This window comes from Astatotilapia calliptera, chromosome 3 (assembly GCF_900246225.1).
Source record: "Astatotilapia calliptera chromosome 3, fAstCal1.2, whole genome shotgun sequence".
NCBI classification, from domain to species: domain Eukaryota; kingdom Metazoa; phylum Chordata; class Actinopteri; order Cichliformes; family Cichlidae; genus Astatotilapia; species Astatotilapia calliptera.
This window is the reverse complement of record NC_039304.1, coordinates 10,317,723-10,458,506: the sequence shown is the minus strand read 5'-3', so window position 1 is coordinate 10,458,506 and position 140,784 is coordinate 10,317,723. Positions and strand designations below refer to the sequence as shown.

General features: G+C 42.5%; 8 protein-coding genes across 22 annotated transcripts; 3 read left to right on the top strand and 5 right to left on the bottom strand.

Annotated features, from left to right (window-relative positions):
- Positions 1 to 1,285: 1,285 nt before the first annotated feature.
- On the bottom strand, positions 1,286 to 50,849 carry mark2b (MAP/microtubule affinity-regulating kinase 2b). Of its 8 annotated transcripts, none has more exons than XM_026161691.1 (21): positions 49,445 to 50,849; positions 29,388 to 29,558; positions 27,765 to 27,818; positions 25,716 to 25,764; positions 25,410 to 25,475; positions 24,951 to 25,021; positions 24,628 to 24,684; positions 22,664 to 22,900; positions 21,499 to 21,618; positions 20,485 to 20,587; positions 20,186 to 20,298; positions 19,869 to 19,943; positions 19,582 to 19,639; positions 19,123 to 19,274; positions 17,672 to 17,766; positions 14,189 to 14,335; positions 10,649 to 10,915; positions 8,309 to 8,335; positions 5,015 to 5,053; positions 4,193 to 4,299; positions 1,286 to 3,510 (listed from the first exon to the last, which is right to left on the bottom strand). In XM_026161691.1, exons 1-21 carry the CDS (start codon positions 49,493 to 49,495, stop codon positions 3,161 to 3,163), a joined length of 2,409 nt encoding a protein of 802 aa, XP_026017476.1. In that variant the 5' UTR covers positions 49,496 to 50,849; the 3' UTR covers positions 1,286 to 3,160. The 8 variants fall into 8 exon arrangements, with proteins under 8 accessions (XP_026017476.1, XP_026017479.1, XP_026017477.1 ...); XM_026161694.1 differs by having other exon boundaries at positions 19,905 to 19,943; XM_026161692.1 differs by having other exon boundaries at positions 20,485 to 20,584.
- Positions 50,850 to 55,996: 5,147 nt separating this feature from the next.
- On the bottom strand, positions 55,997 to 62,385 carry krcp (kelch repeat-containing protein). 2 transcript variants are annotated; one of them, XM_026161690.1, is made up of 14 exons: positions 62,232 to 62,385; positions 62,065 to 62,141; positions 61,599 to 61,760; positions 61,430 to 61,511; positions 61,263 to 61,310; positions 60,913 to 61,153; positions 60,705 to 60,791; positions 59,087 to 59,218; positions 58,811 to 58,998; positions 58,528 to 58,724; positions 58,322 to 58,416; positions 58,170 to 58,224; positions 56,880 to 56,977; positions 55,997 to 56,516 (listed from the first exon to the last, which is right to left on the bottom strand). In XM_026161690.1, the coding sequence occupies exons 2-14, from the start codon at positions 62,124 to 62,126 to the stop codon at positions 56,287 to 56,289; spliced, it is 1,677 nt and encodes a 558-aa protein (XP_026017475.1). In that variant the 5' UTR covers positions 62,127 to 62,141; positions 62,232 to 62,385; the 3' UTR covers positions 55,997 to 56,286. The 2 variants fall into 2 exon arrangements, with proteins under 2 accessions (XP_026017475.1, XP_026017473.1); XM_026161688.1 differs by having other exon boundaries at positions 60,705 to 60,794; positions 62,232 to 62,384.
- Positions 62,386 to 63,593: 1,208 nt separating this feature from the next.
- cct7 (chaperonin containing TCP1, subunit 7 (eta)) lies at positions 63,594 to 69,009 on the top strand. The gene is made up of 12 exons (XM_026161687.1): positions 63,594 to 63,679; positions 64,914 to 64,997; positions 65,111 to 65,180; positions 65,269 to 65,375; positions 65,453 to 65,631; positions 65,720 to 65,891; positions 66,011 to 66,175; positions 66,254 to 66,442; positions 66,659 to 66,756; positions 67,423 to 67,555; positions 67,893 to 68,099; positions 68,193 to 69,009. Exons 1-12 carry the CDS (start codon positions 63,611 to 63,613, stop codon positions 68,421 to 68,423), a joined length of 1,704 nt encoding a protein of 567 aa, XP_026017472.1. The 5' UTR covers positions 63,594 to 63,610; the 3' UTR covers positions 68,424 to 69,009.
- Positions 69,010 to 69,136: 127 nt separating this feature from the next.
- Positions 69,137 to 93,824, bottom strand: LOC113018574 (heat shock protein 12B). 3 transcript variants are annotated; one of them, XM_026161686.1, is made up of 15 exons: positions 93,742 to 93,824; positions 86,613 to 86,835; positions 84,675 to 84,738; positions 84,018 to 84,100; positions 83,479 to 83,603; positions 83,208 to 83,394; positions 82,891 to 82,995; positions 82,568 to 82,684; positions 79,611 to 79,788; positions 75,171 to 75,257; positions 74,097 to 74,201; positions 73,764 to 74,022; positions 73,566 to 73,669; positions 71,761 to 71,951; positions 69,137 to 71,675 (listed from the first exon to the last, which is right to left on the bottom strand). In XM_026161686.1, the coding sequence occupies exons 3-15, from the start codon at positions 84,718 to 84,720 to the stop codon at positions 71,202 to 71,204; spliced, it is 2,061 nt and encodes a 686-aa protein (XP_026017471.1). In that variant the 5' UTR covers positions 84,721 to 84,738; positions 86,613 to 86,835; positions 93,742 to 93,824; the 3' UTR covers positions 69,137 to 71,201. The 3 variants fall into 3 exon arrangements, with proteins under 3 accessions (XP_026017471.1, XP_026017469.1, XP_026017470.1); XM_026161684.1 differs by lacking the exon at positions 93,742 to 93,824 and adding an exon at positions 91,920 to 92,271; XM_026161685.1 differs by lacking the exon at positions 93,742 to 93,824 and adding an exon at positions 88,055 to 88,568.
- Positions 93,825 to 94,354: 530 nt separating this feature from the next.
- On the top strand, positions 94,355 to 105,655 carry paip2b (poly(A) binding protein interacting protein 2B). 2 transcript variants are annotated; one of them, XM_026161683.1, is made up of 4 exons: positions 94,355 to 94,597; positions 103,658 to 103,824; positions 104,426 to 104,608; positions 104,697 to 105,655. In XM_026161683.1, exons 2-4 carry the CDS (start codon positions 103,669 to 103,671, stop codon positions 104,751 to 104,753), a joined length of 396 nt encoding a protein of 131 aa, XP_026017468.1. In that variant the 5' UTR covers positions 94,355 to 94,597; positions 103,658 to 103,668; the 3' UTR covers positions 104,754 to 105,655. The 2 variants fall into 2 exon arrangements, with proteins under 2 accessions (XP_026017468.1, XP_026017467.1); XM_026161682.1 differs by lacking the exon at positions 94,355 to 94,597 and adding an exon at positions 97,919 to 98,127.
- A 1,399-nt stretch (positions 105,656 to 107,054) lies between these two features.
- Positions 107,055 to 112,557, bottom strand: LOC113012158 (uncharacterized). 2 transcript variants are annotated; one of them, XM_026152188.1, is made up of 7 exons: positions 112,410 to 112,557; positions 111,604 to 111,702; positions 111,224 to 111,413; positions 110,727 to 110,858; positions 109,662 to 109,743; positions 109,391 to 109,566; positions 107,055 to 109,299 (listed from the first exon to the last, which is right to left on the bottom strand). In XM_026152188.1, exons 1-6 carry the CDS (start codon positions 112,431 to 112,433, stop codon positions 109,419 to 109,421), a joined length of 675 nt encoding a protein of 224 aa, XP_026007973.1. In that variant the 5' UTR covers positions 112,434 to 112,557; the 3' UTR covers positions 107,055 to 109,299; positions 109,391 to 109,418. The 2 variants fall into 2 exon arrangements, with proteins under 2 accessions (XP_026007973.1, XP_026007980.1); XM_026152195.1 differs by lacking the exon at positions 107,055 to 109,299 and having other exon boundaries at positions 109,464 to 109,566; positions 109,675 to 109,743.
- Positions 112,558 to 113,244: 687 nt separating this feature from the next.
- On the bottom strand, positions 113,245 to 115,949 carry nagk (N-acetylglucosamine kinase). Of its 3 annotated transcripts, XM_026152160.1 has the most exons (10): positions 115,868 to 115,949; positions 115,383 to 115,467; positions 115,092 to 115,190; positions 114,865 to 115,006; positions 114,448 to 114,558; positions 114,263 to 114,375; positions 114,095 to 114,182; positions 113,903 to 114,000; positions 113,741 to 113,819; positions 113,245 to 113,633 (listed from the first exon to the last, which is right to left on the bottom strand). In XM_026152160.1, exons 1-10 carry the CDS (start codon positions 115,894 to 115,896, stop codon positions 113,431 to 113,433), a joined length of 1,047 nt encoding a protein of 348 aa, XP_026007945.1. In that variant the 5' UTR covers positions 115,897 to 115,949; the 3' UTR covers positions 113,245 to 113,430. The 3 variants fall into 3 exon arrangements, with proteins under 3 accessions (XP_026007945.1, XP_026007961.1, XP_026007953.1); XM_026152176.1 differs by lacking the exon at positions 115,383 to 115,467 and having other exon boundaries at positions 115,868 to 115,930; XM_026152168.1 differs by lacking the exon at positions 115,868 to 115,949 and having other exon boundaries at positions 115,361 to 115,419.
- A 1,807-nt stretch (positions 115,950 to 117,756) lies between these two features.
- dok1b (docking protein 1b) lies at positions 117,757 to 133,747 on the top strand. Its single transcript, XM_026161681.1, has 5 exons — positions 117,757 to 118,134; positions 128,995 to 129,315; positions 130,409 to 130,508; positions 130,613 to 130,785; positions 131,423 to 133,747. Exons 1-5 carry the CDS (start codon positions 118,078 to 118,080, stop codon positions 132,779 to 132,781), a joined length of 2,010 nt encoding a protein of 669 aa, XP_026017466.1. The 5' UTR covers positions 117,757 to 118,077; the 3' UTR covers positions 132,782 to 133,747.
- The last annotated feature ends 7,037 nt before the right edge of the window (positions 133,748 to 140,784 follow it).

The following is a 140,784-nucleotide window of genomic DNA, read 5'->3' as shown; positions in this document are numbered from 1 at the left end:
TCCTGGTAGTGTCATGGTGCACGGGACGTTCCCTTGGCACATTTTTGGGCCCCTTAGGATCAAGAGGCTACCTGAGTGTGGTTGTTGACTATGCAAATCCTTTTTACCACAGTTTTCCCACCCCCTTTTTGGATGTGGTGCAATTGGAGAATCCCATCAAGACAAAAGTGCAGAAAGTCTGCCATCTAATCACTGGAATATGGAGTGTGCCACGAAGAATTGAGGCAGCTCTGAAAGCAAAAGGACATCCAAACTGGTGTATGTAATAAAGTGGCCAAAGTGCTGCAGGGGAGTTTCATGACTTCGTAATGCCAAATCATCAAAACCCTGTTTAGTTCTAACAGGTTGGATCACCTGCATTCATCACATGCAGGGCTGCAGACACCAGCCTGCTGAGCTTGACCTCTGTGACTTTCTGCAGAACGAGAAAGAAAACAAAGCATATTCTGATAAATATGCAAACTTGAACTTCAAAGCTTTCATAAAAATCATAATGAAAACCAAGATTCAGTCACGTTGGGAAGAGCCGAAAGAGAAAGAAGAAAAAAAAAAAAGGTCTCACTCCTGTACAACATCCACTTGCCCAAGTTTGAACACAAACATCTGCTCAGGTGATGTGACATAGATTCACAGCGGCTACTACACTAAACCTCAACTGCTGCTCATATAATGGATTTTCAGAGTCCGGCTATCATTATATCATTGTTTTTATTACTATCATTGTAATTTTTCATCATTTTGTCTTTGCACAAAAAAAAAGAAAGAAAAGAAACAAAAAAACAAAACAAATAATACATTTTTCAGGAGTTGATCACCCCCTCCCAACCCCCCAAAAAACCCACCACTACAGTTACAGTTCGCTCAAAACACATTTAAATCAATGTAAATTACAGCAATGTAAAACGAAATAATGTCAAATAAAATCAACCCTGAAAGAGATAATATAACAGCAACAGCCAGAATAATTAGAATCCAATACCCAGCACCTTAATACAATGATCAACGTTTTAAAAGGAAAATCTGACGTATTAAAAACTGAAAGAACTAAAACAATAAAATTAAAATAAAAAAAATAAAACGACAGTGTGTCATTGTGAGAGAAAGAAGGAAAAGTGTTCAGTTAGGTACAACCAGCTGACGGGCACCAGCCTTACTCCGACCCCTGCGTCTGTCCGTGCGTGTGTGTGTGTGTCTCTCTCTGTGTGGTTTCTTTTTCTGCACTGACAAAACCGGAGCATCAAACGCAACGAGAAAACGAGTTAAAGGAAGTGACTTCTTCTGCTTGTGGTTTCGAGAGTGAACGTGTGCTCTGAGAAGTCTTTCCTGCTTTTTTTTTTTCCCCTTCCTTTTTCCTCTCTCTGCTCCAAACTACTCTGGACCAACGAGTCCTTTATATATATAAAAAAAGAAAACGAATTAAAATAAAATAAAAGGCCAAAAACGAACGAGCAGTAGTCGTCAACACCACCACCATCAACATCATTAAATACATCGACATGTCCTGCACCGGAGAGGAGGAGGGGGGCTGGGTTTGTCCGTGTGTTGAAGGTGCGCTTATACTTTGGGAGGGGGGGGGGAGACAAAAAAAAAACTTTAAAAAAAGGCAGCGATGATGTGATCTGACAGTGAGCCTTCACTGCGCCCCAAATCTGTACAAACTCGACGACACAAAAATATATTATCAAATCAAAAGTAGAAGAAAATAATTCACCATTCTTCGTCAATGTCGTCCTTAATCGTTTTTGTTGCTTTTTAGTTTTTCCAGTGATCTCTTACAACAGTCTCGCACACATACCAACAACCACGACTTGTGTGTCTGCTCTTTGGGAACACTGGGCTGGGGCGGGGGGCGTATAAATGCGTCGGTACTGGGTTGACATTCTGGATATGAAGGCGTGATGCCAACCAAGAGGTACCAAAGAAAACCACAGGAAACCAGAAATCATCTGAGCGTTTATGTGCTGACAAATGGCAATGAAAACAAACGCCCAGATTTGATTCTTCAAAAGAAAGGCAACTTTAAAATGAAAAGAAAAATTCCATCATCATCAGTCCTCCCCTCTAATAAGATGCTGATCTTTTTCCAGTGCACAACTCTTTAAAAGCCGATAAAGAAATTCAGTTAAAAAAAAAAAAAAACAGAACTAAAAGTACGGACTTACAAAGCTGCAGCCCGCAGGATCAACTGACCTCCTCGGACGTGACTGTGTGAAAGATTTAATAAAAAAAAAAACAAAAAAAAACATAATGGGGGGAGAAAGGGAGTGAAAAGGTGAGAAGATGGATGTGCTTGTGCTGACTTCAGTCTGAAGGCGGAGGAAGAGACAGCGAAGAGTGTGTGAGGGCAGGAGGGAGGTGGATGGATTAGATTTTTCTGTGTGTGTGTGTGTGTGTGTGTGTGTGTGTGTGTGGGGGGGGTGTCCTTTAATCTTTAACAGCAGAGTTTGTCCATCCAAAATCCGTGTGTGTGTGTGTGTGTGTGTGTGTGTGTGTGTGTGTGTGTGTTCTGGCTCAGGCTCTAGTCCACTCAGGTTTGGAGGAGAATCAGAGCAAAACTTCTTTTTGAGTTTTCCAGCAAAATAAGGCTCCACGATCCATTCTGAACTTTCTGTCAATCATTCAGAGCAAAGATCCCCCCCCCACTGCATCCCTCTGTTTGCTTTGATCTCCCATCCACCCGCCTGACCCCACCCCACCCCACCCTGTCCCGTTCTGGCATCAGAACCGTGCAGAGAAAACGGAATAAATAGCAGGAAGAAATGATAGGAGTGGTCAAAGTGTGCCTCCTAAAAAACAGAGAAGAAGAAGATCGGACATGCAGAAGAGTGGAACGTCTAAGTAGAACGTGACAGAAACCCCTCACCCTACAGGGGGGTGGAGAAGAAGAAGACCGGCCTGTAAGTTCTTCACAACTCAGAGGAATTCGGCTCCGGTTCTCTAATCCGAGCGCCTCGGGGAACTTATGGAACAAACTTCTAAGGAAAAAAAAAAGTTTTCTAGTCTCAGAACTGGCAGCCCGACGTCAGACCTGACGTAACAATCGTGTCGTTTTTAAAGTGATCCCACCCCTTAGCTTACGTCCTAACCCAACCTACAGCATCATCACTCCTCTCGCCCTCATCCTTCACCCTTGCATCTCTTCTTCGCTGCTCCTCTGCGCTCACAGTTTGAGCTCGTTGGCGATCTTTGAGGCAATGTTCTTGAAGGCGATGGACGTGCCCGAGATCCGCTTGAAGCGCACACCGTTCAGGGAGAGTCGCGGCAGCTTGCACACCTCCATTTCCCACTGGACGAAGTCGTCGTGCGCCGGTTTCCCGGACATGCACAGAAGCATGTAGCGCTCGCGCAGCTCGTACTCGCAGCTGTTGGAGTCGAGCACCTTGCGGATCTCGCGCATCATCTCCGTGGGCTCCATGGACGACGTGGTCTTCATGGACCAGGTGAAGCGCAGCGAGCGCGGCTTGACAGGGTCCTTCTGGCTGGAGATGGCGGGAGGGGTGCCAGTGCCACCTGGAAGAGTGGAGAAGAAGAACAGTGAGAGGAGAAAGCAATAATGTCTAATTTAAAACCTCACTAACCCTGGAGAACCCATGGGGTCAAATTTGACCCCATGGGTTCTCCAGGGTTAAGACGATTGTCTACAAAGAAATGCTGACCTCAACAGCACCAGAGGTGGATTTAGTGTGCCTGAATGAGGAAACTTTAAAATCCTGGAGATGATCAATTTTCAGGAAATGTAGCAACTTATCGAGTCTGCCATATCTGATCTCAACAGCGCTCTCTAGTGGCCAAAAGTAGAGTTTCTCTTATAGCCCGTTTCCACGAGTACCTACTCAGCTTGTCTGGACTCTGTTTTTAGAGTTTTCCATTAAGTGGTAGCACCTGGTACCAGGTACTTTAGTTCCTGCTCGATCAGGGTTCCAAGCAAGCCGAGTTGATCTGAAAATGTGATGTAAACAGAGAGCATGCCGCCGATTGGCCACTCAATGGCATCACTCTGAGTCATGAGCTTGTCTCCTCCAGAAATATCAAACCTGCCATTTTTTAACCTTTGCAAAAAGGGAAGCGGCAGCAGAAAAAACACCACCCTGGTATACTATCGCCTAGATGTCCTCCATTGCTGTGTTGTGTATCTGTCACATATAAAATGACCAAAACTGAGTTGAGAAGAGTCAAATTGTCATGAACCCACCAGTGTTTCCAGATCCTGGAGACGAGTTGTTCTCATCGTTGTTAGAAGAGGAGGACAAACCACCGGACGTCTTCTCGGACTTGTCTACAGTACTGGTCAGCACAGGCCTGTGTGGAGCGATGGGAGGGTGGAGGAGGAGGAGATAGTGCGAGAGAGGAGGAAAGATAAAAGGGAAAAGAGAGGCCAGAGGGACAGATGGGGGAGGGGCAAGAGGGGTGGAGAAAAGGAAGGAAGGGGAGAAGGCAGGAAAAGGAGGGAGGATGGGCATAAGCAAAGAGAGAAAATGAGGATAAAAGTGTGAGAAATCAGAATTATTTAAAGAGCAGAGACAAAAAGGTGGAAGGAGGAGGAATGCAGAGGAAGGAAATAATGAGGATTGTGGAAATGAATGAAGACAAAAAGAAAAATTTGAGCACCCCTGTGTGCGTTTGTGCACGCGACTCGCCGGGCAGCACGCGGGTCGATCAGGCCCGAGTGCGCGTTTGCGTTTCGGGTGTGCGAGCGCACAAACGCACATCGGGGGCGCTTGGATTCTGATTTTCCCTTCACACACAGGCACCACCATGCAGCATCACCCTCCGCACCATCACTCTCAGTCTCTAAGATGCTACCATTCACCTCTCATCTCCCATCCCCTGATTGGTTAAACCGTTACCACCATCACCAACTAATTACACATCCACAGCTCGCCCCTCACCCCGGCCCCCACCATTCACAACAAGCTCAGATCATCTACTCATTTCTTCCACTCTACTGATTGGCAGGCGATTCGGTAGTGTCTGGGAGGTTTGTGGGAGGTTTTTTGTTTGTTCTGTATCTCACCTGCTCCCCTCATCATCACCCTCTCCCTCATATGGACCCCTCGAAAAAAAAAAAAAAAATCAACACAAGTTTAGTCTTTATATTTTTTTAAGGGCTTATGGCAACAAGTGGGCTCGTACACAGACAGGAAACCAGCTGGCTGAACACAGTCACGCCGCTCACCATGCCCGCCTCAACCTTCCAAGCCAACCACTTCAAGTGTGTGCCAAATATTGAATTCCACTCCAACTGCCTAAAAGGACTCCACAGCCCACAATGCATTGCTGTTGCAGGTGTTCCAGGTAATACCAGTCCACTGTGAGCAAACACTATCATAGTACCACCACTCAGTGGAATTTAACAAGTTCAATTCAGCTTATCTAAACAACGCCAAATCAAAACAGCAGTTGCCAATATAAATAGTTGTATAATGTAAGGCACAGACCCTACAATAAGACAGAAATCCCCAACAGTCAGACAGTGGGAAGGAAAAACTCCCTTTTAACAGGAAGGAACATGTGGAAGAACCTCGCTCATGTAGGGGAAGCCATCTGCTGCTGCCAACATTAACATGTATTTACTAACACTAAAAAAAACAACAACCCAACGACAACAAAAGATTCAATGCGTCACTATGGACTTGTTCAACCTGTTTTAATGTTAGAAAACTCTACCTAGAAAACACCCAAAGTTATAAGGTGGAATTTAAGGAACTGGTTCAACTCGCTCTGGGATGGATGAGAAAATGTTTGAGTCGAAATAAATTAAGAATGAAGCGAGTCCGAATGAAATAGCTAGACACAAATGGAACGGCTCACTGTGGACCAGAAAGGGGGTAATTTGAAGAGTATGGAACAGCACGGACTTTCACAGAATGGAACGGTGGGGTAACTGGTGTAACACTTTGGAGTGGAGTGGAATCCAACAAACATGGAAAGTTAGGAACACATCATGAAGTGGAACTGTTTAGATCCCAAACGGAATGGTTTGGAAGAGAATGGTCGGCATGGTGAGGGCGAGTCCTGTTGCTAGGAGGAGGTTAGGAGCATTAATAATCCCAGCACTGCGTTAAAACCTGTATTAGTAACACTTGATCTACACGAAAGCTGTTTACCTCTCTCTCTCTCTCTCACACACACACACACACACGAACACACACTCCCTGTAAACAACACATGAACTTGCAGCCCATCTAACATTCGACATATGCACACGCATCCTCTCTCACACCTGCAAACAACAACGAACGCACACAAACGAGACTAAAGCAAGAAAAGCAGACGACAAACAGAAAAACACAGACAACAGCCAAACACGTGCAGACGATGCCTGGAAAGTGACACAAACATGGAAAAAAATTCAACACATGATTTGCAATTCAGTTTGTTTCGGACAAAGACAAAATTCTTGTTTTACATTATTGAAAAGAAAATGGGGGGGTGGGGAAGAATGACCAGAAACACCATGTCAAATACCTTCTGCAAAAGAAGCCATGGTTAAAAATATAGCACAGTGGAAATGACGAGGAGGAGCGTGGGGTGTGGGGAGACCCCAAACAAACTGTAGATGAGGAATTCTGTAACAATGTAAAGTCATTGTGCCATTTTGCATCCCATTGCCATTTAACTTGATATGAAGGGATGCAAAATGGCTCCCAGAGTAGGAACACCGTGACCGTGATCAGTCTTTTGTTTTCCCGTGGAAGGGAAAACAAAAGACTGATCAGATGATTCATTGATTTTAAATACAGCTTACTCAGTCCCAACATACAGGTATGATAATCACTGGAAATATGTGACTACTATTTAGTCATGTGTTTAGCAGTGGCTTTAGATTTCACCCTATAGTTAGACATTTTCTACTATTACATTTTCAATTTGAAATATTTTTAGAGTCACTAAACAGCTTAGAGAAAACACAGCTATAATAATTTCACCGTGATAATAAAGTAACAGCTTTAAGCCAGCAGGTGGAGCAATGGTCCACTCTAAGACCTGCTGGTTAAAATTCTCCAACACACTAATCAGGAGACATGTCCAGTCTGGTTGTGTACATACAGAAATGTAAAATGTGTCAACACGTGTCTTTCATTTAGACTAAATATGTAGATGGACATGGAAATAAGGTGTGTGTGTTTATCTTAATGTACACACACAGACACACTGAGCTCAGTGTGTCTGTGTGCGTACATGTGAAACAAATGTAATTGTGTTTATATATTCACAGCATTAAAAAAACAAAACAAAAAACAAACAGCTTCTTTTCCAGCCACTGTAGGTCAAAGCCATCCACTTGTGTTTCTGCTGCTGTTAGAGAGCCAGTGCTACAGTGAGAACAGAGCAATGAATGAGTGGAAAGAGTGCAGCCTCCAGGAAATAGTGCAGCCCCGTCCCTCCTGGGCCCTCTCCTCCTCCTCTCTGACTTCGTCCACAACTACAACCGTATGCTGACTTATTCCAAGCTACCTCCCCACTGGGATCTAACAACAGGACACCTTTAGCCTGCGTGGCTAAGGCAATTCAGATTACGGAGGCCAAACTAATGAAAGCAGGAAGGTGAAATGGGTGATGGTTTGGTTAGCTGGGATAATGGTTAGCCACACTTTAAAGAGACTACTGGTTCTATTGCTGTGCTTCTGTTATTTCTACACCGAGTTATTTATTGTAAACCGTGGTCAGCGACATGACACGTTTTAGTATTGCCTCACTAGTTTTACATTTTACTATGATCCAGAGTAATAACATGACTGGCACCTCAAGCTATGAACGGGTTAAATGAGGGAATGGATGAGTTTGATGATGGATTTGTCATGACCTAAATCTGGGACTCTACAGGGAGATGCAAGCTCACACACAATCTAACTGGAAAACAAATGTGGGGTGAGGATGAAGTAGAGGTGGGCGGGAGGGACGATGGAGGGACGAAGAGGAAGATGAGTGAGGTGTTAATGTGCCACGTGATGATGGAGTGAGTGAGTTAAGTGAGTGGATGGCTGGGTGAGGGAGGGGAGTTAGTAAAATGAAATACATTTTTAAAAAGAGAAAGAAAATGGACCAAAACACAGCACTCAAAATCAGAAGGCTCAAAAAACAAAGGGGCCAAACCACAGAGAAACAAAAAAAACAACAACGAAAAGGTGAAAAGATAAAGGCTCAAGGCACAAAAGGAAGATCTCAACAAAAAGCTGCACGAAACACCAAAAGGGGAGGAAGTATTTATATATATATGCATATATATATGTAAAATATATATAAAGAAGAGACGTGTGTTTATATAAATCAAGGGGTTATATTTAACGTTGGGGATGTTGCCTACCTTCTCGGAAACCTGAACGAGAGATTTCTACAAAAACAAAAGAGGGATAAAGAAAGAGAAAAAAAACGTATGTGTAAAACGCATATATCAATGACGTCCTTGTAAAAGACAAAGCTGCCCTCTGAGGAGCCAACTTCAACAGAAAAAAGAAAAATCAGTCCAGACTCACTTGGGATTGAAACGGCAAACAACACCACAGTTAACACAAAGAGAAGAAGGACAACAACAACAACAAAAAGAAGAAGTTACTGCACTGCTGTCGACGTGCAATCTGAACGTGTTTAGATGTACCCTTTATTGGTGTGAATGTGTGAACAAAAACACCTCAGAGGGATTTAACGGGCTCTCTCTGAACACACTCCCCTCCCTTACACAAAGATGTCCGGGATGATCCTGAAAAGAAGCGTTTGTGAGGTGAAAAGTTCAAATGTGATAAAACTTTAAAAAGAAAGAGAGAAGGCGAGAGAACGGCTGCTATAAAAAAACACAAATCACACATGTACAAATGACAAAAAGAAAAGCAGACGTTAAGCAACAACTTTTATCTCCTTTAACACAGACAAACCATCGCTCTCCAGACCAGGGACCTTATATGATACGGTAACAAAACACACAGATTTACCGTGTGTGTGTGTGTGTGTGTGTGTGTGTGTGTGTGTGTGTGTGTGTGTGTGCGTGCGTGCGTGTGTGTGTGTGCGTGCGTGTGTGTGCGTGTGCGAGAGAGAGACAGAGAGACTGGTCAAAATGTACAAATGCAACACAATCTGTCTGCCTGCTGTGCTACAGGCACATAACTGTCTGTGTGTGTGTGAGCATGTGTATCAAGGTGTCCCCAGTAGCGGTATTTATAGTTGAGGGAAAAGTGATATCTCCGGAGTAACCATGGATACTGTCGCCACGGAGCTACAGTATCTCTGAGTGGGAGGCCTGGAGAGTGGCTGTGCCTGTACCCTACACACAGACAGACTCTACACCATGCACGTAGGCTACACATATGATCATTTTTTAAGCAGACAAAAACAACTAAAAATACAAGCAAACATATTCCCTCCTCACGCACACACACACACACACGCACACGCGCACACACACAGGATAAAAGAACAAAAAAACCTTATATGGTGGCTGTGGCACATTGCTCACTTGGAACTTTTCTCACTTTTGTCAGAGGTTTTCACTTCCTGTCCTGAGCACCTCTCATTCTAGCATTTGTTCTCACTGTGAGGTAGCTACATTAAAAACTCCTCTTATTAAGTATATGATATCTTAAATGTAACATCTTGATCAACTTTGCCGAGTGTAAAACAACCTGCAGGCCATGCATCTAAAATCAACTGTGTTCATGTAGTTTACGGTAGTTCACTGGAATGAGTCAGTCAACAAATCTTCTAAGACCAATAAAACCAATAATAAATCCACTAAAATCTGCATTATTTACTCAGAATGCTATTCTTCTTCCTATATGACAAACACTGACAGTGCAGTTCATTTGGAGTCAGGTCCAAAGTCCACATACGCAGACCTGCTGCTGGAAATGCTAAAGTAGGAAACATGCGTGAATACCCATCAAAACAACACTTTAGATCACATTAGCCTCATTATTTGATTACTTAAACATTTTTTAACATCAGCAACATCGAATTCTCCTGAAACTAAAACTTATTTATTTGACAAATGTAAAAATCAGTATCCTGTATTTACCCAGCAGAGTTAGACAGCCAGGAAAAGTTCACTTTACTTCCAGAGAAAGTTATAAATATCGAAATAAACAGTGCTGGCTTTTATTACAATCAGGTACCCTGATCAGCGGCTTCACTGCTGCAACCTGCACTACAAGACTGAGATGAAAACTAGGCCAGACTGGAACCACAACCAAAATTACTCCTCCGTCACCACTGCTCCAAGCAAAATTATAGAGGACGCACAGCTGTTCCCTTCCTCTCCCTTTCTGCTCTGAGCACAGTTACAGATCAGCGCGTGGTTAGTGACAGACGAGACCAGCCCCTTTAAAAAAGTACTCAGTGATGATACGGCCACAGAGTACAATGTTCCTCGGAGAACATCAAAATGACTTGTAATGGAAACTTAGTCATTTTCTGGTTCAAGCTGAAACCTCATAGACTTTAAACTGCACTGGTAACTGGATAATAAAGAGACTAGCTGTTATCACAACTGCTTTGCATTTACCAAACTCCACGCTTCCTCCTTCTACCACACGTCCTCTCCTGTACTTCAGGTTTTTCGACTTCCTTCCTTCCTTCCTTCCTCTCTAACGCTACAGAATCAAACATCAACTAACCAGTGTTTACTTTTTGTGTGCGGCTTACGCCCGTTACTCACTTGCGTACAAACTTGGATGTGAACTTGCTGAAAATCCCCGTGGCGCCATGTGTTCTTCGGGCCTGGCTGTTGCCATGCGACAGTGATGGAGAAGCAGGCCCGCCGGGGTAGGCGGAGCCATGCTGGTCCCGGGCACTACGCTGCTGACCTGCGTGGAACGTGCTGCGGATGCCCACCCCTCTGGAGAAATTGGTACGGTCTGACACGGCGGCGCTGCTGATGTTGTGGGCAGAAGGCGAGGCGCCGGGTGCCCGCTGCGCCGGGGCACTACAGGAGAGAAGGTGGAAAGACAAGAAGGAGAAAAAGAGAAGGAAGGATGGTAAAGAAAAGGCGACACAGAGGAAGGACAGCGGAGAAGTGGTCATGAGGAGGAGGAAAGAAGTGCGAAACATTTTTTGTGAGCAAGAAAAGGTTTGAAGGTGCGATAAGTAAAGAGGTGGGAACGAGGAGGTGAAAATGAAAAAGAATGGTGATGGATATGGGACAGGAGACAACAGAAGAGAGGAGATAAAGGAAACGCGGAAAGAGAAGGATGAAGGAGACGAAAGTGAAGTGTGGGAGGTGATGCAGGAGGAGAGAAAAGGGATGAAGAGAGAGGATTGCAGTGGAGAAGAGTGTGGGACAGGAACATAAAATTAGTCCAACAGTTAAAGATTAAAAATCACCTTCTGATGTGCTGTTAACTTCAGCGCAAGGTCGTGTTTCATCTAATCCCTCAAGTCAGTATTTAGAGCCACATGAGGTCAGTGGCCCGTGCACATGCACGCACACAGACACACACGAGAACGCTTTTAGCTCAGTGACTGGTTGCAGTCACTGAGCTAAAAGGCTGGATTTGCTTTGTAGGGATGTGCATCTTCCATGACAGTGTGTGGCTGCGGCACGCCTGCAGCAGATGGCAACAAACAAGCACAAATGCATGCACACACACACACACACAGATAAACACCAACACAGAAGAGCAGCAATACAAAAATGAACACTTATTGGCAATGTAGCAAGTCCGCTCGGACGCTTCAGGTACCCATCTTAACAGTTGCCTACCAGCTGAAAGTTGTTGCCAGTAACTGGTATGATCACAGTCTAGCTCGAATGATTGCTGAGCTCTTATGAGAGCAGGTGGTGCTGATCAAAAATGCAGTTTCTCAAGTGCAACAGAAACCAAAGGGTTCTGCACAATCCCACTGACAGCTTCAAAATCAAGAAAAAAGACCAAAGAAGGGGCTCCATTCAAAGCACCAGTGAGACGAGCGAAAAACAGCTCGAGGGTGTCCTTTAATTTGATGTAGATGTGATCATGCTGTCCAGTAGATCAAAGGTATCCAACACACACACACACAGATGCAAATTCAAGGAGAGAAAAGCTGGATGAGGCAGATTAGTAGGGACCAGTATCCAGTGTTTTAGTTGAAGATGATAAACTTAATCAGACTGGTTAATATTTCTGATTGGTTTCAACCTATTTTCCTTCTCATTGCACATTAAGTGAAGTAGTGGAGAAAAGGCTTATTCTAAGGTGGTTCAGGGTCATATTGTAGTCTGCTCCTACCCTATATACGTTTCAGCACCAACCTGCTTTATGGCAGTACTGTTATGAACACGTCACTCAGAAAGATTTCAGACTAGATGTATCAAACAGGAATGGATGTGAGTTAAGGGTACAGATTATGTTCTGGAAAAAAGGTGCCTAATCATCACTCAGGGTACAGTCTACGTGTTGAAGCGGTACCTTCTCTCCAGCGTTCCCAACCAGGTTCTGAACAGCCCAAGCTGACTGCTGAACGACGCATGCAACAGAACAAGACTTCAACATAGAGCAGACAAAACCACATACAGCCAAAAAGGGCCACCTTAACACGTGCATGGGTGGAATCAGTCAGACATTTAGCAGTCGTCTTTTTTTGTTTTAAAAAAGGGTCGAAAGCTATCAGAAAAATGGCTGGAGGGTCTGCAGACTGAAGTTAAGGTAGCTGAGGGACACATGCAGTCCTTCCACCTTGTTCTGTGAGACACGGCTGTCTGAACTAAAGCCCAAAAATGTTAAAGTAGCCCGTGAAACAAACACTGTGAAGCAGGGGAGCTAGCCAGCAGAGCAACATATACAGACAAACACACAGATGGCAAATACACACAGGCATTTCACACACATATGACCAGTAGGATCCTCGGGTCATTACTCCATTTCACTGACTCACAGAAACAATGTCAGAGCACAGTTAATGCTTAATAGATGAAAATGGGGTTTTCCCAGGCAAATTCATAACTGAAGGAGGATTACACATATCAGAAGGAGACTGTATGAGGGGAAAATCTTCCTCAAAGAGCCTTTGGGAACAAAACACTGAGGCTGGGAAACCTTAAAGGTGGATAAATTCCCACAAACAGCTGAAAAGCATTTCTACCAGCCGGGGAAAACCCTCATCAACAAACACAATGTGTGCCATAATATCAAATCGGGGACAAAGGGAAAATACCTATAGAGGACATGCAACAGATAACACAAAGGTGTTTTCACATAAACAGAAAGTAACACAGCTACATCTGTAATTTGTCTGGTTCTCCCCAGAGCAACTGCACATTCTTTTACTTCCTCTAAATGACACAACGCAGGGATTGTCCGCTCCTTCAGCTTTTCTATTTCATACGCTGGACTGAGAAAATAGATGTAGGATTATCAAACCAAGATTCTTATGCAATCTATTAAGGCTTCTGAGAATAGAGACATAATTCTTGTTAGTCCGCAGATGGTTTATGCTGCGAGGAAACAAAAACAAGTAGAAAAACAGCTCTGGCCTGTCAGAGGTACAGGACAGCTTAAAAAAATCAAAATAAAAAAAATGAACCTGCTCATCTTGTTCTCAAATCCTGCCTGCTCAGTTATGTCTCCACTGATAGATGAGAGCTTTGAATGTGAGTGACTGGCCAAAGACGAGCTATGTCAACATCTCCACAATTGTGCAGCTTTTCTGAGCTCCACGATGTACTTCCTGGCCGTTGCTAAGTAACTGGTGAGCCTATGATTGCAGGCCTTAGAAATGTTGACCATCTCACTATGGTGATGTTATAGTGGAGAATGTATACATGCCGACAGTGCATATCACAGCAAGAATAGCAGCAGCAGAGCCTCACTTATGGCAGTGTTACTTAGTGTGTTTGCTGCTGCACGTTTCTTCACAGTTCTGCTTCGTCATGGGGGGAATAATTGTTACCATGAAGTTATACAGTGACCGTAAGCTTTATGCAGGATATCCATCATAAGAAAAAGAGGATTTTTTTCTGATTACTGTACACTTTACTGTTTTGTGATGTTTGGTCCTGTAATCAGCTGCATTTTTTTTTTTAGAAGCTTTTAATCAATTCTGCATTTAGTGTAGATGAGCAGGTGTAACACAATCTGAGGACCTTTCTTGGGATAAATCACTTTATCCCATCTTCATCTCTTCTTTTTCTTTTGTGTCCATTGCAGGAAAGATGATGATCTGAGCAGAGAGGTGTGTGTGTGTGTGTGTGTGAAAGACAAAAAGAGTGTGAGAGACTTGCCTGGGCCGTGGTGCGTGCAGGTCAGAGGGGCATGGATGATTGGAGGAGGACAGGGACTTGTGGTGGCGGGGACGCGAGGATGAGGAGGAGGAGGAGAGGACGGCAGCGGCTGAGGCAGTGGAGGCGCGGGAACCCGGAGTGTTTAGGCTGAGAGGAAGGACGGGGAGGAAGAGGAGGAGGAGGAGTGCCCCGCCCAACACACACACACACGTATATGCAAACACACCCACAAACGTGAGTAAGACAGGACAGGCACGCCAAACAGAGACACAATCAAACATCCACCCCAAAAAAAACAAACAAAAACAAAACACAAGCACACCGGGCGGGGTTTGTGTGTAGGTGGGCAGGGAGGTGAAGTGGAGTATGGTTAGAAGCAGCACTTATCATACACTGTAAGGGGGGGGGGGGGGGGGAGGAGGGAGAGAAGAGCAGAGAAAACAGGACACAAGAGGAAGAACAGAGGAAGTAGAAACAAAGAGCGACAGAAAACGCGCGCGCGCACACGCACACACACACAGGAACAAAGGAGGAGGGCCAGTGCGTTGCTGTGAACATTGCTTCATTGTGAAACCTCATTCAAAAGGCTGCCTGTCCCTTTAACTTTACATATAAAAATGTACGTGACACAGAGGGCAGAGCACAGGAGACCAGCTTCTTATCTCTCACACACAGCACAGCAAAAAGTCAAATTATGTGGATAAAGTCAATAAACACAGTAAAAACAAAGTTTTGCCTATAAATTAAAGAGATAAATAAAACAACCATCCGTGCCTTCATTTCGGTATAAAATCTGCCAGATCTTCCCTCCATGACAACGCGAGGCTTTAGTGTAATGTAGCTTCTATCTTTAGCGCAATGCCCCAAAGTCCGTTCTGACCACCTGCACTCGTGCATCTGTGAGTTCAACACAGACGTCAAACTGGCACCGAGAAGGCATCAGCCTGACAAAACCTCTGAACAGAGCGTTCAGCAGAGATCGGCCAAATTTCCCTTACGTGTATACATCACTGGGGAAAAACGAAAAACACACTCGAAAGCTCGACATCCTTTATGTACACAGTAAAATAACAAACAATATTTTTCCTGTTAAGTTCCCCCGTCAGTGGATAAATGTGCTTTGTTGCCTCTTTTAAGACAAATTTGCTTCGTTACATTCTCAAAATAAATACTACTGATAGAAGCAAAATGTGCTATATTAAGTCAATTCTGACAACAAACTGTTTCCTTTGCAAACAGTCATGCCAAAAATGCAGATTCCAGCAAATGATACGTTAACAAGTTTAGTTTCTTACAGTAAACCAGCTGGGTAGGAGATCAGAGCTTGCAGTTCCTGACTTACCACTTTCACATACCTCCTCAAATGTAAACAATCCAAACTTTTTCCATCTATTTTATCACCTACAAAGTTGCACAACTGACATTTCTTAAGAATTACTTAAGAAAACAAACAAACAAAAACAAACAAACAAAATGCTGAGTTCCTCTTTGAACCCTCTGCTAATCAGGAGGCTGCTACAGCCTACAAAGCTCTGCACATTACCGACGGCGTTAACTTGACCTTATCCACATGCACAAGAGAAAACACACACACACACACACACACACACACACACACACACACAGAGTGTAAGGGACAGCGGAGAGTGGTACCGTGGAGAGACAAGAGATATCAAGAGAGTGTGGAAGAATGAACACAGAGAAAGAGGGACATTTACACAGAAAACAAGCACACAGCTGAGAGAAACACAGGGATTAGCATGGCTGGTGATGGAAAATATTAACTGGATAACCCAGTGTGTAGTGAGTGTGAGCGTGTATGACTCGTGTTGAAATTTGTGCATGCCCAGCCGCCTCTCTGCATGTGAGTGGATGTATTTGTGCATATGTAAGCCTATTAGGAGGTGAACGCGAGGACCATATAGTGCTACTAAGAGTTAATATTCCATCACAAGTCTCTAATCTCCTTAGAGAGAGGGGAGGAAAAGAAAGAAATAAGAAGAAAGATTAATATAAGGACAAGAAGAGGGGGGGAAAAGGAAGCTCGAATAAAGCAAAGGAAGGAGGTGCCAAGAAAATGTGAGCGACTCCAGAGGGAGGCTCAGCAGCAGATAAAAGAAGCCAAATTAAGGAAATTAGAAAAGGACAGAAAGGGGGGGGTGGTGTGGGTAGGGTATAACAAGTATAAAAGCCCAAACTTCAAAGCATTAGTGATGATCAAATAAAGTAACTTTAAAATCAAAGCAGATGACAACCACTGAGTTAGCAGAGCCTACCATAGTTAACAGACCCACAGTACTAAAAAAGCAATGCTGTCTCAAATGACCGTTTCCAACAGTGAACGCAGAGGAGACTTGATTTTACAGCCTCTACTTGGATTCAACTGAATCTGCCATACTGTAGGTGGTGCGCCACGTTGGGAACAATGGGGTCATTTGAGACGGACACATGAACAGGTAAACAAAGCAGTATGAACCATGACCATGAATGCTGCGTCCTAGTAGGGATTATGGTTTGGTTTTATGTTTAATGCTCATGAAAAAGCCCACAAAGCACATGGCTGGGTTAAGCATGAGTGATGTGCGTATAGCTGTATGCGGGGACGTGTTATGAGCTGCTTGACACCAGAAGTTAGCACGCGCAGAACCGTCAGAGGGCAACAAGATTTGGACCGTTCTTTTAAAAACCGAAAGGGGATCCAGGATGAGAGGAGAGCCGGGAGGATGAATCACACGCAGAAAGTTTAAAATGAGAAATTAGAAAGTGGAAAATAGGGGGAATACTCCATAAAACTCCACAGTAGCTCGTTCCAGTGAACAAGGAGGGGGGAAAAAGATGGAAGCTTGACTTAAGGCTAAAGAAAATCAATTATTTAACTTAAATGCTGCTTTTAGCCATCTGTGATTTTATAGGATTAATGTCACTTCTGCACCTTCTTTTACCTGGGTGCAGCATGGGTGTGACACCTGAAGGGACTCTGGAGGGACTGGAGGTGTCACACTTCTATTGTGCGTTTTTATAGCGTTTGAAGATCGCGTACGTAAACCTGCACACTTGGATGCTTCCACGTCAGGGCTTTCTCCCGGCCTCCATCAGGCCATCACGAGTAATCTGTAATCTTCTGGAGGTTTGGCCTAAATTCCCGAGAGAGAGCCCGATTTCCATGTCCAGCAGAGCTCACCCCACCCTGGGGGAAGGCTGCGGGCCTCCCTGAGCCAGCTGGCAGAGCTCTGGAGAGTACCAGCCAAGGTCTGGGATTCAGTCACTGAGACAGCTGTGGGGCTGCTTCATTCACAAACCATGGTGAGTGTGTGTTTGTATTATGTGTATATGAGTGAAGACGCGGCGCTGCCTCAAAGCAACTAGTTGGGCTTTGAATGACGAGAAAGAGTGCCTGTGAGAACGCCTGAGTGGCTGCGTTTGCCCTTGTCTTCTCTCATTTGTAATTCTGTGTGTGTATTTAGTGTGCGTGCGTTTGCGTACCTGTCTTTGCCGTTCTGAATGCTCTGGTCGAGAGTGGCTCTGTCGGTCAGAGGAGAATTCCGACTGCGGCCGGTACCGGTGGACAGGATGCTATTCTGAAAAGGAGGAGCATCAAAATAGAAATGTTAGAAAAAAGGGACAAAGGTTTGATTAAGGGTTGATGACCCCACCAAGGTATCCAGGGAACAGCCTTTCAGCAAACTTCTAAATGGAAAAAGGACAAGCAGCTTAAACAACCTAATATGAATGAAAAACCGCCGTAATTAGCGCTCAAGAGAATTTCCCGGATCAAATTAATTTTCATGCACCCTCGTCCAAATTATCTGTGAATGACACAAGAAAAAAAAAAAACCCAATTCATTTTCACCTTGACATGTTGAATAGTCATTTGAAACCTCTCCACTCCCACGTGTGCACTTTCCATGAGAATGACAGTTAAGCTCTGCACAGCTTGAGGTTGGGCAGAGCTATAATACATGTCTGTTATGTCACCAAAGCCCATAGATAAATGATTAATAAATGTCTAAAGGCGTGTCGAGCTGACAGGTGCAACAAACCTCAAGAGAGAAGTCCATCGAGCAAAGTTTCTAAACACCCACACAGTCCTACCAAGAGGTCTGTCCAGGGGCTTTAAACCAAAACGGGTGGACATGAAATTTCCTAAAATATTTTTCATATGCACACTCGACCTTTACAGTTACGTTTTAGTTTAATGGTAGGCGTCAAATACAGATCCCTGTCAGGCACTTCCTGTGTCAGATGTTAAGGTTATAAGACTCCCTCAGGGTTCTGCCAATTGATGCCAACTGAGCAGATGAGAGCAGGTGACTGCACTTAAAGCATGTGACACGTGCTTATGTCATTAAATGAACGAAGCTGTAACCAATGCGGGCGGATGTGCTGTGGAATGCATGTTCTCTTTGTTCAGGGTTGTGTGAGTAACCGGAAAGACGAGCTTCTGAGCTCTCGTTCTCGGAGGCCTGAGCCCGGCACAAGGCTGTGAAACATCGAGTTCTTCATCAGGTTTGTGGACGCTGCTCTCATCCCCGGTGAGACGTTTTGGGTGTACATAACTTAAAGATAAAGGCCTTATCTAACCATCTTCTAATGTAAAAGCAACTACATAGCACGGCAGTGTAACAGCTTCACACCCGCACAGTTTCACTTTCGCAGAGCAGTTAAGATGTTCATAGTTTAAAGGCCACTTGTTTTTATTTAGTTTGATAATTAACTAGGAATTATTTTGATCTTTGGACCACAGCATGTGAGTAATTATGGCTGTTGACAGCATACACTAAAGGGCAAAAATTACAGCTCTGCAGACGCAGCAGTTACTTGTGCGCATGTTTGGGAATTTGTGTGTGTACCAAGGGATGACGCAAATACAACCCTTTGTGTTTTTGATACGGCTTAAATGCAAATATATCAGCAGCATGGGTATTAGGTCTCACGGTGGAGGGTGTGCCACTCTTCTTGCGGTCGGACGAGGCCAGAGGACTGGCCGGCACCTTGGTGGTGGAGCTGCCTGATGAACCCTTCCTCCCAGAATCCTCCCCTGCTGACCGGTTGTCTGTCTGACCTCCCCTTTTGGAGTAGGAGGAGCCTGGAAAAAAAAAAAAAAAGGAAGACAGTGCGTCAGACCAGCACTTAATAGGCTTGAACCTTGGACCTTTCTTCTGCTTTGCCTGCTGGTTTGTCACTTCCTTTTTTACTTTAATCAATCAAGAAGCAGTCATAGCAAGCCCTCTACTCATGCACTCACTCTTCTACTTCCTTCGCTTAACCTTCTCTTCCTTCTTAACCTTTATTCCAGCCTAAATCTTATCCTCGTCTTGATCTTCCATGTCTACAACACAACTACAACTATGTCTCCAGTGTTCCCGTTCCCCTTCAACACACACCAATCTCACCCTGGTCGGTGGTTCGGCGGTTCTGAGGCTTCTGGTTGGATGACACGCTGCGCTGTACCTTAAAGAGAGAAAAGATACACAAAAGGTCAGAGCAGCATTTAACATGCTTAAATACACAATGGGATAGTTTAATGTAGAAGCCATGACCTATGTGTATGATTAAGAACCTCAAACATCAAGAGCTTTTGCTACATGTGTGTGGTCAAGTCAGTGTATCTGTGTCGCTTGCTGGAGTTGGGGAAACCTCATTAAGCGCTAGCTGAAGACATTATGTGTTCTCATTATACCTTATGAAGCGGGGGGGGAGCATTTATGTTGCTTACATCACTTCCCGGCCGAGGTTTGATGCCACCTTCATCAAGCTGAGGGAAAAACCAAAACAGACGTCTTAATACAAGAGAGAAAGAAACTGGTATAGGTCACGTAAACAGAAAGGACTAAAAAAAAAAAAAAAAAATCATATACATATTATTAAAAAGAAGATATATAAAGATAGAGTCACTTCTTCATAAAGGACAGCTCAGCTCTGACAAACAGTACCTTGCATAGTTATTATGACTCTGGTATTACAGGGTGAAGCATGATTTAAAAAAACCTGAGTAACCTCAGAGTTCCTATAGTCCAGAAGCAGGTATGTGGCCATCACGTCGTTGTACTTCTGGTTCACCAGCGAGTCCTGGATCTCCTCCTGAGAGAATCCCATCTGCAGCATGATGTCTGCACATACAGTAAAACCATGTTATAAATAGAACGGTGAGCTGACACCAACTTTATATAACTCCTAAAGATTAAAAAAGAAGACGAAGAGAAAGAGAGAATGTATACAGGCTTAGGTGTTGCTGTGTGTGATGAAGAAAAGGGGGTTTAGAGAGTCATCTTTTTTCTTTTTTTTTTCTTGCCTACCTGTCCTCCTGGGGTCCTTATAATCTGGCTGAGGTTCGATGTAGGGTTTGAGTTCCTCTTCCTCATAGCCCACATTCATCCACCGGTCTCTCATTATCTGCTGCTGGTAGAAAGCCAAACAAACAGATAAAGGGAGGCATGAGTTGGCAAAAAGGACAAATGGGCAGAAAGGAGTGTGGGGAAGGATGAAAGATGAACAGAGTAGTAGTAGTTCACCCATACTTTTCTCCTGGGAAACTAACGGTGTCACAATTCAGATACTACACTGACAGAAGCATTTAGACTTTAAGGATGAAGCCCACAATATCGCTCATACGCTGCAGAGTCCACGATGATGAAAATGGACATTATATAAAGACTGTATGTCTGATAAAAGCTGAGCGCAATCACAGCAGGGTTCAGTTAAGAGTTATTGATCCACTGGCTTCTTAAAGCAGAATAGACTGTACGTTCATTGTTTGAGCGAGATGCACTTTGCCGATTGAAACAAGTGCGTACAATCTTAAGTGGGTTTAAACGAACAGGCACATGACTCATTTTTAAAAACATTAAACTGAATTTATGGGGTTGTTTTAGCATGACCAATCAAGGATCGGGAATAACTACATACGCTGACAAAACCTACAACCTGACAAGCCAATGCAAGCAGCAACACTTCCCCCCTCCCTGTCACCTTAGTAATATTTTTCATCCGAGCAAGTTACCTTCCATCCACATTCAGCGCAACCAAATTAAATTACTCTTAACAGGTATTTACTAAGTCTTTAAAAAGCACTTTGCACCTCAGCAACAAACTCACATATGGCTGATGAAGCAAGTCTAACTTTACAGTCTTATACGGGCTGTAAACACCATTCTTAGCAACGAGCTACATTCAAAACATCTGTAGGACTCACGCAGTTACATATAGGTGGCTGAAATGATCGTTTCATTCACAAGGAAACAAATGCAGTAACTGAATTAAAGGCATTTTGTGACTTGTGTGTGTGCGTGTGGCACTGCTGTGCGTTATACCTCGAGGCTGCCTCTTTTTGAAGGGTTCAGGATGAGGAACTTTTTGAGCAGGTTCTCACAGTCAGTGGACATATAGAAAGGAATCCTGTATTTACCACGTAGCACGCGCTCTCTCAGTTCCTGGAGATGGACAGGTATATGAAGAGTCAACAGTAAGCGCAAACAATCAGCAATTTTAAACACAAACACACACACAGCTTTGCTTTGAAAATAAATTTGGGCAAAGCAAAGCAACTAAACATCCAAAGGTTTATGTAAAGATTAAACACTTTATGATGCGAGTGAAGAGGAAATCTCATCAGTATTCTCCTACCTCAATCAGATATGGCTCCACATAGCCAAGCTAAACATTATCTATGCTTACAAATGAATTACAGTTTTATTAAACAGGAACCATATTCATATAAGCTGGTTAGCATTTCAAAAAGCTCTGATTCAATCAGAGCTGCAGCACAGGACGTGGGTGATATAAGCATTAAATGAAATTCACTGACTTGTGGGTATTTCTTTAGCTTTAATACGAGAACGCACTTCCAGTTCCCAGGCACAGAGTACCATCGCAATTTAACTTTTTTTTTTTTTTTTTTTAAATCACCACCGTTCAGCTCATTTATCAACTTTCATGTGCTCAGACACGGAGCAGGTTAATGCACGTAGTAACGCTTGTTAACTCAGCTGTAATGAATGTGCTTATTCTGTCAAGCACTGCATTTTCATAAAACTCAATAGGAGGTAGAGCAAAAGGCATGCTCAGTAAGCCTAGATTATATTTCTCTGGCATTTTAATATCAATACCATCACATTCAATGTCATATCGCCCACCCAAAATGTGTCTGCACTTCCAGAATGACTCATGTGGGTACTGACTGAATGCACAGTGTGATAGGTGGTGTGAATGATTGGTAGCAAAAGCAGTTCAGGAAACATTAAATCTCTCTTTAAACACCGAACACATATCATCAACGAATGCAAATTTGGAAAGTCAATACAGGCAGAGAGATAATAACTTTCACCCATTCTAGAGTTCAATTTCTGCATTCTGCAGGAAGAGGGAACAGAAACCAGCATGACAAATACTACAACCACCCACAGAATACAGACTTCCACTTATGTAATGCGTGCACACACACACACACACACACACACACACACTCATCCTTCCGACCTTGAGGTTTTGTCCATCGAAGGGCAGCGAGCCGCTGACCAGTGTGTAGAGGATCACTCCGAGGCTCCAGACATCCACCTCAGGCCCGTCGTACTTCTTGCCCTGGAAGAGCTCTGGAGCTGCGTAGGGCGGGGAGCCACAGAACGTGTCCAGCTTGTTCCCCAGAGTAAATTCATTACTGAAGCCAAAGTCGGCTATTTTGATGTTCATGTCTGCGTCCAGCAGCAAGTTCTCTGCCTGCAGACAAACGGCGAGGAGAGAGGTCAGAAGAAGGGGCATTTACTATGTTCAAAATACAGGAGCGCAAATAAAGAGGAGGAAAGAAACCACGCCATACCAAATGTGCCAAAAAATGAAAAACACTTAAGATCTGCTTTGTGGGCTCATCAGATCTGATGAGGCACAAAAAGTATAAATCTGAGCTGCTGACAAAGTGGAATTAAGAAACTGACTAGCTTGGGATCAAATGTAACATGATCTGACATGCAAATGGCTTTGTAGGTAGCACATTCATGGTACAGATGGATTTCTAAAACACTTTTCTTTGGGTTAAAATAAACAGCTGTGTGGGAAAGAGAGCTTTCACAGGAATCGTCTGTGCCGTTCAAGCAGCGCACAATGGGTAAACGTGAGAGACCACAGTTTTTTCCTGCGTGTTTGTATCTTTAAGCTTGAAGTGAACCAGTGAGCAAGGAGGCTGGGGTTGCCTAGCAACAGGTCCGCTCTCCTTTTCACTTGCTCTGAATACTTTGCAGCTTCTGTGCGTTTGAGTGTGTGAGAGTGTGCATGCAAACATTAAATACAATACTGACATCATCTCTAACCTCGGAGCTAAAAAAAAATAAATTAAAAAAAAGGAAGATCACAGGTTTTTAATGATTTGTTGTTGATATTAATCACCTATTAGTCATCCACATCAACCTTATTATCTCTCATGAAAAGAAGCAGAGATACAGTAGAGCATGACATCAACGATACAGTATTCATTTATTTTTATTTTTTTAAGTCTTGGCACTCAAATGGGGTCATTTTAGTCTCCGTGTGAAAATGCACACTCATCAAAATTTGCTCTCACTGTAAGACCAAACAGCAGCCCTGAAAAATGAAGCCATGGCATTAGTGCCTAAACCTGCAGTTCATCTTGTGGCCACTTGAGGCTGGCTCTAAAAGTAGGTCAATCTAAGTATGAGGGTCTAAGATCAACATGTTTACAACCTTGCCAACCAATTTCCTTATGGCCAAATATGGGTGATACCAGCAGGTCTACAGCCACCCTTTTGGAGCACTTCTTAGAAATAAGCCTGTGCTCGATTTTTATTTTATTTTACAACCCTCAGATCAACAGTGATTGTGTTAATGTGAAGGAAGGCAAGCGTTATGATAATCCTTCTGTCTCAACCAGAAACGGCTTACTTCTAAGCCTGCATTTTATTGTGTGTGTGTGTGTTTTAAATGACAACCATTAGTAACTGTTATCCGTAGGAAATCCAACCTTGCTAAAAGCTGCTAAAATTTCATTAAAAACCCAAAATAGACTAGAAACAACTTTGAAATAGGAGGTTTCTGTCCCACTAATCATGATAATGTGTTGACTACAGGTCTGTCTGGTGGGACAATAAGAGGATTTACAACTTTGAATAATACTATGAACCAAACTGACCCAGAGGCCTTGGATCTGTGTGTGCATAATGTGCGCTTTGGTTTTTGGGATAATCTAAGATGAGCTGGCAGAAAGGAAAAAAATAACAAAAAACAACAAAACGATGACATAGGAGGAGAAATGTATACAATACATGTTTGCGTTTAACAGACTTTGTGAATATCGTCTGGGTGACTCGTTTGCAGAGGTGGGATTTCAGCTCAAAGAGCCAATTGTATGAAGATTAAATGTGGAGGTGAGGAGAGGGGAGGAGGTTGCTTTGACACCAACTCTAATTCAATAATGCCTTCGAGTGTGTTCTCACCTTGAGGTCTCTGTGTACTATACACTTCTGATGGCAATACTGCACAGCTGACACAATCTGGAGAGTGACAAAGTGAGCGAGAGAGAGGGAACGGGGAGAAGCAGGGGAGAGGAGGGATGACAGGATGGAGAGGTTCAAACAGTGAGCTCTTCATTAGGAGTTCATCCAAAAAGCAATTTCGGGATAGAGCTAGTGATGCAAGACTTAGTACAAACTGTACACTCTTAATATCAGTCCAAACTGGCTTGAAACATACGACGCTTACAAAGTTGGACTAGTTTCTGTGAAAGGAGGGGGAAAAAGCCGTTTTCAACCCAACACACCTGTCTGAATTTGGCACGGGCTTCCTTCTCCTTCATCCTGCCATGAGCCACCAAGTAATCAAAGACCTCTCCTGGGAGACGACAGAAAGAGGAGGAGAGCAGATTTAGTGCTGGAACTGGATACCTGCCTCCAGAATAAAGGGTCAGGAGTACTGAACTGAACGTTGTCGTTTAGGAGTTTATTACTGATACTCTGTTTTATTACAGACTTGACTTATAATGATACAACAGCAGTACCAAAATAAATAAATAAAAATCTGGTCATCACATTGACTCAATAACATAAATAGATTATTATAACAACATTTACAGTGGCATTCTTTTTCAGCAAATTTATCAATAATAAAGCTCTTTGCAAATGATCCTGCTTATAAAGGTCTTTATTTTTTTCCTTTACTTATGGTCTATCACAGAATGACAACTTTTAGGGGGAATCATTTCACAGTGACACGCACTTACCTCCACTAGCGTACTCCATTACCAGGTACAAAGTCTTCTCTGTTTCTATCACCTCAAAGAGCTTGACTGCAGGTGGAAAGAGAAAGGCAAAGCAAGAGGAATGGAGGAGGAGGGAGTGATGGGGCAAGGGAATAAGAAGAGAACAAAGGGAGAAGCAGAGCAAAGAGCAAGAATGAAAGCAAAAAGGGATAAAAAAAACCCCAAAAACAAATAGCAGGATTAATATTATCTGGCTACATGGCCTTAAAAACACTGGCTCCCAGCAAGTGACGACACACTTGAACCTCATGTTTCAGGGTGACTCACCTATGTTGGGATGATTCAACATCTTCATGATCCTCACCTCCCGGAAGAGCTGTGAGAAACGAGACAGACCGTCAAACACGCCATCAGACTGCAGAGGGAGTTGTTCTTGTTGTGACACTCATTTATATGGTCATTTCTCCAGTGTAAATGTCTATCACTTGATTATGTGCATTTGCTCCAAATGACAGGGAGCGAAAACAAACGCCAGTATTGTAATTTCTGTGTGATTACAAAGACTCCAGAGTCTCTGTTTGTGGTAGGTAAATTGACACTGACACACAACCACTCACTTCCTGTTCAAGAGGAGGAAGGAAAACAAAAACAGTTAGTGATGATATACCAACAGAGATCAAAGTAACTCAGCTACCAATCTAAAGTCTGGTGCAATTTAGAATTGCATAATTGAACAGAAATGAGTTAAAGGCGACTATTTAGCGTTTTCTAGACAAGCACTTCCTGCAGGTAACATCTGAACATATCAGCTCAATAACTTTTCTGTTAAAGTCAGAACCGTAATCTTTCTAGATCAGACCCAATAACACTTCTGTCTGTTTCCGCACGGCCAAATTGACAGCTGCTGGTTCCAGATGTTTCTCAAAGTCTTTCATGCCTCCAGCATCGTGCAGCAGCAGTATCTATTCATAAGCTTCTCCAAAATGAGAGATTGTGTTCTCTACAGAGGCACAGTTTATAAGCTGTAATAACCTGCATTCCCATAAATGCATAAAGGGAGTATGGCCTTTTTAATAACCACAATAGCCAAGTATCAAAATACAGACCCCAAATTTTAAAAGGTTCTGAGTCCATGTATTAGACTGTAGTGTTAAATCGTGCATGTAGTATAAAACATTGCATATTTCATATCAGGAAAGGGCGTAAAGATGCGCTGCTCCCTGCTCATTATATTTCTTCTGAGTCAGCAGATAAGGTCAAGCGAGGCCGACTGAGCACTTTATGGGCACATTAACTATTTATCCATATAAAAACTATGCAAACCAGGAACTATTAAAGTTACCAACAGCCCTAAATGCACCACTAAAGCAGCATCTCAGTGTAAAATATTTATTGCTTTGTTACAAGTGTTACCTTCTTCAAAGACTGCTGTCCTTGAGCGTAATCTAAAAACGACATCAAAACATTAAAGCTGAGTTTATGCTTATGTTAACATGAAAGCGGCTACACTGTTGCACCTATTGTGTGCTATGCAGCTAGAAGAAAAAATACACAAAAATACAGCCTCTTAGTTTGGATTGCAATCCAAACTAACTTGTATTAACTGTTTGATAACCCAAATAAAACAGATAAATGAGCCACATTGCACTGGAGTGCAAACGTGTACTAATCCGCCACATTATATAGTCCACAGTAAACATATTTAAATCTTATTCTGAATGAAACTAAAACTGCTTGGCTTTTTTTTTTTTTTTAGATTTAGAGACTTGAGGCTTCAGACTGACGTATTCTTAGTTCGGCCTTTATATAAATCAATGTTTAAAAAAGAAAGAAAAAGACACTTCAAGATATGATAGCGTATTTTAACTAGCATTCCCTGCCAATTCCTGTTCTAACTTCCATGTGACCTTTTCCCTTCGTCTTTACATTTCCTTATCATCTGTGCGTCGGCGTTTATAGAAGTACATACTCTATGTTATATATATATGTCTGTGGAGTGGTTGGTGTGTGCATTCAGTGTGCACGTATACATGGTTAGACAGTGTGTGCGTGTAAGTGGACAGACCCCACCCTGCCACGATCAAAGGAAGTAATTGCAGCTTGTTTCCTGTAATTAAAACTCTCTCCGAAAACTAGACCACTTCAGAAAGCCAGAGAGAGCGAGGGAGAACGAGAGAAAAAGACACTTGGGGCAGGGAGAGTGGCTTAAAATGACTTCTGAGAAAAGGGATGAGAAGGACTGAGGTTTAAATTCTGTGCTGGGAGTGTGTGTGTGTGTGTGTGTGTGTGTGTGTGTGTGTGTGTGTGTGTGTGTGTGTGTGTGTGTGTGTGTGTGTGTGTGAGAGAGAGAGAGAGAAAGAAAGCAAGGTAACTCACCTTTTGCAAACTGGAGGAGTTGAGCTGTGTCTTATCTATGATCTTTACAGCCACCTAGAAGCAAGAATGTGCTCACTTGTCATTACACTTTGATTCATTTATTATGGCACATTTTGCTCACACAAACCCACAAAACCACAGCCTGCGACAGCCACGCACAAACACAAATGTCCACACACTTCTCTCTTTTTGGGACACATCTCACACACACACACACACACACACACGATACAATTTCACAGCATTAAGTGATAAATACACAATCGCAGCAGGTGATAGTTGCATAATAGGATAGAAAATAGGAGAGAGGCACACACACTCTCAAGCTCAAGCATGCTTTTTATCCATGCCATTTTAAGGGCCTACAGCTCATAATCCAACAGCAGTCCCCAGCAAGGGAGACTGAAAAACAAAAAGCCATAAGGGCAAAGACAAATAATCAAAATAGCCGCAGAGGAAAAAAATATATATAAAGAGAGAAATGCACAGATGGGATGGATTCAAAGTGAGAGCTGTAGGAAAAAGAGGATGACGCAGAAAATGAGGAGAGAGGACATGAAGGCAGGGGGAACAAAGAATCGTGTCTTCAAAGGGACATGGGAAAGGGAGGGCTACTCCTCAGTCCAATTATTGTCTTTCCCTGTCAACTAACGTCTTTCTTTCACCGTTTCTGGTCGTGCTCGTCTATCTGACTCCTTCCTGCCCTCTGACTATCCCTTGTTTTCGTTTTGTGCGAGAGTGCGTGTGCGCCAGCCAGCAGGTCACATGGCATGTTATCAGGGTGTCAGGCACAGAGTTGTCACACATTGACAGAGCACGCCCACCCCACTCTCTCTCTCTCACACACACACACACACACTCACAAACATGCACACACACACACACAGTTGGAGAGCCGACTTGACTGGGCAACAGACAGAACCAAGCATGGGCTCACTGCAGTCCCAGCTTTTCCCTTAAAGGGACTGATCACCGGGTTACATCACATCTGGAATTCAAAGTAAACCGGAGACATTTAGGGCGTCTCTATTCAGGCTGACAATGGTGAACTAATCTCCTGCAGCAGATGCACTGTCTCCAAAGCCATGCAAGCCTCAGACCAAACTGTGTAGCACAGCATGAACCCTCCCCTACACTCAGCAACCAGGAAGACAGATTAACACTTAGCAGCCATTTTTCCTGCTTTTTACCATCTTTGCTAACTGGAAAGAAAAGGTTGAGGCTTCTTTTCTGTCAAAGTCTAATTACCAGGTATACTTGTATTGTCAATAAGTACACTATTATTACTATTTCTGTTATTATTACTATTACTACTATTATTATTGTTATTATTATCACCACCAGCAGTGATCATCAGGTTTCATCATCACAACATGACAGCATGTCTCAGCAGTTTCCCTAGCATAGCCTGTTTGTTATTGAAACACTGACGAGCCTGTTTCTGGTTAAATAAAGAGTCAATACTAGAGCATTTCTCCTGAATGTGATCGAAGCAGCTAAAAATAAAAGCCAAGTTCACAAAGTCAGAACGACTCTGTAAGTGGAACCGCAGGATAAGATTAAAGCGTACAGTCCAATCTAGCCTGTGTGTGTGTGTGTGTGGGCGCGTGCACTCATGCCTACCTCTTTTCCGGTGAGGACGTGTCGTGCCAGTTTGACCTTGGCAAAGTTGCCTTTGCCAATGGTTTTCAGTAACCGATAGTTACCGATGTGCGGCTGCTCGTCTGATGTGGTCGTGGCCACGGAGTTTCGACCTCGCGACGTACTGGAGCGGACAGATGATAACTTGGACTCCTGTGAAAGAGGGAGTACAGTTTAACCATAAAGACAATGTAATGACTTGTAAGCAAAAGGCTAAAGAAATTTAACTAAGAAACATGACAGAGCACAAATTACAGGGCATTTAAAAGGTTTGTGATTCGCTGACTTTTTAGTGCCACTGACCAGCCCTATTTCCTTAAAACTGCAAGAACACAGAATCAGTGATTATAAAAAAAAAAAAAAAAAAAAGGACACGACTTTAAAGCATTTGGGTCAGTGATTATATAACAATTACCCAAGTGAAACAAAATAAGCATCACACACAAACACACGTTTTTTTTCTGTGAACTTTTGGAGGAAGACAGTAATAACGCATTTTAAACCTAGAGATGTAATAGGAAACCGTCCTCATCCGACAGCTGTCACCATTATAGAGAAAACGCCACATCTGTTGCTTCAGATGTAAGAAAATCTGTAAATAGCTGGGAAGCAAATGCTGATTAAAAATACAGCAAGAAATGGAAACTCCCCTTTTTTCTCCTATTAAAACTTGTATAGGTTACCGGTTCTGCTGGTGGACTGCTCACATTACACCCTTTCTAACATTTAAGATTCAAATTCACAGTTTTCCCTGTAGCACCTACCACATTATGACAGTGCTTATTATTTAGGCATGTGTAGACGTCAGAGAACTGCTGAACTCTAAAACTAAGCTAACAGTCTGATAAACTGGTTCTCTTATGTACTGAGGATAGGCGCTACCACTGTGGGCTTAAGCCTCAATTATCCTCTGTTGTGGTCACAGGCAGCTGGAGACGTGACGGCCGAGTAGTCATTCCTGTTGCACTTCAGAGGTTTTCTTCAAGTCTGTTGCCTGAGGTGACGTTGGTGCATTGTAAAGTCGCAAAAAATTAGCAGGTACGCGGATATCCCCACAACACAAACCTGTGCGCTCAGTCTCAAGTTTACGTCACTAGGAAAAGCAGACCCTTAGAGGTTGGTTATAATCTAGACATGCTGACCCTGTTTTTAAGCAACAAGTTTTTAGTTACTAAGTAGATTTTTTTTCCTCAAAGCCAAATATTTTTCCCCAGTCTCAACATGTTTACATATTCTCAGCTTTTAACAATTTGGGGCCTTGTGTCCAACTGGTGACAGGTCTGGACTGTAGGGCACCCAGACCATTACGCTAGCCATACATGTGGTATACATTTAGCATGCTATTAGGACCCGATGACGTATGCAAGGCCTTCCCCAAAAAACCATGAACATCAGCATGTGGCACTGAAATTTGTAAATATGGTTCAGCATAAACTGTGCCTTACAAGACGTATGAGATAGTTGTGGCTTTTGCACTTATCACACAATATCATCACAGAAAATGGCAATTCTCTGCTTTACCCCAGAGTCATTTTAATTGCATTTACTCATACAGAGTAGAAAACCAGGAAATAAATACTGATCCATTTAATACAGATGTTCCAAGTGTTTCTGAGCCGATCCATCGAGTTAGAGTACAGAAACATCATTTTTTAGTGCAGTCCCACATGAAGATCATCTAATATTAGGTTTTCGGATTTGTCTCTTGCATACTGAGATTTCACAAGCATGTTTACATATTACTAAAAGATTTAATGTAGCTGATGGACTTTATGAAACACTGTTTTTCAGCATATTTTCAGTGATTTAGGAAAAGTTTCTGAATTGTAACATTTGATATTTTGTGTAACTACTGTTTAACTCAGCTACTGGGCTTTTTTGGAAAAAAGCTTAGACATCATTTAAGTTCTTTGCACGACTCAGTCCAAGGTCAATGTGTACGTGTTAAGTCCTTTAACATGGTCGTACTGAGCCTTCGTTCATCTCAAAGCAGACAGTAAGTTGTTCGAATCAAACACATACACCCCCCAACATTTAAAAAAAAAGAAAAACACAACCTTGCTGTGCTGGCAAGTTTTGTATGGCTGGCAACTGCGATTGGATTTCAGCTCCAGGAAAGGGTCACAGCAATTGTGTGTCTGTGTGTGTGATCTGAGCAGACAGGTGACGGGGATCAGGGTCAGAGGAGAGAACGACTGGCTCCAGGGTGACGAGTCACACACACACACACACACACACACTAGAATACACACAAAGGTGAGGGTGTGAGTTGCACACATCTCACAGAGATTTGATACCAACAGAAGAAAGCGTCAGGTGAAATTCACACTGCTGGTAAAGAGTAAAGATGTCAGTACAAACTGACCCTTTCTTTCGTCGTCTCCCACTGACCGGTCATTTAATCACCCAATTATCTCCCCTTGGCTTGCGCGAATGAGAAGCTGCCGTTGGGTTGCAAAATACCCTCAGACCACGTTTTTATCAACACCGTCTTCACCGTTAGCAAATCTTGTGCCACGGGAAAGAAAGATAACCGTGATTACTTCACTATGGTTGCGTGTTCCTTGCTCCAGATGGTATGATCTAACGTCTGCGTCCCGACAAACCCCCGCGCACACATGCTCAAGCATCCTCATCCTGACAGTGCAGACCTCCAACACAATCGGGGGAATTGAGATAAAAAAAAACAAATGACAGCTACATTAAGCCCAGAGGACAGGAGAAGGGGGCTTATGTGCACTTATGTGAGGGGCGAAGCAAATGATTTTTATTTTTGGAACATGTGGGAGAGGGAGACAGACAAAATGTCCAGTGTGGGCATTACTTGAGACAATGAGGCCCAATCTGACGGTGCAAAGCTTCTACATCAGTTGGGCTGTCCTCAGAGTTCGTAACACAACACATTATAAAAACCACAAAATTTAACAAATTAGCTCTACTATATATAAACAGCTCTAATTACAAATATCCCAGTATACGACATAAAATTGCTGTACTTCTCTTATACTGCAATAACGTTCCATGTGTACATAGGAAATCACATCATGGCTTTTTCTTCTCAGTGCACTTTCAGCTAGACAAGAAACTGTACATTTCCATGACTGAACTGTTTGCAGGAATCAGTGATGTGTGCTTTGACTTCACTGCAGCGGATATGACTGAAATGACAGTACCAGCCAGACTGACAGGTGAAGCTGTCGCTGTCAACAATGACTAAGAAAATAAATCAACCATTCTGTGTTAAATAAATAAAGACAACTGCACACAAACAGACCGCATTACAATACACGAGTGGCGATGGAGACACTGTAAATCATGGGAAGAGTCGAGTCATTTCCAGTGAACCGAAACCTACTCAGCTGTCAGCCTCAGACTCTACAGCCACATAGAGAGAAAAACAGACATCGCGATGTTCCACGTGTCAAATATTTGAATGCTTCAGAAAAGAAACACTATGAAGCGATCTAAGATTTCAGTGTGGACGCTAATCTTAGGATCAGGACTTTATCACACGGCAACAAAGAATGACTAACCTTGTGTTGTGGATAAGGTCGTTTCAGGTGTTTTGTCTGTTTTCTGTCTACTTCCTGTCACATGATGGCATTTGCCTGCCTCTTATTAGGAACAATTTAACCCCCATCTTACATGTTCCCTAATGCGGTTATAACGGCCTAACCACAGCTCTGCAGCTACCACGAGGAAGTGCATCAGGTTATGTCAACTAACCAAACTTCAGTAATCCTCCACACATTGCATTACATTTTTATGTTTACTTGCATTAAAGTTATAGCAACGCTGCCTGTTTGAGGGCTGCTCTCTAGTCTCCAATCTGCATTTAAAAAAAATCCCCATCAGAGATACACTTCTGAAGATGCAGCAAGAGGAGATAAAGAGGAACAGCTCTGTGAATCCAGAAGAAACTGCATCGAGAGCACAGGTGCAGCACAGCACTGCCACTGTTCAGCTGTGCACGCTTTGGGGTCAATACAGTGACGGTGTAAAGTTGAGAACAGTTTGTAATCACGATTGCTGAGCAGTAAAGGAACTGTCAATTTGTGTCTGCCAGAGCGACAGCAGCAGGAGTCATTCACGCTGTTTAATTTCTGGGTGGCAACTTTAAAAATAAAAGACAAGCGTACACTGAACTGAGACTGCAAATGCAAAAGTTTAGTCTGTGGGAGTGTGAATCCTTTAGTTTCCTGCTGAAGGAGAGGAAAATCTAGATGACTATAAGGTTAAGACTGGACAATTTGTCATTAGGATGCTTTCCCACACTTTAAGCCAATTTTTCACACGCGCGCTGAAGACCTGAACTCTTGCCTGATTGCTGGATGTTACACTTCTAGCTCCCTACCACAGTGCGATTGTCCATAAAAGCATGTTAGACTCCAGGGACAGCCTCTTTCTAAACACATAGTATTTCAGGTAACAACAAGGTTACTGAACAATATCTACATGTGAATGAGCAACTCTGCATAATCTTTGGGAGTTGTAAAGATGGTTCTATTTTTTGTATTAATTAACATTAGTTCATAAACAATGACTGAATGTAAATGTGAGAGACACTTCAAAGGGCTAATGCGTGCCTGCTGTCACAACGCAATTTGATACATTACATTAAAACAGAAACTGACACACGAAAACAGAAGCCAGAAGAACATTAAAGCATATTTAAAGTAAACGGGCTAACCGAGGCAGTGTAAAGTATGAAACTTCACTTCTGAGGGCGATACCATCTGAAATTCACACCCAGATGAAGAGAGAGAGTGCAGGGGCATTGTACCACTTCATCTAGTTCTCCCTTTTTTCGCCTGTTTACTGTATTTGTGGCCTTTTTCATGTGAAGTGCACAATTAGCTCGGCTTTTTAAACAGTATCGCATCCTCACTGACTCTGTGATAGCCGACTTTTCGCTCGGCCACTGGACTGTGGCTGCTCTAAACAGCTACAATCAGTGGAGATTCCTGCTGGGATAGCACGTCCTGCAAACTAGTTCTGAGGGCAAATACTGGTCTTTACAATTCAAGTGCGTTTCCTCCAAGTTCCTTCATGCTTCCTACACCTCTCTGCTCTTTAGTCTTCCTCCTCTCCTATCCTCTTTCATGTCTGACTATTTTTGTCGTCTGATTCTTCCTTCATTTTTGGGCAGCTGCAGACCATGCAAACCCCCTCCCCCAGTATACACACACATGCATACTCACTTCCCCCAGTTTTAATTATAGACGTGTCGGAGGACAATAAGTGACATCATTGTTTTCTACTCATATTACTCTGAAGTTGATTCTGACTCATGAATACCAACGTGGAACTGGTAATATACACAGTTTAGACAAGAGTTTAACCACACAAAGACTCAGCGTAATATACATTTTCATGTCCGTCAAGACCATCAGAGGTCATTGGAGAGTTGATCCTATTCTCAGTGGAAAAAGCTTAGGTAGTAAATTGGAGACAAAAATCCCAACAGATCTACGTAGCAACGCTAAAATAAGGACAGAAATTAAAGGCACAATTCTAAACCTTAGTTAATACCAGCACATTAATGAGGGACATTAAGGATGAAATTGAGAAAAAAAAAAAAAAAAAACCTTTCCAGTGAAACCAGCTGCATGCTTTTAAGTCTTAATTTTCAAACTGAAATATTCAATTATGCTATCTCAGAGGTCTGAGAGTTAATTTAGTCCAGATTTTACAGACAACTTCAAGTCAACTCATTCTCGTGTCATCTCATGAAATAGTCACAACCTACAAAACTAATGATTAGAATTTTTGGACTTTAAACATCCCCCCCCATGCTCCTCAAGAAAGATTTACCACCATTTACTTTCGATGCCTGCACATGACTTCTCTTACATATACATGAACAACTGACGTTTTTCCACTTTCAAATAAAAAATTCTAACTACTACAAACTGAAAACCACACAAACCATCCATCAACCAGCCATCAGTGTGAACATTTGCACAATTTGGAGGTTCTGGTGGCAGAGATGGCTGTCTTACCAGAGACCAAAATTCAGGTCATTAATATCTCAGATTTTTATCATTTTTAAATACGCTAATAATTAAAATGCTGTTGCCTAATTAAGTTCTTGCATTATCCTAAAACAAATTAGTCATGTGTATGGAGTACAGCGGGCGTGTTTAGGTTTGAATGTGAAAAACAAGTTGGTTATGTTTAGGCATCAAAAGCTGCTGGGTCAGGTTTACCAAACCACAAGCTTGGGTTAAAACTTACAACAGCTGCCACTTCTTTAAAAACTTCACTTTCTTGGTTGCCATGGTGACTCCTAACTTTCTCTGGACCAACTATGTGCTTCTGTTCCAAGACAGTACTTGGAGATTTCATGTTGCTGACATGAAAAACAAAAAACGAGTCCAAATATGGACTGTAAAACTTTTATTTTTATTATCTCTTAGTTAAACACTCCTGTGGCGATTGCATTGCAGCATCTATAGAATGCTTAAAACCAAAACGTGCACATTGTGCACATGTCTTGACAGCTTTGTAAGCCACTTCCTTATAGTAACACACAAACATTAACATGTTTACACAAGTTTCTGGTTTGTATAAAGTAATGAATTTTAAAGCAATACATGATACCATGGGGTTATTTTAATTATCTTCATACACTTTGCAACTTAAGACTGTGGGGACACTGTTAAGGCATACTAAAAGAAACTGTGTGCCTGTGCAGTAAGGGTGACACAGGACACTACTCAGATGTACCCTTTCCCCACTATAAATAAATGCCCATATTCAAAGTTATATTTAAATTTTAGTGAATTTACAGTTTAGTTCATTTGTAATTTGGCCGTTTCATATTGTTGTTACTTAATACAAGGTTGGCTGTGAAAGTTCACAAGGTTTACCAACCTGTTACACATCTGCAGTACAATGAAATAAAGGAAGATAAGCCACCCGCAAAACTCAGAGCCACACTTTTTTGGCTACCGCGTCTCAACTAATCTGCAGTGAGGACAGCCCTGTTCTAAAACAAATATAATGGCAGTATAGTGTTCAGACCCAGTCCAACTAAAACACACCTCCCAGCACACACTCAAGATGGAAAGTCACTGACAAGATGTTTGCAGCTTAAATCCACTCTCTGTTACACTGTAAGCACAAGCATTTGCAATTGACCACAACACAGACAAAGCAGTCGAGCTAATCTAAGGTACTGCCTGTGTTTTGACTTCCAATCACTGACCTTTACTAGTCTGAGTTCTGGGAGAAAGGCAATCAGATTCAGCCTTTTTTCTTTTAAATACAACAGTGCAGTTACGAAAGTAAGGGAGGGCTGCACAAGAAGTACGCGTTATGCACCAATAGTAGGACAGCCGAAACCAAATGTGAGATTGGCCTGTGTCAACTGACCTCAACAACAGAGGGCTAACCTAAGGTTTAAAAAACAGGGAACAGGTGAACTTTAAACACACCAAGAAAAATGATCATTACAAACTGAGCTAGGGTAAGAAATTAAAATTACCCAACTTGCAGCACATTAAGAGAAACAGACACTGTTCATTCTTTCCAGTTTACCACTACCAGACGCCAGTTAATTATCAACTATTAAACTGATTAAGTGTTAAGTGTACATTCAATTGTAATCACAACTGAAAGTTTTAGTTTTTATAAGAGAAACGGCCTGAAATTAGTATAGAAGGATTATTTTTGTTACATCTCTGTAGAGTGTAACAAACTGTGCGAGTTTAATTCTAAAAAAGCGGCATTATGACAAAGACATGTTAACTAATGCAATTACACACAATTAAAACCTTGCAACTTTGTTGCCAATGTTGGCAACAACTAACATGGTACACTGGCAGCTACTATTAGATGCTGTTTTTCTTTCCAAATTACATTTTTAAATTGCACATCCCAAACTGCTGTTAACAATTAAACATTCTCGCAATGTTCCCCCTCATTTGAAATGATTAACTAAAAATTTGTGACTCGTTTCATTCTTGTCTAAAGACAACTTCAGTTTGTTGTTGAAGGCTCAGAGAAAGCTTGAAACAACACACTGCACTGTAGTATTTCAGACTGAAAAGTAACTGATAAACAATTTTTTCATTTTTTTTTAAATGCATGAGTAATGAGCTGAGTTTCCTATTTGACAACACATCAATATCTGTAGTTTTACCCTAAAGCAAAAACCTACAAATCAGCTGATAATAAGCAGGGAGACAATCAGCTGTCTACACAACGAGCCATGTCCTCAGTGTTAACAAAAGTAGAAAACTAGTGCTACTTCATCGCTAGTTTTAATTGCTTATTTCTGTTCATTATATGTAGAATGCACTTTTATTTGCTTTGCAGTGAAGAGTAAAGAGCTGAGTATTTTCTTATTGACAGTATGGAGCATTTAAGTGATTTAGCCAAGAAATGTACCAAACCATGGCAGGTTTATACTGAACCGTGCTTTCTAGGTATCATTACTCCTTCATAAATTTGTAATGAATATAACCTTACAAATGAAGAAAACAACAGCTGATAATTAATCAAAAAATAAAGCTTATAACTTATAAAGAGGGCATGGAGCTGGACAATTTCCAATTAAATCCAGAGTTAAAACTCAGAATTTTCGCTTTTCTTCAATTTTAAAGACCGTTTACAACAATACTCAGCTGTAATTGAAAGCCTGTACATCCAAACAAGAAAAATGGAAAATTTTCAAGCCCAGCCAGATTCTCTGACTTCATTAAAAGAGCTGCTGCGATGTCAGTTACATGTGATCTTACTAACAGGCTTGTATGCTGCCTTCAAATAGCCAATTTACCATGTGAGGAAATCTGAGGTGGTCTGTAACGAGCCTCTTGCTGTAATTTGGCGGCAAGATGTGTAGTTGATGAGAGCAGTCCTCCTTAAATACACTTGTCCAAACTTAATCTTATTTAATAAAAATTAAATTGGGCTTAATCAAGTGCAGCCACGCTGCTATAAAAAGAAACAAAGTTATTAAGCTATAGTTTATTGCCCCCAATTGCTCACTACCAATGTCCTTGAATGCTGTGCAGTAAGCTAATGTCCTATCGGTAGGGCTGCAACGATTTGTCGTTGTAATCGATGATGTCGACGCTGAGTTATATCCTTAAGTCACATAAATGCGTTTTTGTAACCGCAATACACTACAGGAAGCTATGGGGTCAGTAACGCCTGTATCGTCTGTCAAGACGGCACGCAATACCAATGAAGAAGAACAAAGGACGGAAGAAAATGGAAACAAGATATATATATTTTTTTCTTTTTAAAAATGTGAAAGCATTTGACAGAAAACTAATTTAAAGCAGACTGTGCAACGTGGACATTTCCTTCCACGACAGCAGTGCTGCAGCACACGAGCATTTAAAACGTCATCACCCTGGAGCTGTGACGTTTCAGAATGAATAGTTAAATTAGTTTATGTTAATGTTTGTACAGTAGTGTTTATGTTAGCTTACCTGTCAGAAACTTGTCCGAATGATGTTTGCTAAGCGAACACCATTTCAATTTTGTTAGCTAGTAGTAAGCCATTAAACAGGAGTGGCTACAAATGGCTGAAGTCATGAGAGAGAGCATCGTTAGCATGTCCACTGTAATTGTAAACTCATGAACTTTCAAAGCTTTTTTTAGTTTCCCCATTTGTATATTAGCTTTTGCTTAAACATTACTAGCACTTTCATTTTTGCTATTTTTATTTATTTAATTTTTATTCTGACGGTCCTATTAAGTGATGTTAAAATACTTTTGACTATTTTCAAATTCACGTGTTTCCTGGGTCATTAATTTTATTGCCTGTGGGACCAGACAACAGGGTGATATTCACAGTTGGGCAGACTTGAGCAGGTGAGGTACTGGAACCTGGAACAGGAGGTTTGCCCACAGAAAGTGGTGATAACAGTTACTGAAATAATCATTGACTAATCAAAGAAAAATTTGGCAGATTAGTTGACTATCCAAAATAATCTTTTCTTGCAGCTATCGCTACAGGTGATACTTAAAGCACAGTTTGTTTTTCATGGCATCAACACAGGCGCCCTGTGAAAAAGCAGCTGAAAGCAGCTGCTGGTCCCCATTCGTGTGCGATTTGAAAACGTTGATCATATTCCTATAAGCACTTTTTGGCATGCATATGCCACGTCAGTTTGCCAAGGGTTGGTCTAAATGCTAGCACCAGCAGCGTTCTTCATGAATAGAATTATGCGATGCTTCTACCAAGCGGTTATGTCAGCTTACTATGACACAGGCTACATACCACCTTTGGTTTTCTAGATCAAAACAGTGCAGAAATGTGCTGCTTTTGACAGCTGTAATCCATCACAACTTTCCACCTAGCAGAAATGCAGCTCCAATAGGAGGCTGCTGCAGAGCATCTTAAAGCCAGCAAATGATGCAACAAAAATAATCCTTCTATTCCAAAAAAGAATATTTAGTTTAACGAGCATTTCTGGTTCTGACTAGCAAAGGCAGCAATGTTTACATGTCTAGCTGACTAGTGCACATTTCTAATATGAAATTAGGTAATATGGGGACAACAGTTATAACTCAAGTCTTAAAGTCATAAAAACTTTGCTATTGCATCAAGGATTCAATCCCCCAACAACATTTGGACTCAATGTGCAAACTTACTTTACTACACACAGAACAACTACAGACAGAAGCTGCATTACTTCTACTTTCTGAGTGAGAGGGAACACACACACACACACACACACGCACGCACACGCACACACACACACACACCAAGCTGAAGTCATGATGGCTGTGTTGTCATGGAGATTTGTCACTTCCTAAATCCTGCCATCTATCTTAATGCTGGTTTCTTCTTCATACTTCTTTTCTTTTATTACCCGTTGTGCTCTCTTCCTTCCCGTAATTCTTTTCTTCAACCCAAGATCAAAGCACATAAAAAGTGTACGTGACAAAGAGAGTTAATTGTCCTTAGATGGCAATATTTTGTGTATCATAACTGTCAGAAGTGTCAGAAAAAATCCATCTGAACAGAGCACACTGTTATTATCTAATCACCATAGTCAGGGTTTTCCTGGCTCAGAATGGGGCTTTGGTACTAAAGGCAACCAGCCTCCAATCAATCCTGGTTGTGTTATTTGACAGAAATCTATGCATTTCTTTGTTATTTGTGAATACTACAAAATAGATTAAACAAATGACTTACAGGGCAAAAATAAACTGCTGTACAAGTGTAAGAGTTACATTTTACACTCATCCTCGTCAACCAAGCCTTCTGAACATCTGGCATTCGGTGAACTGGACCTTTATACACTTGGACTCATGTGAACAGGAATTTTATCAGACAGCTTCTTTGTTGCAAAATCAGGGCTTTAGCGGTGAAGTGGGTTAGAATAATAGCCTAGAAATTAGTCTTAGTGGGCGGCATGAAAAGAAAAGGAATATACAAAAGAACGGCTTTTGTTAAATGTTGCAAAAACAGTTCAGAAAGTTGGAGATCGGTAAATAGATTTAACGTTAGCTGCAGACAATTCTCATTCTAAACAGACTGACTTCCCTGCTGCTGTGGGGACATCGCTAATGGAAATAAAAGTTAATTCAAGTGGTCAATCGCTCAGATACTGGAGGGCATGATCTGGTGCTGAAATGTGGCACTTGACAACGCAAAGGCGTGCGTTTGTCTCTTACACACTCACACACACAAGGGTTGGCTACTCTGTAATAAACTACTGCTAAAGCCCCTGGGAGAGTCTGGGATTTAACAGAGTGCTTTCTGCTCAGCTTTCAGACCATGGACAGTATAAACATTTCATTTCTTAATATTAGTCTGAGAGAATCCGTATGCTTTATGCCTGAATAAGCAGCCTGGCCATGTTTTTGTAACAGTCAATGACTGGAACGTTTACGTAAAACTTTCAAAGCAGCAGTATTACCTCATGCACACACAATACCCCAACAGCATGCATCTCTGGTGTCCACTTCTAATTTACAGTAAGATTGAAATATTAATCTACAATGAATTTTTGCTGTTCAAACTCCAGAAGAGGGATCTGTATCTCTGAGCCCATCAGCCAGCACCGAGCTCACACAGACTCACAAATCACTGATATGATATGTCTCAATGAAGTCACGAGGAAAAGAAGCAGGCCATGTCTGAATGGGAGACTTTTGCAGAATGTTGATGTTACATATCGAGTGTCTGAAAAATGCCTCACTTAAGAGCAGATATGAAAATGCACCGTTCATTTGATTAAAATAAATAAATAATGGACAGTTTTTAAAATACAGTTAGACGCCAACACAAAGGAGAAATAATTTTGATAGCAAGTGCCAAGAAATGTGCCAATGCATATCAGCTTGCACCTTCCTTCGGGTGTAGGGAACAATGACGTGATTAAGCAACATTTCAGCTGAAGCGGTAATTCATAAATCCAGGTGTAGCTCCATCTCAATTTGAATTCAGGACAAAAAGCGATTGTAATATTAGTACACTGGTTAATGTTGCTTCTTTGTCATGCCTTCTAAAATCCTGCAGGCTAACATGTTATGTACAGTACAGCTACTATATAGCCATACTAGCCAAACAAACTTGACACCCCGCATGAGGCCAAGTAAATCTTTGAGAGGCCTTAACTTTAACAAGGTGGTGTCACGCTCGATCTCAGTTTGCTGTCAATGTAGTGTTGTGTGTGTTCTCTTACACTGAAACTCCCTAGATAAGTGAATGTGTGTGTACATGTCAAATCAGTTCAGAGTTTGTGTTTGCACTACTGCTGTCACAGTTGGGACACACTGCATAACACTTCCTTGTGTGCCCTCCTCCTGCTGCTATGTAACACTGGGTGTGAGCAGTGTGTGCGAGCCACCAGAGTAAACAGGTCTGTGTAGCTCTCACAGGGTGGAAAAGCTGAAGGTTACATGTGTGTTACATGCAGATGAAGCACCACGACCGGCCACCTCGCTTTGAACAAAGATGCTCTCTGACAACCCTGTAACACATTTACTTGCCCATTCTCAAAGCTCCACTGCAATACTTAGGTCACACAAATAAGTAACAACTGATACAAATGCACAATGTGGCAAAAGTCGACGAAATTTGTCGTGTGGGAATTTATTTTTCAAACAATCAGTCTCACAAACAGTCATTTGAACTTGCGGATCCAAACTAACAAATTAAACCAAAAACATAACCAATGCAGGCTGTAGACAGAGCAGCAAACTCACTCATCATGCAAAGTAAAATTACTGTCGATTGAGTTTGCTTTGATGATGGTGCATAACGGGTTTTTGATTGAAAGTAAAGGCCTAAAAATGTTCTTAATATAGCATACACTTAGAGAGATTGATTTTTTTTGTAGGTTACTAAAATCCATTTGTAGATCGCCTGGCTTCTGTGCTGGTCAGTACTCCATGATGCGGAGCGTACTGATTTCCATCTGTTTTTGGAAACACTGGATCAGAACCTCATACATGCCAACTCCAAAAACTTTGAACTATCCCCAACTGAGGGAGCCCAGTGACAGTTAAAGTTATTTACATTTTTATAGATCTCCAGGTTTTCTGAAAGACTTTCAAAGTTTTTCTTTGGATACTGGCTGCTGTTTAACTCACTTTCAGTCCTGTCCTTGTACTTGAATGATTTCTGGCCGCAGCACCCAGCCCTAAGCAGAGATGACGTCTCTCTAAGCCTATAACATAGCCTGAGCAGGTGCCTGACGCCGTTCCCAGCATTTAAACCTGTGCGGGCTGCAACAACACAGTCAAAATTCTAGGGAAGTGTCCATCAGGTTATGACACAGGTTACACTGTAAGGTTTTGGATGGGTTTGTGGTAACAATGTACCTGTAGTGTTTAATCCACACAAATGTTATAGTGATGAGTGCAGTATGAAGTTAAATATTAAGCTGGGCAACTAAAACCACTTTCAAAGACAGTTAAGTAGGCAAATCAAGTTCTGGCACAGCCCGTCTCAGCCTTGGGAAATATGTTTTGGATACTGAGCTGCACCACAACAGCATGAATGTAGTCAAGAGAGCAAAAACAATAGCACTTCGGATGCATGTTTGAAAGCCCTCGTTTTAAACTGAAACTAAGATGTTTGTTTTTTAAAGGTCAAACTACATAAATAGCTTTACTTCAGGAAACAATTATGAAGAAGTTAATACTCAAACATGTGACAATTTAATGATGTTCTCAAGTTTTTAACTTTTCCTTGACACAAAAACCAGGCACACTGGATTACAGGAAGAAATCCAAGTATTCACAGCAAACTGATATCAAGCGACTGAATTACATTGAAGTGGTGAAAGAAACCCACACCTTCACCTAAATGACGTCAGGCTCTTCAAATCGCACATCTACAGTTGGCCGCCACACCTACCACTCTGCTCAACTGGTAGGGCCTGTTTTACCCTGTTCCCTCAAGACACAAAACACACACACACACACAGACTGAGCACTGAATTTCAGTGCATGTCGGTCAGATCCCTCGGTAGCACCTGCACCCGGACCTTCAGGTATAAATGCACTTGCAGTTGACTAACTGAACGTACCCAGTTGTAAGGGGAAAATGAGAGACTGCTTGTGCTCGTGTGTGTGTGTGTGTGTGTGTGTGTGTATAGGCAGGAGCAAATCCGAGTGTGAGGAAGTAAACGCTTGTGTGTGTAAGGCAGGTTCTCTGTTGCTAAGGCCCTGGCCAGCTTTGTCTCTCTGTTCATCTGCCTAGTGATGGCTCTAATAAGGAGCGGGAGAGACATGGTTTATGGTTTCCTGGGCATTACAGCAACTTGTGTGTGCATACATGTGTCCTATAGCTCCTTTACACGATGACTCATCCAAAAAGAGCATGAATGTAGAGATGAAAAAAAAGAAAGAAAGGTGAACACAGATCAAGTAAACACACTCACACGTTCAGTGCTCCTTTCTTATCTATATTACATTTCCAGCTCCCCAGCTTGGTGGGACATTCTTGCCTTCTTTCATACGCCTGAGGTATCGAGTGAAAAGCATCAAACTGTGCTCAGCTCTACTCCTATTTCCTTCATGTTTTCTGTTGTGACGCTCAACAGGATTTTGAATCTGCAAGCATCACTGTTTCAGTTCTCGTGGCGTTTACAAAGGTCAAGCTAAAATAGAAACTACTGCTGATGAACTGTAACAGTTCAAGTTATATTAACCATTTTATAAATCAATAAACTGATTTAGATCAATGAACTACCATGCACTTCATTCAATGACTTTGTTTTTTGGTACACAAGTTACATTTTCCACTCACTAACTAGAAGTAACCTGGTGTCTGCCAGTGACCAATGTCAGGGTAAACTGCAACCCTGACCAACCTAAGCCTGGAGAGTTCCACATCGACTTTGTAGGTATATTGCTGGGAACCCCGAGTTCATGTTGATTATGGTTTCCACAGGTAAAAGGATCAAACTATCCATAAGATTTGGGGGGGTTGTTTACAAAACCTGAGCTACATTCGCATCTTTTCATCAGGATACTTTTAAACAGTTTTTAAGTAGTTAAAAAAAGTATCCTGCTTGGAATAGTTAGTAACTATTAAAAACAGTCAAAAGTAACTATCTAATACAGTTTAACCCTCAGTTGTCAAGCTAATATCCATCCACTCAAGTTCACCAATTACCATAGGCTCAAGGCACTGCTGTCAAGACTGAAAGCAATGGCAGACGTGGTCGACGACCTTCAATCATTCACTAATTCGGTGAACTCCAATCAGTCTGATGCAAAATGACGTTGCACCAGTCTCAATCACACTAAGCGTCAGAAGGATGCTCAATGATTAACCCAGCACTGAAACACACTTGACAAAGGAGGTATGACGGGAGAAATGACGGTTCATAAAAAGGCTTACGAACTGCACTTGTCATTAATAGCCGTTTAAGATAAAGCATATGAACATGCCTTAAGTTTGAAATTTTCCATAGTCCTGTGTACACGACAAGAAAAGAAACCGATATACCGATGATGATATTCTGTACTGTAAAAATATCTGTCTACCCCAGAGCAATATAGATATTTGTTTGCTTATCTTGTTGTTTATTCCTTTGTTTTTGCTTGAAAAAAACAAAACAATTTTAAATTCTTTCAGGAGCTAAAGTGGAAAAAGCCAGTGCAAAAGTGGAGTTACACAACAAATAAACAGACAACTAGATCACTATGTTCCATCCCATTGTGCGTGCCCACCACCTCATATCAACCACAGTGAGCTACACAAAACATGTTTATGTCTGATCCGAAGGTGAGGAAATTCTCCCCACACATTTTATAATGATTTTAATAGGAGTGTGTGAGGATGTAACATCTGTATGTACTGTTATATACATCTGGCTGGAGGTGGGCAAGTGCTTTATCTCCTATTGTGTTTTATTTCCTTGTTCCTTGTTGCAAGTCCTTTGGGAATAAAGACTTGTGTAAATAAACCTCATGAAAACTCAAAACCTCTAACGCCACTTCCAAATCTAGTTCAGTTAGTTTTACATTTTCTCCCAATGACCCAATAAGGAAATGTCTCAACTTTGACAAATTAATGGCTTGGCTCTATAATGTGCGGAAGATCCGGCATAGTGTGCAACCATCCAAACAAAGAAGGATGAACTGACAGACCTGAAGAGCCATACCAGTATTTCTAGCTATATTAGTGGGTCAGAAGACGTGGCTTAATGAATAGAGGGAGAGCACTGTAAAACAGGAAATCAGACAGTTCAGTGATCATGTCTAGGGAAGTGGACAAACTGTGCAAACTTGTTAAAAAGATGACCTGTGCCAAAACCTATTTCAAACTGCACTCATGTAATATTTTAACACCAGGTAGTTTAAACACAAAAATACAACCTAACACGTAGTAAACATGCATTTATCCTGTTATTTAACACTGAAATGTTGTTACACTCATGTGGACCACAAATAAGTTCCTCAAACTAACAGCAGGCCTGAACCCTTGCACAACGTGAGAACGTGTCCGATCAAAGCCACTCAACATATCTGCCATTTCACACCGTCAGAAAGATGTCATAAGTCACTTCTCTGTATTTGACAGCTCTCTAATTATATGTGCGCAGCAACTGTTCATGATGACTGAATGGAAAACTGTGTTGGTCAGTAACTTTACTTCACAATCCCCCCAGACCTGTAGAACCATTAACTCACAGATTAGCTGGCAGTCATGTGTAAAGAAGGAAAAAACAGAAAAGCTTGCAAACTCTGAAGCCAAGTAAAGCAGCTCCCAATTAGGGTTCCTCAAAATATTAAAACAAACCACTGCAATCAAGCCGTCTTTAGCAGATACAAGCGGATCATAACCTGCTCGTGGGTTGAAAGGATCAGAACCTAGACTTAAATCTCTGACGGGCACAGAGAGACTCGTCAACACTTAGCCTGTCCTCATGCCCGGTGCCATTTTGTCCCGTATCTTGAGACCTGACACCAAAGGCTTTCTATACATGGCCTTTAAAGACAGACTGGACTTGTGTGGGAGTATTCATCCATGGCCTTTTTGCCTACAAACCTAGTTAAGAATTTGCCATGACCCCAAACTTTTCTCCTTTTTTACCCCTCAAATCCAACCCTAAATCCTCACTGGATGCTGTGGGACGAGAATGGACGCATTCAGAACAACAGCAGGATTATTTCAAACCGACATAAGGTTAAGGCCGCACAAACAGTGTCCGACAACAAGTTCAGTTTGAGGGGTTATTAATCGCCAAGGTACCGCAGTTAGGTTTTACACTCTTATGAGCCTGACAAGATATCACAGGAGCACTTATCTCCCTTCCTGCTTTGTGTGTCCTGTGCTACAAACTAAACACTGCTCCATATTCTGCCTTCAAGTATTTGCCTATCAGAATGGGCAATGTTTGATTGTCCATTCTAGATCTGGCTAAAGTGGAGCCAGGTCTGACATTTTAATCAACCGCTTCTCTTTCGGCAAGGTCCTGTGCAGAAGCTGTCACACTGAACACAGTGAGGAAGCTTCTGCTCATGACTTTATACGTGTCTCTCTTACAGCAACATGTCCAAAAGCGCCCAGCTTTCACTATGACGTCAACTTTTAAGATCCCACTGGAGATGGAAATGCCCTGTCTGTTTGTACTGTGTGCGAAAGGCAGCTACAGTGGATGACTCTACTGCCTTACTGCTGACCTTTGTTCCCATAAGGGTGTAGCTGTGTACGCATGTCTCATTCTCACTGTGTCTACTTATTTGCCTACATATGAATATAAGTGTATGTCCACTTTTCTTTACACCCTGATGCTGTTTTTAAACAACAACTCAGAAAACAGGTGAAAAAGTCTAAAAGTTTTTGTTTGGGTGAAATCTGACTGATCATGTGGACTCATTAGGAAGCTGGTAGGTTAAAGACAGTTTGTCTGATCAGACATTTGCATTCTTGCACATATGTCCATCAGTTAATAAATAGAAGTTGTTTCCAGCTGCACTGCATGTGTAAGGAAAAAAAAAGTGGTTTAACAGAAGTGGCGACAGGCAGCGGTACACGTGCGTTGTATCTACTGGTAAACTTATGTCAGCATTTTGCTTTTATGGGAAGTAAAGACAGAAAAAAATATCTTTGAACCCCTCAGTGTTTACTACCAAGACACACTCCTATTGGCTAATAAAATAAGTTCTGTATTTTGGTAGGGCCATGCATCAGCAGTTCACACTTAAGTTTGGGGTTTTCGTCGTTTCTGTTTAGCTTGACAGAGTGCACTGTAGCACTCCCCTTATTGTGTTTCTTTTGTGTTACATAGCCACGCATCTAATTTTTCACAAAGGTTTCATTAAAAATACTTTGCACGTCGGAAACAATAGTTCTAGTTAAGTTCCCACGCTCGTCAAAACTGCTGATCAGCTGCTAAAAGCAAATCCTCACCACAGATGCATTCGTAGGACAGCACCGCAAAGTGGGTTTAGCTTCAAACGCTTGCTGACATCATCCAGTGGCTACACTGTCAATACCTAGACAATTTTCCTTCCCCATCAAACATTCAGAGATTTTAATGAGGAGGCAAATACCACGTGATGCTGAACATGGACTGCCCGAGTCACACTCTTCACTAGAAGCTATAATAGCTTTCATGTGAGCAAATGCGGCTTTCTCATAATGGAAAGATAAAACTGTCTGCAAGATTAAGACAGATGCTGCAGATATGGAAGCTTATTTCCAGCGATCTAGTATGGATTTGGAGCACATACCTCAAAGAACTACTAATCAAATGTATAGACAAAAAAGGGTTCTTGAAGCGGGAAACCATATCTGCACAGCCTCTGCAACTGATGAATCTCAATTTTTATTGGGATTTTTTGGAGCTCTTTCACATATGGATGGGGGTTAGCAGGCTTTTACTAGGTCAGAAGATGCGTATTGTTTGCACAGCCTGAGTGCCTTCAGTCACCCCCTATAGCCCTACTTGCAATCCAAGTTTTACTTTTTTCCCCTTGAACAATGATCTGCAAGGGTTTATTGTTAATAAACTGAGGATATATCCAAGCGCAAACCTCCTTGCAAGTTCCCATTTGAAATACAAATTCTCATTTCCATTTAAATGCCACTTCTTCTGTCTGATAGCTTTGTGACACATTTAAGGTTGTCAAATAAAGAGTGCAACAAGCAACTTTCTTCCAGAAGGACAGGTAAGTTGCAAATTAGCATAAATAAATAAAAAAGAAATCTACATGTCTTCATCAAACTTGGTGATAAAGAAATGTGTTGAAAACTGACTTTCAGCTTTATGATTGCCTGTATTGCAGAAGGTCAAAAGTGACAAAAAGTCAAGTGGGAGGACATGTCTAAACACAGACTAAACAGAAACCTAAATTTGCTCTGCTATCCTGTAAGGAGTGGGAAATCCAATGTGAGTGCGTAGGCAAGCTGGTGAATCACTGCTCTGTGGCAAAGACAACAGAGACACAGGAGAGGAAGGAGAGAAAAAAAAGCAACCAGAGACAACCAAAGCCTGTAAAAGGCCAACAAAGGCCTCTCTCCCCAGCAGATGAGAACTTCAAGTAATTTTGTGGACAAATATCACAAATAATTACATTTTTAAGAGTCATTTACAAGGACATCTTACCTGCCCGGCCGAATTTTCAATTACTTGAACCAGTGGGGGCCTTGTTGACATTTTTGAAGGAGTCTGTGTTGCCAAAAAAATAAAAATTAAAAATGGAAAAAGGAACCTTGAAACTAGTACGATTCGTCAGTCTCTGCTGAGCATTTAAAACTTGTGTAGTTGATAGCTGAGGAAAATCTCCAACAGATGTCCAGTGCTAGCCAGCTAGCAGCGCGACAGACAGCCTGTGAATCAACAAGTTGAATCCCACCATCAGCGGCTAGCCGAGTTAGCCAGCTAGCTCGAAACTAGCTAGCAGCAGCAACCGCAGGTCTCATGTTTGTCAACAAGCAGAAAATGGGAAAAACTAATGTTTTCTTCAGCTCCGGCCTGGGTGTGAAGGCATTCAGTTCCCAGTTCAAGTTGATCTGCGTCGATAGCGAACAGTGAGGTATAGCACGGATGTAAGACGCGAGCTAACTACCTGCTGCTGTGACGTTTTGATCAGCTAGCTACTTATGCTAGCCTGAAGAAAAAGTTGGGCAATGGTTGTATTGAAAGAAGACAAGGTTCAGATAGGTGGCTATCGTGCTAACTTGTAAGGTTGCCAACTGAGGTTTGGGGAAACCAATGACCGCTTGCCAAAATTTACAGCAAATGTTGACACGGCGTCGTTTTCATCGCGCAGTGTCGCCGTTTGTCTTTCTCCTTTTGTGGCAGAGATGTTTCCTTTTAGGTCTTCAAACCAGCTCCGAGGTCTACAAACTTTCGGGCCAAAGTTATTTCCCGGCGAGGTCTCGACCTTCCCACCTCTCACAAAGCAAATTCAAATATTCCCAGTGAGTTATCCGGGGCCAGGGTATCCTAAAAATAAAAGCAGCACCTTGTGAAATGGTCACATGGCAGGTGAGAATCACAAATTAATTTGTTCCGCTAGCTAACTGGTCGACATTAGCCCATGTAGCTAGCTAATTCAGGATTTTTTGAGGTAAGGCTAGCTCGTTAGCTTATTCCCCAGCGACCGCAGTGGCGGTGACTGCCAGAGAGCAACCCACAGAGCTCAAAATCCACGGAAATCACCGGCGCTCTTCCTTGTGTTGCGTGATTGGAATAAGGTCGTTCACCAGTGCTGCACTGCAGTGTGGCGATATACCAGTTCGTCCTGTCGGTACACCGACTAATATTCCAGTCACCAGCCGACCGAAGGAGGAATCATCAAGTTGTAAAATCCATTATCAGCAAAGTGGGCTTTTCTTGCTCGGAGGTGCGTGTCACGGGGAGGGGGGAGAAAAGCGAGGAGCTGCGCCCGAATGCAGTCTATGCGCACGATCCTGCCCTCATACCGGAACAAGCTCGCGGCAACATGGCTGCTTGCTTGCACCACGACTTGAAAGGGGAGGGAGGGAGTTCTGAGTTCGGCTTCACTCGATTTTTTCCGAGCCTTTACTGCTGAATGACCGCAATTCCTCCATGCTGGTAAATGGCAGGTGCGGGAGACTGTAATTGTTCTCCTCAACCTGGCAAGAATGAAGGCTCAACTCCAGACATAATGGAAGAGAGAAACTTGGAGCCTCCGGGGTGCAAAAGTTCACCGGTCTTTCAGTTCATTTCCTCTTTTTTTTTGGTTTATTGATTTATTTAAGTATGCCGATGAATATTTTATCGGGCTCTTTGCCTCCTGCATTGTTAATATTGTGGCAAAGTCTTTTACAGAGCGCTCCTGACAAGTTAATGTGCATGTTTCTGCTTCCAGCTGTGATGGAATTTAACCCACCCAAGTAAGTCTACTATCTTACAAACATGAGAAGCTTTACTCGAGTATGTCGGATTTATGTGACTGTACTCCACTACATTTCAGAGGGAGCGATTGCACTTTTTTTACTACACTAATCTGCATTTAATGGTCATATTCAATACTTATAAATGTGCTGATTGGAGGAAGTTTCTGATCTTTACAGATATTACCAAAAAAAAAAAAAAAAAACCCAGAGAAGTGCCTACAGCATGAATGCACGTAGTCCCATGAACCCTTTCAGTAAAGCCAAAGAGAAGCTGGACTTTCGTTCAGTGAGTAACTAGTATTTCCTCATTATGTCTGCACAGATTCATTTCATCTGTAAACAGGCTTATGGACACACGCCTCTTTCTGCTCATCCCTGGAAGCTCCAGTTCTGCAGGCAACACATACAAGAGTTGCCAGATATTTTTACCACTGAGTCACATCCCTGTTTCCTTTCATCTGTCACACGTTTAGCTTATTCCCATCACACCTCTAAGAATTCCAGTGCTCATTTAGTGAGGCACACTGTTACAGTGCAGTGCAACACTTATGGAGAGCACATAAACACTTCGATCTTTAAGCCTAAAACTAGTCTATTGGCTAGGATTTGATATTTTGGACTAAAACAATAATACTTTGGTTGATATACAAATCCATTTGAAGACAGATTTTTTTTTAAGCCAATTACAGAACAGTACCTCTTGGCAGCCACAGCTGTAAAAATAACATGTAACTAGAAACTCATGCCATCTTAAAATGTGAGATGCTGACTGCAGGTACAGACATTTTCAAGTTACTTAGCAACAGCCATAGACTGACAAAGGTAATATGACTTCCACTGGAAGTAGTGATGCCACAAGTCTGTCAGCTGGGAGGTCGGCAGAGGTGCAATATCAAAAAAAAATCATCATTTGAACAATGTGAGGATGTTGTGCAAAATAAAAAAGAAGAATTCAGGATATGAACGGGTATGAAAAGGTTGTTGGGGACGACCGGGAGAGCATCCAACTGGCAGGATTTCCCGATAAACGAAGGGGGGAAAAAAATCACCCCCCTGATGATGGAGGGAGAGCACTCCAGGGTATGTGCACTGGGTATGTTCCAGGAAACACACACACCTGCTTTTAGCATATCAATCTACCCTCTATATATTTAATAATGAACCTTGTTAATGCAGAATCACTGCACCTTTCACTCAGTGCATAAACCTGGATCATGTCCAGTTTCATGGTGGATCAAAGTAGAGGGATGCCAGTTTGGGGGGGAAATGTCAGAAAGCTATAGCAAAACAGTAAATATGTAAACTCAGTGACACCACAGTCTTTTTTTAGACTGTACATGGACCATTTTAGCAGGAGACAAGCTGCTTACAGACAAATCTGTGCTGAAGTGTCGCCATCTGCAGGAAGCTTCCTTATATTACATCCATCCATCCATCCATCCATTTGCACTGAAACGCATTTTCTGGCTGCAGTAGAGAAGAAACAACACTCTGTGTAGGAGGCTGAGTCGCAGACTGAATTGCACTAATCTAAGCATATTTTAAGTGTCACTGGAGGAACATTAAATAAAATATATCAGCCTTTGAGTCTCCAATTACTATTTCCATGTGCCAAATGTATGTGGTTGCTTTGAGGATGTAATATGTAACAGTTATTTTTGATATACAGTCAATAGTTTTCCCAGTAGAGCAGATAAAAAAACCCCCCCCCAAAAAAAACCCCATGAGCACTTTGATCTGTGATCGTCAGGCTTTTCCAGCAGTTGTGCTTTTCAGCAACTCCCCTCTGAAATCCACCTCAGCCTGGGTGTGTGTAAGTCAGTGGAAAAATACAGATCTTTACTACTACAGCACCTGATTAAAGCAGCACCCTTATTTAGTTATAAATCCACTGGAGCATGAGAAAAATCAAAATTTTAAGCAATTATTAACTATTTTATAATTTTGATATTTCAACACTGTTATATAACCCATGGCTCAAGTCACTGCATGCATGACATGCATGTATTTGGAGCTACTGATGTTGTAGTTTTGTGTCATACTTTATAATCTCCTGTTCTCTGACAAATTCAAGCATTATTAACACCCACATATGTTTCAAATAGTTCTAATTAACACCTGTATTGAGTGTAAAGGTATGCATGCTGGAGTGCTTTGGGCCATTAAAGTGTAATATTGCTTATCCACCATGTAGAAGATTAAATGAAGTATCACAGGGGTGGCTATAAAACAAATGGAGCAATCCAAGGAAGCCAGGAAAAGAGTGGAGGACACAAACATAAAATTAGTGATTCCCTTAGAACCATTATTCTTTCTTCAGCAGTCCGCTGGGTGAAAATCCTGCCCTTAACCTTAGCAATTTAGAAGCTGCTGACTCGCAGCGTGGGCAAAAGTAGTACGGAAAGAACCAAAGCCAAAAACCAGGCTTTTTATCCACACTGTGCTATAATCACAGTAAGTGCAACACCGTGTAATTAGATAAACAGATTGAAGCACATCACCGTTAGTTATGATGAACATAATAAAGACTTGTTTTGTGGCCCATTAAGCACGATGCATAGCAACACGTTTTGTTTTTTTTCCAACAGTCTGTGAAATAATGAAGTGAGGACGGTTTTATATCCACAGGTATAAAATAAAATATGTTGAGGAAGTCGGGCTTTCCTTTGTATCGCCACAGGAAATACCATGGAGTAGGTGAAAGCAGTTTGATGGCCTCCAACTGATTGGGACCAGTTTGTTTTTGAGTTTTTAAGGTAGAAAAATTGAAAATGTCTGCCTCTCTCAGCAGATGTGCCGCCTTCCAAGAGACACTTTGACAAAGATATCTATAACATACTGAAGTCTTAATTGTATGTAAAATAAAGCAGAATTTTACTGTTGAAATATTCAGTTGGATGGTCATTAAACTAAAGGTTTGATGTACATGTAGCAGTCCTAGAACATCCTGTCTCAACGATGCTGAAAAGCTATTCAACGTGTTACTTCTAGGCTGAATTTATGTAATTGTTTATCAGGTTTCTCTAAAACAGGGGTGGGGAACTCCAGGCCTCAAGGGCCGGTGTCCTGCAGGTTTTAGATGTGTCCTTGATCCGACACAGCTGATTTAAATGGCTAAATTACATCCTCAACATGTCTTGAAGTTCTCCAGAAGCCTGTTAATGAACTAATAGTTTAATTCAGGTGTGTTGACCCAGGGCGATATCTAAAACCCGCAGGACACCAGTCCTTGAGGCCTGGAGTTCCCCACCTCTGCCCTAAAAGATCTCAGGAAAGCCTTCAGTTGATCCAAAACACTGCAGCAAGAATCCCGACAGGGACTAGAAATTGTGATGATATCACTCGCATATTAGTTTTTCAAGTCGCATGTGGTAGTTGGAGGTGTTAAGACTAAAGTACCATGTTAAACAAACAGAGCACTTCACTGTGAGAATTCAGGCTGACTAGAGTTTCTAAAACATGAATTAGAGGGAGTCTTCAGCTACCAGAATCCAGACAGCCTCTCTACTTTAAATATTAGGCTTCAAACTGTACTTTTTGATAAAGCTTATCGTTATGGCTGGATCAGCTGACTCTGGCATGTTCACCATACATCACATATCAGATAATCATGCAAGTTTGCTAACTTTTGCATTAAATACATTTACAGCTGGGGATGATGTGGATCGCATTTCTTTTGCAGGTTATGTATTAAGGTACGTAGAACAGTTGGCCATGACGATGACGCACGCTTAAAACTCTTTCTTAGTGCTGTGAGAACGAATCTCTGTTTTAAATTAAGTGTGTATTTACTGACCTCTGTTAATCTCAAGTTACCCAACGTGGGGCTGTCTGTTTAATCCAGTGAAAAAAGTTCAAACACAGCCACAGTCATGACACCGTTATCAGGAACCGAGCGGATATGAACTTAATCCCTCCCACGCTCCATTAATCTTTTATTAAAAAGTCTCCATTTAGCTCTGGCTCTCTGAAGATAACAGTGTCACGCTGCAGGTCTCACGTTAGCTTGCGTTACTGTCAAGTGACCACAGCAGCATGAACGGCCTTTTCTGTTTAAAGCTGTCAAACCTCTTTTAATTGATGTTGGTTTGATTTTGTATTCCCATGCAGTAATGCATACACTGTACAGTCTACTCTACATACTATCCATGTAGAAAATAATATGCAAGTGGGTTTAACTTGATATAATGTTAATATTGAGCAGTTATTATGCAGCTGCGTACTTTCATTCTTGGGACTCTGCTAGAGTAGCTTTGCATGATTCATAGTTCAAAATAATCCTTGTTTATTTTATGTAGGGCGTCAGGTGCATCCATCAATTCATACTGTCTGATACAAGCCATTATAACTCCCTTTAAACCAGCTTCCACTGGCTGCAAGAAGTTTTACACGGCAGGTAGGTGGGGCATTCTGCCATAATGACCATATTAAGGATATCTGCTCTTTCTGACATCAAACTGATCCAAGAGGTAAAAAAAACAAAACAAAATCTGAAGCTGAGTGTATATACATTGAACTAGTATATGCACAATCTAAAAAAAAAATATATATATATATATATATAATAAGGGAAAATACAATAGTTAAACAATAATTACCTTTAAAAAGCAAAATGGTACAGCCCAGTGACATGAATGGAAAATTCCCCACCGCTGATAGTTTGAAGATGATGACAAATACAAACAAAAGCAGGAATAAACATTGTAAAAAATTCTGATGCACTTACATATATCTGCAAGAAAAAATAAATAAATTCTGAACTAGCCTCAGTTTTTAAAAAACACAATCAATATAAACCAACATTTTAAAAAAAGTACCTGAGGAAAACAAACATATTTACATCATCAAATCTGCCCTTTAAAGCAGATATTGTTTTTATGAGTGGAGCTCCATAATGAGAGAAATCTTTCTTAATCCTGCTCAGATGTATCAAATAAAACCGGGAAACCTTTTAAAGCGAAAGAAGAAAGGAGACAGAAAGGGATAAAAACCCACAGGATTATAAATAACAAAGGGTGAGGGTGTTAAAATAGCTTTACATCCAGCGAGGCAGAGAGGATTCACCTCTGACTCGCTCTCTCTTTAAATAGCACCGAGCAGCTCCTCCACGGCGACAGTCGTCAGGTCGGAGTAGAAGTTGCCCTCGTTGTCGCCGCCTCCGAACACCAGCAGGGTTCTGCCGCCGTTCATATCCGCGTCTTCATCTTCCTCCGAGAAGCAGCGGTGACCGGCCGTCTCCATGGTGATGATGGAGTGCCCCGCCCTGGGTACAGACAGCTCAGGCGCGCTCACCTCTGTCCAGCTGTTGGTGTCTGAAACCGCAAAACAAAGGCACGAAATTTGTATTTTTCCGCTAATTCCGCCTTCACAGTCAGGTGAAGGTGGCGGTTAACACATTGTTACTTATGTAAGCTACTTTATTGCTTATAGGTCTGTGGCTTTTATTTTAAATATTAAGGACGTGAAGGAGATATTTTTTGGGCACAGAACCAACCGGACCTACAGTATGGATTGTGCAGGAACAGTAGAATAAGCAGTGTCTCCTACCTAGTTTGGGAATTACGTTACCAAAACCCTAAAATAATTCTGTCTTGATCTTAAATCCTCTATCAGTCAGACTCTGTCATTAACAACAACAAAAAAAGCTACTTTTCAGAAACCAAACCTCTGCTCACCTATATCAAAGACGAAGGCGTCACTGAGGGCATTGTTTCCGTTGTAACCACCGTGGATCAGGAACTTTGTGTCTGACAGCACAGCGCTGCCGTGCCAGCTGAAACACACGAGCACACAATGTTCACATTTAACTTCAAGTTGCTTAAAGGTTCTTAAAACGACTGCAGACGATATTGTAACAATCTCTGCTCTCATTTTAATCTCCTGTCTTATTAAAATCGTATTGAACCTTAATTTGAGGAACGTAAACGTCTCCATTTAGCCCCCATTTGTCCCTAAATGTTACTGCTTGTGTTATGTTTATAATACAGCTGTGCCTACATAAAAGAAAAGCAGCTGGTCTCAGAGGCTAAAGTGTGAAATTAACCGAGCTACCCACAAACATCATCGGTCTTTCCCCATCACAGTACATGATGTCCCCACCTGGGTAAAGACATCCATTATAGCACATGTTTCCAGACAGTTTGTAGTAAATTGCCTCAGTAACTACAGGCCAGAGGCTGTAACACTAAGAGACTGATCCTCAAATACATCAAGCACACTCCCACCTACTCTGGACCCACATCAGGATTTATACAGAACCAATAAGCCAACAGATGTTGCCATTTCCAGTGTCCTCCACACCACACTATACTGTACCACCATCTGCCCACTGACTCTAGCTTTCTTGAGAACCTGGCCAAAGTTGATCAGGATGGGTCCCCTACCACCCCTCCATCCTCTCCAAAGGAGCACCACAGGCTGTTTTGAGCCCTTGATACCATCTCACAACACAAATGGCACCATTAAGTTTGCAGACAACACAAAAAGAAGACAGGAATGATCACTGGAGGAGACACAAAGAGCTGTTCATTAGTTTCAGGAGAAATCAGAATGACCATCTGTCACTGAACATAAATGGAGAGGACGTGAAGAGTCTTTAGTTTTGGGTTTCTGGGATCAAAGAAGATTTCCATGGACACACAGAAGGCACTGCCTCATTTAGGGGGAAAAAAGGTCTGTTTTCTGAGAACTGAGGAAATTAAATCAGCCTCAAAACCTGGTGTCTTTCTACCTCTGCACAACTGAAAATGTCCTCACAGCATCCTGACACAGTACCCAAATGGCTCTGCAGCGGATAATAAAGCGCAGCTGCCTGCTCCTTAAGACACATAAAGAAAGTATCCCCAGAGGATGCCCATCAGCTGTTCATCAAAGCACGCGTAACACGATCAGATCCATCGTCACACTGAACTCAGCTCTGACGTCTCACACGCTCACATAATATTTTGAAGTGTTATGTGCGATACCTTCGAGGAGAGGGGGGATTCCCAGTTGTTTTGACTGCAGAAAACTCCATCAGACCTAAGACATAAACACGTTGCATTTTAATAATGCAAGCATGGATGTGTAGTTGCACGTTTCCCCTGATTTAGATACTTTGTGTGTGTGTGTTGCTCACCAAGGTCCAACATGTACATGTCATTGTAGCATACAGGAGTGTCCCAGCCACCAAACACATAGATCTTCCTCTCCTGCATCACACATGCAGAATGACTGCAAGACAAAAACAACAAAGAGGAGGTTAAAAATATGGAGCAATTATATTTAAAAAGAAAAAAGTTAGAAAGTGTGCGTTAAATAAAGCTTTGGACTGAGCCGTGTTACCCTGAGCGGGAGGAGGGTTTGTCTCCGGTGACGATGGGCTGGTACCAGATGGAGAGGCGGGGGTCGAAGATATACAGAGAGTCGCTACAGCCATCGGGCTCTGGGTTGGGCCGAGGAAACACCCCTCCCAGCACGAACAGCTCACCCTGAAACATACTGCAGCTGTGGTAGGCCAGGGGAGGAACCTTACCCTGAGCCTGAAGAAGAAGAGCAGGAGGAAGTCATTTAAAAACAAAAACAGAAATAAAGCGAGCACAGCGTGTGGACACAGATCACCACGCACCTCTACCATGGTCCACTTCCAGCTCTGCGTGTCCAGGATGTGCACATCATTGAACCACTTCTTGTTTTTAGAGCCCCCGAACACAAAGATCCTTCTTGAGTCGGGGTCGTAGATGGCTGTGTGGCCGATCCTGGCCTCAGGAGTCGGACCCTCAGCCAGAGTCTCCGCGGCCACCCAGGACACGTCCTCTGTTGCACACAGAACATCCCCTTAAACACGGCTCTCACCTGAGCTGTAGTATCAACGAGAGTCTAAAATGCTGTTGAACTGACTGACCTGTGCAGAGCTTCCACATGGGATCTTTGCAGAACTGCATCCTGGCTCCCTGGCCTCCAATCAGAATTGCTGTTTGAGCATCGATGGGACATAACGTCTGACCCCAGCGACCTGACGGGCTGGCCAACGGAGCTGCAAGAAAACACAACATGTCATGTTCTGTTGGGAGTAGCCAGACATGATCATCACTCAGATCATGTTTCTGAAACACTCCCAGCAGCCTGCCTGTCACCAACAACCATGTCCAAGTCAGCTAATTCAACTGTATTCCCCATTCCAGCGCTTGGATGTTTATCATATGAATCCTGTGTACTACAAGCAGGATTTGGGGCTTAGTGACTTCACTTTAGTGTTACATTACTGGATTACATCTCCATAGTAACCTGATTTGTAGAAATAACCTGCTCTGGACCTCCATGTGCAAGTTTTGTAGAGTCAGGGTCAAACTGACTGAGTTCTCAAGTGAGCTCGACCAGTTAAACCTGTATTTTTAAGGTGAAAAAAAACAACAACAAAAGCCCTAAAACTGTGTCCACACTGGCAGTGACGTGACAACCAGACACCACAGAAAGTGATATTCAATGACTTTAAGCAGCTGGAGGTGAAAAAGCCAGCAGCGATAACAAGTTGAGCGACTCACAGATAACAAATAAACTTTTCTCAACTACCAATGAGAGCACAGGAGACTGTTGACTGGCTTATGACTACATTAGATGTTTACCTAGACAACTTGACCCTGAAACTGGCTTCAGCTTTAAAGTGACATGCGAATCATTTCCTGTGTGGATGCAGCTCTCATTTCAAGTTTGTGTAGTAATAGTGACATTGTATGGCCACACAGTAATGGTGACATAAAAAATTACTTGACTGCAATTTATTACACTTTGCATAGCCGTGCAGAGGGCTTGCTCTCGTCCCCTGGCCGCATGTTTGACGGCCCTGCTATATTCCCCCATTTGTGATGCCAGCTGCAAGCAGTTCTCATTAAGCAGCAGACAGTCTCATTATTCTACAGACATATGGCAACATAGCCCTAAAACTGCAGAGCCTTGTTTGTAATTGCAAACAGGTCTCATATTTGTTGTTTATGTGCTCACACACAGTCTGACACCAGCACTTTACACTACAAGCCACATTCACATATTCGACTATAGCTGCATACGAGGTGCGATTGGTCACATGCTCCCAACATTGCCTCTTGAATGCAAACTCGCTCACTGCTTTACTGGGAAGGCCTGGTTTGACCTCTTGGTTTGATGGCCACCTTAGAGAGGCCAAATTCGAATTTCTGGCTGATGAAACACAGCAGCGCTTCAACATGCTGATAATAAAGTGAGAAACGCTGTCTAGATTAATAATTCCCCAAATGCTCTTCCAAGTGATTCATTTGTTTGACTTGCAGGAATACCGATACAACGCCAACAGCGCAATCTAAAAATCAAACAGTCGGAGGGAGCCGAGCCCCGCGTGAGTCACACGCCCAGGTTTATGTTACTTTCCTGCAAGTGAGCAGTGAATGGAAAACATCTATGCGTGAATGCGGGATGGGCTGTGTCAGCTGCTGGGACAGAAGAGGAAATAAATATGACAGAAAAAGGAAGAAGAAAAGAAACAGTACCAGTGTGTGTGGGAGCCTTGGCCTGCCTACTCTTCGTCCGGACTGCACTCTGAGGAGGCGTTCTTCCCACAGTCCCCTGCATCTCTGCTGCTGTGTAGTGAGGACAGAGAGAAAGCAGGTTTGATAGAAGAAATAGCACCTAAAGAAATTTTTTTTTTTTTTTTTTTTTTTTAAACACAACGGAAAAAAACAAAACAAAAAAAAACACCTTTTCCACCTGCTCCCTTCAGCTTGGTGGTTTCGGCACCGCTTGCAAACAGCTTTTGGCTGCCTTTGGCTTGACCTCTGACCTTGCGCACAGGTGTGGTCTTCTCAGTAGTTGCATTTGGACACGTGTTCTCTTCTTCTTCTCTTCTCTTTGTCCAGTCATTGCCTTCTTCTTCTTCTGCAGTTTGCTCTCTTTTCCTCTTGCCGTGGAGCTCTCGGGCTGCGGGTGGAGCAGCCGTGTCCTGAGATGCAGCACAATTGAAATAATGTCATTATCGCTATCTGCTTTCACTGACAGCAGCAACATTTCTTTGTGATATTATAAGACACAGTACATCCTTATCAGATTACCTTTGGAGTGTATTCCTTCACGGCCATGATGACTTCTGGTTCTGTTGACTAAAGAAAAAAAAGGGAGATTATATACATTAACCTGTGACATCTGTCCATATCTTAAAGTTTTAACTTAAGAAAATCCTAATGTTTTCATAAGCTCTTTAGATTTCCTTAGTATTTACCAGGTTTCCTCCCTCCAGAGAGACGTTCAGTGTCACACTGTCTATCCAGGTCTCCTCTTCCCACTGCTCCCATGACAAACATCTGAAGGTGAAATATGCATCATTCACAGAAAGGCTGTTAGAGTGCATTACAAAAAAATAACAAAACGGATAAATAGGGCGAACCTACTTATTATAAGGAGTCAGTTTTCCAATAGTGATGGGCATCCGATCAGAATCGCTGAGCTCTGCGTTGACGCAGATCCGCTCCCCCCACCGGCCGCTGCTAAACAGCACCACCTGGCGGACGCTTGGTGGAACTGCAACACGGACCCTGCTAGAGCCTTCAGCGCTGACACGGCAAAACAAACGAAGAAACAAGCAAATAAAGGCACACTGCTCGATTTACATGCAGAAAAACGAGAGGCGAAAAGTATTTACTGTTTTAAAGAAAGAGAAGTTAAGCGACTGTGTGTAAACAGGTCTAATTCAAAGAGGCGCCAATGAGGAGCAATAAAAGTGTAGCGACAGAGCTGTTGAGCCCAGCAATTTTAGCTGAAGGCGACTGAGCTATTTAAAGACACATATGAGCGTCTCACGGGTACAAACGAAAAACAAATACATGACATTATGTGCGAGTCGAAAGCCTGCGTTACCTCAGCAGCTTCTGAGGCGGCCCGTTTACTCCGAAAACCGCATAAACTCCGAAATCATCCATCCTCGCGAAGTCCTCCTGAAAAACACAAACAACATCCACCCGGTTCCGACTATACTCTTTTATTTAAAAGTACGATTTTAAATATCTCAATAAATCACTCTTTACCCAATCTCCCGCCACCGCTGTTTGTACAGTATCTGAACTCCGCGCGAGCTCTGGGGTCAGTTTAGGTGCGCGTGTTTTGTCATCACAGTTTCTAGTAGACGCTGAAGGCTACACAGCAAACCAGTTCTCCGCCCGCACGGCAAACGCGGATAAGAATTTCAAGCAGACTCAGGGCTGCAACTTTGGGGGCTCCAAGCCAATCGCAGGCCTGATTTCGGAGGCGCTGCGAGACGCAACAGAAGCTGCGTTCAATAACACCTTCAACAAAACGGTGAATTCTACTTTAATTAAGGCATTACTTTTATTACTAAGTTAATTCTATTTACTAATTAAGAAAACCTATCCGGTATTTAGAAATTAAAACAGCAAATTAATAATAGAAACATAGACTATACAAATTATATACAGTGGGTGTACATAAATTACAACCTTTATGGCACCAAGTGGTGTGCAGGAAGAGTGTTTGCAATGATGATGGACAGGCTGACAGATGATGAAGGAGGAGTCTTTGTGGACTCTAATGCTTGCAGATGACATTATAATCTGTATTGAGAGCATGGAGCAGGTGGAAGAGAGCCTTGGGAGGCTGAGGTATGCAGAAGAGGAATGAAAGTCAGTAGAAGCAAAACAGAATGTGTGTGTGAATGAGAGTGAGACAGCTGTAACAGTGGAGATGCAAGGAGCAGACATAGTGAAGGTGGATGATTTTACATACCTGCGGTTAACCATTCAAAGGAATCGACAGTGCACAAAAGAGGTGAAGAAGAAGTGCCGGCAGGGTGGAGATGAGTGTCAGGGGTGATTTGTGACCGAAGGATAGCAGCAAGAGTGAAACTCAAGATGGTAGTGACCTTTGTGCTTTGGAGATGGTGGCTCTGACAAAAAGACAGGAAGCAAAGGTGGAGATGTTTTACTGGGAGTGAGAAGGATGGACAAAATTAGAAACATATACATCAGAGTAACGGCTAAGACTGAGTGGATTGGAGACAAAGTTAAAGAGGTAGGATGGTTTGGACATGTGCAGAGGCCGCGTATTTGACAACGAATGCTGAAGATTGAGCTTCTAGGCAGGAGGAAAAGAGGAAGACCTCGGAAGATCATTGGATGTAGTGAAGGAGGACAGAGGAGGATGCCAGGAATAGAGTGAGATGGAGATCTGCCACTGGGACCTCTAAATAAAGCAGCCAAACGAAGACGTTTATTGCATGCTGCTTATTTATTTATTTTAAACGAGACACTTTGATGCTGCAGATAAATAATTCACGCTCATATAACCAACACTTGTTTTATTTCAGTATCATAACATCCTGAAATAGTACATCTCAAAACGTTGATAAACTACTGCTGTTTGTTCTTGAACGTACCCCCACCAACAGCGCATGCTTTCGAAAAGCATTCTGGGATCCGATGCCGGTGGAAAGCTTCTCGAAAGAACTGCAAAGATGATGGTGAGTCAGCTAACATCATGCACCACACTCAACATCTAATCCATCTCCATCCTGTAGTTTATCAGAGAACATGGTCTCCCGGAGTGCGCCTGGTGTCGGTGACGGGCCGTTAGAAGTCTCGGAAAGCTCTTATTTTATGAAATAGCTTTTAAAAAGGTTATTATTTTTAGCCAGACAATGCTAGCATAGCCGCTATCAATGGGCGGATACGATGCTAACGGTGATGCTAAACGGCTTCCTATAAACTAGTGTTAAAATTTGAGCTAGCGTCGTGTAGTTACATATTTATCTACTTCACGTGGATTCGCTTTCAGCGTTTGAACATATATGATTTTAATACCGCCCTCCACCTAGTTTGTGATGAGCTGAGCTGCTGTGTTTAGCCTCTTTGTACGGCTGAGGAGCTGCACCGGCTTGTGTGTTGTTCTGCTTTTAGCAGTAAAAATCTGAAAGCTAATGGCCCGGAAAATAATGCGAGCTGTACAAACCTACATGCATGCACTGACACCACTGACAAAAGCTATTGCTACAACGATGTCGTGTATAAATAACCTAGGCATTTGTACTTTGACACATTGTTCATCCTTATGAGTGCCTACAATGTGACATCAATCCTTCTGGCAATGTGGATGTACAATAGATGTTTGCGCATCGTCACTGTCACAGTGCTTTTGCAGGACTTTTTCCTCCTATTCTTGGATTTGTGTGATGTCAGTGTATATGTCTGTGTAGGTTCTCAGTCATCCGGGTCATGATCGTCTTAGGAGCTTAGAAAGGAGGCGAGTGGACTTCTTTAGGTTGGTTGAAGACATTTAGCCTCTTATCCAAGAGGCTTCTTCAGTTCTGAACTGAAAGCGAGAGGGGAAACATCACCAAATTTAAAGAAATCTGTTTGCCTGCTTTTTAAGCACCTGAGATCAGCATGCATGTACTTAAAATAGCACCAATGTGAGCAAATGAACCACAGCCACCTTCTATTTGTGAGGTACAGTCAGAAGAAATTTGAGGCTGAAGTGTGTTAAAATGGTTTGTTCCAGATAGTGGATAGACTGAGAGGCTTTGTTGCAAAGCTCCTGTAGCGGAGTCCAAAAACACTAACGTTGTGCTGGAAACGAGCAGAATGATGGGATTTCTGAGGTGCCCAGTCATGATGGATGCTGCTGACAGGTGTGAGCAGATTATCAGTTTGCTTACCCTCTCTTCTTGTCTTCCTGTGTCTCCCTCTCTACTTCAGCCCACACCGGTTATTCTGCTTAAGGAGGGGACGGACACATCTCAGGGTATTCCCCAGCTCATCAGCAACATCAATGCCTGCCAGGTCAGAACAATAACTCATCTCTTTGTAGTTCTGTGTCTATTTTTCATTTGCTCTGAATTTAACTAAACATTCTTGAATTCCTCTAAATGTGCTGCTCGTGTTTCCTTCTGCAGGTGATTTCTGAGGCTGTCAGGACCACCCTGGGGCCCAGAGGGATGGACAAACTGATGGTGGACAGCAGAGGTGAGATGGATGGGGGGAAAAGAAGGCGTTATTGTTCCTAGATTGGTCTGCGGCACAGTCGGTGTAATGCAAATGTTTATTTTTCCAGGAAAGGCCACAATCTCCAATGATGGAGCCACCATCCTGAAACTGCTGGATGTGGTTCACCCTGCGGCCAAAACTCTGGTGGACATTGCTCGCTCCCAGGACGCTGAGGTGAGCTGTTTGAGGCCATTCGTGCATCAGAGTTTATGCTGTCAGGAATTTCAGATTGACACCGTCTTTCTCCTCAGGTTGGGGACGGCACCACCTCCGTCACCCTCCTGGCTGCAGAGTTCCTGAAGCAGCTGAAGTCGTATGTGGAGGAGGGTCTCCACCCGCAGACCATCATCAGAGCATTCCGCACCGCCACCAATCTCGCCGTCGGCAAGATAAAGGAGATCGCCGTCTCTGTGAAAAAAGACGATAAGCAGTGAGTTCTCTGTTTGACTTGAGCAACTTTTGATGTTTCTCCGGTGAGCAGTACAGCTGACGACCTCTTTTCTGCTTCACTGCGCCAGAGAGCAGAGGGAGCTGTTGGAGAAATGTGCGGCCACAGCTCTAAACTCCAAGCTGATCGCCGGTCAGAAGGAATTCTTCTCCAAAATGGTTGTGGATGCAGTCATGTCACTGGAGGAGCTCATGTCTCTGAAAATGATCGGTATCAAGAAGGTCCAGGGAGGAGCTCTGGAGGTTGGTGCCAGGAAGTGTGATTTTCCTGTGTAAAATCTTTCAAAACAACAGTGTTAAAGAAGCAGATAATATATCATACATGGTCTTACCTCAGCATGTTGGTTTTTTAAATTGTTCAGGAGTCCCAGCTGGTCTCTGGCGTTGCGTTCAAGAAGACGTTCTCCTACGCCGGCTTTGAGATGCAGCCCAAACGCTACGAAAATCCAAAGATCGCTTTGCTCAATGTGGAGCTGGAACTGAAAGCCGAGAAGGACAACGCTGAAGTCCGTGTGAAATCTGTGGAGGTACGAATCAGCTGCCACAAAGCTGTTTGTGAAAGGGTTTTGTTTCCACGCTCCCTCTAACCTGAACCTTTGCTGCAGGACTACCAGGCCATCGTGGATGCAGAGTGGAACATCTTATACGACAAGCTGGAGAAGATCTACCAGTCAGGAGCCAAGGTGGTCCTGTCAAAGTTGCCCATCGGTGATGTGGCCACCCAGTTCTTCGCTGACAGAGACCTGTTCTGTGCTGGGCGGGTTCAGGAGGAAGACCTGAAGAGGACCATGATGGTGAGGCATTCACAAACTGTTAGTTTTTTGTTATGGATCAACCGGGACGCCAAAAATCCAAAATCAATCTTGGTAGTTGATTATTATGTTGAAAACTGCAGTTGGTCATTTAGCTTGAAGAATGACAGCTAGTTGGAGCCGACTTGGCTTTTAAAGTGCTGATGCTTGGACTGATTCTGAGGGTGAAAGCAGCTGACTGTGTAATGTAACCATTAGGCCTGCGGAGGCTCCATCCAGACGTCTGTAGGAGCGATGACCAACGATGTGCTGGGACAGTGTGAGCTCTTTGAAGAGGTCCAGGTCGGAGGAGAGAGGTGAGAGAGGCATCTATTGTGACCATACATAAGTGTAATGGCCAAACATATTATAATAATTATGCTACATTCAGTTTTGCATATTCTTCATCCCTCTGAGAGTTGTTTGTGGTGGGTTGCACTAGAGGTGACGAGATCAGCGGTGCTGTTATGAACCTCATCAAAACGGCTTCTTTCACTCCACCAGAGTTCACGTCTCAGTCACAGCTCCGCTTCTGTGCGTTGCAGCCCAGCACAAAAGCTCGAGAATAAAGCTGATATGGATGCATACTGGGCGTCTCCTGGGTGAGGTAGATCCAGGACACGCTAGAAAGATTATATTGCTCAAATGGTCTGGGTGGGGTTAAAGAGGTCTGGACTCCTCTGCTAACACGTGTATTATAATTCTGCATACATGCACCTCCCTGAGAAATCTAACTACATGTTGGTCGGATGCAGTTTAGGGATAAAAGGAGTTTCCGGTTACTATGCAGGTTAAAGTCTAAATCAACGTTAGGCCGCTGCCCCCTCGACCCCGGCCCAAGAGAAGCAGAAGAGGATTGATGGATGGATGAGATTTTAGTCAGTGTGAGAAAAGACAAAACTGTCACTGCAATGGCAAAGTTGGTAAAGCAGCAACTTTAAAGTGACAAATTTGTGTTTTGTTGTGTATTTTTTTCTGTGTAGGTACAATTTCTTTAAGGGCTGCCCGAAGGCAAAGACATGCACCATCATCCTGAGGGGCGGGGCCGAGCAGTTCACAGAGGAGACGGAGCGGTCGCTGCACGATGCCATCATGATCGTGCGCAGAGCCATCAAGGTCAGCTGCACAAGTTTTCAGATGCTGATTATTCCTGGTTGAGTTTAAAGAATCAGTCTCTGTTTTTATTTTGTGCACGTGGGAGGAAAAAACATTTGATTGTACTTAAAAGTGAGATTGTAATTGGATGATGATAAATTACATGCGTACTGGTTGCTTGACTTGAAACATGAGTAGAGCTTCAGCAATGCTTCATGAGGAGAAAGCAGCTTGTTTTTGAGTTGCTGTGACCCCGTCTCTGACTCTTGTTTCCTGTAAGTTTGGTTTATCTTTGCTCGCCACTGTCATTGGTATATTTTGATTTCCAGTGTCTTAACTGTATCAACCCTCTTCCTAGAATGACTCTGTTGTAGCGGGTGGAGGAGCCATAGAGATGGAGCTGTCCAAGTACCTGCGGGACTACTCGAGGACCATCCCCGGAAAACAGCAGCTCCTGATTGGAGCATACGCCAAGGCCCTGGAGATCATCCCCAGACAGCTGTGCGACAATGCCGGCTTCGACGCCACAAACATCCTGAACAAACTGCGGGCGAAACACGCACAGGTAGAAAACAAACAAACACACACACACACCTTTTAATCCCTGGTAGTATTTAAAGTGAAGGTGACTTTGTGCGCTTCATCCGTCACCTGTCAGGGGGGCATGTGGTACGGTGTGGACATCAACAACGAGGACATCGCAGACAACTTTGTCGCCTGCGTGTGGGAGCCGTCCATAGTGCGGATCAACGCCCTGACGGCGGCGTCAGAAGCAGCTTGTCTCATCCTGTCGGTCGACGAGACGATCAAGAACCCCCGCAGTACTGCGGACGGACCTCCAGGTGGCGCCGGCAGGGGCAGAGGCCGCGGGAGACCCCATGCTCACTAACGACGCGAAACAGCAAAACCCCATTTTAAACAAGGACTAAATCCAAACGCCAGAAAGAATGTGTCTCCTGTAGCGATGCAGACAAAGATTTGACATGTTTTACCCACGTTTGGATTTTAATTTTGGATAAAATGAGGTGTTGTAAGCAGTCAGACACACGGCAGATGTTACGTTTAGTCAAACAGCAGGGAGAAGAAGAACGACGGCTGATGTTTCTTGTTTTTTTGGGGTTGTTTTTTTTTTTGTCTGTAGGTTTTCTTACTAAAGCTTTCACACGGTAACATCCATTAAACATTTCAAGCACTGCATCTTTTCACACATTTTATGTTTTTTTACTGAGGAATGGTGAAGTGAAAGCAGACTGTCAGCAGCCCCCCTCTTTAGTAACACACTCCTGTGTCCTGTGATCTGAAGGAGTCGTTCCATAACTTCTAATTTGGTTTTGTGTTACGTGACAAACTGCTGTGTGACATGGAAAGTGAAGCACTGATGCAATGTCGAGCAGTTCTGAACCATTTGTTAGCCCCGCTGTGTGAAACTATTTATTGGAGCACTCTCATCAATAAATTCACAGCTGAAACCTGGACTGTTTGTTCTGACTAACGTCTGTCTCAGCACTCAGATCTTTAAAGAAGTGATCCAGACACAAGTGAAGTTCTGTGTTGTGTTCAACAGCGACGTGGATACAAATGCATCCCAGTTTAGACAACATATAAAAGATGCGGTCGGAATTATATTTATTCGTGTTAGGGTTATTACACAAATACACAAGAAGACAGTTACTGGTTTAAACATGAGGTCTGCGTGACCTTAGCTCCACACATATACCTGATTTTCTTTGTACAGGTACTCAGTACAAGGCTCCACTGATCAAATCTTGAGAATTATTAGATCTATAAAGTAACAATTACACAGTATTTATAAAAGATGGATGTCGCAACTATGATGTCAAGTACTTGGCAAAGTCATATTTTGTAACAACTCTGTAGTTGCCAGTTAGGCTTTCCACAGCTTTATCATCTCTTTCCTCCACAGTGGGGACCATCATTTACAACATACACGTGTGCTGATTAAGACCTTTGACTTAGGTCTGAAGCTTATTAGACATAAGTTGTAACTGAGTGCATAGATCAGGTTAGCATTTTCTCATATATGTTGTACAAAACGACACACTCACTGCTTCATTAGTAACCAATGCTAGTACCGGGTTGGACCCCCTTTGACCTTCGTTCTTCGTGGCACAGATTCAACAAGATGCTGGAAACATTCCTCTGACATTTTGGTTTATGCTGACGTGACAGCATCACACAGTTACAACAGATTTGTTGTTGCAAATCTCCCATTCCACCACATCCCAAAGGCGCTCGACTGCACTGAGAAGTGTGGTGATTTGAGTTTGTGACATCGTGCCTTATCTGCTTGGACGCCAAATTCTGACGCTATCATTGAAACCTTGTAGCACAATTAAGAATGATCAAAGCATGCAACATTTTTCCAGTCTTGTCAGGTTTTGGTGAGCCCGTGTGAATTGCTGCTCGCTGGATGTTATCTAGTTTTCAGATCTTTATCTATAAACCCTAGAGATGGTTGTGTGTGACAATCCCAGTAGATAAGCAGTTTCTGAAATAGACCAGCACCTCTGGCACCAACAACCATTCTCCATTCAAGGTCACTTAAGTTGCCATTCGCTCCCATTCTGTTGCTCGGTTTGAACTTCAGCAGGTCATCATGACCATGTCTGCGTGCCTAAGTGTACCTAATGAAATGGCAGGAACGCAGGGTTAAGGAACTTCACAATAGATTTCAGTTTAAAGACATAAAGCTGCATCCATCTGCAGGTAGTGAGTGAGTTCTTATGTGCATGTGGTGCTTCATCTAGTGTTTCCAGTAGTAACGATGCATCTGTAGAGGGCTATTTCCTGCTGTGTACTGGATGAGAAAGTCCATATGTTAAAACAGGACATGTTAGCGACTAGCTGGTGGACATAGTGGGGCGTTTATCAGCTGATGAGCCAAATGTTTCCTGATGAATTATGAATTAAGCATTGGATTTAAATTAATAGTTTCCTCTCAAAATAAAAGCTCACAACTTTTAGAGGTCACGATAGGTTTATGAGCTTCGTCTTCAAATAGCACAACTTCTGTTCAAAGTGGTTTGAAACATTTTAAATGTTATAAAGCCACAGTTCTTTTCTTATAGTATGTGTTTTGACGGATTCCAAGGCAGTGTTGTAGGTCAGTCTCTGCACCGCTAGGGGGAGTGCTTTCACATTAGAGAAACAAGGCTGCGGTCCAGTCGGTGACGTTTTATCTGCAGCGTTGCGTTGGTTTAAATAAGGCATTGTTTATTACACGAGGCCCAAAGGTAAAAGTCTGTATATTTAACGATCAACATGAGCGAGTTTCACTCATTAGGTAGCATATTGTATTTCGTTAGAGTCACTGAGATAGTAAAGTCAGTTTGTGTCTCGCTCAGCTTTCATTCGTTTTCACAAAGTGTTTCTCTGACTGTTGGCGGGAAATGCTGCTGACGACATTATAAGGCGAGACATGGCGGACTTTGTCCCTCTTCAACTTCAAAGAGATTGAAGGACTTTGGTGTTTGTGAAGCGTGGATTCTCTCTTGATCTTCTTGCATCCTAAGTTGCTCCTAAGAATGCAGTGTTTTTCCAACAAAACATGTCGCCCACTCCCAAAGTACCGCTTTTTCTAAATTTATCATCCCTCCAATCAGCTAATGTGTGTTTTTGCATCCACGGCTCCACTTCCTGCTCCTCCTCAGTTAGACAGGAAGTCTATGGAAGCCCGGACGGAGCGGTTAGACATGACATCAACGGCCGTGACTTTAATCTCCGTGTCGCCAAACTGCATGGTCGCTCTGATTTCCCTTCTCTCTGGGGTTCCTGCTCCTGCTCCTCCCACCGCACCCGGTGGCGGTAACGGTTCGGGCAGGTCTAAGGTTATTGTGCCACACTTCCTGACTCCAGGGTCACAGATGTATGTGACGTCATCGGTGGCGGTGCAGTAGATGTTGATGATGATCTTCCGTTGGCCCAGACGAGCAGGCGTGTAGCTTCGCCTCACAACCTCGCCCAGGGCCACCGACTGGTCGACGGAGACGAAGCGATCGAGGATGTCCGTGCACCACTCACGACCGTCTTTGATGAGGAGTTTATCCCGTGGGTGGCGTCCCTCCACAAACCTGTTCAGGACACCAACACCATAGGTCAAAGGGCAACGACGCACTCGGACCTGTGACAGAGAGCGAGAGAGAACGATCGTAAGATAATGTGTCACATTACTACTCCGATACTTTCCGGTATTCCCGAACTCTCACCACGGTGGGATCCAACCCGAAGAGCACAGCGCCCTTCAGTATCGTAAGACCAACGTCGTGAGGAATGATGATGCGGCACGTCCTCCCCAGTGCCTTCTGGACGGCTTTTTGCAACATAGGGGATTCTGCAAAACCACCAACTAGGAAGAGGAAACGCACACCACGCACTTCTGGTTTTATCATCAGCTCCTCTATGAAGAAAGAAGATATAAAGCTTCTTAAGTAATTTGTCTTTCCATTGAGAGAATTTCTGCCTTTTCCAGCAGCTGTCCCCGGTGTTTCTTCATGTCAAACCCTTTGTTGACTCCCAGTTTTCTTTTAATGACCACCAAATATTCATACTGGGAAACCATTCCATGGTTTTGAATGTACCACTGGCATGTGCTTGATTTGAAACAGACTGCATTTTTCTGGTTTTGTTCTCTTTTGAAAAGGTTGGAAAACATAAAAATGAAATCACAACCATCTTGAAAAGGGTCTCAAGGAAAGCCATTATGTTTTGATTGATTTGAGCTGTAATTTGTAGCTGTAGCAGCTTTTGTCCTTTTACATCTGAATAAGCACACTTCATGCTTTTGGCAGTCGATAATCTAGTAAGGTCAGGAGTTCAAGCAGTGTGCAAGAATCTAAGCAAACTCATGTCCCATCTTTAGTCCATGTAATCCGGTTTTTTTGTTATGTTTTTGTTTTGTGTTTTGGAAAAATCTGCATTAAAAAGTCACCAAATATTGGTCCTAAAAAAGACTATAACCTAACCAGGCTTTACGAATGATGGAAAATACATGGTCACAACTTGGTATAAAAATAGTGCAGCTAATTTCCTTCTGCATGACAACTGCATTTCATTACTGGGCCCCTAATAGAGCTGCTAGGATTCTGTTTAAATTTGTTTTTTTGTTTTTTTCAAAAGGTGGTGATTTAGTTTTGATGAGTTAAATTCTATTATTTCGTTAGTCAGTTACCTAGCACTAATTAGCTGAAATCTATTGCGCATGATTAACCCGTTATGCGCACTCACAGACAATAAATTGATGGACGTAGCTTCTGCGAAGCCAAAGCATCAGCGCGTGAAACCTACATTCCTTTCAACGGCCACCAGATGGCGATAGCTGTGATTACAAAAAGACTTCCTGTCTACGCGGAAAAAGCTCTCTGATTTGACACAGATAAACACTTCCCACATGCGTTTGTCACTTGTTTCGAATAAGATATTAATGTCGTTTGATTTCAGAAATGAGGATCATCCAGGTTAGGCTATTTGCAAGCAGTTTTACGCTCAGACACGCCCTCTCTCACATCCAGTTTCAACACAAAGATGGCAGAAATTCATCTCGCTCCAGGCTTCAAAATGGGATTAATGGGTGACTTCATGGTAGCTGCGTCTATTTTTTTATGTTTTTAATGTGTGCACTTGAATTTTGCCACTGCTAACAAGCAACTCTACCCTGTTGTTGAAACACGGTCACTTCTGGTTCCAAAAAACCCTTAAAAATGTCGATAATTTCAAGGGCCTATTCTGCACAGGTTCATCTTGACGCCCGAGCACGGCGTTCGTTGCGCTTGAATACTAGTTTTATCTCGGAAAGCCTTTGCACTGGCTTTCTCCTGGGGTTGTTTTTCAGGTTTCTCCTAGTAGATTTACTGCAAAGTTAAACAGAAGAGTTATGTGAAAGTACACAAAACATAAGTGGGGAGTGGAAGGAAAAGGAAGTTTTTAAGTGCCCGGGTCTTTTATGTCAATCAGTACATTTTTGTGTATAGCATGTGCGCAGCAGCCCCCTTCTCTGGACATTTGTCTTTCTTACCAATGTGCTTCACAATCTTGCTGATGGTGGGCTGGAAGAGCTCATTCATGGCTTCCTGTGTCAGCTGCAGCATCCCCTGGGAGGACCACTTCACTATATTCATACTGCACACACAGAAGGAAGTAAAAAATCACTCTGTCATCTAAAGTTGCACGTACGCTCGTTGTTCACTCATCGCACCTCTCAGCCCACACTCACTTGCTCCTTCTCAGGGCAGCCTCCACACTCTGCCCTCTGTGCCTCTTGTAGTAGTCGATGAAAGAGAAAGGCAGGGAGATGTTGAGGGCGTTGGTCCTGCCCGGAGACGCTGTGCGTTTCCTCGCCTCAAACGCGATCATGAGGTCCACCCAGGCCGCTGGCCGCTTGGCTTTAAAGCTCTGGATGAAGTCCTCGCCAAAGATCTGGCACAGCATGGCTTCGAAGGCCAGGTCGACTCCGACGGCGCCGTAGGGACCGCCTGGCGGAAACACCGCAGCTATAGAAACTGTAGGAAATGTGTTTGCTTTTTTTGTCCTTTGTAAAAGGATGTACCTGAGGCCTTGTAGAGCTCTTTAAGAGTTCCCTGTGGCTGCTCAATCTGATGGACTGTCAGGTCAACTGTTCCTCCTCCGCAGTCTGCAACCACATATCTATCACCTGAACAGAGAGGGCAGGGATGAACACATGCTGTTGTTTTGTTTGCATCCTAAGAACATTTTTTGCTTTTTCATACCTCATATTTCAGATTTTTTAAAGAAAAAAACACATATCAAGCACATCAAGCTTGTAGGAGGAAATCGTGGAAGATAACGTGTCTTCATTTTTGTGGACGATGCAAAAATGCGTGTGTGTATATTTGGTTTGTCTGCAGCTTCCCCAGAAACTCTTGAACACGCAGTGTTTTGAATGTAAACAACCTTGAGGCATCTGTGGTTGCTGCTCTTCCCCTGCTAGAGTGTATGTTTGTGATATGTCCGGTGATAAGGGTTAGTTTTCGTGTAGCTACCCTGACGACTGCACCCTAAACACGAGAGCTCATGAGACGTGTAGAAGCGAGTGAGGAAGAGAAAAGAAGGCGTGTGGTGGAAATGAACAGAAATAAAAATATAAGACAAGAGGAGGAATCAAAGGATGTTTGCAAGGCAGGAAGATAAGAGAGTCTCTTCTTCTTGTATCTGCCGTGCAGAGAGTCCCATGGGCTGGGTCCTTCCTGTGTGTGTGTGTGTGTGTGTGTTGACAGGGATGAGCGCACTAAGGGTCAGCAGGCGCACGTGGCTCCACAAAATGCAGTCATGCCTCAACAACAGAGTGAACAACTTTCATTTCATAACCCAGGAAAATGCAAAGTATGCAAAGTAATTGTTAATTTTCCATCATACATATTTACAGTAAAACAAACAAAAAAAAAGATCTTATTATTAAAACACATCAGGAAGCCATAATTAGATTATTTAAATCAGTTCAAATAGAACCTGCAAACATCAGGTTTGGGGTTTGTCCTCTATTAAAGTGGGCGGGTTTGTTCCTCAGAGTCTGCAGGCTGGGGTTAAAGGTCAAAGTCATCCATATCTCCCACATGTGGGGTCTGCCTGTCTCTTAGGCTCACATACGCACAGATGGCCTTACCAGTCTGCAGCTCTGACCACAGCTCTCCAGTTCCACTCTCCACCAGGAAGGTCCTGCTGTGTCTAGATCGCCTCAGCTGCTCCCTTGCTGTAACAGAACACACGCACAGAATGATTTATTTATTTATCTACTGTTTCTTTGCTATTCAGAGGCACGAGCCGGAACCTCTTCTGTCTTTCTGTGAGTCGAAAAAAAAAAAAGTTGAGCATTGAGGTGAAAGTGATGCTTCTGATTACTAATTTTGGGAGAAAAACATGGAATCAAAGGGGAATTCTCGAAAACAGTTCATCATCTTCTCTGTCAAACACTGTTATCAGCTGTTTCCACAGCAGGTAGCTCTGCATGTTTGATTTGGCAGTTTTTTCACAGGATGCCCTGCAGATGCAACCCCAAGGGGAGTTTGTGTTACCAGCTGGAATCAAGCCAGAGACCTTTCACCTGCCAAGTAGAGTCATCACCACCGTTCACCACCATGCACCGCCTCGCCTGGATTCAAACAGTCTTTATCTCTCTGTATAAACACACTTGGTGCACGGTCAGACACTTAAGTTTGCTTCTGACTACTACTCCTCAATGCAAAGAGGTTCGAGCCAAAGCACAATCTTCCTCAACTTCAACCGGAGAGATAAATGTTTGTAATTTATGCTACATATGAGAGTTTATGGCATTTGTGCAGGACGAAGCATAAATCATCCGATCCAAGTTAAACAAGAAAACCGTACGGTCATAATATTTTTATGTGACAGGAGCAATTTGTTGGAAATGAAGAATGCGCTCGAATTTCAACATTCTGTTTGTTCTCCACGTGTAAACTGTGAGAGTGGCGGGCTAAGTGGACGGATGGGGGAGGCCAACAAAAACACAGCAGGCTCACATGCAGCTGGCAAAAATACAGCATACCTGACAGGCTGTTTGACAGAGCAGATACACTATATATGCCTGCACACGTCAAGGTGAACACATGAAAGGAGACATAATGGTTCTGAGAACCAAATAGTTACAAATTAATGGAAAACTAGATGAGAAAGTTAAAATGTAAAAAAAATATATATAGCACTAGTCATTTGGTAAACTGTGAGCCTGATGAAAGGCAAGCGTAAACATGTGTGTCATAGGCAGCGAGCACGGCTTTTGATGGAGGTTAGTGCTGGTGAAAGTGGTTTTTACATGGTTTTCTCAAACCGCATGAACACCACACACCACAATAATTAGAGTAATGGACGGGGGTTTGTGGGGGAATAAGAACAAAGGTTGGAGACTTATTGGGCAACACTGTGTCGAAAGCAAATATACACATACTGTTGTTTAAGGACCTTGGATGACACAGAAGGTAATGTATGTACCTCTGTGTGTGTTTGTGTGTGGTCGCACATAGTAAATAAGCTGAACGAAGAAAAGCACAATCACACAGGCCTTGATTTCGCCGGTGCCTGCGTGTATGTTTTACAGGGGTGACGGATGGAACGCAAGTCTGGAAACCATTTACATAAAACAGCAGAAAAAGAAAATGTGTGTGCGTTAACGACTCCCCGATGCTATCTTTGGAGATGAAATGAGGTGGAAGACGCGCTAAAGATAGTAAAAAAACACGACCGGGAGACCAAGTGTGTGTGTGTAAATACGTCTGTTTGCTTGAGTCCTCGGAAAGCGAGCGAAAAAGCGAAAGAGGTAGAGAAAGTCTGGGAGAATAAAGGGAAAAATGAAAGTGAGTGAAGGAGGGGGAGACTGACAGGCCAGGAGGGGGTGAGATCATAGTCTCGCTGCACCTTGTTCCAATTACAATATCCTGTGTTTAGTGTGTGTGAATGTGTGTGTGTGTGTGTGTCACTGACTGCATATGTATAAGTGGGCCTTTGCAGGGGATTTTGGTCAGCATATGCGCCCACTGAATTATGCATCACTCTTCTTTCTCCCCAGCTTGAAATGACTTTTCTTCATTGCTACATCTTCGTGGTATTTCCTTCATGTGGGCACGAAGGACACGCTCTTCTGTTTTGGAAGTTTTTTGTTGCATTTTGGCTTTTTGTTAAAGTTCTCACTTGTGTACTGGTTCTGGAGGTACTTTCCCGACTGTAAATCCCCATATTTGAATTTTCTTTTAAAGCTGCGCTCTGATCCAGATTTCTATAGCAACAGCGACTCACATTACTATGTGTCATGTGAATGAAGTAATTTGTAGGCATACACTCACCGAGAAATGTTGCCTGAATTTATTTTCATTTCATTTGGCAAACTTTTGGGTCATAGCTTTGGATTTTCATGAATAAAACATGACTAAGTATTGATCTACTTAGTGTATCTATTGGCAACTACACTACAAACCCCCAAAATTGGTAGAACCAAAAAAAGGAACCAGATTTCCTTAATTTGTTTAAGCCGGTGACGTTTTTTCATCTTTTAATCTTTTAATTAAATTCCAAATGTAGTACATCACTTAGACAAATCAAAGTAATTATTAGTGACTTAACATATTCAGTTAATAGGACTTACTTACTAAGAGTTAAATGAGATCATTAATTATATGGTATGTTCGATGGAGAGTGACCTTTTTCTTCTAATGAACCCATGCTTACTAAGCCACAGGCCTCAGTGATGCCTTTGACATTGATGGCCATCCATACGTGACTCAGATGCAGCCCTAAAATGGTTCAAATGATCTCTTATACCAAGAAACCTTGCTGTCTTTGTTCAAGGCTTTGTGTCTTTGAGTCCCACCAAGCTTGGTTCTTGGGCCCCTGTTATTCATTTGTCTCACATCTCTGGGACAGATTATAGAAAGTTTTAAAACAAGCTCAATTGTTACTTATTTGCTGATGATAGCCAGCTTTATTTCTCAAACCACATGAGGTCTGTAAGGTTATCAATGCTAATGCCAAAAATGCTAGCAGGGATTAGTAAAAATGGTAAAACTCTGCAGCTTGATGCTGATTTTGGTTCTGGTTGTCGTCCTCGTCATCAAGAATAATCTGGACTGTTGGCCTTTGCTGTTAATGTCAGTATGTGTAATTTAGAGGTTATCCTTGATCAACCCCTGTCCATGTTAAACAAATGTTTCCACCAGGGAAATATTTCACCGCTCCCTGTATTGACGTGTAATTTTCTGGTTTTTAATTTAGTAAATGTTTAACAGTATCACCCCACTATAATGTCCCTTCACTGGCCTCTTTTAACATCTATGATCCAGTTAAAAATCCTCTCCCTTGCTTACAGATCATTGTAAGGTCACGCTACCTTGCATGTCGTCGTGCTTCTTTAACTTTAGTGTTCAGCCAGCTCATTCAGGTCAAACAATCTGAAATGACTGTTTGCGCCATGTTATGATCTAAGGACATGCAATGATAGAGCCTTTGAGGCTTTGCGCTGCTCTTAGCCATGTTTAAATAATTACAATTTTGTTATATATTATTTTTTGTCTTTTTTAAATTTGTTTTTCAAATGTTCTTTTGTATTTTGTGTCATTTACCTGCTTTTTCTATTAGCTTAGATTATATTCTACAAAGCACTTGGTGAATCCTGTCCGTTAAAAACACTAATCTTAAGTATTTCTTCCTTGTGTATTTTAAAATGGTTATTTTTAACATGGACACACTGCACACTCCTGTTACTGACATTCAATAAACCAGTTACATGCTTCACTTATATTGTTACAGCATCACTGTTCTGACATTTTTCCTTCCCTCAGCCCCAACCAGCCATTGCAGATGGCTACTTCTTCTTGAACCTGGTTCTGCCCTCAGTTTCTTCCTGTTAAAAGGGAGTTTTTCCTTCCCACTTTTGCCAAGAGCCTGCTCATAGGGAGTCATCTGATTTATTCTCTGTATTATTGTAGGGCCTTAACAATATCTTACAATATAAAGCTCCTGTTTTTTTGTCATTTGGCACTAACTGTAGCAGCCTTTAAGTACTATTTGAGTTCTATTTTCATTTAAAAAGTGTAAAATGGAGTAGAAATTCCAGCTTGTTCCTTTTTAAGAGTTTCATGTGATTTCTTATGAAATGTTAAGTGCTTGTGATGTACTGCCACAAACTTAACTAAACACTAAACACTTCTAAGGAAAAGCTTTTCTGGCACTGCGTAAAGTTAATTAAAGAGCTGATGTGTTAAATAGTTCCTTGCATCCTCTTCATTGGATTTCTGTGGTCTGTTTCCGATCAGACCCTATGGTCTATCCAAACACTTCATCGCACACACAACTGCAAAGTCATCTGAGCCATGAGTAGTATCTGTATTCAGATCACTGTGCTTAGTGCGCTCTCTTTCTTTGTCTTTGACAGAGGCGCATTTAGCCTTTGAAAAAAAGACCCCACAACCCCCAAGTGAAATCAAAAAGCAGCATTTCCAGGAACACAGTGCGGTTTCACGCTCATGCTAATGGCAAAGTCAACAACAAGACCCCTGCTCAACAGAAATTACATGCACACATGCTCTCTGTTCTCTACCTTGTCTGAAGCTGGAATCAAAGGGCCGCGAGACATCCAATTCCAGGCCGTTTGTGATTGGCTGCATGCTCAGGTCAATCACCTGGTGGAGGCGGAGCTTCCGACAATAAATGGATGCAGCCTCGGGTTCAAGAGCAATGAGGAGCTGCTCAGGACAGTCAGGAGACACCAGACCAGCCTATAAAGGACACAGCAGAAGCTTTACCCATATTGTTGACTGACAGGCAACACTTTTTAGTACCTGGATGAAAATCCACCTTCAGCTGTTGCTTGTTTGTGAATCTTTGCGTCCTCAGTTTTGTTTTAGTAAGTGATTTAATAACTGTAGGTTAAGGATCAGGTGGTTGACTTGGTCTTTCTCTGGTATTATCCATTTGCACTGTGAAGTGTTGTATGAGTAGTTTTACAGCATTTGGCTGAATTCACCCTGATACTTCTTTTAGCAGTCACAACATCATTGAAGACTGATTCCACTGGCAGCATTAGATGCCCGTCCTGTAACATTGTCTCCACTATATGATGTGGTATGCTTCACATCAAGAGCTGTTCTTTTACGTCTCCATACGTTTTTCTTCCCATCTTTCTTTGTTTCATTGTCCAAAGGATCCCCCTCTTTTACAATATTTCTGGCAAATTTTAATTTGGCCTTTAAGTTCTTTAGTGTAACCAGTGGTTTGCACCTTGTATTTACATCCATGAACATATCTCTTGATCCTAGTTTTGCACATAGCACTTTGCTTTCAGACTTCTGGCCTGCTTGTGGTTCCTAGAGTAGAATGGGAGGCATAGTCTTCAGCTTTCAGCTTCCCAGCTTGGATTTGGGAGACAGTTTTAAGATTAGGCTTAAAACTTTCCTTTTTGATAAAGCGTATAGTTAGGGCTGGATCAGGTGACCCTGAATCCTCCCTTAATTTTGCTGCAATAGGTCTGGCAAGTTGCTGGGAGCTTCCTGTGATACACTGAATGTTTTTTCTTCACTCACCTTTTTTCACTCTCTATGTGTTTACACACCACTGTGCATTTTAATCCTTAGCTATTATTAATCTCTGGCTGTCTTCCACAGAGTGTCTTCTATCCTGTCATCCTCCCCTCACCCCCAACCAGCCGCAGCAGATGGCTGCCCGTTGCCGAGCCTGGTTCTGGAGGAGGTATTGTCTGCTAAAAGCAAGTTCATTCACTATTTCCCTAATATTTTGATCAAGAAAACTAGAATATGAAATCATGAATGTATTATGAATTTTAAAAATATAGCTAATGTAGGGAGAAAAAGAAAAATATTATAAAGTGAAATATTATAAAGTGAATGCATGTTGTAATAATAGAGATAATTAAAGGAGCCATTCATATATTTATAACTCAAATGTCAATGTTATTTAACACACACACACACACACACACACACACACACACACACACACACACACACACACACACACACACACTGAATTACAGTGGATACAAATAAATAGAAACAAACACACATGGTGAATGACAGCAATGGGAGCAAATTCACTGACAGTTGGGATAAAACGCTGAATAGAGTAGGAGAGGTGTATAAGCATAACTCATGATATATTGGGGGTAAAGTTGAGTGTCAATGTGTGTGTGTGTGTGTGTGTGTGTGTGCGTGCAGGGCGGGGGTCTAGTTTAAACTTCCTGTGTTTGTACGCCGGTCTCCCTCATTGTTTAGCCATGATGACATCATCACCAGCAGGAAGTGCACACGCCCCAAGAATCAAGCCAGGAGCCAGCTCAGGGTAAGTGTGTGTGTGTGTGTGTGTGTGTGTGTGTATCAGTGTTAATATCAAAAAGTGTATGGATTCGACTATTCATGTCTGTACTAAAGTGACTAAATGGTAGATGGCAGATAAAAGTAAATAAATAATCACAGTGTTTGTTGCGTGTCATGATCCTGGGTCCTTTTGACCCAGCGTTTTGTGTTTTCTCTTCGATTTTGGTTCTGTTCTTCCTCTGGTTAGTGTTTACTCTGTTCTGCCCGTGTGTTCCGGTATCCAGTCCGCGTTTCTTAGTTTGTGTCCTTTCATGTGCAAGTTCCTGTTTTATTGTGAAGGTCTGCGTCTTATGTGAGTGTTTTCAGTTTGCCTCCCTAGTCTCGTCATGTTTATCACTCCCACCTGTGTGTAATCTCCCTGTGTTCTCTGAGTATATTTAAGTTGTATTTTCTGTCTTAGTAATTGCTGGTTCGTCTGTGTTGTTTCCCCTCGGTCTCCCTGCGTCTCTCCGTATGTATTTCCCCGGACCTCTGCATCTTCGTTTCTGGTTTGTTTTTGTTAGTTTTACCCAGTTTAGGTTTTCCTGTTTCACCTTCACCCACGCCATTGCTGTTTGTATTTTCTTTTGTTAATAAACACTCACCTGCTCCAGAGCTGCTGCCCTTTGGGTCCTTTTCTACATTCCACACGGCTTGCCCCGGCAATCCGTGACATTGCGTCAGTAAAGAAAGGGTGGCATTAAGAGTAAAAGGTTGTTGAGTCTTTCCCAGGCTGGTCCTTTCCCATTGATTTATACTGGGATAGGACCTCTTGCATTCTTGGGCTTGTACGTACACTTCCTACATCTTCTATGTACAGTTCATAGAGGACGGTGTGTGCATGGGTGGGAAGATGTGCAAAGAGGAAAAGAGCAGTGTGCATGTGCGTGTGTGTGTGTGTGTGTGTGTGTGTGTGTGTGCGTGTGTGTGTGTGAAAGAGATTGTAAATAATCCTCTGTGAGAACATCAGTCCTTATCTCATGCTTTATTCACTATCTTTCTTTCCACTGGCCCATTGTTCTTCCTATTCTTCCGATTCTCTCACACACACACACACACACACACACACACACACACACACTCCACAGTGATTCCCTGTGTATCCACATGTGCACAACACCGTGATACACTGTAAAAAATAAAAATAATTTTTAAAAATCAACAAAACAACAATGTGTTTTCATACCAGGTATGCTGCTTCTCTCATGAACTGTTTGGCAGGTTGTCTCCACACAGCAGGAACAGTAATCACCCATCTGATCTCATCTCCCTCCAGCACTGATGAAGACTGGTCTTTCACCTCCTAAAACAGGAGCCCCCACCCCCCCACAAAAAAATCATTTTCTTCTTGTACTCTGAAGTGAACCACACAGAGTGAAGTGATCTCCCAAGGGGTTTCATTTAAAAGTGCTAAACAAAGGTACACCAAATACACATTCACGTCCTATCCTAGAATATGAGAAAGTATTCAGTGTACTGCAGTGGTGAATGAAGTGATCTGAGGTGTACCTTCAGCGCGTGTTCCCTGAAGAAGCGAAGGGCATGAGCAAACACGTCTATGGCCCTGACCTTTTGACCGTTCACCGCCTCCAGTTCCGTCTCCATAGTGAGGTCCTGCAGCAAACACAATCACAACTGCTGAAAAAAACAAAACGCCGCACCAGGAAGTCTGCAGCACCAGTTAAAGCTTGTTACTTTCAACCACAGTTTTACTTCTCAGCTGTGGGCAGTGATATAAAAATCTCCCACTCTTGCACATGTCAGTGCACCATAATGTCCTTTAACACCGGGTACGAGATGTCCCTATTTTCACATCTGTTTCTTACACTTGTGCTGTGGATCCTCATTTTGAATTTGTCAAAGTAAAGCCAGTGCCGGGCCTCTTCTGGATCCAAGTCATGGTAGAAGTCTCGAGCGGCAAACCCAAAACTGTGGAACCGCAAATCTGGAGTGAGCAGCAGACACGTTGGGCTCTTCTGGTTGGCCACTCCAGGGTCGCCACCCTCCCACCGCCTGCATTTAGTGAAGAACCACTGTCAAAACTTCAAAATAAAAATACAGAGTATATAATTGATGAGAATACACACAGGCTCTTACTTCATCATGTGTATGGCTTCCGAGTCCTGTGTGAAGCTGAAAGCGTAGCCGCTGGAGGTCGTCCCAAAGTCTATAGCTATGACAACGGAGAATGGACAAGCCATCCGGGGCCTGACCTCCACCCTCTTAGAGAGCGATGAGAGACAGAGAGGTAAGAATGGATACGCTTTCTATCAGTAAACCTGGTGGTGTTTTTAAACTGACATTGCTAACATTAGTGGACAGAGTCAGAACAGAATTAATAAGCAGGCTTAGAAATCAGAAGCTATTTTTGATGGACCTCTACTTGCATACATTGGCGCCAAGTTGGTGTGTTTCTTTGCCACTAATTTCAGTCTCTCCGTAAGTTTTATACTGTAAGATAAATGTTATGGTAAACCACTAAGAGCAGTTAGAAGTGGATGTGGCATTGCAGGCCTCGTTTAAGGACTTTATATAAAGTTAAATGAGTAGTAAGAGAGGAATGAGTGTGTAGGAGTGCCTGTGGTGAGTGGCCGTGTGTGTGTGTGTGTGTGTGTGTGTGTGCGTGCAGTAGCTACCGGTGAGGGTGAGGGTGTGAGGGGAGTGATGCTGCAGTCATTTCTGGCTGTGGCAGGCGAAGATGGAGTGGATACGTTTTCACCTGGAAGACAAGGGAGGAGATGAAATGTGTGAATATGCAGTGGTGCTAACAGGGGATGTGGCTAATGAGGGAAGTGAAGGTGAATCCCCTCTCAAATATGAAAGTTTCTTTAAGTCTTAATATTGGAAAAGCACCACATGCACTCCCTGAGAACAAACATAAAGGTCATCCTGTCTGTTTAAGGAGATATGCAGTTATGGGAACACTATTATCATAAGAAAGGAGGTGGTTCTGAACTGTCCTCAGCTACTGATACTAACATGCTGAAAGTGTGTTTGCTGAGTAACTGCAGAAAACACCTCATTTTTCACCGTGGATGTTAGAAGATTAGGTCAAATGTAAACACACTTGACCTCTCTAGATCAAAAAGTGATAATCGTAATGAAATGGAATCGTGGGAATGCCACTGGAATGTGAAGTGCGTAGTATACCCAAGTGGGAGAGGGACATGGAAAGGTCAGCATGTCCACGGTCCAACAGATAAAGAAGGAGAAGTCATTTGGACAGGACTGCAATAGCAAACTAGTGTTGATGTGTGTGTGCGTGCGTGTCAGTGTTTGAGTGTGTATCTCACTTGGTATCTGCAGGCTGTTGGAGTCTGGCTGCAATACGTCAGCCATCTTTACAGGAGCCAGGGTCTGCAGAGAAACAAACCGATGATAACATGATGAATGGAAAACGATGTCTGTGGAAAACACTGCTGTAATACATATTATCACCTATTTGACTCTTAACACAAAGAAAAAGGACTTTACCCAAGTTTCATGATATATTTATAGGATACATTAGCTTTTTTTAAAGCAAGTCTTATCTGGCAGGCGCACTGGCAACACTGTTGCCTCAGAAAAAGAAGAAGGTCCTGGATTTGAGTACACTGGGCAGCAGAGATCTTTGTGTGGGGGGTTTGCATACTTCCCCTGTGCCAGCGTGGGTTCTCGCCTCCCACAGTCCAAACATATAAATGTTTGGTTATTTTGTGATTCCAAATTAGTTGCAGAGTGAGGTTGCTGAGTGCTGAGCCGCGTAGTGCGTAAAAGTCCGTTCCAAACCTCCTCTTGCACAAAAACTGTGCAGCAGACATGGGTTTAGACAGCATAGCAGCTCCTGTACTTTTGTCCATGTAGTTTATCATCTGCTGCAGATACAATGATTAAAACCTGACCTTTTTATTCACATGTTTCAACATAACAGCACACGGATATCATGGCTCCATCAATTCACTAGCAGGTGCACTTTTATGGCCTTCAGGGATACTTTTGGAAGTCATTGTCAGGATTATTATTAGTAATAACACTCCTGATCTTTGTGCCATCACAAAAACCAACGTGCCAGAGTCAAAGCATCACATTACGAGGTCTGTTCACCAAACAGCATGACGCAGACACTTCTTTGGAAGGCGCTACGTGCTGCATAAACATGTTGGAAAAATAGATATAGGAAGAAAATGGGGAGTTGTTTTGGACGAAGAAAAGTGACATTAATCAGCGAAGGAGGGGAGGTGAACAAAGCACATGCAAACCATCATTCACAGCTAACATCAGCATCAAACTTAAAGCTGTTAGAGCTGCACAGCAAAGATTATAACATGATATAAGTAAATGAGAGTTGATTAAAATAGTAAGATATGTTGTTATTATGTTGTTGCTGGAGTATATCTGCTCCATGCTCTGTACATATGCTGCATCTGCTGAACTGACTTATTTCTCCTAAAAAAAGCAAGTACTGTATGTGTGTGTGTGTGTGTTTTTTCCTATGGCCAGTGTGTGTGTGTGTCTCTATGTGTGTCTATGTGTGTATGTGTGTATGAGTATTGATTACAGCTCTGGGATTATACTGTGATCTGAGCCAGGAGTAAACTAAACAGATGAGTGCAATGAAACAAAGATGTGTTTGTTTAAATCTCTTTCTTGTGAGTGTGTGTGCGTAAGAGAGAGAGAGAGAGAGAGAGAATAAAGCGACCATAAGTTATCTTGACATCCTTTCTTTGCATACATGCATGCAACATCTGCGCGCATTTATCCGAGCCTGTGCCTGGGACACTGGAATATAATGTGTGTGTGCATCGCTCGCTTCCTTTCCCAGCAGCTGTCCTCACTATTTGATGTTAAAAACAGAAAGAGGATGAAACTCCCCAGCTACTCCCTGCCTTTTCGTTTTGCATATACCTGCCCCCTAAGTAATGTCATTCTTTTTCTCTCTGTCGTCTCATCATCTCCTAAGCCTAATGTGCGGTGGATGCTTCACACCCACCCGAGTCCCAGCCGTGGATCAGCAGAACATGCTACTAAAACTCCTGAGTGACAGATTTTGCAAAACGCTCCACTTTTGTGCACCATTAACAATAAGCTCTATCAGTTTCTAGACTGCACAAACAGGATTTTGCCATCTTAGACAAAAGTTTTTTAGCTCGGAATAGAAGGATTATTGCATTCCTCTTCAGAGAGTAACCAACCTCATTATGCCAACAAGAGCTGGACTCCACAAAAAAGCCTGATCTTTTAAGTTAACTCACCCTTTAAGTGCTGCTTTCTCCTCTGTGCCCCCTGTTGTTTCAGCCGCTCCTGGCTGCAGCACAAAAATATTCCCAAACTCTGGAACTTGGCAAACTTGGAATCTATCTCCAGGGGTTTGCGATGGAGAGAAAAAGGGAAGAGGAGGAAACGAGAGGATGCTTTTCTAGGAATCCCGTGTTAAGAATGCAAGACTTCTTCCCAGCTGACTTGCAGGCAGATTCTCTGAAAGAATCGGAAGAAAACAATGGCTTGTGCAAGAAAAATGACAGGAAAACAAAGAAAATCCTTAGTTGCTTTCAAATGGATTTCTGAATTGGGTTTGCAGCTCAGCCTCTCTGCAGCTCAGCTCACCGTCTCCCTGCTCTGCACAGGAATGTCAGAGAAAAGTGGTGACACACACACACATGCAAACACAGACACGCATACACCAGTTGCAGAAGTAGGAGGGCTATGACAGGGCACGGTGGGGGATTTACCCCAATGGGAAATTGCCGTTTGCGTTGGCGACTGAGGGTGGAGTCGTTTTGAACAGTTAAGTCATCTCGCCCTCTCGCCTCCCACCCGCTCCTCCACATCTATCCTTCCACAGTTTAATTAGCTCTTCCTGTCTCCCTTTTTGCTCTTCTTTTCATCTTTTTCTCTGTTTTTTCTTTTTACTATTTTCATTCTCAATCTCATATCTTTGCACTTTCACTGATATTGCAGCTGGCCTTCTTAACCTCTTCACACAGGCGTGCAGATCATACAGATACAGGGGGCGGTTTTTCTTATGCTTTGGGTGTCCGTCCGTGCATTGAGGTTGAGTTCTGCGCTGCAGGGATCTGATTTCTCCCCACTAGAGCTGTGATGGAAAGCAAACATTAACCCCTTGTGCTTGCATACACACACACCTACACACAGACGACACATTATGATTAACTGGGCCCTCTCCCAATGCACAGAAAAAGCAAGAAGTGAGAAGGAAAAAATGGCCCCAGGTACATACGCACACATCCACATATACGCCCCTTATCCCGTCAGATTTCCAAATCAAATTAGAGTGTAGTCTTACTAGTGTGCAAGTGTGTGTGTGTCTGGAAACCATTACCTGGCACGCCTCCCCTTTGCTGCCCAAAAACCAAGAGGCCCCATACAGATCCTGCCATCACCTCTCTCTTTCTCTTTATTGCCTTTTTTCATGCACATGTCCCCCCCCCCCCCCCCCCCACACACACACACACATTTAAAGCAAACTCTTTCTTTGTTTAATCCCTTTCATTTGATCTCTTGCCCACGTTCATTTGCTCCTGCAAATTTTCTAATCGTTTACATCAGCGGTAACATTTCAGATCTGCGCTTTTCATCATTTCGATTGTGTTTAGCAGTCGGCTTCATCCCGATCATCATCAAATCTACGAGAGGGGCCTCGCTCGGGTTCCGCTGCCCCTTTCGTCAGCCTCACCATTCTCCTCCGAGATTCAGACGGCGGAAACTGAGCGCGGGAAGTGATGGAGTCAGGTGACAGGAAGGAACCCCTGCGTGGCATTCCTCTCATGAATTCCACATTATCTCTGGAACCCTGGAAGTCCTCGAGCAAAGGAAACACACCCATAACACAAATTCTAAGACAGCTCCTCTAAATAGCTCACGGTCACAGACGCGGCCTGAATGAGAACCTGTTCCCTTCCAAGATAACATCAGACCATATAATGTTGATGCAGAAGAGCCACGTAACAACAGTTCCTTTCCTTCTTGGTCACAGCACCCAGCTAACTCAGGTTACCGATGACAGCAGGAAGAAAGCAGTAGTTAAAACTCCAGTAATACCCGATGTATAAATAACAACATTATTTTTTAACTAATGTGTTTCACTTTCGCTTATGACCTTTATCAAGGTCGCTGTGTTCTGTAAATGATACACTTTTATAGCACCTTTCTAATCAGCTGAACACAACAGCTCATTGCATTTAACCATGCAGTCATGGTCAAGACAACCTGCTGAAGTTCAAACCGTGCATCAAAATAGTGAAGAAAGGTGATTTTGAACATGGTATGGCTGTTGGTGCCAGACACATCAGAATATTTAAAAAACAAGTACTTAGTATCAAACAAGTATTGTATTAAAGCCATCTTTAGACGTCTGCTTCCATGGGATAACTTACCGTGCCAGAAAGTCCAGATCATCTCAACTTCTATTTTTTTAACTGTTAGAAGAAAATAATTTTCTAAATCTGGGATAAATTAAATCAGTCTTATATCTTATCTTATTAGCTCTTCTTAATGTTGCTAATTAGCATGCTAAGTTTTATGATAAACTAAGTCACTGCTGATGGCATTACTGGCTTCAGTCTTATCAGTGTCTTTGATCAAACTGATTGTGCAGCATGAACATGCAAGACCTTTCCATTTAAAGAGAACATATTCTACTCATTTCCAGCTTCAAAGCTAGTAACTTTACTGATCCTTATTTATCATATACCTTTGTGCAGCCAACAGTTCCTTAACTGTCTAAAACAGGCTGTTTCTCTGCTATTAAAGCCAAGTTCCTGCTGACTGGCTGCCCCTTGTAAACAGAAGGTTTAAAAAAGCAGGTGGGTGGGGCTACTCTGCCAACATCTAGAGCAATGAAGCTTTAACCTCATTATTTGACACTTTAGCAGTGTGTATATGAGCTTCCAGGATTGTAAATAACAATGGCACAATACATAAACTATGGAAATCATAATAAATGTGAGCCAAAGTATATTCAGCAACCAAGAGGCCCCCGAATCTGAACACTTGAGGCCCACAGTGTAGAACACACGGGGGGAACTGGAGGGGGAGTGAAGCAGCAGTATTGGCAACGCCGTTTCTCATTCTTTCAAACTTTCAGGAACAAATGTACAACATGAGGATTTTTTTTAGTCATGCTTAAATTAAACACAGTGCATGCCTGTTGTTCATTGCAGTGCTAACAGAACCTTGGATCATAAGCACCTGCATGCAGGAATATTGCAAGAATTCTGAGTTTCTGCAGAAAAATAAAGGCCAGTATTAGAGTTTTGGGTGCTTTGCGTGTGTGTGCATTAACGAGTCATGTCCTGTTTGTCTGTGTGTGAGGGTGTGTCTGATGTTCCACAGTGTGTGCACAAACTGTACATGCAAATGTGTTTCTGTGTGCGAGCTACATCGGACTAAGTCACCGGTGCAGCCTGGGGTGGGGACCAAGAGCACAGGAAAGCCTGAAGTAGATGGAGTGGAAGACCCCCCCCCCCCCCACACACACACACACAAACACATTAAGCATGTCTGCCCTCTGACATAAAGTCTGCGCTATTGTGTAATAAAAAGTATAGGGAGCAGGGGATGGGGGGGTGGGGGTGTTACAGGATGTGTGTGTATGATTTATGATTCAATAGCAAAAGACAAGGGATGAAATTTATAGCAGAGGGAAGTGAGGGAAAGGGGGAAGAGGGAGGGGGATGTGGTGCAGCAGCAATGAAGAGGGGGAAAAAGGGGGAAAAGTCAGAGGGGAACATTTCTGCAAATGTGTGCGTACCTCGTTATTTTACCACAAACTCCTATAACAATATATGTGTGGATGTATGTGGTGTGCATCTATGCTCAGTTTTCCAAGTCCGTCTTGAAGCAACACTCTGGTACCCATGTGACCACTGAGACCGTTTTTGTTGGATGTAATCATTCGTTTCATAGCAGCCATTAAAAGATTGTTTCCCGATGGGGACTAAACCTGCATTCCTTGTTCTGAGTTGCAAAGTTTAGCTGAAACTTAGAAGTTTGAGTTAGTCAAACAAAAAGTGGTATGTTTAAAAGTTACAGCTTCTTTTGTGTTACTTTACCTCAACTGCTATTCATAGAAAGGCGTGTGCACAACACACAGAAGGGAACTGATCCTAAGAAAAAAAATCTTCTGGAAGATGTCCAGCTGATTTGATTAAATCAAACTAGTGGAAGAGCATTAAGATGTTTTTTTTTCTTTAGATCTTGAAAACTGTCAAGCCATCCTTTAAAATAACTGAAGCGCATGTCTTCTTTTAGTCAAAAACTAGAACTCGTTTTGCGTGCTGTTTGGATGCAGTTTTAGTTGTAGTTTTAGTCTTTAATCACAAGGACATGAACCATTTCTTTAACCCTTTGCATGTTTCCCACAGGAGAGATCGCTGCGGCTGCAGACAGATACATGCACACACATGCGTTTAAGCTGACACTATAGGGAACATCTGGTGCGCTTGAATGCTCATTTTATGTCTAGCATCTCCTTCTGAGCACACACACACACACACACACACACACACACACACACACGTCGGGTAGTCATATCTTATGGGGGCATCTAATTGACATAATGCTTTCCCTAACCCCTTACCCCAACCCTAACCATGAAAAGTGAATGACTAACCCTAACCTTTACCCTAAACCTAACCATAACCCAATTGTAACCCTCACACTAAAACCACATTTTGAGTCTCAAAAATGCCTTCAAACTCGTGGGGACCAGGATTTTAGTCCCCACAAGTATAGTAAACTTCCAAATGTTGGTCCCCACAAAGATATGAATACACACTTAAACACACACACACACACATGCATGTATTTTCATAAAGCTGAAATGCAGAAATAATGTAGCAGGTTTGGGATCTGTTAAAGTTAGGATTTATGGTGAAGTCCTGTTTCTCTGTGATTACAGTCAAAAGCAGTGATGTGGTGTTTATACACCAGGTTTATACCTGGTCTGTCTGTGCCAGAGAAATCAGACCTAAACCAGACCCTGACTTTGAACTCGGGCAATGTGTGTAAAAGAACACAAATCATGAGCACTGCACTGTTTTCAAAAGTCATAACCTGAATGATGGACTGTTACGTTTTTATGACTTTGCTCATTCTGTCATCTGGCACATTTTTGTGACTAAAGCTGTGTCCGCTTCCTTCAATAATTGCGGGAGGCTCATATTCCCTTTGTTCTGCTCTACTTGGATCCAAACTTACTTCATAATAATGATAATGTTCCTGTCGGAGGGCACGTCATACAGGCCAACAGCCACCCTGTGTGCAACAGTCGCCCTCCGCTGTGATGTCAGAGTAATGCACCCTTCCTACTGAAAGTTGCCAGGATTAAGAAATGTTGGCAGAGCACGGAGGCTGAATGTTATTCTGTTAAAAGGCTTTGCTTTCAGCCTCAGCAAGGTGTTAAGAGTGCCAAAAACCTAAGTGTTGAAACAATGCTGCTAACCAAAAATGTGTCTAAAAATAACCTGTGAATGACAACACTGACTCCTTATTTTCTATAATGTAGTTTCAAAGAATAAAAGAGAGAACGACAAAAACACTTTTATGAAGGATCTCAGTTTCCTTTGGAGACAGAGCTTCTCTGCTGATCTCTCAGTTGAGCCCACTGTTGCTGTGGACGCTCAGGTGCTTGTACTCCTCGACCACATCAACATCCTGTCGCAGGACAGACACCGGCCATGTAGCCGTCCTCCTCCTTCAGAAGTCGATGGCCAATTTCCCGGTCTTATTCGTGTTCAGAAGCAGATGACTCCTCCCACTACGTGTGGAAAAGTGATCCCTTTGACCTGAAGTTGCTATTTCAGTGTTTGTGTATGATGTCTCTGAGACTTGATATCCACATTATGGTCATCTCAGGCACACAGCTGTGGCTGTGAGTGCAGAAGCCCCGCCCACCTGATCAAATTCTATTTGTGAGTGGGAAAAAAGCAAAATCAGCTTATTTTAAACTAGTCATGCAAAGTTAGTTATTAATCCCTGAGGGCTAACTGCAGAAAAATCACACTAGCAGAAGATGGATTCAGCGCATCGCCTTCTGGCTAATTGGCCCAGCATGCTCTGGCTGCACCACTCTGCTTTCACTTAGATGGGATTCAAACCCACACCCTGGCTTACGAAGGCTGTATTAGGCCACCATGGCTGCTACCTAAGGCCCAGTATTGGGTAAATACGTTTTTTTTTAAAAACTGGGAAATATGCAGCTATTCCAGTAAAGTGCAAGAAGAAAAATACTAAGTTGAAAATCAGGAAAACAATAAATAACAATCAACCAAACACTTAAGATTTTATGTGCATTATGTATAAGTAGGCAGATGATAATACAGAAAATGTTCAAACCCTTTGGACACGCTATGGCAGTGCTCATTTTCTGTTTTCAGCACACACCACGCCGTGAGAAGTCACTTATGTTCATGTCACTGTCATTAGTGACACCAGTGTTTCTGATTCACAACAGCTGCTCTCACCAACACCATTTCCAGCTCTCCAGAACTGCACGAGGGGGAAACGGGTGAACACGAGTCATTGACTTTGACCAAAAATAGATGAAATGGGCTCGGATGCAAATGCGGTGGCTGCTCTGAATAATCCAAACGGATAAAACATTCATTGAAGCAGCACTGTTTACCTCAGTTATACTGTAAGTGCACTCAGGGGAAAAAAAAGTTTTTTTTAGAAAGTCCATATTTATTATAGACTATAGACAGGGTATTATAGTGTTTACATTTGAATAAATAAGCGGTGTATTCAGTAATATCACACAAAGGAACAATGTTGCTGCGCATGTGTAGATTGACGCAAGCAAGTGACATTTAAAAACAATTTCTCACAGCGTTTTCTGACTCACGACAGTCACTGATCAATGTATTGCGTTCACTATTTTCTTTTTCCACACAAAATACAGTTTACTGCTCTGACATCATTTCGTCCCTTAAACGTTGACCCCTGCAGAAACACGAATGAGGTCGTTGGTTGTCCTCTCCTCTGAAAAACACAGTCGCTCTGTGATTGATCTCTAGTCCTGCACATGTTTATGAGACAAAGCTCGTGTTCAGACAAAGTTCAAGTTTATGTTTGTAAAGGGATGAAACAGCAGCCACGCCACGTTGTTAAATGTTATCTCCACAAGGCCGCATTTTGAGCCCTAAAACTTTTTTTGGTTTTCAGAGTTCCCTCAGTTCACTCCAGTTTTACACGGGAGTGGACAATTCCCAGTTAATCTCATTACATATGTTAATATCACGCAATATGATCTGGAGAACAATATCTATATAATATATATATATATATATACACATATATAACACAGAGAACGTCTATGCAATATCACTATGTTTATATATATGTTACATCAGCTACACTGACCTTCATAGGAGGGTGTCACAGTCAATGGAGAGCCCGCTGAGCACACTGAAACTCTGCTTCACTCTCAGCTCTGTGCGCAGCAGGCAGTCTGAGTTGAACTGGGAAGGCCGAGTTGGCCCTGATACCTTTGCCCTGTGCGAGGTGTCGCAAAGTGTAACGATTACAACACGGTGCACAAAATGTAACTGACATTAACAATGACCTTTTTAAGAGAGCTGTGGCCGAGAGTGCAGCCGAAATCGCAACAAAAATAACATAACAGTTTTATAAAGATATTTTAAACGGACAAACAGGACTGGATCTATTAAATAACATAAAGTCAGAATTACACGTGGAAAACCGGTAATTTCTTTATTTTATACATTATACATTATAGAATATATATTATAAATACAGCGAGCTTCATTCAATATTAGGAAATGTTAATTACAAAAACAATGGTGGAAAGAAAAAAAAAAGCTGTAATGTATTTTCTTTAGTCGCGTGAATGGCGAGGTAGGGGCGGGCGTTTCTACACTTTTAGCCAATAGCGTCGTCAGGAGGCCTTGGTTGACGTAAACCTCAACCAATGGTTGAAGCGGGCAGCTGGACGAGCGCGACTACTGTTTGTTTTTTTCTCTCAACGTGTTAGCAGAAAATTTGTGGATTTAACGGGATTTTTTTTTTCTTTTTTTGGTTAATAACGCAACCAAACCGAGCAAGGGGACAACCGCTGGTTTACCGAGTTGGAGTTTATAGGAAGATTTTCTTCACTGTGTGGTTTTCTTCTCACACCCAGGACCGGAAAAGAGCATTTTACCCCTCAAGACAGCTGGCTTGCGGCCCCCCCGCACCGATTTGCGCTTGAAGTTGAGTGGTGAGTGTTGGTGCGATAAAGGGGAAGCTACCTGTTTGCTTCATATCAAGAAATATAAAAAGAAAGCTAAACATGAAACAATATTAACCTTACGTGGTTAATTTTTTTTACGCTAAATTCTCACTAGGCTGGCACTTCCTGCCTTCATGAGCTTAGTCTAAAAAGGAGTGAGGGGGCTGTTGTGAAGGTGGTAAAAACAAACTTCCACAGTAGTAACAGTGGCCTAACTACAATGTAGGGCAGCCAAGTTTATGAACATATGCAGTTTTCAAATAATTCTCTTTTTAAATCACGCTAATTGACACAAAAGGCCTCATGTTGTCCATTATTAGAGTATTTTGAGCCGCATAAAATCAGTTAAAGCGTGTCTTCCCAGAGTGAAGCGCCAGAAGCGCGTTTCTCTCCGGAGCCACGCAGGCATTTGTCTCTGGGGTTAGTCAGGAGTACAGACAGAGGTGCTGTGTGACGGAGCTCGAGATGTTTGTGCACATGCTGCATTCAAGTGCTGCCCGATTTTTGATTGCCATCTATACTGTAGCTCTCAATGCTGACTAGCAAAATAGAACTAGCAGGTAGAATCTCAGTGTTGTGGTGCTTTTTTTTAATGTAGCTCCTCTATCATGTCACAAAGACTCACGTACCTCTGCAGCAACACCACCTTTCATGTTTAATGGAACTAATTCCATGTAGGGTTTATACATTTCCCTAACAAGTGTACTGTCTTTCCCAGGAGAAAACGCGAATCCCTTTTTGGGTTGTATCTGGAAGGGCATCCGGGGTTAAAACAATCAGTAGCTTCTTCTTTATGCTGTTTAACTTGATTAAATTACAGCAGATATTGTTAAAACTGTCTCCCCCAATCAGACTGTTAATGTTTAGATTTTTTTTAACGAGTGTAAACTGCATTTGCATATACAGTACTCATTACTTAAAGCTGTGTATCAGTTACTTGTAATCTCACACACTGTCAGTTACTTATCCCATTTATAGACTACTTTCAACTGCTCCCTATATCTCCTACTCTTCACACTTACATCAGGCTAATTTATTTTAAGTGGGTGCTTACAAATATAACATCTCCCACATTCCCTTTACTAAATTTAATCTGTTTTTATTTGATTAGATATTTTACTGCTGTCCACACTGTTAGCAGTTTGAGCCAAACTTTTGTTTCAGCCATTTATTCACTCTGAATTCCTGTTGTCCTCGTGTCTCTACTCCTTGGGCACTTTTCAGTTCAGTTCAGTTCATTTTTATTTCAAACATTTCAAACATGTGCCTTCACAATCATTACAAAATATCATTCCATTTAGTTTACCGCTTTTCTCACCTGTTCACCTCTCATTTAAATTGTTACTCCTTAAATGTATAATTTCGGGGAAGCTGACTTCATTTTTACATATATCCTCTGGCTGCTGCAAAGATCTTCCCAGTGGTGACACTTGTACCTTTTTTCACTGCTTCCTGACAAAATTTTATTAAACAAAAACGTGAATTGAATTTGTTGATAATAAAGGATTTAAATTGCTTTTACAGCATGCCTGTTAATGTCCTGTTCATTGGCAGGCTAAGTGGTTTATACATCAGGGCGATCGTGGCTCAAGAGTTGGGAGTTTGCCTTGTAATCGGAAGGTTGCCGGTTCGAGTCCTGGCTTGGACAGTCTCGGTCGTTGTGTCCTTGGGCAAGACACTTCACCCGTTGCCTACTGGTGGTGGTCAGAGGGCCCGGTGGCGCCAGTGTCCAGCAGCCTCTCCTCTGTCAGTGCTCCCCAGGGTGGCTGTGGCTACAATGTAGCTTGCCATCACCAGTGTGTGGATGACTGGATGTGTAAAGCGCTTTGGGGTCCTTAGGGATTAGTAAAGCGCTATACAAATACAGGCCATTTACCATTTTACTTTTATTTAAAAAAGCCACATGCATTTTTTATTTTATTTTTGGAACCATTTTTTAACTGTTGTCAGCTGCTGTCACTCAATTAGCATAACGAACAGCAGGCCAAAGAAGAAAAGATGCCAGAGCTTGTCGTGACACTGGCAGTTCACTCAGTACGATGTGCTGAAAACAAGTCGCCCTTCACATTTGCTTGTTTCATTCTCAGGATTGACAGCAGAGCAGAGAGGCTCCATGATTTACTGTGTATTTCAGACTGAATCCGAGCTGGATTCTGTTCAGTCTTGGCATTCATCCTCTAATCACACACACCATTAACCTCTGGGGGGAAAAGGAATGGAAACGCTGTGGTGGAATTTAACCAGATGTTGTAGCTGCTTGGATAGGCGGAGCAATCTGTTTTATTGCATTTCTGCAAATAGTTTTTTGGACGATAAACAAACACCAGTTTTTATGGTGGTGCTTTGTTTTTCTCTCCGCATCCCTGCTTACATTTGTTACTGGTTTTAAATGGAGATCAATGTGTGCTGAATGTCGCAGTTTGCTCACTGACGTCAGCACTCAGACCTCTAAAGTTTGGCTGAAGTCATTACCATGGTATTAAAAGATATATTTACTAGCATCATTATAGGTTTTGTTGAAAGCAGTCAGCTGTATTCATGTGTTATGGATTGGAGGGAACCAATGCAATTCCTTTTCTCTCTTTTTTTAACATAACTTATACAACTACAAAATCACAATTTTCAAGCTCATGTGCAACAGATTTATTGCATTTGCAGATTTATTATGTTGAAAAGTGAAAAGTGGAGCTGCATAAGAATTTAAACATAATCTTGTGATGATTAGTTGTTTTTCAAAGTGGAAAAAAAGTATTTATAGACCTTTAACTTAAGTAAGATTTATATTCCTATTTAAGAAGCTTAATAGTACACAGGCTGCACCTAAGCAAATTAACTCATGTCAAACGGCACCATTTAGAATCATATACATGAAATTATTGGGTTATAGTTATTGATTTGTTTATGTGTATATCTCTTTAATGTTAAAAGCTGTTGATTATTTTAATTAGATTTCTATTACTCAGTAGCTTGAGCTGTAATAATGCAAATCATTTTCAAAATAATAAGCAACTAAAGCTTCTAAATTAAATAGTATATGGGGTATGAAGTGCAATAATTGCACTCACAATATAGAGTGCATTGAAATACTTAAAGTACAAGTACATTAAAGCTGATTAAAGTAAATGAGCAAATGTACTCATTGTTACATTCCTACTGATCCTATCTGTGATCTCATCAAGTGGTAAAGAAGATTGTAAGATTAACAGTAGTCGACTCCAATAGCGTTGGTGGTGATGGGATTTACATTATTTACCCCGCCTCTGCTTTTATCTAATAGTTTGTCTGGTGTGAGGTACAAATTCCCACATTCCTGGCAGTAGATGAACGCCTCATCAGACCACATAACCGACCCAGCTTTCTAACGTTAGCGAGGTGGCTAACAGGATTTAGCTGACTGGAGCTACGTTGCATCGCAGCGCGGAGAAATCCCCACAGAAGACACGACGAGCTCGCAGTTTACTGACAGTAACTTTGTGTTACCCTACGCGTTGAGACACACAGCAGGAGCACAATGCCAGGTAACGGCGACCCGCGAACGGTTACACGTTAGAGCTTCGTCGTGTGTGCGTGTTTGCCGCTGCTGTTGTTCCCGGAGCTCAGCCTTGTTTTGTTGACCTGCTTCAGTGATGCTGCCATGCTGTAGCTGCGTGCTAGCTCATAGCGGAGCACACTTTGTTTGGCCTCTAGCATTCAAATAGAGACGGGGTTTGCCCCAGATGCGTGCTTTACCTGTTCTAGTAGCTTATTGTATATTTTCGTTTAATACGTGGTTCGCATTTAAGCCGTTTTAAGAAACCCACTTAATGACTTTAAAAGGAAAAAAAGAGCTTTTCTTCCACCCAGCCTCTACCCTTTGTTGTTGGTGGGGTAGCTTTCACCTTAGGCCCGTTCACTGACAGCGCAGCTGTGCGTTTCTGTCTGTTTGCAGCCGCTGGGAACTACCCACTTCGCATTACCTCGACTGAAACTACCAAATCCTTTAAACCAACTTCCCAGGTATGCCCGGACACCTGGTTTAGAGCCGTTAGCAGGCTGTAAGCCACCGCGGCACAGCTCCTGTTACACACACGGACTGTCAGGCTACACGGACCGCTATGAAGCGGGTTGTTTTTGCATATCAAAGTCTTCATTGTGCACAGTTGGAACTGGACATGGCTGTAGGAGCTCCCCCCGCATTTGTCTCCCCGCAGGTTGGATGTCTCTGCTTGACATTCAGAGTTTATTTTTACACTTGCAGGTACACAAAGTATCCATTACAAACGGAGTCAAGAGGACTATTAAGCCGACATTTGGACATTTGAAAGGTTTCAGTGGTTATTTAGTTGCAGTTCCAGGGATCTGAAGGTGAATTTGAACGGCTGTTTCAGCTTGATTTTAAACCACTTTGAAAAATGTAAAAATTAGTAACTAAACTTATACTTTTGCAGTTTGTTTTTCCATTTCGTTCCTTGCCTCAAGGGGGGAAAACTACTAAAAGTATTTTAAATATGTGGAACCAGTAGCTATTGCGTTAATAGAATTTCCCAAAGCCCTTCTTTCCTTAAAATATCCCAGTTTTACAGATCAGGACAAAAAAGAAAAAAATCAAATTCAGTAATAATCTTCTCCTTTTTTTTTTCTTCTTTTTTTGATGACATTTTCCCCCTCTGACACAGAACAAAATTTGCTTTGAAAATGTCAAATGGTCATTAATTTTGCATATTTCCACCCACTCAACACAAAGTACATACAGTTTTCAGACTTAAGTTCTCACTATCACAACAAACAAGCCAGCAAAATGGTTTTTGTTTTGTTGTTTTTAGCTCATAGAAGAGTCAACCCCCCTCCCTTAAAAAACAAAACAAACAACAACAACTTAGAAATATGACATTGAGTTTATCATCCAGTCCATAAACTTCTATTGCAGCTGATGATGATTGCTGTTCCAAGATAAAGCTGCTTGGATTCAGAAGTTGAACTCTGTCCCCTCAAACTTTCTGTACATTTGTTTTTGACCCCTCCCGTGTGGCCGGATTGCAGAACAGCATTTTACATTTCTACAGCTTACCCCTCACCCTCGTAGGCACAGGGGAAGCACTGATCTAGGCTTGCCTAACTAAATATTACATGGTAACCACCACATGGTTATGCAATGTGAACATGTTAAGTGCTATGTGCATCACATGCTGGCGAGGTCTTTGCACTCTTGTTAGTTATACTTCAGTGGGGGTGGGATGATGTCAGTGACTTGGCAACTTTTGGAAATTAATCTTAGAGGTGTTCTTACAAATTGAACTTTTTGGAAGTTTAGATCATGCATTCAGTATACTTTTATAACCATTTGGCGTTTAATCTGAGAAGCTGGAAACATAACTTTCGTTTGATTGTGTGGGGAAAAAATATCACCTGAGCTCTAACCTCATGGCTTTTACCTGCTTTTAGCTGTCTGCTTGCATACTCACACCCCTTCAGCGTCTCAACTGTTATTTTAAAGCTTTGGCTGATGGTAAGTCCGATTCATTACACAACACTTTATCGACTGCAGTAAAAGTGAATGTTAGCGCACAGGCTTCAAATGTTCTGCAACCTCTGTCTTGTAAATTTTTCCCTTTGTGTTTTTTTTGTTTTGTTTTGTTTTTTCTTCACCTTGTTCAAGTCCCTGCTCTGCATCGTTAGACGTCTTTATCGTCGCCCACGGTTGGGCAGAAACAGACACACCTCTTCTTCTTAGTCTACTGACCTACTTAGATTATGCTTGTTTGTGTGTGCTCTTCTGAGGAACAGCGTGTCCGTTCTGTCGCTGCGTTCGTCGAACGGCCGGCTGCTGCGGGTCACACTCTGCTTAAACATGTTTGTTTTGTTGTGCTGAGGGAGACGGGGACTGCAGGCGCGGGTGTCGCAGAAATATTATGGGCTGAATTTTGAAATGGGTGAAGTTTCTTTGAAGTCACAACACATTGCAATGAGTGAGTGAGTCTTCATCAGGATGACCTCCGGAGCTGTGAGCAGAGCTCGGTTGAGATCATCATTTTTCTATCCCCCCTCCCCCCGCTGCAAGGCTGCAGTTGAGTCATGACAAGTCTGTTGCATCTGGCTGGCACTCTGAGGATTATGTCATGATTGGGCATGTCTCATCATAGTGGCAATCCTGTGTGCGTAGAAGCAATCGCACAAATCTCATCAACTCACTGTCTTTTCTTAATAGATTATTGGATACTTGTGATCTCGCCACTGGCTTCAAGCTTAAACAGTGCTTATGACTGCAGAATATTAGGCTTAATTAATGAATTTAATCATCTGTTTTAAGTATCCCGTGTGAAAGAGGCTACACTCAGACACCCCTGTTGTTTTAGATGCCTGTTTTACAGCATAAAGGTGAAGCTGCACGTCTGAACCACAGACTACATACATTTTCACTGTTTAAGCAGGATTGACGAGCTCTGTGCTTTGACTGCACAAGTGCCATGCACAGATACAGATCTCTGTAGTAGCCAAGTAACATGGAAATAAAATACTAGAGAGAGTCCATTATGGACTAGAGAAAAACTCCCAATTCAGTGACTAGATTTAGCGGCGCTGAGGCCTGAAAGATAGTGTTTTGGGAAAATTGTCAAAGTGGTCACACCCATTAACCCCTATTTATTTTATTTATTTAAATGGTACAGTCTTTATGAAAGGACAGAGTATTAATAGAGTTGTTTTGGTGCCTGACTGTAAATATTGAGACATTGTGCTTTTAAAGCCATATTGTGCTTTTAAGTCTGTGAGACCCGTGTTCAGTTTTTTTCAAAAGAAAAATTAAACAATTAATTATTATTTTTTTGTGTTGTGTTGTGTCTTTCCACTCACTCCACTTGATTATAACTGATTTATTTATAACATTTTATATAAAAGAAAAACGAGAAGCACATTAATTCATAAATGTGATCTAACAAAGGTAAAGGGAAAAAATTAACCATGTTTGCTGTTCATATGTCTTGTAATTGGGATGAAGTAAACATCTGTTGAGTAATTTAACATAAAATTGTTTAGTGTTAATTTGGAAAGCCAAAACTCTAGCGGGTCCACCAGACCCATGAACACTGGCTGAGTAACAAAAATACGAACACCACACAAGGGTTAGAGCCATCCTTAAGTGGCCACTAGAGGAACTGCTGTTTTCGGCACATCTTCATTGGCTTCATTTTTAAGCCCCGGGTGTTGCCAATTGGTGTGGACACAAATTTAGCATTGTACTCAGTTGTTGTAATGAGAATTGTTTTATTCTGATAAAATTCAGGCCAGGTGTGGATGCCGTGTCCAGTCTCGAGCTTTAGATGGAAATTGCGTGGTTATCCAGGGGCTGCCCCTTTTTGAAGGAGAAGTAGGTATTTGGATGGAGGGGGGGAAAACCTGATGTGATGTCACAGTTTTTACTTTCACTTCCACAGTGCAGGTGGAAGTAATCATCTGCTAAAGATGTAGCTGGATGCTAGTACGTGTTCAGGGAATAGTTTTATTGCAGAGTATTGGTAAATTATTCTAACCCATTGGGATGTGATGATCGATAATAATAAAAAAAAAAAAGTATCTTTACTTATTGCCAAAGGTGTGTACTGAACACAGATGTTAGCTGTTGTCTTTCTAATGACTCTTAAAGCAGCAGCACGGCTGTATTTTTACATTGCAAGATGCGGCCCTGTTACATGTGATGACTCGCTGCGTTTGGCTTGATTGAATCATGCGTAGGCCTTTGCTGACTGCAGAAAAATAACCACACACACGTTTGCGCTTCTTCTCCGATCACGTCACTTGGGTTTGGCTTTGCCTTGTTTATATGGGACTTCCTTAGATACGCTGAGATAGCGGTTTATAAAGTCCTCTCTTCTGTGGATTTGATGGGACAATACTTGCACTGTTTATTTTTGTATTCATTATTTTCCATATTTGCTGTTTTTTAATGATAAAATTTAAGAAAAAAAGAAGTGTTAAGAGCAAAGTTGTGTACTGGTTCCATCCAGGTGGTGGGGGAAGGGGCTTATCTAATCATCCATCACTGTAACAGTGCGTTTATCTTTCTTTTTAGCCCACAAATGCAAGTCTGTTTTAGTTTTCCACAATTGTTGTGAACTGTTGTCACTGTTGCTACTTTGGTGTTGACTGGGTGTAAGGCTGGGGGTTAAATGATAGTTTAGTCTCATGTCATTACTGCGAAGTTAAAAAGACATGCATCAGCATCTCTGAGTAAGGATTACATGTTGGCACACAGCTGAGTACTCTGCTTCATGTCTCAGTGTTTATTTAACTCTTTTTTTTTTTTTTTTTTTTTTTTTAAAGTAACGTTGAGTTTCAAACTTTAGATGTAAACCCTATGTGGCTAGACGTTTTGGTGAACAGCTGTATTTAGTGGGGAAATAGGATTGACTTTAACATTTGGCTGTATTTTCTCTTTCATTGGTCTACACAAACCTGATTTAAAACTGGGTGTTTGTTTGGCTTGTGATAGTGCTGTATGTCTTACTGATGTCTCTCTGGACCCGTTGTGTGTGTGTGTGTGTGTGTGTGTGTGTGTGTTTCTGTGGCCTTTCACTGCAGCGCTGTAATTCACCCACCTGGAAAATAACTATTGATCAACGTCATAAAATGTCAAAGACTCTATTAAGTCTTCAGGCTCATTTGGGTGTTGCAGAAGAATGTTTTAGACATCACCGAGTAGGATTAGTCCAGGCAGGTGTTGCCTTTCAGTCTGTTTCCTACTCATAACCTGAGAGATGCAGAATTACTGTTCAATGGCTTTTTTTGTCTTTTCCTCCTTTATAAGCAGAGCGTCTTTAGTTACAGCTGGAAAACTGCTCCGACAATGCTGATTGAGATGCTGATGGTCAATTCGATTTGGAATCCCAGGCTTAAATAATGGAGCCTTGATTTTAAATATGATAATGTAAACTAACAAGAATGAGACCCAGCTGTGGGCTAGCGAACGGGAGTTGCGCAGCTTTGCTCTTCGGTTGTCTGATTGCGTGCATACTGTAGCAGGATGATCCAGACTGTTCGCTGACAGTCACACCTGTGCCTTCTTGTTTCACACAGAGCCAGCTGAGATGAGCGGTCCGGAGGTGGCTAAGACACCAGGAGGCGGAGCTCCAGAAAAGGAAGGGAAAGAGCCGGTTGCCAATGGCCATGCGGGAGAAAACAATGACGCCAACCCGTTTGCTGAATACATGTGGATGGAGAATGAGGAGGAGTATAACAGACAGGTACATGTGACAAAAATGGATACTTTAACTCCTGAAGGTCCAACTCACTCTTTTTTTTTTCTTCTTCTTTTCAGTCCATCCTGTTTTGTTGTTGTTGTTGTTGTTGTTGTTGTTGTTGTTGTTGTTGTTGTTGTTGTTTTTGTTTTTAAACCTCACCATCCTGCAATCCCTCCACTCTTAATTTGAAAGTTTGATTCTGCCCTGAGCTGCTGGTGAAGTTGCTGTTGAGATAACATAATGCTTTATTCACCCTCAGGATGAGAGGCTCACCTGAGAACAGGTGGATTTATTGCTCATTTATTTGTCAACAGTACTTGAAAACCAATGTTTTTGGATGATATGCTAATAAAAAGAGTTATTAAAGATTAATTTAATGGTTAATTCTTGGCAGACTCGTACCCCTCTCCCCTGCCACTAATGAACTCTGATGCCTATGCTGCATCAGATACAAGGTTTCTTACCGAGAGTTGAGCATTTTTGTCAGCTTGTGACTTAAGCGTGAATTTGTAACGTCTGAACGTTTCCACGCCTTCACTTATTGTTCCACTTTACTGCTTATCTTATTATTTATCATTTCCTTTCCTGTGTCATTGTCTTGCAGGTAGAGGAGGAGCTGTTGGAGCAGGAATTCTTGGAGCGCTGCTTCCAGGAGATGTTGGAGGAGGAGGACCAGGATTGGTTCATCCCTTCGCGCGACCTCAACAACCAGGGGGTGGGGCAGCTGCAGCAGCAGCTCAACGGCCTGTCGGTCAGCGATCACCACAACAACCTGGAGGAAGTGGCGGTGAGTCAGATGCGTCTGATTGCGCTGCGCTCACTTTGTCGGTTCTTGATAAAATGAGTAATTTTATTCTGTTTCCTTCTCTCTGCAGAGGAAGAGCATCTTGAATCCTGAAGCAAAGGAGTTTGTCCCGGGGAAGAAATACTAGGAGTCCCCCTCACCCCCATGGAGCCTCAGCACGCACGCACACACATGCATACACAAACACACTCAGACACATGCACCAGTCCTCTCATATTCTCAGAGACTCTGGCGGCCACGGCCGCACACACGCTGATCCTCACACGCAAGCATGCACACGCACACACTTGAAGTCAGTGGCGTGCTGCCAGGCCCGATTGGGGGGTGGGGGGTTTTCTTTTTTTTTTTTTTTCTTCAATCTTTTTATTTCCTGTTTGTTTCTTGTAAACTGAGGGACATTGGGGATGGGTGGGAGAGGGGGTGTAGTACCAGCTCTGCCCTTCTGTGGGCGCTAGCTCATCATTGCATTTCACACCACGCTGTTGATGTTTACAGAGCATGCAGATCTCAGCAAGTCCCTTGAAAAATAGGCAGCTACTTGGGAGTGATGCCAAGACAAAGTCTAAATTCCAAAAGTTTAGTCTTTTTTTTGTTTCAGTGTTAATTTGTGTCTAATTGGGTGAACAAAACAAACAAAAAACACATTTCCAGCAGGTTGAAGGTTACTATGTTGCTGAGGTCAGAAGGATGAACATTTCAGGGGACTGCAGCGGGCTTCTGCCGTTGCTCTGTAAAGCCATCACAGTAACCCGTTAGCGTTTGCTCCTACGATGTCCTGTGACATCACGGCTCATGTTTATCTAAACCATGGATGGTTATTTGTATCTGCAGCGGCTCTGTTCCAAACCACGTGCAAACCCCTCAGCCCTCTCTCCCTGCCGGTTGAATCGATCCGAACGCTCATGGATGGGTGGCATCATGGAGAAGAACTTGTTTTCCCAATTTGTGTTGACATCCATGCTTATTTTTCATCAAGTATCCCAATCATGAGTTAAATAAAGGAGTTGAATAAAATTGTCAAACATCAAACTTTTTTTTAAAAAATCTTTTAAAAACTCAGTCATCTTTTTGTGTGTGTGCACAGCTTTAGTTCACGGCTCAGTTTTTGTAAGGTGTTCATCCTTCTTACGGGGGCGGGGGGTACTTGGTCTGGAACGCAGCCACTGCCTCTTTCTGTCAGCTTGGTTTGTTTAGGATCAGATCAAGTGTCCATATCCAAATCTGGTTTTTCAAATAGCATCTCATCCTTCCCCTTATTTTTCCTTCACATTTTTTGTTTTTGAGGATGAGGCTCTCTACTGGGTATAGTAGCCTGTGGTGTCCATTTAGTCCTGTTGGTAGGAGGAAGCAAGTAGGGAGAGGTGATTGTATCGCCATGGGGATGGCAGTATGGAGGATGTGGCGGTCAGTATTTAATCCTTGCCGGTCTTGTCCTACCCTAGGAATCTGACTTTTTGTTTTGAGGAAGTTCTACTTTAAATCTTTGCGGTCTAGAGTTCAAAGTGTCTCTCCCTGATGCGAGTATAATATCCATTAAATCGTGAGCCAGTAGGAAAAAGTTACATGTGACAATACTCTTCAGGAAATCCAGATTCCTATCACCAGTAATCCTGAATTGTTTCTTTTTTTCTTTTCTTTCTCTGAATCTCAGCCATTTTGGCTTGAACGTGGACGTAGTATTGTCCCAGGAAAAGTAAGATCTCGTGTATTTTTGTGGTAAGCAGAGATTATTTACATTGTGTTTCAAAGTATCTGACAGGTAGTGCTTCTGTCCACTCATGCTGCTTTCCGAGGTTTCTGTGAGAGACGGTGAAGCGTGGGTTTAAAGGGGAACTTCCTCAGTGTTGGACCACAGATGTCAAATGACACCCTGGTGACGCCGTTAGGAATGTCCGCCAGGTGGATTGTACAACATGAAATCATTTTTGGTGATTTTCATTTTCTTTTCTTTTTTTTTTTGAGTTGTGTGATAGAAGCCGTTAAAAAAAAAAAAAAAAGAAAATAAATAAAAGTGTATGAATTTCAAGATAAACAAAAATGATGAAAAAAGTTGAATAAAGCAGCTAAAGACAAATGTTTTATTTGCTTTTCTTTTTCTTTCCCCCTTTTCTCTTAATCTGTACACACACGTGACTTTTCCTGTGATAATTCTGAACAGTCCAAGAAAATCATATCGAAAATGTTTCACAGCTGAGTTCATTGTAAAGGTTCTTATTTCAAAGGTTCAGGACGATATTCACTTTCTTTGTCTGTGAAGGTTCTCAGTCATCCAGGTCATCGTAGTCAAAGGAGCTTGCAAAGAAAAGCGTCTGGACTTCTTTAAGTTGCTTGAAGACGTTTCACCTCTCATCCGAGAAGCTTCTTCAGTTCTAAGGTCAAATGGTGGAGAGTCCCAGATATAAACCTAGTGGGAGTGACCCCCCACAGAGGGACAAAAGGACCCCCTAATGATCCTCTAATCGCCTGAGCCAAACTTTCTTTCAAGTCTGAGAGCGTGGAAGTTGGATCATAACACGGATCGATAAGTGAGGTCAACGTACGTGGCCAAGTTAATGGGAATGTGCCGATGAACTAAACACTCGAGAAGTCGGAGCTACAGGGAATACTGAATAAAATCAAGATTATTAAAGTTAGAATAACATTTCAGTGGGAATTCACAGATAGTTATCGCTTCAAATGTCCGCTTTGCTCTTACTGTGAACTTCCTCGGGACTGCTTCGTGTGAGCTATCGTCCAAGATATTTATGAGTATTCGTATTCATTCCCTCTGGAGCTTTGGATCATATCACGGGATCTTTTTCAGCGTGTGGTTTTCATTATATTTCTGTTTATAAGTCCAGCTGTAGATGGATACCGCTGAAAATGAGCAGCTCCCAAATGTGCAGCGGTTGCTTGGTCAGCCACTATTAGCTTTTAATTGCTTAAAAATGATCATCTATCTAGACTGACTGTTTGCTAACAAATGGCCAGTTTTTGGTTACATAAGCGCATCTACTAAAGCTGCGACTGCTTAAACAGCGACGCTCAACTCCAGAATATGTTTCACTGTCACTTACTCTCAGTCGTTTAAGCTTGTCTTTAATTTTTTGCACAAAGTACCTTGTCTAAGAATATATTTGTTTTGTTTTCGCATTCGAGGAGGCGGCGCACCATCAGTCTGTTTAGCATCAGCTTGATAAACGGTCATCTGATTGTTGCGTAAAGCTGTGCATGCCATTTGGCCTCACTGGAGAACCTGATCTGCTGCCCTTAAAGCAGACTGTCTGAGATCACCCGGAGATAACCTTTCACTTATAAACATGAGGACGTGGAGAATGCTTGATGCTGACCTTTGGTGGGCAAAACCATCTCAAGTCACTCTGAGCCCTGCAGGCGTTAGGTAGGTTTGCAACTAAAGAGCAGCACAGAACAGTGATATCCAAGTAAATAAAAAATATATAGATGCATAGGATGGTGCTACATTTCATCTTTGAATAAAGGGTTAATTCAACTGAAGTTCACAGTGTGGATCTGAAAGCAGACTGGAGGAGTGACATCAGGATTACGTCTGCAGAAAAAGAGATGAAGGATTGGTTTTTGGTGACTATCCTGAAAATGAGCTCATGACTGTGTCGGTGCTCATTTCCAAAGCGAAACAGGAACAAAAGGAAGACGATCGAAATGTTAACAGACTAGAGGAGCCTGAAATCCAGGAATGTGAACGGCAAAGACTGCAAATCCCTCGATTTGTGTGCTGATATGAAGGAGCAGAGATATATGACCCCTGAAGTCACCACACCCTCTACATACAGCACCCAGGTGGAACCAAGGTCATTGCACAGGGACACTACTGTGTGCAGCACTATGAGGATGGATCATAAGAATGAAAAAGAGCTTAATTGGACTGTGCAGCTAGTTTTGCACTTCACCTAACCTAACCTAACAAATCCTCCTCTCCAGACCACTTGAAGCCCCTCTGCTTTAATAAAGTGCGACCAGTGAAAGGAGCCATTTTCTTCACAACTGTCCATTTTTACACGCTCACACAGCAGAGATGGGAATCACTAGACACCCCACAATATTGCTACGATAATTTACTCATGAAATGATATTACTGTGATGCTGAGCAGCCTTCCAGCTCTACAGGTGGGCCACAGGTTTTCAGGTTTCTTTCAGTTGGGAATGGTTGCCTTAGGAACCCCAGGAGCTCCAATCAGAATCATTAAATCTTATTCATCTCAGCAGAGACACTGAAGTTAGCATGGGGAATGATGGTTCGAATTTTTGTGGCATTTGTTAACATTTATTTAACTTAAAAAAAACCCCAAAAACTAAGTAAATCATCCACCACAGCTGTGTGGACACGTAAGCCTCTGCCCAGCACGAGGATGCCAGCAAGTTCACAGCTCACCGTCTTCCTGCCAGCAGATGGTTTACTGCTACGTTGTGACTCAGCTTTTGTGACCTCGGCGAGATAACCGAGACTCACGCACAAAAGCCATGACCGCTATCTCCCTTTTCTGCGGAGGTGTTTGGACAAAGCAGCTCTACAACATTTCATACTAACATGCTGCACTTTAAGTCTAAATCAAAATACAAAAAATACATTTTTTTCTGAATGATCTGTATTGAGTCAAGATTCAGACTGTAGACCAGTGACAAGGTGGGCGATCAGAGAAGGCATCCTGCTGAGTCTAGGTGGAAATACACAAGATAAAGGGACAGACATGAGAACATAAACAGAATAAGCACAGGGCAAAAGCCTGCAAGTGTCAGGCTACTCACACAGAGCTTCCTTTGGCCACTCTGTATCTTAGGGCCATAGTTGAACTGGTACTCTTGTTTGCGGCAGCTTCCTCCTAGTCTCTGTGCAGTAAGTTGCTGGCTGTACGTGGGCCTGAGGCAGGGCGCTGCTCTGACAGATGGTTTTCAGCTCAAAGCACTCAGGTCCCCTTGCACAGCTGGGAGTAAGAAGAAAGGGGAGAAAGTGTCTGAAAATAGCACAGAGAGCGTGAGAGGACACGATGAAAAGGTGGAATTTGTGTCTGTGCCTCACCGGCTGCCCTGACCTAAAGAGTTCTGGAGGGAGGAGGCGCTCAAACCCCACAAGAAGGCACTCTTATCCCAGTGCTGGTCATCTAAATGGGAAGTTTCAAAGCACATTCATTCAAATACAGCTTCCTCTGCAATTTAGAGACTATATTTCACACCATGACTCAACAACAGTAACAACAATGTACTTCGATTTTGTCTTATTGTCTGCATATATATCGTTTACCAGTCTAACTATAATAGCATATATGTAAATCTCTGGTTTTAGACTGGTTTAAAATACTATTTTAAACAGGTTTTTTTTTACCCTTGGGTGTGCATGGTGTCATATAGCCCTGATTTGGTCGTCTCAGCCAAATGACCTGTTTGGGAGGGGCAGCCAATTAGAAGAAAGCTGGCTAAAAGCGAGGGTGAAGGGAGATAAACCTTCCTGTTTCACACAGTAGATGAACTGAGAGGTTACATCAAGTCCATCGTAGCATAAAGAATGATCATTAGTAGTGGTGATGGAAAATAACCTAGTAGGCTAATTTTTTTTTTTTAATTGAATTTTGCTTGTACACTTAAGCCCACAAACTAAGTGGGTTATACTCACAAGCTTTCCTAAAAGCATCTAGCCCATGGTCCATATTAAATGACTTAAATATAAGGCACGGGAGCCTGAATCGGGCCAGCAAATACTCCAGTTCGGCCCACTGGATGGCTTTGGAAAATGTAGAGGAGAACATAAGTTTTGGACTTTTAACTGTATTTTCATGCATTTTAGAGCTTTTGCTACAGATACAGTAATAGATTTCTGTAATTTTGCACATTTAATAGTTACAATTTGAGCCTAAAAAGTCGTGGTTACAAATTTCTCTCATTTGCTACACAAGAAATTCTTTATCACTTCAAAAAACGGGGGCATGAAGTTGAAATTGCACTTCTTTACTTATATCGAAACCTCAGAGATTAAATGTGTAGTTAAGCTTCTGTACACTGACACAAAGCGCAGTTTGACTGGCCTGGCACACATAAGATCAAGGTGAGTTTCACATCCCTGATTTATGGTCATAAAAATCTGTTCTACCTTTGTTTGTGTCAACAGCAGAGCAGCCTTGAGGAGGGCTGAGCAGGTGCTGCAGTCCACTTTCTCTCAGTAGATTTCTTAGAAAATCATTACAGCTGGACGGCCCATCGGTGGAAGACAGCACAACCACACCTGAATGTGCACAAACAGCGAAAAGTGGGTTTCACTACATTCAGCCACGGATTCGGCTGCAGTTTGAAAACTCTACGAAACACGAACACGAGTGCTATTTTAGAAACCAGAACAACAAAGGCTTTGGTTTGACGGGTTTGTTACCTGGAGCTCAAGAACACAAACACCACACGAATCAAATCAAACAACAACAAAAAAGAAGCAATCTAACCTCCCTTGTAGACAATCTCAGTCTTGGTATCGTTTGCCTCCTGCTGCTGCAACATGTTTGTGTCAACAGAAGAAAGCTGAGTGTCTCTACACCTGCCGGCTACATGTTGAGTATGCATGCCTGCTTCAGAGAGAAACACACAAACAGTCCTTACCTTTTCCACCACATCCATCACAAAACACCGCGCTGCTGACTTTCATCCTCTTGACCAAGGAAGAGCTCTGTCCCCCTGGCAACTCCTGCATCCAGTGTACCGCCAGGGCGGAGCCAACGCCCTGATTTGCCACGGAAACGGAAGGTGTGAGGATGCCAAATGAAGACATGAAGGCAGAAGAAGGAGGAGGCTGGGGGACAAAGCACAGCATGTGAGGGCCTGTGGTGGTGCTACTGCTAATGGAAGGAGTTTTAAAACCAACAGCCGGCCCACGTGGCTTCAAGGTTATTCTTTCAAAACAAAAAACAAAATAAAATGGACCTGTCGTGTCTTCATACGTGCACAAATTCATCCAACCTGTAATAAAGGAGCTCGCTCACCTCATCTCTGGAGTTCAGATGTGGGTAGCGCTCCCTGACGGGTCCATAGTCCTTCTTGTAAGTGGTGAGAAATCTCCCTGCACTGTTGAAACCATGAGTCTGGTCAGGGGAAAAAAAACAAAACAAAACACAAACGGGCATTTTGGGGGGTTTAAAAAGGAGTTTAGCTTGTTGTGATAGTCAGTCTGAGTGTATAATGTGAACAAACCTGACATCCTGACAGAAACAAGAGCTTGTTCAGCCACAGTATGCACGCTTCATATTTACTTACATCACCATGATGTCCTGAACTTGATGTGGTATTTTTATAGTATTGCACTGATAACCACTGATGCACTAATGTAGGTAGATGCTGATTTTTATCGTTTGTTTTAAATCATAACTCTGGATGCAACACTCCAAATTCGCCAAAAGATAAAGATAATAATTGTAGTTGTGCTTATATATCTCATAGACCTTATGCCAGCTTGTTTTGTTTTCACAGCTTGTTTGTGCTGCCCCCTGGTGGCCAAATAACAGGACTGCAAGTGAGGATTTCAATACGCGTTTCTCAATGTTATGAATTAAAAAACAAGGACAAAGCCTTGGTGGGGTCTTGCCACATTATTTAAAAGAAAAATAACAATTTGTTTGTCTGTTGTTTCCCACTGTTAGGTTAGACAATTAAGATCGGATCTTATTTCAAATTGAAATAAAAGTTTTAGTTTAATTCTCCTTTTCTGTTGGACTTTTTAAACCTGTGAATTTCAGTTGAACAACAACATGTTGCTGCTGCACTCCAACTCCCCATCAAGCTACATATTTACCTTCCGGTGCTCCGATGTAAGCATGCTTGATGGTTTTTTTGGTTCCTCCTCGAGTAATCTTAGTGCTTCATCGCTGTATTAAAGCCAAACTGAAGACTAGAGACTGTCCAGCGTGTCTCTGAGTGAAAGCCAAATGTTTTTAATTGAATTTGTTTATTCCACTGAATTCTACTGTGGAATTACAGCCAATTGGTACAAACAGCTCCCTGCTTCAGGGGCTCAAATGTGAATGTATGTGACTGTAAGAAATGATTTTTTTTAATACTTATTGTCATGTTTTAGGTACTTTTTTTTTTTTTTTTTTTACTTTTCTTCTTCTATTGCTACATATTTGTCCTCAGGAGTTGAAATGCAGTTGGAGCTGGTTAAGGTGATCAAATCTACGGCTCCCTAAAAAGTGGAATGCTCCACCTTTATATTAAAAAATCTTCTAGGTTGCTGTTTTGCATCTGCACTGTCACAAAAAATGTTTGTTATTTGTTGGCCTGTTCCACTTTCATTGTGGTAGTTTCAGTTTTGGGTTTATAGTAACAGTTTCAAATTACACACTGGCATCGAAGTGCAGAGTGCAGAGGCCTCTCTGCGGAGCTTGCATGGTCTCCCAGTGTCTGCATGGGTTCTCTTGGGTAGTCAGATTCTCTTCCAAAGACACCGTTGGGCTGTTGGTTGATGCTAGATTGGCTGTAGGTGAGAATGTGAGTGTGGCTGTTTGCCTCTAAGTGTGACCCGCCTCAGTGTTCTAAATGTGACACTAAACTAGATGAAATTTAGGTAAACACGATGAAGGAAAGCCCACATCAATCAGTCTAAAATGATCCACAACAATGCAAAGATCTTCTATAAATTCAACCTCATTTTTATTATAAATCACAAATGCAAACGAGCATTAAAAAGTCTTTGCACAGTACGATAAAATTAACATGAGCATACTGAGATCTGACTCTTTAGTGTCAAAATCAAGTGCAAAACAATCACGTTAAAAATTAAAAAACTGGCCAGCAAGTCTTCCTGCAACTCATTCTCATGCGCTGCTGCTGAAGGTGTGTTGATAGAAGACTTTGGCATTGGCGGCATAATCCATGGCTATGGTAGCACCTGAATGCTGCGCTCCGAGGCCGGCGCCACCGAGCGCCGAGGACCGCTGCAAAATCAGAAGGCTGTAGCTGCAGAAATGACCCTTGTGCTTGTCAGATGATGCCAGTTTATCCAAGACTTCAGTGAAACCTGGGGAGAGACGGAGAATCTCAGACTTCTTCAGGATAGAAGCTACTCAGGCAGAGGAAGTGGATAAGTTGAAGGGTTTCATGATGAGGGTCCATGGAGACACTGACCTGGCTTCAGGAGCTCCCAGCTCTTCCACACCGAGCCCACACACAGGATTGGCAGGCCGAGGTCGCCGCTCAATAGTGGCTGTCAGGAAAATAAAAGAAGACGCGACTCAGAGAAACGTGATCACAAACAGGTGACAGCACGTGACTGTGTGGGTGTGTTACCTCCTGCGCTGCAGGTAAGACTGCTTCTACATGTTTTGCCAGGACTCGTCCAGCTTCAGCAAACACATGCCGACAGAGAGCGTCCCCTGCCTCGGCACCTTTAACACACACACACACACACAAAGTCTGACTTCTACCTTACCGCTTAATCTTTCACATTTCAAAGCAGACCAGGGAGTTACACCCTCCTACCTTCAGCCACCTTCTTGCAGAACCCTGCAAAATGAGACTTCTGGAAGTTTCTGTAGAGATGTGGCAGCATGCCCATCAGATCTGACACCTACGATAAACAGAGTTTTACCCATTAGACGGTATCGCTGTGTATGTCGACACATCTCTCCGAACTTTTGGGACTCTGACCTGGAAGTACTCCTCCATGGCTTTTCTAACATGCGTGGTGTCGTGAGGAGGAGCGACCAGTTTGTCTTTGCCGTCGAACACCGTCTTCACAGCCAGGTGAGCTATCCAGAAGGCTGGGAAGATGGACAGATAGCTCAGTCTGATCTATAAAGATATGAATAATTCACATATTCCGACATAGTTACCTGATCCCTCATCGCCCATCATGTGACCCCAGCCCCCACAGCCGATCTGCGAGCCATCAGGATTGACTAGTTTGCAGTTTGATCCGGTCCCTGATATCAGGACTATGCCCCCTGAAGACAAAGATCTTGATGATAACGCTGATATGCTGATACCATCAAGCCATAAAGCTCAGGGTCAGACAGTAAAGATGATACATAGAGCCACACCTAAAACAGTAAAGTATTAAACTGCGACCTGCTGTAACATTTTAGGCTAAGAGCAGCTCTTAAACACAAGTTATGTCAAATATTTAACAATCATACCGTAGGACAGTGTCATTGTGTTTGTTACATGAACACATTCATGGTTGGGGCAGCTCTGTCTTCCTGCTGAGGACTGGCTGCTGTATGAAGCGAGAACAGAAAATGGCAGCTTACCTCGATTGCTGGCCGTGGCCATGGCACCGATGGCGTCTGTGGTGATGAAGTAACGTTCGCTGAGGCTGGGGAACCGCTCCTTCATGAGAGCGATGAGTCTGTCGATGGCATCCTTCTGCTCGCCTCCGCTCAGAGACATGCCCTGCGTACGCAGATGCACACAAATCAGATGTTAGGGCTCACATTATTTCAATCAGCAACCTGCACCGGCACACAGCCAGACTGACCAGGGAGTATAACGGCGTGCCTGGATCCAGCCCCGCCTCGACCTTGGCTCTTTGGACCATGTCGTCGATGGTTGAGATACACTTGTCCACGCCGACCAGCTGTGAGAGACAAAAAGTGTTGCAAAATAAATGGAACTTGCTACAGTATAACACAATGTAACAATGTATTCACTCAGAAGACAAGTATAAAGACAGTCTATTTAATGTGCAAACCCCTCATCCGGCCACCATCTGCCCCCTCTTTCCCCTTTCCAAATTTCTCCACCTGCCTCCATCAGCACTTCCGCTCACCCAGTGGTTGGTGGATGGTCCCGCCGTCTCTGCCAACACCTTCCCATCCCCTGACAACAACACTGCTTTGGAGTGCGTTCCTCCCCTAATAAGGAATTGACAAATACATGAACGGAGCTGCTAACCACCAAAGCAACTAGACATCACTATACAAGACCATTGTATGCATCTTCCCTGATAGAAACACACACACAATTTAAATAGATCCACAAAAAAGGCCCCACAAACCTCATTTAGACAAATACGTATTTATAGCATACTTTTAAAAAAACAAATGATGACATTTTAACTGACAGAAACAGCCCACAAAAGAGAAGTGATCACGAGACACACATACTCGCGCACAGCCGTTAAGAAAACTCTTTCTTCACTTTCTAATTGACCTAAAAACTTGAATAAATGCCTGTAATACACACAAGCCTTACGTGACACTTCATCACAATAAACTTAGAAGAGTTTTACTGCTTATTTTAATTGATTCTCACCCCTCAACTCCGCCGAACACTCGCTCCATGTCTCAATTCCTGTTTTGGTCCGGGCAACTGCGCAGATATCGCGAGAGCAGAGGGTGAACGCCCTCCAACCTGTAATTATGACTAATGACCAGTAGATGGCAGCAATGTCTTTCTATTTGAGAAATTCAGCAGCAGCCTAGGGCTACAATCATGAAACAAACCAGGGGCCTTCAAGGAGACAGATGCGAAAACAATATCAGGTAGAACACGAACAAACACGTGATGTACGCTACAATTAGATTCCCTACAGAGACGTTAAAAATAACATTTAGCAACAGCTCTTATCTCCCTTTAACAGTTACACGCGAGTGTTTGCATCCTGCAATAACTTACAGGACGGTACTATTAGAGAGAAGCTGCATTGGCCTGATAGTGGCATCATGCCTCTGTAATGAGTGCATAAAGAAAATATGCACTCCGCCAGCATGTGAGGCAGTCTGCTGAAGTTTAAATAATAAGATGCAATGCAGGAGTACAGGGGTTTTTTTTGACCTGTGAAGGAACACGAGCCAGCAAAAAAACCCATTTTGCGTCTGAGTCATAGTTTAAACATCACGATTGAGCGATTTAGCGCCATTTGGCTGAAAACTGGGGCGCTGCAAGCCAGCAGGAGGCATCTGCAAAGCATTAATTTTGGGGGCCAGCTTCTCCTGCCAGCATAGCCTGCATCACTCACAATTCCTGTGATGTTTATGTAATTTAAGTATTTTAAGTGCTAATCTTGAGCTCTCAGAAAGCTGGGTGGTTTGAAATGAACAGTAACAGTCGCTTGTAAATGTATTTATGAACTTTTTATGGGATTTAATTTTGAACCAAAACCCAAATTTGTGTAATTGCCAAAAATACTCATCCCAAACTAATCAATCACCATATGAGTTCATCATATTTTTAATGAGCCACTAAAGCTTTCTATCACACATGTTACACAAGGTTGAGGAGGTGGGAGGAGAGAAGGAGATGAGCGGCTCCGTGCGCGTACCACGCTGCTCACTCCTTCAGATGAAGGGAGTGAGTTGCGACAAGTATAACGCATTTAATACAATACCGGTTGTTACTTATTATTTCAAAATAAACGTGCGCTACGGGCGAAAAAACTCAGTTTAACAGTAAAACTCATTTTTTCCCCCAAGTAAGAAAGCATGTATAAATATTCCCCGTGTTTTTCACACTTCCATGAATAATGATTCTTCATGGGTAATGTTGATCTTCCATGTTTTACAGAGAAAGCTCATAAATTGAGAAGTGAAATTTCCTGACTACAGATATTCTAGAGTTTCTTTTTTGGGGGGCTGGTGGATATCACTTTTAGAGGATCCTAGAATAAACATTTCCCCATTCCGGAGACTCGTCGGTTTCAAATTCACGATCAACATAAAGCACATTGTGAACTGATATGACAGCAAGATTTTCAGTAAAGCCTACTGTCATAGGAGTTCAGCTCGTTTGTTTTACTTTGCCGTGTGTATACTAAAATAAAACTGTTTTAATTTAAAAACAATAATCATTTACACTTCTAATGAAGTATTCAACAAATATTTGATGCAATGCAGTGGGGGGAGCTGATAAGGACACAACTGGGTTCAGCAGGCTGTTCTCAAACAATTTCCACACTTTTAAGTGCAAAAACAAACAAATACAAAAAAAACAAATACAAAAAATTCCCCCCACCACCAACATAAATTGTCTATATTTAATTATCTAAATATCTTTGGAACATTTTCCACCCGCTGGAGAAGCTACACACAACTACAGCAAACTTCTCTTGTGGTTTTTGCAACCATACGCATGAAGTCAAAAGACATTATTCAGCGCTTTTATTGTGAAACCGATACCCGGAAGTGACGCGTTGTCGTATAAGCGCGGCTTTTCATTGGTCCATTGCTACAGGAGGAGTGAGAAGCGACAGATAGTCAAAGCAGCCGACAACATTTGGACATTAAGTTTGTGAGGACTTCTCGGTGACAGTTTGGAACTTTTTCTTCTTCTAGTATCACCATGACACTGTTACATGCGCGCGAGCGTCGCGATAAACACGGTTTAAGGCCTGTGGAGCGGAAGTGAGAGAAGAGAGAAGTTGTTGAGGGGGTGAAAGAAGAAAAAAAAAGGTGATTTTCTTCTGTCAAGTTCAAGTCCAGTTTCATCTTTGTGGAGGACGGCGGGCTTTAGCGTTTTTGGGGGGCATGGACACCCACGTTAAGGAGGGACAGCTTTATGTGCAACACCAAAAGTTTGGAAAGGTAAGACCCAGGAATAGAAAAGAAAAGAAAAAACGCTGCTTTTATTGATAAAATGTTGCGTTCACAGAAATAAAGGAAGTGCGTGTAGCCACAGCCAGTGTTATATTACAGGCAAATGAAACGAAGTGGTGGTACTTTAATAAGAGCCTGTAATAAACAAGCCATAACTTCTCTCTCTTATCTCAGCAGATAATATTCCATGTAATTTATTCAGGGTCACTAAAAAGAATGACAGATCCGTGCAACCACACAAACTCCACTCTATACTCAGCCAGTTTTGTGGATAGCTGCTGCTCATTATTGAGAAGCAAAAAAAGCCTTTTAGGGGAAGAAAGAGGCACTAAAACTGCTCGTGACAGCATTATGTTGTCATATTTTGATTTTTAAAAAATCACAACTAAGTGATGTTAACTTTGTACCTCCACCAGACAGATGGTTTTTTTTTTGTACCTCGTGGCAAGTAAACAGAGCACTGGTGCAATTACAGGCCAGTGGCTTCAAAGATAATGCTACTGTACCTGCAGAAGGAGGAAGTCAGTGGCTGTGCCTTCAGTGATCTGGCCTTTTTTTGGTGTGGTGGTTTAGAGTAAAGGTGATGTGCATCTGTGTGCATGCAAATTCATCTCTGGGCTAAATGCAAGAACACATGAAACTAAAGTGAACTCAAGCTCCCCGAGTACTGTCAGGAAGGGAAGTTTGGTTGTGTGTGCGTGTTAGTGACAAGCTTTATGTGACTTTCCACAACAACTCATGATAAAAGTGTGTTAAACCATTAAAGTAGAGTCGGAAACCAAATCTATTTTCTACAAAGACTGCAGTCTTTACTTTCACTTCAGCTCAGCTGTCTGTACTTGCTGTTTACACCATTTAAACTCGCTGTCAGCATGCAGACTTTGTGTCATCTCGCAGCCACACACAAGCAGCACAGCTACCTGTGTGTTTTTGTGTGCATGCTGGTGTCAGCACTCGGCCTCAGAGCACCACTGCATAGGAGCTGGGTTACTCTTTAAGATTTGTAAGAGGGTCTTTGTCTCTCCGTTTCTCTGTGGTCATATGACATGGACCAACAAAACATTCTGGCTCCATTTCCTGCCCTGGAATCAACACTTCACAATGCATATTCATACGCCCAAAACATAGTTTCAATGCCTTTTTATAGGCTGTTTTCAATAGAGCGTGATCAGACCTAAATCTTTCCATTTTCAAAAGTGAGGCGTTGTCTTTTACAGTGTCGAGGACCGAAGACCAGAAGTACCCTGAAGGGTATAAAGAAAGTATCAAAATTGAGCAGAATAGAACAGGAAGCAAAATGCTGGCTGATCTGAAAGTGTTGAAACTAGTGCAAGGTTTGGTGGGTGAATTATGCAATCGTTCGAGCTGTCAGTGGACAGGGTAGGACGTTCCCACGTGTATGGTTGGAAAATGTGACTTAAGAGTGAAGTGGCAGCGTCCAACCCAAGTTTCTGTTTCGCTCTGTTCTTCTTGTCAAACATTAAGTAGACCGTAGACCGCATTTTATATTTAGCTATTATCTAATCAGCTGTTTATTTCACTGATTAAATTAACTTGTTAATGTTTTTGTCCTATATGGTAAATACGTGCTAGAGATAAAGGATTGAAACAAACAAAAGTATTTTGTTTGAAGCTGAAAGATGCTGATAGCCCCTGTTATCATCTGAGGGTTTTTTTCTGTCAACTTCAGAAAAAAACGTCTTCACAGAGAACAGCTGCTTCCACAGGCTGGCTCCTTGTGATGGGTAAAATTTAATTAGAGATAACTCTGCAGATCTGGCCCACTGTGGGCACTTTTGTTTGACCAGTGTTGTAGATGCTGTGATGGCACTGCGATGGCGCCCCATTTGCTGATCTGGTTGAAACAAAATAGGTCACACAATGATTTTTGTTTGGTATTCATTCATTTTATCATCAGTGCCAAGTCTTTACCAGAAGTAGCCCACATCCGCAAGATAACCAGAATGCGCATCATCCTTCTATAACTTACCCACGAGACAAATATTTCTGCTTTTCCTTTGATGCCACTCTGTGTCACAGCGGTATTCATAGGATCCAAAATATGGCATATTGCTCTGTTTTAACCAATCAGAAGCACATTTGAGCAATGCAGAGGTGTAAAACAGGGCAAATATTTGGGGTGATGCACCTTTATGTACACTGTAAATATGGTTTATTGGAAAACCATGTTTGAGATAAATATTTGGATTTATAAATCTTGGACCTGCAGATTGCAGTCCACTTTCATGCTGGAGCTGCACAAAGCTTTGAGTTTAAAGAGTGCAGGTGTGGGCATGACGGTGCAGCTCTAAAGCCAGGAGCTAGCTGCCACTTGAACAGACGGGGTGTGTCAGAATGAAGTGGAATTACATGCCCGGAGGCAACTACATTTATCCAACAGTGATTCATGTCTGAAGGTCCTCGCGGTGGATTAATGGGTTTGTGTGTCAGATTGTCTGTATTTGCAGGTAGCACCTCAGTAGCTACATCACATTTCTCGGAAAAGAAACAACAAATCATTTGTAGTTTGTGGAAGTAGCATACAGGAAGGTGTGCAGTTTTCCTTGAATAGTCTGCAAGAATAGTACAAAGGATCTTGATGGCAGTATTGAAAATCCCCATCGATGCATTAGATTTGATATTTTCCCCTCTTTGCATAATGATTTACTTTCATGTCCTCCTGGTTTTACAAATACCTGATATGTTTGGACCGAACTCTGTAACTGTGAGTATTTTAAAGTGTTAGTTCTGTAAATTTTAGAGAAATTTACAAAACATTTACTGCACTTTACACTGGAAGACAGTGGGAGCAATTTCTTTGCGTACATTTTAATGTTGGGGTAGGGTCATTGTGCTTATCGTTCCCTGTTCTTATCAAGTCCTCGTTCCCATTCAACATCTACAGGCACAACAGTACTTCAGGGAGTTTGGTTCATATCTTGGCATAAAACCCCCCCCCAAACTAAAATCTTTTGTCACTCTCCCGATCACTCGGTTAGAACACAGAGAAAAGCTCAACGTCATTATACTGATTTATTTCCGGTGCACTTTCCCCCCCTTTGTCGCCTTTAGTCAACAGGTCATCATGCTTCAGTAAGCATTAATACTTCTGTACAGGTATCGTGTTACAGCACAGTGACGTTTTCAGAATTGTTACTACCCCTAAAAATACGAATACTTGAAAACAGAACTACCCTTTTTGTCTTTTGACTAAAACTACCATATAAATGAACTTTGTCATGGACTACGATATTACAGTAAAGCTTTTTAATTTTGTAATAAAAGTAAGCTAAACAGTTTACTGTATGAACATTTAGGCACGCACAAATGTGGCACATATTTGGCCAGTTCAAGCTAGCGTTTACTAACAGTCTAACTTTCTGACTCTGCGCATCAGAAATTCGGTACTCTTGCGGCTGGAAATGATTTATCATATTTGACAGACTTCCTCCGAGACATAGATTTCAGAAAGTCTTCACATTTCGCAGAATTTGTCATTTGTTAATGTAAAGCCGATGCTGCACGTGCTCGCTGAAACAGAACTGAACATTCAGCGTCTTAATAAGGACCTCATTCGCATGTTTGCACACGCTGGTGATGGTTGAGCTGTCATGAAAGCTGGTAGCCATCCCTGTCAGGAGCGACTTGAGTAACATGTCATCGCTGATGCGAAGGATTGAAGCACAGACCAAAAAATCCAATGTTTCCAGCTTTCCAGGGAATACTTGTTGGTTTGAAGTGAAAGTATTTGAGAGTTGTTGTTTTATCTGATAGTTAATGCTAAGATAATGATGAGTTAACTGGTCACCAGAAATTTGTTAATAATAAGTCCTTTTTTATGCAGCAATTCCAACAAATCCACTGGTTCCAGGATCTTTAGATTTTCTGTTTGATCTTTTTAACTGCTTGTAATATTTCTTGACATTTACAGACCAAATGATGATCATAAAATTTCTCTGAGGATTAATCGGTAGCCAGAGTGCCTGTTCCTATTGGATCTGCTGGTCGATTTGGCTAAACTTAGACCTCAACTTCCACATTTTGCGACGACGTCATTGTTGAAAACCGCGTTGGCGCTGAGAGCGACCTCTTACCTGTGTTACCTGATTTCACAGACATTACTATTGCCCTTAAAATCTCCACTCCACACATAGCTGTTTTTCCATACGGCGTGTGCACAATGGTACCAGCCTCACCGTGTAGTAGCGCGAATATAATTTGAGTCAAATCAGCAGATCGTTTGGGAGCGAGTAACGGAAAGCGTAAATGAACCGAACAGGCAGTTATTGCGGTTTGCTCAAATGTTATTGTCTCACATTAGTTTCACTCAAATCTGAGCTCATTGTGATTCACGTTTGGTTTTTGGGTCGAGAGAATCTGCAAACAGTTGAGAAAAGCTTGAGTTTATAGACACCACAGAGGACTGAGGTTAGGGCAGCAGACCTGTGGTCAGAGCAGTTGGCCATCTCCTTTTCTCTTATAAAACGTCCTCCTCGTTTGTCTACCTTTTACATAAAGTCACACATAAACAGAGAGCCCTCTGTTTTCCACCAGATTCCTTTTAGTGCATATTACCAACAACACACGGCATGATACAGACAAACTTTTATGCTTAAAGAAACACACACACACACACACACACACACACACACACACACACACACACACACACACACACTGGCCTTGCATGTGCCACTGAGGTCTGTCTGTGGCCAGTAAGAGGATGGTGGAGTGGGTTATTACACTGGTTTATTACAGACAAAGAGCATCACGTGTTCACGCAGCGACAGACTGGTTAAATGTATATCTACCTGCCTGAAAGCATCTGTCTGTATGCAAACACTTATTGTAATGACAGTTGGAAGGACAAGCAAATGAAACCCAAAGTTTTGTAATCCTGACTGGAAACGCAGTGGAATCTGTGGCATATAAACAAACAAAGAGTTGAATATGTGTAAGAAGTGCAAAATTCATTATTTTTTTCACCATTATGTTCAGTGCACAGCTACCTGAAGGAAAGAAGAAGAATTATATTATTATTATTATATATTATATATTATATATTATTATATTTCTTATACTACCCTAAAGTGGTAGTCAGTCATGAAGTATGGGCCATGTGCTTCTCTTCGATTCTTCCAGCTCTTGCAAACAGACAGGACATCACTGAGGAAGTTTCGCTCCTTCGCTCAAATACATCTCTTTTGCATAATTTCCACTCTGTGTAATAGCGGCTGATAACGGCCGGTTGCCTTATATGGAGCAGCTGTTTCACAGACAGACATAATGCACACACAGTCGCACACCCGCACATGCTTTAAAGTCTCACATCCTTTTCATGTATACCACTGAATTACATCACATTGTAAGAAGGGCTGATCGCGGTCTGCGTGTGTGCATTCGCTTGTATGGTCCACGGCAAACAGTTGGGCATTCTCACACAGACCCACACACACACACAAGCAAACATATATACACTGACACAGACCAGGATTCAGATGAAGGAAGCAAAGAGGATCCTCAGTAATGACAATCCCACACATTTCCTGTCTGTTTTGGCAGTTCATTTTAAAGGCTGCAGTGTGTGTCGGTGTGTGTGCGTGAAGGACTTTGGTAAAGCTGTCTTATTTAATGCGGGGACCTCTTTTATGGCTGCATTTGACAGGGATATTAAGACATTTATTATGAACACATTTACCTCAAGGCCTTCAGAGGTTATCCAGCTCAGCTTTTACAGGAAACCTCAGAAAGACCAACTAAGGACCCTGTAGGTTGTAGATATACACAAACCCTGTTGCTATAGCTGTATCTGAAGCATCATGCAAATATCATAATTCCACCTTTACATACTGAGTCACACGTTGATGATTTTCATGCAGCGGATGATAATGAAAAAGCTGTTAGGGCTTATTCAGTACGGCAGTACTGATGGTTGACAGTAAATACGGGCAGAGCATTTACTGAAGTACAGTTAGGAAGTACTTCATTTTACATGAGGTGCTCTATTTTATTTCTTCTTCTTTATCCTATTAGTCCTTTATTTGTCAGTTACAGTTAAGTGTACTTCGCCAGTATGTTATATACAAATATTTAGATGCAGCACCTACCGCTTTGAGAGCTTTTACTGGTCCTAACAAGCATTTCCACTACATTTCCTTAAGTATAGCATCCAAAGACTGTCTATTACAGTCTAATCAACGAATCCCAAAGAATCCACAAGCTGGAGTTGACAAATTTCTTAGCTGACATGCAAATGAGTATTTCATGATTTACATCAATCTGACTGCTGGGCTAGTCTGCTGGCCTGGGCTCTGTAGAGTCAAAATGATAACAATATAATAAAATAACAATATTTAAATGGAATTTACTAAAATGTTTCTGACGATAAAGAAAAATAATATTTAACAGTGTTTTATTGATGTTCCCAGCTTGCAGGCAGCAAAATCAAGTGAAGGACGGCATCCAGCTTGTGTGAGCTGCTGTCTAACTAATTCAAAGCGTGAATCTATTGTAACAAGGTAACAGAAGCTTCAGCGTTGGGGAGCAACAGTAGTGACACAACAGAAGTCAAATGTAGAGTAAAATAAAAATATCTCGGGTCGAGTTTTTTAACCTGCTGATTTAAGTCTTCCTTTTCCTCACTGTGACCACATCAGGAGTTTCCATCCATCGTTTGCTTTTCCTGTCATATGGAGTGAAGCTAGCAAGCGCTCCAGCGATGCTCAGTTGAGTTAATTACTTCGGCCCACACATCAGCTGGCTCTATATCTCCTCCTTGCATGCCTCCGTAGCCTGTTTGTGCTTGATGGTGACTTTTTGCCTCAATTTGTTGTTTCCGCCTTCAGCTGAAGCAGTTTTCTTGTTGAAGTTAGTTAAAGTAGCTCCTTTATTACCCTTAGTGTCAGACATATCTGTGCATGCTACATAAACGTAAACTTATATCATGTAAAACTATACTGGTTTCATTTCAAGACAATATGATATGCTATACCAACTGTTTTAGCAGGTTTTGGATAGCTAGGAGATGTCCAAGCCAACAAGTCCTTTTCTTTGTTTGCTAATCCACACAAGTTCAAAATAAAGCTAAATTATCGTCAGAATAGAGCTGATTACATATTTGGCAAATGGAAACTATGTTTTTCCTACTTGCTGCTTGGTCAAGACACTCAGAATATGAGAAGACTAGAAAGAGAAACGATAAATAATAACTAGCTATAGCGATTTAGCTTTAAAGGTCTTTAATGTGTCAGTAGGAAAAGCAGGTGTAAGTAAAATAGAAGCTGGCTGAATTCCTTCGAATCTCTTTAGCTTCTGGATCCTGTTATAATTCCCGTTGACTCACTCTCACACTTCTATGGAAGACAGCTGAATGGCATGAAGCCACTGTAAATGGTTTTAACCCTTGTGTGTCTCCCAACATGACAAATGAATGTGCCGTGATAAAGTATTTTTGTTAAGTTGTATATATCATGTCATAATACCACTTTTCTTTAAAAAGCTTTAACCCTTTAAATCGATGTCAAAAGTCACACACTGGGCTGTGGCTGCTGTTCCACTCAGCTTTCAGGTTCTTTGGGCTTTAATTTTCTGACGTACTAAATAATGTTTTCGCTTCTTATCAGTGAAGTAGAACCTTTCCTGCCGTTGTAATATTCATATTTCTCATTTACTTCTGTTCGCTGGATTTTCCCTGCTGGTCGAAGGACTTTACCCCTGACCTTCCTGTTACAAACTCAGCTGTCTGGCTGTCAGGCCTCGCTGAGTGATTGAAGGGGAAACACATCTTTTTCAGGAGAAATGTCCACATATGACTTAAGAGTAAAAAGCTTGGAGGAATTTTCTAAATAAAATAAGTTATCAGCTTCATGACAAACACTACTTTAGTCTACACTGCATTGACTACATGCAGCCGTACATGTCTTCATGTCTATTTTCAGCAGTGAACGCCGGGGCTCTTTTACACCTGCCGAGCTTCTCATTGTTCAGCGTCGGATCGCGTGCCACGTTGTTTGCTGCTGTCCTTGTTTGTGGAGGAAGAGATCATTGTTAGCTGTTGCTTCCTCACCGCTGGCCTCGGGGTAGAAATGATAAACCTGTCGCCAAATTTTGTCCGGGTCATTTTTTTTATCCCGGGAGATAAAAGATAAAGCAGGCACATTTCTTTACACAGAAGACACGTAAACCCAAAACCTCCTCAATGAGATATTTTTAGTTAATTTTTAAACTAAAGTGATGTACAGATGCAGTCAGAGCTGGAGTAGTTAGATTAAAATGAACTAACTGTTAAACCTCAAAAACTCATAGAATTATTTTAATATACTAAATTAATCTATGTGTAAACTCAAGATGAGTAAATGCTTTTAAGATAATTTTTCTGTATGAGCAATGATGACTAATGCTGAGGTCTGCAACTGCTGCTGATTGAATGTAAAGGAAACAATGGCTTGTGCAACAGATTTGAGTTAAACTGCACTGGAGTCATCACCACATGCCTCCTACATTAAGCCTCAGACAGCAGAGCGGTAGAGTAACAGAACAGCCTGGAAATCTCATTTTGACTCAGAATTTCTGAACCTTAACTTTACTCTTCATCAGTTTTTAATCATTTGTGGACAATTTTGCGTTCCCCTCTACTGCTATCAGATCAAATCACACACTTTTAGCTCGTTCGACAGACATTAACAGCATAATGTAAATCATATCTTGTGTTTCAATTCAAATTCACCTTTTTCTATCCTTTCAGCCTGTCCCACCCACTTAGGCAGCTTTCAGATTTAGTTTAAACTCAGCCTACTTGTCTGATCGCTACATGAAAAACAAACTTGTGTTTCTTTTCTTTTTTTCGCCTGTCCCATTTGGTTCTTTAGCCATCAGAATTGTTGTCTGAAGACCAACAAGGATACCCAATGGATTTACTTTGCCAAATGGATCATCGTGGCATTGCCGTATTGGTCCATTTGGTCGATCTTTGTTTTTATTATTTATTATATTTTATTTTCAGATGTTACAGACGGGACAGACATGAGTGAGAGATAGGAAAGGGAGAAAGAAAGAGGAAGGAAAGGAAAAACAGAAGGGGAGAGGGACAGTGAGAAAAGGGGGGGAGAAAAAAAATAAAAATCTCCTGGATCACCTGTTGAGAGAAGAATAGAAAACAAGCAAAAAAAGACAAAAAAACAAAAACAAAGCAACATACTAAACACAACACCATCGCATTAATCTAGCTAAGTGTAAACAGCAGTAAATACTAAATATTCAATGTTGTTGTGCAGCACGCAGGACAGATGTGCTTCGAAGTAGCAGCCAAGAAAGGTGTAATTTGGGTCTACGAGCAGTGAACACCCGTGTGCATACCTGTGTGGATCAGCGCGCTTGTATTCCAAAGGTTTCTCCATGTAACGATCTGCTAGGGAGTGTGGGGGGGCCACAGCCCCGTCCTCCAGGGTGTGAAGCAGGTATGGAGGAGATCAAAACTCCAGACATCCAGAGGCCCCCAGAACACAAGAAACCATGGAAGACCAACAGAGGGGCAGCCGCGCCACTGTTCCAGTAAGAGCTGAGGAGAGTCCCAGATGAGGGTTCACTCAGCAGCCGCGGAGCAGAAGCCAGGGGGAGTTGCAGTGACGCGCCCGTGAGCTCCGCCGGCAGCCAGCTGCGCCTGAGTGACCGAGCCCCAGGCCGAGAGGCCGGGGGCACCCCACCCCCGAAGGGGCCCGAGCGAGCCCCAGGGTCCAGGCCCCGATAAGCGGCCGCCAAGGAGTGAGCCGGTGTGTACCTGGACGCCCACCCCCAGACACAAAGAACCACCAACGCACCGACACCTGAGGGAGTCCGCCACCGGCAGGGGAAGTGGTGGTGGGTGGAGATAGGCCTCCAAACCTTGCAGGGCCTGAGATGTCCCCAGAGAGGTGGCGCCTGACACCCAACCTGACATATAGACACAGACATACAGGCACACACAGACACAAACATCCATTCCCCCCCTCATGCTCTCATATGCACTCACTCCACACTCAACCAACGTGGAGACAGACATAAAGAGACGCTGTACACACGATCACACTCCCCAAGCGTACTCTACAAACCGGGTCTAGGTACCCTTGCTCCTGGAGGGGGGAACTGCACCCAGACCCAGGTGGTGTTACCCTTTTCCCTGCGGTGGGGAGAGACAGACCGCCCCGACTCCGTAGCAGCAGGGAGGCCCCACACTCCAGACCGCAGTCGGACGGCCAACTCCACCTAGCCCTCCCGCTCCAGCAGGCCGCAGAGAACGGGGGTGGGAACAAACTTGTGTTTCTAAAGACTTGTACTGTAAAGTGAACAATGTCAGTAAAACTTAAAAAATAAAAACTACGACAGAAATGTTCAGAAGAAAGTAAATATTACACACCCTGTACTTGAAATATGACCTAACCTAAGAATGTGTAACCTCCTCACATGTTTTGCAGTGATGACAATTTGCATTTGGAGTCATGCTTCTGTCCACATGGCAATATTTGTCAAAGTTTCCTGTTACTACTGATTTGGTCTTCACAACTAATGCAAGAAATGCATGGTCAGAGTGTACAGCAGCCTAATCAGCTCTTTGGCTGACCTGATTTATTAGTGGGTCAGTATTTTAGACCCATATTTCCCAGTCTCTGTGTCAGCATTTATAACCATCAGTAAATGAAAATTAAAAAAAAGTGAGAAACACCCTTCAACCAAGTTTTTTGTGACATACTCTATCAGAGGGTACTCTGCAGCTTCCCTCTTTGTCACTGCAAATAAGCAGGTGAAAGGTGCTAAAACGCTTCTCTCGGTTTTAGCTACAATAATGTTTAATGATTTTTCTCGTTACTTCCACAGAAATGGAAGAAGAACTGGTTCGTCCTCTACCCTGCCAGCCAAAATGGCATCGCCCGCCTCGAGTTCTTCGACGCTCCTGGTGGTGGAGGTGGAGGTGGCGGAGGCTCCGTAGGCGGGTCCAATGAGAAGACCAGGAAGCTGGACAAGAAGATCATTCGCTTGTCCGAGTGCATTTCCATCCTGCCTGCACTGACAGAGAGCTGCCCCAAAGACAACATGGCAGCGTTTTGTGTGGAAACAAACGATAAGATGCACGTGTTTTCAGCAGAAAAGGCCGTTGCCAAGGATTGGATGGATACCATGTGTGACATTGCATTTCAGGTATTTTTTATAGTTTTTAAAGACTTGTACACCTGCTAATTAGTACTAAGTAATATACAAATAAAATACTGGACTTGACTAACCATACAGGTGTTATAGTCAAAAGCTCAGTCATTCCTATAAGCGGCTTTGAAGTCACCTAGCCTCCAACACCTTTTTGTTGCAGGCCTCAAACGTTTCATTTGTCTTAAATGAACTTGGTCATTTTAGCATGGGCGCCTATGGGGGACCGACTCACTTTAGTAACCAGCCTCATGTGGACGTTAGAAAGTTGTCGATTTTCGCACTTCTCCGCTGGCTTTATTTTTCAGCGCCGTAGGCTGATGCTCGGTTTGCTATAGGAAGCAGAGTTTGCAGTGTGTGACTAATACCAGGGTGGATGTGTGTGTGTTTTTTAAGGCTTCCTGTGTGTGTGTTTAATGTCTTTATCTCTTGTTGTATCTACAATATGTTTCTTTGCACCTAGCTTCTCTGCTCTGTAGTGTACAAGCCTAAACGTCACGACAAATATTTGCACAAATTTAATGAAAAAGCGGATTTAGTGCAATTCAGTATCGACTGCAATGTGGACTTTTCTTTTTGTTTGTGCGTGAGTCTTCCAGATTTTCCCACATGCCCTTGGAGTGTCTATGTAGGCCGCAGCTTGCACCATGTGAGCGCCTACACACATATACACAAACATGAACGTAGCAGATATTTGCAGAAAGGAAGCCAGAGGGAGTTTCCAGGAGGAAGACTGCACACTCAGCCTCTCTAACGCTTTACTCTTTTCTCTTCTCACTCTTTTTACTTGGTCCTTCACGTCTGCTGTGTTTTTATGAAATTCCGTTTTATTTATATAGCACCAAATCACAACAATAGCCGCCTCAAGGTGCTTTACATTGTTGGGTAAAAACCCTGCAATAAGACGAGAAAAACCAGACAGTCAAGCAACTCACTATGACCAAGCACTTGGCGACAATAGGAAGAAAAAAACTCCCTTTTAAAAGGGAAGAAACCCTCGGCAACACATAGCTTACATATGTTTATGTGTACATGCTGTGAGTATCCTAATTCAGTGTCTGGTTGTCTGTTGTGTTTATGTGACCAACAGGGCGGAAGTGGCAGCAGTACCAGCGGTGCTGTAGACTCTAATGGAGGACCCCAGGACCTGCAGATGGCCGAGAACCTCATCTACTACTCCAGAGAGGAGGGTAAGTCACAAAGCAGTCCAGTCTTTTGGGCTCAGGGGTTAATCTAATCCAGCCAGATATTTTCTAGAAGATTTATGAAAAAAATTGCTCTCATTTTGTTGCAGTGAACGAGTTCTGGGTAACCATTCAACGGACCGAGGCCTCAGAGCGTTGTGGGCTCGCGGGCAACTACTGGCTGAAAGCTGAAAGCGATGTTTTGATCTTGAAGGAGCCAAAGACCAAGAGGCAGGTTCTGGTGTGGCCCTACAAGCTGCTGAGGAGATACGGCAGGGACAGGGTGAGTGAGATATGTCTCTGATAGGCAGAAAAACGATCAGAGCAACAGAGAAATGGCTAAAATCTCCTCAGGTCATCAAAACGTGTTGATCTCTGACAAACTTGGAAAGGATGTGTGTTGTCCTAAGTTTAAACGCACGGCGCACGACTGATTATACGTAGGAAGTGAAAACAATGACAGCGCGTATATATGTGGTTTGAGCCTCAGCGTTACTAAATATATTTAAGGTCCGACTCTCTGTGGTTGTTTTGTGTCACTTAGATGCTTTAAAGCTCAAGATCAGGACTTAAAATTAGCAGATGACCTTTAAAAGAGGCTGTTTAGTTTGTCTACTCATGATGTTTATGTTTAAGTATTGATGCCATCGCTGGTGCAGGTTGGAAGGGAAACAGATAATGACTTTCAACTTTCTGCCTCAGTTAGAATTTGGAAGTAAATTTATTATTCAGATCTAATCAGAAAACTTGAAAATGAAGCGAAGTTCACTGGAAAAAGGAAGTGCTGGGACTTGTGCGACTAGCTTCTGTTGCTTCTGTTTCATTTTGAAATTTGTTCAATCCCTTCTGTAACAGACACACTTAACTCAAAATTTTGGATGAAACCCAATTAACCTTTTTTTTTTCTCTTCTTTTTCCAGGTCATGTTTTCATTCGAGGCGGGCCGACGGTGCGACTCAGGCCCTGGCACCTTCACCTTTGAGACCAAACAAGGGAACGAGATCTTCATACTGGTCGACCAGGCGATCCAGTCACAGAAAGCTCTAGCTGAAGAGCGCCGCCTCAGCAGCCCTTTGAACTCTGAATCAGACTGCTCAGCATCGCTTCAACATCTCCGCAATACCATTTCTGCCAGCATGGCGACGGGAAGCGGCGACAGCAGCAGCTGCAGCAGTCGCGAGGCCGACGGGGATTCGGGCGGGAGCAAACCAGGCTCGGCTGACGGCGTGCTCGGAAAGAGAGACGGAGGAGACGGAGGACGGGTGCAAGGAGGTGGAACGGGACTTAAAGGGAGGAGTTTACCAGAGCCTCCAGGGATGTTGGGAGGTGCAGGGACACCTCCGCGGTCTCCCAAAGGACATGTGGGCAAAGGTGTGTCCTTATCTGATGAAAGCGCAGGCCTTTATTCTGAACCAGCTGATTCAGTCCGTTTGCCTCTGCAAATCGCTGATTGTCTCTATTCTGACCCGGTGGACAGCATCAAGGCTCAGAACCAAACCAGCAGCCCATCCACAGCCACCGCTCCAGTGCCCACTCCACGCCAACGACCAGTAGGCGACGATTCCGTGGGAGCGGGCGTCCAAGGGGATCACCCGTCAGGCAGTAACCACAGGAAGCACCCAGATCTGTACTCGCATGTGTACGATCAGATCACTATGGATCTGAACACACTGAGTCTAAACGGGGGTGTAGGGAAAGGACGAGGGGGAGGACGGGCGGTGAACAATAGCAGGCGACCCCCGGGAGGTAACGCAGAAGGAGCTCCGTCACCTCCCGCCTCTTCCCATGAGCACATATATGACGAACCAGAGGGTCGTGCAAAAGGAAGCATACCCGCTAGCTTAGGAATGCTTTTTTATGACAAAGCTCACGCGGAGCCTCACAGCCAGAGGAGACAAGAGGAGACGGTGACCCCATCAGGACAGGAGGGGAAGCAGCCTCAGAGACAATCCCCTCCCCAGTTTGGCCAGGGCCGTGGCACGCCACAGCCTCCGACGCCGCGGTTCCCCAAGCCCCTTACCGCTCCCAAGCCAGGCAGGGGTGGTTTCACTCGTAAGGAGCCAGTTCCTCTGCCCCCTGGAAAACATGGAGGTCCCGCCAATAACGTGAACAACAACAACAACATTTGGGGTGGTGGTGATAGTGGAGACAGGGGGAAAGTGGTGTACAGCAAAGTATCAAAATCTAAGGCTCCAGCTACTGCTATGTGGTACAGCCAGCACCAACAAGCACGGCTGAGAGCACCCGATATCATTTATGACAACCTGGGAGATATTTGACACGAATCGCTTTTTTCAAAGAGGTAAGATGACGCTGAAAGACAAATTTTTGGTCAGCGCCTGCGGGCTTTTCCAAAGGACTGAGTGCATTTCGCATTTCTTCCAGCGGCAGACTGGAATAATGATTTGAGACAGCGGATTAGCTCACAGCCACGAGAAAACCACAACATGGCTGTATTTTTTGAAACATGCTGTGCAGCTATAGCAGGGCCACCCTGCGCTTGTGTGTGTTCCAGAAAGAGAGAGTGAGTGTTTGCCTGGTCAAACCCATAATTGGCGTACCCAAGCCACAGTGTGGTCAAAGCCAGCCACTTCATTTGAACGAACACACGCACACATAAAGGAGCCGAATGGATGTGCCAACAAGAGTCTCTGCTTACGGGCTTGACTTGAAGACGCTGGGAGAGTGGCTTGGCTCTTCTTTTCTCATCCGCTGTGGCTGCGAAGTGACCGAAGAACATGTTTTTTTGCACTGCTGCTTTCTCCGTTTCTTTGAAATGCGTGACGGACACAAGTCATTGTTTGACAGTGAGACGAGGGACACACCAAAAGGAACCAGTCATTTTCTGTTTGTGTTTTCCGGGCTGATATATTCTCTCAAATCTCACCAAAGTGGGAAGATGAATTTTTTCAGGCCAGGACACTAATATGAGATGTGGTCGCACTGGAAGAGCTGCTGTTTTAAAAAAAAAAAAAGGACAAAAAAAAGCAGCTGATTTAGTGAAGCCTGAAAAGTGGAACTGTTAAGACGGCTTCAGAATCAGAAACAATCTTGTGGCCGTTAAATCACAACTTCCTGCACAAGTTTAACATTTGGTAAAATCCTGTATATTTCTGTGTTTTCACAAACTAAATATGAAACTAATCAGTCCTCCGCAGTGTAATAAGTATGTGTGTGTATGTGTCCAAAAAAGCTGTGCTCTCTGTAAATATAACTAATAATAAAAGTGGCTCTACAAATTTAAACGATTTCTTCAAAGTCACTTCTTTAAACAAGTTTCTCGATTACCACCCCGCTCTCCTTGTCCTGCCAGGAGCCAATCAGACGCTTAAAAGACTTTTCTGTTCTGGACCAAAACAGGACAGCGACGCAGTCTGACCTCATCCTCCGCTTCTCTCCTGCTGCCACGCTCTGTTTTTGTTGTTTCTGTCGGTTTCCAGCCACTTAATCACACCATTAAAGCCCAGCCTCAAAAAAAAAAAAAAAGTAAGAGAAGCACAAAGACGTCCTTTCTTACTTTCTTCCTTCCTTTCTCCATCTCTGCTTTAATTCTGTTGTCCGGTTGCTCTGGTGACAGTTAAAACGGTGGCTGGTTTGTGTCAGACACGCTGTGCATTTTAACTCCTGAGAGATACCGTAAGAGGACGGCGGGCACACGAGATGGGAAGATGTGAGGGTTTCTTCTGAGCTGAGGGTGACAAAACAGTCGGAACAAAGAGATTTAAAGACGGAGGGGGGGAAAAAAGAAACGCTGACATGATGAATGCTGGCTTGGATGAGCCAAGTTGTGTCTGGTTGGCTTGCAAACAGGTACAGGCTGTTCTCTTTGCAGCCACTGCTGCTATTTATCCCCTTCATCCCTCTTTATCCCTCTTTTTTTTTATTCCCTCACCTGCTGCTGGAGTAATTGGATTACATATTGAAAGTAAATTTCCCAACTTCTCTAACACTCCTTCTTCTTTCAGACAGAACGAGGGAAGAAAAACAAAGTACAAGAGCGGCAGTGAGCTTCTGTCTTTCTCATTAAACTCTCAGTGAACCAATTGCGAGAAAAAAAAAATGCTGGGGAAAGGGCACAACACACACACATTACGGCACTGTTTTCATGCAGTCAACATTTTCTTTTATTCGGTTCAGCACTTCCTCTTTGGAATATCCAAAACAAGCTGTTTACACATTTACAGTGTCTGTTTCCAGAGAAGACTTTGCCCAAATTCTGGCCATAAAGCAAACTGCGCAAACTTTCATGCTGAGTTCGGTTTCAATGCGTTCTTTATCTCATGTGACTCCACTTGTTCGAGCTTTAAAAAAAGCTACAGTTTTGCACATTTCAGCTGTTCAGTTTAGCATTTTAGACGTGCAACTGACTCTTTTTACTTTTTTGAAATACTTTGACACGGTTGCCTGAGTATCATTTACCAAAACAGGAACTGTGATTTAATTTTTTTGTCTGTGTAAATGTGCAGACCACGAGTGACATAAAAAGTTTTGTTTCTCTCTCTTTGCAGTGTCTTGGGTAATAAAGTGACACACATTTTATTTCTTTCATGTCATTGTCAGTGAGAGCGAGTGTGTGTTGCAATTTTAGGCTCATTTTTAAAAACGGTCGCATAAAAAGTCCCCGGAGCTAAATGAGAACGATTATGTGGTAAGCAAAGAAATGTGAAGAAGATGTTAGTGTGACCAGATTAAGAAAATCCAGTCACACTATGTATTCATTCATTCTTTGTTTAAAACATAAGACACTGGACTTTTTCATGTAATCCGAGCTAATCCTTTCAGTTACGCCTAAACAAAGACCATCTTTCTCCGTTTTGTCTGTTTCAGTATAACAACAACAACAACATCAGTGTTACTGAGCACAGAGTTATGAGCGTGGATAACTCTGTGCTGGATAAATGCGCAATCCAAACATCCGGGCCCGGTACTTTGAAACAACTTCAATAAATGCAGGATATCCATCCGTTATCTGGATTCATTCAGGGATTCAGCAGTCACACAAAGCTGGTTATCAACTCACTAAATCAACTCAGAGTTTCCCCTGTGTATTCACAGGAAAAGGATGGTGTTAGCGGCATCTGGCCAATCACGGATAAGTGCTGCAGCTGGCAACAGACTGGCTGATTAGTATAGTTTAGTATCGCTTTATGTTGCCTGACGATAAATCTATACGGTGGGAAAACTAATACAGATGGAAAGCAACACAATGTGTAAAGGGAAAAGCTCTGCACAATAAAAGTCCTCAATGAATGTGTCTGTTTAAGCGTTTTGGTCAGTAAAACTGGAAAAGAGCAACTATATTAATAGTATTTAGACTATTTAAAGTTAGTGAAGAAAATCAACATAATTCAGTGCAAGTTGATAAACTTACGCTGGTATAGCTCACTGGGTTGAGCAGGTGACCCATATGTCACATGGCTCTGGCCCTATGGAGATGTCAGCCATGCTGTCGTATCTCAAAAGTCTTGAGCCACCCTCTTTATATTTTGCCATGAAAATGGCAAATTGGTGCAGAAATTTGGGGGAAAGCCATCCAATGAATGCTAGTGCTCCACTGCATGTTGTTCTATTCATGAATACTTTTACTGCACTGGTGGTGTAGTTGGGATTACTGTCATGCATGCTGTCAATGAAGCCTTTTTTAATCCTACACTTTCCAGATGGTATTGCACGATGGATGAATATCTGATTGTACTTTTGTGTATTCATATTTCCAGTTTTTAATGAGATTTCCAACACCACTGGCTGAATTTTAGCCCCAAATCATGGCAAATCATTAGCTGTACTTTTTATGCTTTACTGATTCAAAGGTCAATCATTAACAGAAAAAAACAAACCGAAAGAAACCTCTGAAAATGTCAGGTACAAATGTCCAGACCTTCAGAAAGCCTGGAGAACTATTGTTCAAGACCACTTAATTAAAAAAATCTTTAAGCAAAATATAAAAAATGGAGGGTTAGGGTTAGCACTGTACTTGTATAGCAGCTTTCTTGCATAGATGTGTATCTTATGCATGAAAGCACGATTTCATGCATATATCTCCCTTTCAAATGCTGCTACAACCGGCAGCCAGTTAACAACTTTGAGCTACCGTCACTTTTGAAGCTCGCCCAGTGACGCACTTAAATGCTCAATGTGTTCAAAAAGCAGTGCGCTAAAATATCAGCTTGTGGTTTTACAGTTTTTTATGTGCTGGGCTATCAAGCCTGTTTTGGTCATGTGCATTTCCTGAAGTGTGAAGCAGTTGCAGCGCAGCCTCGCAATGAACTCCACAACAGGCTGTAAAGCTAAACTGCCTCTTAACAGGTATGCAGAAGAGGGCTAGGCCGTCACAACTAAATCTGCATGTATCCCGTCAACATATGCTCAACAACAAACCGATGGATTTATCCGTTATCACCAGCTAAGATTCAGATCTTATTTCGACGTTACAGAAAGCACCCCGCTCTTTCTGTCACCTCCTCTTCATTTTTGTTCTTCACACTTTGCTCTTCATCTGTTTGACCTTTCACACATCTGCAACGGGCAAGGTGCACGAACACGTATGAACAACTCGATACTGATGTGTATCAGGGTGTTATTTGCATCTGCATGGATTCCACCATTTGTCCCTTGTTGTGTACATTGTTGTCTTGTATGTGTGTGTGTGTGTGTGTGTGGTAGCCTCATACTGAAAGGCTTTATCAGACTTCACTTCACAGTTTCAGATCAACTTCTGTGAGTTTTCTCACCGTAAAATGGAGAAAAATGACAAGTTCAACAGTGAGCGCTCTGCTGCAGGTTATGTGACACCAAAAGCATCGAAGTTAAGATGCTGTGAATGATCAACAGACAGCAGAAACATATAGAGGCTTTACTCTACCAGACATGACACCAGTTGTGTATGTGTGTGGGTGTGTTTGCACCATTTCTAGACACATGAGTCTCTCTGGCCAGACAGTTTTATCTGCAGCTTTGAGGTCTATGTGTTACTTACTGCATGTCTACACAAACACACACACTCACACATACTATATTAACTATTATCATGTCAGTCACAGCCTTCCTGTTCTTTTCACTGTCTATTCTCAACACTGCGTGACTGTCTTCTTCCCACCAAGGTCTCCTGCTCGTCCTCTTTAGTCAAAGGTCACGTCAGAGTTTAGTTTCGGAAAGAGAAAAGGACCAGCCCAACAACATGAGGCACTGAAACTTGTTTTTTTTTTCTGCAAACACGTGCTTCTGTGGAAAGAGAGAAGGAAAACAAAACTCCTTTCCAGAAGGCTTCATATTGAAGGGCAGTAGGTGCTTGGCCAACAGGGCAGTGCCCTATGATACGCAAATGTGCAACCAAATGAATCATAAAAATATGTAATAGATAATATATACATAGCTCACTGTAATGGTTTTTCTCTGTTCCTGTACGACAGAACACAAACCAGCAAAAAGAAACGAAACTGCTGCACTCATATTATCCTAGCTTTCCAAAGATGAGAGGAAAACTATGAGCAGAGGAAAACATCTGTCCCTGATGTCTGAGAAACAAAACAGAAATCCGTCCATCCATAGTTTAGCTAGTTAGCTAGCGCACAGCTAGCATGTTTGCAGTTAGGACACAACAAAGTCAGGAAGTCGGTATAGTAACCTCAAATTGACGTAGCCCCTGGGTTCTGTGCCTAATTTAGAATTGTGTATTCTTATTTAATGGGTGGATGGGTTTTATTTCTAGTTGCATTCATGATTGTTCCAGGGGCTTGTGATCCTTTTGGGTTCTGGGTAATGAGGGAAGTGGGAACGACTGGCGATAAAGGCACACAGGGGGTCATATTAAGAGAATCAGAGCAGGGAGGGAAAACACAAGACAGTGTGAACAATGAACTACCAAAATAAGACAGGCTTTTGCTTTTTATGCAATGTCCCTGATTATGCTTTGCCATGACCCTCGTATTTCTTTCCCTGATTACCCTTCTTTGTATAAATGGTCCTGTTGTGTCTGTAGTCTTTGTTGGATTCCCTGCTGTGGTGCTTCCCTTGTCTTGTTAATTTTTTTAGATTTCAAACTATGATATAAAGTCTTTCCTGCCCTACACACCAGTTAGTTCTTGTTTTCATTCCCCATCCACTTGTCATCTATTCTCAAAGGCCCATGAGCTGCTGAACAAGGCCTTCCAGACTGAAGCTGCTAGCCTAGCTCATTGCTTCTGAAATATCTGTCCACTTCATTATTAGTCAATTGCTTGGCTATCTGCAAATTGCATAAAACTGTGTGATTGTGGACAGTTGTGGTTACAGATTATTTCACCACCTCCATGCATTAGTACTTAAAGTTTTTTCTGAATGCTTAAACCCTAACTGTGATTCCTGTAGCACAATCTCTAAAACTATTCAGACTTATAGCAAAACCACTCACTGAGTTTGCAAAACTAAAAGCACAAAAACTGCTTTGCACTCAGGTTGCAATTTTGTAACACACACTTTGCAAAACTGTAGGCACAATTCACTGCACAACACTCAATTACCAAATTTCCAACACACTCCTAGCAAAAGTATACACATGTATAGCTATCATTAACACTAATTTGCCAACTGTCTGGCACACTTTCACATGTGAAAACTTCTTTAGATAATTAGTTCACTTTGCAATCAGCCTAAGCACTATAATACAGGTAAGCTGTGTGTGCGGAGTACAATGGAGGGAGCAGAAAGAGTGAGAAGTAGAGGAGGCCGAGGAAGAGGACGTGGAGGTGAAGAAGTAGGATGAAGAGGACGACAAGGACAAGGGGGAGCAAGAGGAAGACGAGGAGGGGGGAGAGGAAGATGAGGAGGGGGGAGAGGAAGGGTAGGAAGAGTAAGAAATAGAATTGCTGATGACATCAGAGCTACAATAGTGGACCATGTAATCAACCGTGGAATGACCCTGAGGGTAGCTGGCCAACGGGTCCAGCCTAACTCGAGCCGCTACACTGTAGCAAGCACCATAAGGACATCTTGAAATGAGAATCGGTTAGTACAGTCACTTCGCACAAAGATTTGTAGCACTGCCATATGCCAATGAGAAACACACCAATACCATTGATGTAAAAATACTGAAATTGTTACTTTACAGAATTGCTAGATGACCAGATGCTGGGGGCAGAGGAAGCATGTTCACTGCAGACCAAGAAACCCATATAGTCATTATGGCAATTGCAAATAATCCTATACTTGGAAATAAACACTTGTGTTTGTTTTGATGTGTTTGAATAAACACCAGTACTTGAAGTTTGGATCCCTCTATGCTTATGGATCTATGACAGAAGTATGAGCTCAAACTGACATAGCCTACCTTGTGCACAGAGAAAGCAAAAGCCAGATGTGTTTTGTATTCATACCATCAGTGTGCAGTTGGCGCATTGTGTGCTTAGTAGATGATGGCTTGTGTGTACTGTTTGATACGGAAACACCATTTTTACGAAGGTGTGAAGAGTTAATCTAGCTGTGTTTGCTTTTGCAAGAGAACTACAATGTTTTGATTATTGGGTGACAAGTTTTCTTATTTGTGTGAAGAGTTTTGCAAAATTAGCCAATAGTTACAAAAAATGTGCTTAAGCAATCAGAAAAAACTGTAAAGTTTACCTTATTTGCTAAAACGCACAAAACACAATATACAAAGGTCTACATATGGTCTCTACTCTGTGTTAATGCCTGTGAACTGACTCAACTGCATCAAATGAGGCTCTAAAAGGAAAATAATGAGCCGAAAGATTTACTGATGCATAGCTAATGACACTATTGATGGTGCAGCTTTGATGTAATCAGAGGAAACTTCATCCGAGAGATTCATCAGGTCAGGAATCCCAATAGCCTCTTAATGATGTAGTTACTCTACTGAATAAAGGAATAACAACAGTATTGTCAGGCTATGGCTTCAAATGTTAAGATCTGTGCAAATGCCATTTTTTATGTCAAACATGGCTGGGTTATTTTGGTCTTGTGAAAACTTGACACCTGTCAGCTGCACCTCTTAATATAAAAACGACTTTGAGCATCGTTTCCTCATTCTGTTTCAACTTTGCGATGCGTAGCATATGACACACTCCTGTTGTGGGCATCTGACAAGACGTTAGTGCTTTCTGACACGGGACACACATGAAACTGTCCGGTTTCCTCTCGTGTTTGACTTGGTCGACCACCAGCGCTCTATTTTTGGCTTTGCGTGGGCAAACCAATTCAGTCATGTGTGTCTGAAATAGAGGTTCATTCACTCTCGCTCTCTTTCAGTGCTACCTAAAGGAAATGTCAGTTTCTCATTCATGCTGCTTCA

Excerpts from the sequence above, each read along its gene's own strand:
- mark2b (XM_026161691.1), bottom strand. The coding sequence starts at position 49,495 with ATGTCAACAAGGCCCCCACTGGTTCAAGTAATTGAAAATTCGGCCGGG. Across the intron at positions 24,685-24,950 it reads CCCGTGCCAAATTCAGACAG|ATTGTGTCAGCTGTGCAGTA; the intron begins GTGTGTTGGGTT and ends GTCACTCTCCAG. Across the intron at positions 14,336-17,671 it reads ATTCAGAACGGCAAAGACAG|CCTAAACACTCCGGGTTCCC; the intron begins GTACGCAAACGC and ends CCTTCCTCTCAG.
- krcp (XM_026161688.1), bottom strand. The coding sequence starts at position 62,126 with ATGGATGATTTCGGAGTTTATGCGGTTTTCGGAGTAAACGGGCCGCCT. Across the intron at positions 61,512-61,598 it reads AAACTGACTCCTTATAATAA|ATGTTTGTCATGGGAGCAGT; the intron begins GTAGGTTCGCCC and ends TTTCACCTTCAG. Across the intron at positions 58,725-58,810 it reads GGAAGTGGACCATGGTAGAG|GCTCAGGGTAAGGTTCCTCC; the intron begins GTGCGTGGTGAT and ends CTTCTTCTTCAG.
- cct7 (XM_026161687.1), top strand. The coding sequence starts at position 63,611 with ATGCTTTCGAAAAGCATTCTGGGATCCGATGCCGGTGGAAAGCTTCTC. Across the intron at positions 63,680-64,913 it reads AAAGAACTGCAAAGATGATG|CCCACACCGGTTATTCTGCT; the intron begins GTGAGTCAGCTA and ends TCTCTACTTCAG. Across the intron at positions 67,556-67,892 it reads TCGTGCGCAGAGCCATCAAG|AATGACTCTGTTGTAGCGGG; the intron begins GTCAGCTGCACA and ends CCCTCTTCCTAG.
- LOC113018574 (XM_026161686.1), bottom strand. The coding sequence starts at position 84,720 with ATGGCTGACGTATTGCAGCCAGACTCCAACAGCCTGCAGATACCAA. Across the intron at positions 79,789-82,567 it reads TGAGAGAAGCAGCATACCTG|GCTGGTCTGGTGTCTCCTGA; the intron begins GTATGAAAACAC and ends TGTCCTTTATAG. Across the intron at positions 71,952-73,565 it reads CAAGATTGTGAAGCACATTG|AGGAGCTGATGATAAAACCA; the intron begins GTAAGAAAGACA and ends CTTTCTTCATAG.
- paip2b (XM_026161682.1), top strand. Across the intron at positions 103,825-104,425 it reads AGGAGGAGTATAACAGACAG|GTAGAGGAGGAGCTGTTGGA; the intron begins GTACATGTGACA and ends ATTGTCTTGCAG. Across the intron at positions 104,609-104,696 it reads ACAACCTGGAGGAAGTGGCG|AGGAAGAGCATCTTGAATCC; the intron begins GTGAGTCAGATG and ends TTCTCTCTGCAG.
- LOC113012158 (XM_026152188.1), bottom strand. The coding sequence starts at position 112,433 with ATGCTTACATCGGAGCACCGGAAG. Across the intron at positions 110,859-111,223 it reads TGATGGATGTGGTGGAAAAG|GTGTGGTTGTGCTGTCTTCC; the intron begins GTAAGGACTGTT and ends GTGCACATTCAG. Across the intron at positions 109,744-110,726 it reads TGCTGTTGACACAAACAAAG|ATGACCAGCACTGGGATAAG; the intron begins GTAGAACAGATT and ends CTTCCCATTTAG.
- nagk (XM_026152160.1), bottom strand. The coding sequence starts at position 115,896 with ATGGAGCGAGTGTTCGGCGGAGTTGAGGG. Across the intron at positions 115,191-115,382 it reads GACCATCCACCAACCACTGG|CTGGTCGGCGTGGACAAGTG; the intron begins GTGAGCGGAAGT and ends TGTCTCTCACAG. Across the intron at positions 113,820-113,902 it reads TCTTACCTGCAGCGCAGGAG|CCACTATTGAGCGGCGACCT; the intron begins GTAACACACCCA and ends TTTTCCTGACAG.
- dok1b (XM_026161681.1), top strand. The coding sequence starts at position 118,078 with ATGGACACCCACGTTAAGGAGGGACAGCTTTATGTGCAACACCAAAAG. Across the intron at positions 129,316-130,408 it reads TGTGTGACATTGCATTTCAG|GGCGGAAGTGGCAGCAGTAC; the intron begins GTATTTTTTATA and ends TGTGACCAACAG. Across the intron at positions 130,786-131,422 it reads GGAGATACGGCAGGGACAGG|GTCATGTTTTCATTCGAGGC; the intron begins GTGAGTGAGATA and ends TTCTTTTTCCAG.